Source organism: Triturus cristatus, chromosome 5_1 (assembly GCF_964204655.1).
Source record: "Triturus cristatus chromosome 5_1, aTriCri1.1, whole genome shotgun sequence".
Taxonomy (NCBI): domain Eukaryota; kingdom Metazoa; phylum Chordata; class Amphibia; order Caudata; family Salamandridae; genus Triturus; species Triturus cristatus.
Window position 1 is genome coordinate 15177186 of NC_140587.1, and position 144179 is coordinate 15321364.

The following is a 144179-nucleotide window of genomic DNA, read 5'->3' on the forward strand; positions in this document are numbered from 1 at the left end:
GTTTGCAGTATTGCACCGCTTTGGCTTTGGTCCCAAATTCATTGCGTGGGTCTGGCTCCTCTATACACAACCCTTAGCGCACGTAGTGGTTAACGGACGGGTGTTCGATGACTTCCTGCTGGGGCGAGGAACAAGACAGGGCGGTCCCCTCTCTCCTCTCTTATTTGCCCTGGTGCTGGAGCCGCTTGCGGCCTGGATCAGGGGAGATCCAGTGGTCCAGGGTATCAAGTGGACGGAGGGCTGGGAGGACCACATTTCCCTATATGCGGATGATATATTACTATATATGGCCTCCCCCAGCCATTCGATCCAGTGCTTACTTGACATCTGTGCATCATATGGCCATTTCTCGGGATACACAATCAATTGGGAGAAGTCAGTCAAGTACATTCTCCATGGTCCTCCCCCGCATCTCCCCAGAGGAGTGAACATCCCAACTAGTCAAGACGGGTTTAAATACTTAGGCATCCACATCACCCCTAATCCCACTTTATTCTATGAGGGCAACCTCCTACCTCCTCTCAGAAGACTCAAAAGTGATGTGAAATACTGGCACTCCCTGCCCCCGACGTTGTTGAGCCGGGCGGCATTGTTTAAGATGAAGGCCCTCCCCAGGTTCTTATATGCCCTCCAGAATACACCTACCCCGTCCCTCCCTCATATTTTAAGTCCATTGAAGCGGAGATGAGCCTCCTCCTCTGGGATGGATGACCTCCTCGCATCGCAATGGCCAAACTCACTAGGGGGTGGTACGATGGTGGAATTGCCCTACCTAATGTCAAGTGGTACTATTGGGCCTCCCAACTTATAATAGTGAACCAGTGTATCCATGCCCCGCAGGATGAGCCGGCCTTACGGCTCGATAGGCACACCCTTGGCACGGATGGACTACTAGGGGCACTCTATAATAAGGACAAGGTACGCACTCTATTTGGCCCCACTGCACACACGATTCACACCTGGTACACGGCACAGCGCATGCTTGGTTGGGACGAGGAAATCACCAGCATTCGCCACTATGGGACACCCCTAGATTGGGTAAGCTCCAAAATAGTAAAGGCTTTGTTCGTGGGGACCTCATTGGAATCTCCGGGATGGGAGACTTGTGGAGGAGGGGAAAAATGGTGACATTTGCTCAGCTGCAAACAACATACCACATGGCCAACTCGGAACAATTCCGCTACTTACAAATCACTCACTAAGACCTTAACCCAAGGGGACAACCTCCCTGAGTCCTCACCTCCTGAGGACCGCCTCCTTACAGACCACCTCTCCAAAAAAGCCATTTCCCTCACCTACCGTAAACTGATCAATAATCAAAAAGACCCCACACACACCCTCAGACTGAGGTGGCAGGCAGAATTGGGGGATCTAGACGATCAAGATTGGCAAGAGGCCCTGGCATCCCCGCGGGAGTTGGCAATCCTGTCTCCAACTTGTGCAATTGAAAATACTGCATAGAACATACTATACCAGAACAATGCTTCACAGGATTGGGAGGGCAGAGACGCCTTTCTGCTTATGGGGATGTGGACAATTAGGCACGTTTCTGCACACAATATGGGACTGTCCCATTATAGTGCCTATTCTGGGAGGCAGTCATGGCTACTATCACCCGAGTAAGTGGAGTGGAGGTTCTCAGGGAGCTCCGGTCCTGCCTTCTTAACATATGGGAGCCTATAGACCTTAATCACGTGGCACAGGCTTGGGCGACGCTGGGGATTACAATTGCTAAGCGCAACATTGCACAGCGTTGGGGAGCGCTGGCAGCTCCCATGCACCAGCAGTGGTACCACAATCTAGATAATGCCATGGTGGTGGAGATGGAAGTCTTTAACCACAGAGGTTGTCCTTGAAAATTGGACAAGAGTATGGGGTAAATGGAACATGAGGCAATATTTGCTCCCCCCACCGGAAGACTCCGACACAGATCTGAGTGACTAATCTATAACAGCCTACATGAGACCGTGGAGACGCCCAGGGGATATAAATTGAACTCTCAGAGATGTGGGTGATGAGACAATGTACCAAATTTGTACTATGTATTGATTAACGCGCTACCTGATGCATGTATATAACATGATTTGCAATTGTCCGATGCAATCAGCAAGGTTTCTTTTAAAATTCAATAAAAATGTTAAAAAAAAAAAAAAAAAAAATTGCATAGTATTATGTGTGTTTTGGAATAGGGATTGCTTATTATGACTGATTGTTTAAATATGCGGATATGTACATTAGTAGTATACTGCATAATTGTAGGTGTTGATTTCAAATTGGAAATGTATATGTCGAATTAAGGTATTAGTGATGAGAGTAGTTTTTATAAGTGTCTACAGAGGTATAGTTAAAATATGCAACATCATTTTTGGTGTTTGGTTTCAATTTGAAGAGAGATACTCATTTATGTTTTTCAGTGATATGGGGAGAGTTATAGTAGAGAAATGTGAAAGGTTTCTGCTTTGTATTTGGCTACGTAGTTGAAGAAAGGTAATGTAGCAGTAGAGATTTATGCAGTAGTTTTATTCTATAAAGAGTTTGCTTGCTGAGCAGGTATTGCCTTGTTAGTACTGAGACACTCCTCCAATCACCCATTGAGCACCATACACTAATTCATTCACTGTAGTAATACCTAAGTACTTATAAATTCTCTATGCACTGTGTTTGGTGCAGTTAAATGTGCACAATGTATGCGGTTCCCTAACCCATTGTAGACTACTGAGTCAGTCCAGAAAATGTCCAGGTAATAGTCGTGCTTGTCTGGAATCACACTGTGAGTCTGTGTCCACTCCTACAATCATCCAGACAGAAACATGTCCTAATGTAATCACTCTGATGAAACATAAGCGCTTATAAACTTATACTGCTGTCAACTACTAGCTCTCTGGGTACCCAGTCACTGTCAATGCACTTGCAGAATGACTCAGGCATTGAGACAAACACTGGTACATTAAAATGTGCACAATGTATGCGCTCCCCCAACCCCTTGCAGGCTACTGAGTCAGTCCTGCAAAAGTCCAGGTCATAGTTATGCTTGTCTGGAATAACACTGTGAGTCTGTGCCCACTCCTGCAATCATCCTAACAGAAGCATGTCCTAATCTAATCACTCTGCTGAAACATAAGCACTTATAAACGTATCCTGCTGTCAACTACTAGCACTCTAGAAACTCAGTAACTGTCTATGCGCTTGCAGAATGACTCATTGAGACAAGCCGTGGTACAGTCAAATGCGCACAATGTATGCGGTGCCCTAACCCATTGCAGACTACTGAGTCAGTCCTGCAAAAGTCCAGGTAATAGTCGTGCTTGTCTGTAATCACACTGTGAGTCTGTGTCCACTCCTGCAATCATCCTGAGAGAAGCATGTCCTAATCTAAGCACTCTGCTGAAACATAAGCACTTCTAAACTTAAACTGCTGTCAACTGCTAGCACTCTAGGAACCCAGTCACTGTCTATGCACTTGCAGAATGACTCAGGCATTGAGACAAGCATTGGTACACCTTGCTGTGAACTACTAGCATTCTAGGTACTCATTCACTGTCTATGCATTTGTATAACACTTATTCATTCCAATAATTCAATTAGTACCTGTGTACTGCAGTAAATTAATTGTGATTTCAAAAGGAAATGTGTAAATGTTTTTTATGTGTTTGTTTAGTAATAGAATAGTATATTTTATAGTTTTATTAAAATAATATTACATATATTTATTTTTTACAGATATTGTTCATCATCATTAAAATAAACTCATCATGGCTAGAAAAACAGAAAAGAGGAAACAACAGAATAAGGACTATTATTTGAAGAAAACTCAACAGTAAGAATTAGATGAACAACAACATGTGGGGAAAAAGAAAAAGTATTGCGGTAAGAGAACAAAAGAATTAATAAAAAAAAATTAAAATCCTAGAAACAGTGTGCACATTGTGGAAAGTACAAAGAATGCATCAACAACAACAAAAAATAAGAAGAAAAGAAACAATGAGAAATCACATTCAAAAGACACAATGTATGGTAAAAGGAGGAAAACACAGTATGAAGAAATTAGAAAGAAGATGTTTTACAATAGAGTTGTCTTTAATTTGTTGAAAGATGTGAAGAAATACAAAAGAAGACCAGCATTTTATAAAAAGAAGAAACAAATTAAAACTATTGTTGAGAAGGCTTTTGAATTAAAAAGGAAATTATTCATTTTAGTTTTAAACAGAATTCGATCACCACATAAGCAAATACATTTTATGAAGGCCAAAAGTTAGAAGAAAAGAGTAATTAACAGAACTAACTTTTGTAATATTTTTTTGGGTGAATGGAAGCACAGTTCAAGTTCAGAGCCTTTTTTTAATGACGAGAGTTATTTTCAAACCAATACATTATTGCCTGCAGTTGATACTAGTGGTCGAGCTTATGAGGTTAGAAATGGCTGTCCAATTGAGAAAGAGAAGATGGTTCCCAGAAATGTAGAAGGAATGATAGCTGATGACGTTCTAGGGGGATGTCCTAAAGCCCCAGTGTATACTTGGTATTGAAGTAGTATTTGTAGTATAGGACAGGAATCTATTGCTATTTTACGCAATTGTTTTACAAGAGTATAGTAAAAAAAAAAGTGTTAAACAAAAGATTAAGATGTTGCAAGGACTAGATCCTTGCAGAGTGAGAAAAAATACTGGTTTGCAATGTCATTCTCTGGCTTGTCTTTCTAGGAAAGTATGTCAAAATGTTTTTCATCATTTTAAAATGTTAGCAGTACATCATTCTCAAATGCGGAAGTTAGTCAGAAGATTGTATTATGCAAAAAGTCCAGCAATAATTTTAAATGGGTTAAACAGTGCTCTTTTGCGTGGCTCAGTCTCAGATGTAAAAAAGGTTTGTGATGAAATAGAGTTTCTTTACTTTGGTCCTAAAAAAGAGAGTAGAGAAAGTGAGACATTAATAAAGTAGATGTTGAAGAAAATGTGGAAAAAATTACAACAGAAATGTTTGAAGAACAAATTACAAAGTTTAAGGTGATTTCATGTGAAAGGCCAAATTATTCTTGTATTTGTTGCCGAAGAACTCACTATAGAAATCAATCTAGAAATGTTGATTTATATTTAAAAAGTGATAAGTGGAAAGAATTGGCAACTTATTTGTTGATAGAGGATTGCTTTGATTTGGGTACTGATCAGCGTATTTGTAAATATTGTTATAACAAATTAGATGATAATAAAATGCCTGCTAGAGCTGTTCATAGTAATCTTGAGTTAGTAACTATTCCTGCAGAATTAATAGATTTAAACACATATGAGTCTATTCTGATTCAATGTGTGCACCCATTTCAGGCTATTGTTCGTATGGAGCCTAAAACAGGTAAATTGCCTCCTGCAGATTTACAGAGAGGATTAAAAGGAAGAGTTATATATTTACCTCTAGATTTAAAGAACATTATTGAAACTATTGGTGTTAAATAGTTATGTTAAATAGTTTATATAGCGCATGAATCACCCCATAGGGGGTCTCTCGGCGCTTGCGGAGCTGTGGAAGTTAGGCGGTACGATGTTATTCTAAATAAGAGGGTGGTTTTCAGGGTCTTTCTGAATTTTAAGTAGTCAGAGCATTGTCTTAGAGGTAGGGGGAGTTGGTTCCACGTTAAGGGTGCTTGGTATGAGAAGGTTTTACCTCCTAGCCGTGTTTTTTTTATCCTCGGGATAAGCAGCAGGGATTTAGAACGGGATCTCAGATTACGTCTGGGGATATATTTATGGAGCCTCTCCGCAAGGTACGGAGGGCAAGGGCCCCATAGTGCCTTGTGTATCAGGCAACAAAGCTTAAACTTCACCCGTTTCCGCACAGGCAACCAGTGAACTGTTGGAGCAGCGGTAGTGAGGCTGACCTGTAGGGTGCCTTGGTGACTAGTCGTGCAGCGGTGTTTTGCACCAATTGCAGACGGCTAAGGGCGGATTCATTTGCGGCGACCATAAGGGCATTGCAGTAGTCCAATTTGCTCAGTACAAGAGCCGGTACAAGTGTCTTACGGAAAGAGTCTGGGAGATAGGGGAGGGCTTTCCTCAGGAGGCCCAGTGCCTGAAAGCAAGTACTGACTGTGTGGGAGACATGGCCTTTCATAGTCAAGGCCTGGTCAAGACACACACCAAGGTTTTTTGCTGTCATTTTAGGGGGAGGAGCAGGGCCCAGTTCAGTTTGCCACCAAATAGGTGACCACAGAAGGGGAGCATCTCCAAAGAGAATCTCCGTTTTGCTGGCGTTCAGCTGGAGAAAGTTGCTGCTCATCCACTGCGAGATGGCCAGCATACCTGAGGAGAAGGATGCTTGGGCTGTCTGAGAGGATTTGTCGAAAGGAAAAATCAGTTGGGTATCATCCGCGTAGGATACGGGTATGAACCCAAGTGTTCAGAAGTGAGGCCAAGGGGGCCACATAGATATTAAATAGCGTAGGGCTCAGACAGGAGCCCTGTGGCACGCCCATGGTCAGTTTTTCAGTGGTGGAGCGAAATGGGCCCAGATTTAGAGTTTGGGTACGGTTGGAAAGGAAGCTGGTTACCCATTTCAGCACCGAGATGATAGTGAAACGTCAAGTGGTCAAATTGAAAAAGTAGACAAGTGAAGAAATTTATGAACATTATAGTGTACATCCACTTCATTCAAAAGAAGTGATTTGGAATACTATTGAATTATTCCAAATGAAGAAAGTGAAGGGGACTCCCATGAGTGTATGGGAAAAAAGTTTGGAAGCTCATTGTTTTCCGCAGCTGTTCCCAACTGGAAAAGGTGGTCGATATGATGAACGATCAGTGCAGATTCCTGCATCAGAATATAGAACAAGATTGTATGCAGAAGATCCAAGATTTCTACAACGTATCCCATATATATTTCATCTTTTGTTTGAGAGTGACTTGTCTGGACTTTCATATGCAGTCAACCACATATTAAAAACAGGAGTACATTTTCAAAATGTTTCTGCAAAGGAATTTATGGATAAAGTACATCAGAGAGACAATCATTTAGAATCTCAACTGATTAATTTGTGGTATGTCAGCGTGGTACTGATGAGTACTGGTATTGTCGTCATGGAGAACTTAAATGCATGCTAAGGAACTTAGGAACTCCTACGTGGTTTGTTACCCTAAGCTGTGCTGAATACGCTTGGGATGATTTACTTGAATTTCTTCGAGAAGCAAATTCAAATATTAAAAATACAAGACACCTCTTTGGAGCCTGTAAATGTATGCAGGTATTTCAATCATAGGTTTGAAGCTATGATGTATTTTATCTGCAATAAAAGAATCCTCCTCTTGGAGAAGTTATTGATTTCTTTTGGAGAAAGGAGTATCAAGCTGGATGTGCTCCTCATATACATATGCTGTTATGGATCAAGGATGCACCCAAATTTGGAACTGATTTGGTCATGAAAGTGTTTAATCTTTTATTGAAGATTATGTTACATGTGTTATACCAAAAAGAACAGAAGAAAACACACTAAGGCAACAAGTGTTACGATTTCAAAGTCAAAGATGGTGCAAATACTGTCGACGAAAGTACAAGTCCAAGGAAAAGTTTTATACCAAATGTCGTTTTGGATTTCCACGTCCAGTAATATCCAAAGGAAGAGTAAACAGTTTCATGTCAGCTGTGAGACATACCATCACTAGAAAATCTCCCAAAAATACGTACAATTTGAGAAGAAGTGAAGAATTAAAGTATATCAATGATTATAATCCAGTTATTCTCTCAATTTAGAATGCTTATATGGATATCCAATATGTTGCGGATAATTCCATTGCTGTTGCCCGGTATGTAACATCTTACATAAAAAAATCGGAAAAGACGGAGTTGAAAGAAATGTGGGAAGAACTTTCCCATGAGAAGAGTCTTAGTAAGAAATTGTACAGTTTTAGTTTGAAGATGTTATCCCATTGAGAGATTGGAGCATACGAATGCTCGGATCGGTTATCATCTGCAAGTTTATACTCAAAGTCTAGAAGAATCATTTGGGTGTGTCTAGGTCTTGCTGCAACGCAAAATCGAGTACTTAAATCTATACAAGAAATTGAATATTTAGCAGTAAATGAACCGGAAAGTACAGATATTGTCAAAACAAACATGTTGGATACATACTATCCAAATAGAAGTTGTCATCCTGAAAACATATGCCTCTATGAAGTGCTGCAATATTACAGTTTTCAGAGAAATACTACGGAAAACATAAATGAAGGAAAATATGCAGTGATTGGTTCAGAAGGATGTTTGGTGAAACAAAGCAAAGGAAGTCTGATTATTCACAGAAAACTGACTTGTGATACTCCTGATAGAAGAGAATTTGACTATTTAGCACTTTTGCAACTCTTCAAGCCTTGGAGTACAGAATTAGAAGTACTTGAAGATTTCCAGTGCTATGAAGATCCTTTCAATGCATGTAAAGATAGCATTGAATGCACAGTTTTTTCAAATTATCTAAAAATGTTGAATTAAGAAATTGATCAAGAAGCTACTATTGTAGCTGAGATTGCTAGGGACAGTTCTCAAGATAGTCAAAGTTCTGCTCCACTGAGTCAAGATCCACTAGGACAACCAATTCTTGAAAATGAAGTGGCAATCGCCATGAGTGAAGTGGAAACAGCAATGCATCAAGTTCAAGAAGTTATTATGGACTTAGGCAACTTGGAAGAACAACTAAGGTGCTGATTCCGATCCGGGTTGGAAAGCATTCCGACCGAGCCGGATCTGGAGTGTTTTCTGACCGAGCTGGAGTCCTGCAGTCCGACCGAGCGAGTACGATGCGGCCGTATGCTGCCAGACTCGGTTCGGTCGGACTCCCATAGAAGTCAATGGGAGCCGGTCGAACGTCGCGTACATGGGCTCCCATTGACTGAATGGTTATGTCTCGTGCAAGGGTGCCCCCTACAGTGGGTACACGTCGGTGCCATCCGCACCATACATGCCTGTGTTGGGGGGACCCTTGGGTCTCCCCCTGTGTCCGAGTCGTAGGGCTGCGGGTGACAGGGGTCCGACGCGGACCCCCAAAGGCAACCACCCGGACGTTTTGCGAGCCAGACATTACGGCTCGCACAGGCTGTCCGACGCGTGCATCGTACTGGCTCGGTCATAAATCGCATCCATTGCACGCCACGGTTAGCTTACGACTGAGACGTACGGAGCGGTTCGGACCCGGAAACAACTCGGACGGTGAATTTCACGTACCTCGCATCGTACTTGCTCGCTCATACAGTTGTACGAGTCGGGCAGAAAACACGCGTACGGCTCGTAGTTTTTCCGGCCGGATTGCGTTCGGTACCCTTCCGACCCGGATCGGAATCGGCTCCTCAATGTTGCACAAAAAGAAATATATCAGCAAGTAAGACTACAGATCAACCATGGTTTTCTTCATGAAAAGAAAGAATGCACATGCACATCATTTCAATCTATTCAAATGTATGTCAGTGGTCAAGCTGGTACAGGAAAAAGTTGCTTAATTAAAGTTTTGACCAGTTATCTGCAGAAAACAACTGACTCACATTTGTCTTGTGTTGTAACTTCTCCAACTGGATTGGCTCCCCACACGGCTGTACTGGTGTTTACTTGCTGTTTAGTTTGCTGACTGCTTGACTGTTTATTCCTGTTGTTGCCTGCCTAATTTAATTTTCCTCTCCTACAAGTCTTTGTGCCCCACTTGCCATCTGTTCCCCCAGCCATCTTTCACCCATTCTCTTCCCACTCTTCTCACCTTTATGTGCCTGCGGCCCGCCCCCCTGCTCTCCCACTCGCCGCCCCGCTCCCGCCTCCCAGCTGCTCCTCCCTCCCAACTCCCCTTGTATGGGGGCCGTGCAGCGGGCGTGCCGCTGGCACGCCTAAGGCAAGGCCGTCTGCGCCAGTCTGTGCCTGGATCGTGCCCAGAGCCAGGACCCCTGGCCCCCGCTACCGCCACGACACCCGTCACCGCTACGATCCCAACTCCCTCCATTCACTCAACACCGGACAATCATACACTTGCTCCCTGGCCGCCACAAAGTGCACACACGGACTCCAGCATCTGCCCCACCAGACCGCCGACCTGGAAAGAACCCAACTACCTCACATGCATCCTCCTCAACACCCTCTCCGCCCGCAAACACGCCGTTGAACTCTGGGACCTACTCGACTCAACCTCCCCAGACGTCGCCTTCCTGACGGAGACCTGGCTGAACCCCTCCTCGGCACCCGACATCGCCATACTCATCCCAGAAGGCTACAAGATCACCCGCAGGGACTGCACCAATGGAGCAGGAGGAGGAATCGCCATTGTCCATAGGAACACTCTCAGAGTCTCGATCAACACCGACGACACCTGCACTTCCTGATCCACACTGACCCCAACACCACACTCAGAGGAACTCTCGTCTACAGACCCCCCGGACCCCGACCACAGTTCAGCGACTCCTTTTCCGACTTCATCAGCACACACGCCCTCGACTCCACAGACTACATCCTCCTCAGTGACCTGAACTTCCACCTCGAGAACAACAACAACACCAACTCCACCACCCTGATCGACAACCTAGCAAACCTCGGACTTTGAAAACTCGTCACAACACCCACCCACTCTGCTGGCCACATGCTCAACCCCATCTTCTCCGCAAGCCCCCACTTCTCCTTCAACCACACCACGAACTCCACTGGACCGACCACCACAGCATCCACTTCACCTTCAAGAAGCCCACCACGCAACACCGCACCCAACAGATGCCTATAGTTTACAGAGGCACCTGAGTGAGTGATTAGACTAGAGCAAAGGAAATGAGCCTTGGTGACGTTGAATGTGTTAGCGTTACACACTGCTATCTGAAATACAACACAGAGCTGAGTAGTACGCATGGTAGTGTAGGAGAAGCTGCTGCATGTGTGCAAAGAGTGTGTTTCTTCAGACTGTGTATTGTCAGGTGCTAGAGAGATCTGCATAGAGACTTGCACAACTGCATGAAGACTGCAGAGATGTATGTAAGAGTACATGTGTGGTAAGGGTTAATTGGAGTTTTGAACATGTAGGAACTACCTCACCCATTGCAAGAGTGGAAGGAAAATCTACCCTGTTGATTTCAAATGTGTTAGCATTTGCCTCTCATTTGTGAGATAGTGATTTCTGCTGAGTGCTAACCATCACAGTTGAAGAAAACAAACAGCCCCTTTCCTGCAAGTGCAAGTCCTTCAGAACAACAGCAACACAAATTAAATCTGTGAGAACAATTCCAGTGTGCACACAGACTCATGGTGTGATTCTAGGCAGAAAACGATATTTGATTGGCAATTTCAAAGCACATTTACTACTGTGGTGGAGTAAGTGATAATTACTGTGACAGCCTGACACATTTTCCTTATATTTTATAGAAGCAGAAAAAAGCACATGTCCTAACAGCTACTTGAGACCATAACCATGTGGCACCTGAGTGAGTGATTAGACTAGAGCAAAGGAAATGAGCCTTGGTGACGTTGAAAGTGTTTGCGTTACACACTGCTATCTGAAACACCACACAGAGATGAGTAGTATGCATGGGAGTGTAGGAGAAGCTGCTGTGTGTGTGCAAAGAGTGTGTTTCTGGAGACTGTGTATTGTCAGGTGGTGCAAGAGATATCTGCATGGAGACTTGCACAACTGCATGAAGACTGCAGAGATGTATGTAAGAGTACATGTGTGGTAAGTGTTAATTGGAGTTTTGAACATGTAGGAACTACCTCACCCATTGCAAGAGTGGAAGGAAAATCTACCCTGTTGATTTCAAATGTGTTAGCATTTGCCTCTCATTTGTGAGATAGTGATTTCTGCTGAGTGCTAACCATCACAGTTGAAGAAAACAAACAGCCCCTTTCCTGCAAGTGCAAGCCTTTCAGAACAACAGCAACACAAATTAAATCTGTGAGATCAATTCCTGTGTGCACACAGACTCATGGTGTGATTCTACGCAGAAAACGATATTTGATTGGCATTTTCAAAGCACATTTACTACTGTAGTGGAGCAAGTGATAATTACTGTGACAGCCTGACACATTTTCCTTATATTTTAGAGAAGCAGAAAAGAGCACATGTCCTAACAGCTACTTGAGACCATCAGCATGTGTTACAGAGTGAGTGATAAGACTAGAGTAAAGGAAATGAGCCTTGGTGACGTTGAATGTGTTTGCGTTACACACTGCTATCTGAAATACCACACAGAGCTGAGTAGTATGCATGGGAGTGTAGGAGAAGCTGCTGCGTGTGTGCAAAGAGTGTGTTTCTGGAGACTGTGAATTGTCAGGTGCAAGAGAGATCTGCATTGAGACTTGCACAACTCCATGAAGACTGCAGAGATGTATGTAAGAGTACATGTCTGGTAAGGGTTAATTGGTGTTTTGAACATGTAGGAACTACCTCACCCATTGCAAGAGTGAAAGGAAAATCTACCCTGTTGATTTTAAATGTGTTTGCATTTGCCTCTCATTTGTGAGATAATGATTTCTGCTGAGTGCTAACCATCACAGTTGAAGAAAACAAACAGCCCCTTTCCTGCAAGTGCAAGTCTTTCAGAACAACAGCAACACAAAATAAATCTGTGAGAACAATTCCTGGTTGCACACAGACTCATGGTGTGATTCTAGGCAGAAAACGATATTTGATTGGCAATTTCAAAGCACATTTACTACTGTGGTGGAGCAAGTGATAATTACTGTGACAGCCTGACACATTTTCCTTATATTTTAGAGAAGCAGAAAAGAGCACATGTCCTAACAGCTCCTTGAGACCATGACCATGTGTTACAGGGTGAGTGATTAGACTAGAGCAAAGGAAATGAGCCTTGGTGAAGTTGAATGTGTTTGCGTTACACACTGCTATCTGAAACACCACACAGAGCTGAGTAGTACGCATAGGAGTGTAGGAGAAGCTGCTGCGTGTGTGCAAAGAGTGTGTTTCTGGAGACTGTGTATTGTCAGGTGCTAGAATAGATCTGCATGGAGACTTGCACAACTGCATGAAGACTGCAGAGATGTATGTAAGAGTACATGTGTGGTAAGGGTTAATTGGAGTTTTGAACATGTAGGAACTACCTAACCCATTGCAAGAGTGGATGGAAAATCTACCCTGTTGATTTCAAATGTGTTAGCATTTGGTTCTCATTTGTGAGATAGTGATTTCTGCTGAGTGCTAACCATCACAGTTGAAGAAAACAAACAGCCCCTTTCCTGCAAGTGCAAGTCTTTCAGAACAACAGCAACACAAATTAAATCTGTGAGAACAATTCCTGTGTGCACACAGACTCATGGTGTGATTCTAGGCAGAAAACGATATTTGATTGGCAATTTCAAACCACATTTACTACTCTGGTGGAGTAAGTGATAATTACTGTGACATTCTGACACATTTTCCATATATTTTAGAGAAGCAGAAAAGAGCACACGTCCTAACAGCTACTTGAGACCATCACCATCTGTTACAAGGTGAGTGATTAGACTACAGCAAAGGAAATGAGCCATGTGACGTTGAATGTGTTTGCGTTACACACTGCTATCTGAAATACCACACAGAGCTGAGTAGTATGCATGGGGGTGTAGGAGAAGCTGCTGTGTGTGTGCAAAGAGTGTGTTTATGGAGACTGTGTATTGTCAGGTGCAAGAGATATCTGCATGGAGACTTGCACAACTGCATGAAGACTGCAGAGATGTATGCAAGAGTACATGTATGGTAAGGGTTAATTTGAGTTTTGAACATGTAGGAACTACCTCACCCATTGCAAAAGTGGAAGGAAAATCTACCCTGTTGATTTCAAATGTGTTAGCATTTGCATCTCATTTTTGAGATAGTGTTTTCTGCTGAGTGCTACCCATCACAGTTTAAGAAAACAAACAGACCCTTTCCTGCAAGTGCAAGTCTTTCAGAACAACAGTAACACAAATTAAATCTGTGAGAACAATTCCTGTGTGCACACAGACTCATGGTGTGATTCTAGGCAGAAAACGATATTTGATTGGCAATTCCAAAGCACATTTACTACTGTGGTGGACTAAGTGATAATTACTGTGACAGTCTGACACATTTTCCTTATATTTTAGAGAAGCAGAAAAGAGCACGTGTCCTAACAGCTACTTGAGACCATGAGCATGTGGAACCTGGGTGAGTGATTGGACTAGAGCAAAGAAAATGAGCCTTGGTGACGTTGAATGTGTTTGCGTTACACACTGCTATCTGAAATACCACACAGAGCTGACTAGTATGCATGGGAGTGTATGAGAAACTGCTGCGTGTGCGCAAGGAGTATGTTTCTGGAGACTGTGTATTGTCAGGTGCAAGAGAGATCTACATGGACACTTGCACAACTGCATGAAGACTGCAGAAATGTATGTAAGAGTACATGTGTGGTAAGGGTTAATTGGAGTTTTGAACATGTAAAAACTACCTTACCCTTTCCAGGTGTGGAATGAAAACCTACCATGTTGATTTAAAACGTGTTAGCATTTGCATCTCATTTGTGAAATACTGATTTCTGCTGAATGCTATCCATCACAGTTGAAGAAAACAAGCTGCCCCTTTCCTGCGAGTGCAAATCTTACAAAACAACAACTTCACAAATTAATTCTATGACAACAATTCCTGTGAACACACAGACTAATGGTGTGATTCTATGCACAAAACAGTATTCCTGGGTAATACCAGTACACCTGAAATTATGGTGAAGACATACTCTATAATATCTTACAAGTTCAAGGCAGATAAATATCTTCCAAAACATAAAATGTAATACACAACTTTAAAAGTGGAAGGAAAATCTACCAGGATAATTTCAAATGTGTTTGCATTTGCCTCTCATTTGTGAGATAGTGATTTCTGCAAAATGCTAACCATCACAGTTCAAGAATGATTTCTACTGAATGCTAACCATCACAGTTAAAAAAAAAGCTGCCCCTTTCCTACAACTGCAAGTCTTACAGAACAACAGCAACACAAATTAAATCTCTGACAACAATTCCTGTGTGCACACAAACTCATGGTGTGATTCTAGGCACAAAACAGTATTCCTAGGTGATACCAGTACACCGTAACTTATGGTGAAGACATACTCCATAATATCTTACAAGTTCAAGGCAGTTAAATATCTTCCAAAATATAAAATGTTAAACACAACTTTAAAAGAAGAATCATATTTCTATTATTTATATCAGAATACACCACATACATCCCCTCTCAAATTCATAACTCACCTTTAAAATTAGTTAGTTGAGAAAGAAATGTGGCAGTCACACAGCAGTTTATCAGAGCCAGAATCTCTGAACTGTACTCCTCTCACCAGAACCAGTAAATGGCAAAGTTTCCCTCTCTTTTTTCACACATATACATGTTAACTTCAAATCACATTGCTTCCCACATTTTTTCAAATGGAAACACACATTTCTATTGGTTGAAAATTTCAACCCTTTCCAAATGATCCCTACCCCCAACATGACGTCTACCTCCTAGCATAGCAACAGGTCATGGAACACTGGTGTGAGCAGAGAGGTCAGAAGTTCAGCACACAATGTTTCAAATCCAAAGAGCAAGAGTGCTTGACTTTTCAAACCTAACAGCAAATCCAAACTACTATTCTGTGGGAACACATTTTTCAGAACCAATACAAAACATGCTTTTATAAATGTAAACATACAGCCTAGTTTTTAGTGTAGAATGGTTTGAAACAGCCAATGAGTTATTTTTATTTAAAAAAAAGTATGTATGCCTCCATTTTACAACTGTCTTTCTTTTCATATTGCCATTCTACTGAAATACACCTTCTGAGTGCATCCAGATCTCCTTGGAAGATGTTCACAGTGTGGATTATAGGTCACAGCTATGTCTTCTGGAGTGAAAAGTATGCAGAAAAAAGAGGTATTGTGAGAGACCTTGCTTTGCCAAATGTAGACATTAAATGGTTTGGTCAGAGAGGGTTAAAGTGGCACCAATTAATGCCTTTGGTGAAATCCTTTCTACATCTCCCACAGTCTAACCTTATTATTGTGCACTGTGGTGGAAATGACCTAGGCACTTTAACTGGGGTAGGTCTGGAAATGCTTGTAAAGGACACCTTTGTGCAATTGATGTCACTTTTTCCACAAACTGCCTTTGTATATTCTAATATATGCCAAAGGCAAAAGTGGAACTGGTCCAACCAACATTGTCCGCAGATTGACAAAGCAAGAAAGCACGTCAATAAGTCTGTTTCTGCTTTCCTCAGAGACTATGGTATGAACTTTAGACTCTGCATCGGTACTTACTTGTAGGTACTGAAAAACACTCAATAAACACAACAGCTCTTTTTAGAGCCACCTAATATCTAAACACTTAAACTTGATTTTTAATTCTATTTTATTAAAAAAAAAAATTTCAGCGTGCACGCACGGAGCGCGCACCCCGCGATTTTAAGAAAAAAAAAAATCTTTTTTTTGGCACTTCGGGGTCCTACTGTGACCCCCTGACAAAGGCTAGGGGGTCAGGAACTCCCTACTCTGCCCCCTGTTCACGTTCTCCACCTTTCCTTTTCAGTGCGACAGACAAAGTGGCGGCCGAAACTTCCTGATTTCGACCGATTCGAATGTTTTAGGGTGCGCGCACACCGGGATTTTACTAAAAAAAATTAAAATCTATTTTTTGGCCCTTCGGGGTCCTACTGTGACCCCCTGACAAAGGCTAGGGGGTCAGGAACTCCGTACTCGGCCCCCTGTTCACGTTCTCCACCTTTCCTTTTCAGTGCGACAGACAAAATGGCGGCCGACACTTCCTGATTTCGACCGATTCGAATGTTTACTGACATCTATCCACCAATCAGAAGTACGCTCATGCACGGCACCGTGCGCACACGGTGCTTGCTCTGTGCGCGCACGATGCGCGCTTATAGATATTTATATGTTTTAAATGCTATTTTCTCAGAAAATACTGAACAGAATGACACCAGACCTGCAAAAGGCACTTCCTTGACCTTATGGCTACCTCTCTGCCAAATTTCAAGTAATTCTGTTCAGCCGTTCGGGCTGTACCTTCGACTAAAGGTCCTATGGGAAAATGCTTGGAGAAAACGCGTTTTGGGACCCCCTTTTTTTCTCAGCCCCCGCTTGACAGATCACCCCGAGACTTTCAGGGTAGGAGCTGAATGGAGCGCCCCATTAGTTTTGAAAATTTCACGAGGATTCGTCAACCGGCGCCAAAGTTATTCAAAATAGAATTTTGAGATTTCCTATGGAAACTCGGTCCTAACTATAACTATCTACTGGCGACCGCCAGTGGATAATATATATATATAGATTCACCAATAACAACGAAGGTGACGAAATTTAAGCAAATCAGAGACTGTGTCCCATTTTTAACACAATGAAAGCACTGAAGAAGGCTCAAATGCCGAAATGCATTTGCTGTGTATTGCGTTATTAAATAAGCGAATTACCCCGTGAGTGCTCCTTACTTGTGGACTAAGTTATTGTGTAATACGCGAGTCCTACCCTCGCGACTAAAGGATGCACCCGTTTCGGAGTTCAGCAGTGGCCTTGGTGGGAAACGTGTTAAGGATTGAAAATGCTATACTGCTTGAACCGCAGCCGCTGGATTTTCTCGCCGATCAATGAGGTCGCAAACTATTCAAGTTGGTGGTTGTCTGTTTATTTAAATGGCACCAGCGAGAGCGCCCTGGTATCATCATCGGCTGTAACGAGGGGCTGAACGACACAGAATCGGGAAAGTGGAAGCCCATTTGGGAAGCAATGGAAAGTGCCTGTTACCATAGAAGTGGGGTCTAACATGGATGCATGGACAGACAATGAGTCACAAAAAACACCGTATTGGCAATACCATCATGGCGATACACGCGGCATCCATGCTGGCCGAAGAAAGCAAGAAAGAACTTACCCGGATTGCAGCTCCTCCATTGGCCACAGATTCACCAATAACAACGAAGGTGACGAAATTTAAGCAAATCAGAGATTGTGTCCCATTTTTAACACAATGAAAGCACTGAAGAAGGCTCAAATGCCGAAATGCATTTGCTGTGTATTGCGTTATTAAATAAGCGAATTACCCCGTGAGTGCTCCTTACTTGTGGACTAAGTTATTGTGTAACACGCGAGTCCTACCTTCACGACTAAAGGATGCACCTGTTTCGGAGTTCAGCAGTGGCCTTGGTGGGAAACGTGTTAAGGATATATATATATACGTGAGGAGTTGTTTTTCAGCCTCAGTTAAGTCCACAGTGCTCAAGTTTGTGATAGTCTTGGTGTCATTTTTCATTTCTTTCTCCAGTTGCCTCTTCTTTTGTTTGTTTCGTTTATATATATATATTTATTTAATTTATTTTACAAAACTCAATGGTGTTTATTGTTAGGGTGACCAGGTGGCGCCGTGTCACCGGACACCACTTTTCCATTCTTGGACTTAGCATTCACATAACATTATCTGATGTGTTGGTCCAATTGGTTCAATTAAAATGAACTATGACTACAACTCCCAGAATGCACTTATATATAAAAGCAAAGTCTTAGGACAGAAAAGTGATGTCTCTTTGACATAGAGGCAACTCTGGTCACTCAATTCATTGTGCTAAAGGAGGTTGAAAGGCTGAGCGAACCACTGCGACTCCAATCTGAGACAACACAGTTAACACACCATTAACATACTTTGTAACGTCTTAGAATTTAGGAATATATATCCTGCACGACACTTAGTAAAAAAAGTGTGCCGGTGCCTCAAACTTAAGGAATACCTAATAAAGCGAAATCCAAACAGATTTGGAAGCAGGTGCAGGGCATGACACATACAAAAGAGAACTCTGAGCTCGACTTCACAGCGTGCTGAGAAATGCGGGTTCAAGGGGCAAGTTAAACACGACCTACACCGCGCCTCTCTCTACCTCAACGCTTCATGAAAATGAGGGATTCTTGCGAAGCCTCAGGTGAAACACCTTGTGTGGAGTGTCAGATATCACGTCTACTGCCGTTGTCACCTCTTCCACACACTTCAAGTGCTGGTGTTGCATACTGCCCCAGGCCAAGGTGGGGTCTTCACACTGCCTCTTGGGTTTCGGAAGTCCTTGCTCAGGAAGCGCAGTCCAGGTTTCTACTCTACATTCGAGGACTTGTAGTCCGTTGTTGACCACAATGAAATGAAGACTGCAAGTACCAACATGCAACCCGAAGCTGAACCGGGTAGGCTGCTGCAGCTTGCTTATAGACCCAGGAAAGGTGACGGTCCTTGCACTCCTCTGCGAGAGGATAACTCAAGGGCACTGCCGTTCTCATGCTCCGTTTGTTGCAATGCCTCGTCCCCTGATGCACCTGCCTTTGCTCGGCGTTGAGCCAGGGCCGGTATTGACAGTAAGTCGAGCTGCGGTGTGCCCTGCGTGAATGAAAGGGCTCGCTGTGTGTCTGGGTCGGGGCTGTGCGGGCGCTCCCAGCTGCTCTGAGCGTGATCTGACCGGGCACGGGCTGCAGCCGCCACAGCAGACCCGGAGCACAGAGGTAGCCCCGGGGCAGAGGGCTGGCACCGCCAAATAACAGCGGCGAAAGGTGGCTCGTGAAACACCAAATCTGAGCTCACCTCCAGACCGCAAAACCGATCATAGTCTGTTCCCTCAGAGGCTGTCCTCATACAGCCAGGCTGGTAGACACAAGCATACACCCTGAAGTACACAACCGGCCAACACATACACCAGACCAACACATGCATACATGCAACACATGCATATAGCCCGGCAGACAGCCACACGCACGCCTCCTGGCAGATGACATACGTCCAGACAAGAAGGACAAGAAGGAGCATTGCTAATGCTAGTAGGTTGTTTTAGGAGAGGGCTCACTCTCCTGTATTTGCTTTCTCCGCTCAGGCATAGTTTATGAAGACACAACAACAGACAAACACTTACTGCTCTAGCGCCTCTGTGAAGTCTGAAGACTGGTTGCGTGGTTACACTCCAAGACCCAGGGAGACCCAGAGCCCAGCTCTTCTCCCTTCAGCAGAGCCCAGGATGAAAGAATTTCGTACGACTGGAGACCTCCGGGCTTTAAAAGTAGCGGCACAAAAAAACTGAAAACGCACCAAAGCAGAAAATGAGGCTCGCCAGTCCGAGCTGGGTTTCTGCTGCCACCGGTCACTTTGAGGAAGTTGATTAAGCTGCGCTGGATATTTTCTGAGCTCTACTTCTTGGTGTGATACCTACAATGGGAATTTGCATACAATTAGTGCCCCGGGGAGGCATGTCTGTCTGTGAAGGCGTGAGGAGGGTGTCTGCTACTCCGGAGTCCACGAGGCCTACTATTCAGTATCGGCCACATAGTGTGGTTTGATCAGGTCAATGGAGACAAATCTATTCTCCTTTTTTCTGGCAAGAGGCACAGAAGTACAGGCTTTCTGTATGATGGGCCAAATTCTTTTTTGTCCACTATCTTTTCTCTGACCAGATCCCCAACTTTAGGAATCCAGACAGGTCTTGCCGTGACTGACTTCACTTCCCCAGTGGCAGTCCTCTTTACCTGCACATTGCTTTGCAGGGCTCTGGCTTCGTTCAGGTCCTGTAAGATAGCCAAATGTTTATTGATGTCAAAAGGTTTTTCATCCACCACTGTGCCTTCACAAGCAAAATGAGGTACCCACATTCTTGTCCCAAACAGGAATTCATAAGGAGTGACGCCCCTTAGAGAACTTCTTGGCATGTCATCTTAACCCCATATGAATGATAGACCCAACTACCACCCACACCTAATAATCTAGCTGTTAATGATTGCTTGCTGTCCCGGTTTTTCCTCTCCATGACCTATTTTCAGTCAGGATGGTACAAAGGGGAGTACCACAATGCTACACCCAAATCTCCCATGGCCTCCTTTTAAGCCCTAGAGCTGAACGCGGGGCCACGGTCAGAATGTAATGTACCAAGTGCGTATGTCCCTATAAAGACTTGCAACCAATATATATTTGTAAACCCCATCAGATTGTAAGGGGCCGCAGTGGTCCAAATAGACACACCCAAGAAGTCTGTCTGATATTAGCAATGGTTTCTGGACTGGACGTGTTACGGTGGAGCCTTTCATCTGATGACAGATGATGCATTTTAAAACTAAAGGGCATATCTACAAGGCGGCGATATAAAATTATTGCCGCTTTTGCGTCCGATTTCGGCTGAAAAGCGGCGATAAATTTATCGCTATATCAGCAAGGTCACGCTATCGTGTGAAACTTTGCCTTAGCGCCTGAATTCCTAACGCCCATCTTTGCATCTCTAATGAGATGCAAAGTGGGCGTTCCTCTCCAGGCTAACGGGAGAAATGTCACTAAGCGACATTTCTCCTATTATCAAGCCTCACGCAAAGCAGCATAGCGACAAGAAAAGTAGCGATAACCTCTGTTATTGTTACTTTCCTTACGTCTGCTTTGAAACTGACTTAGCCATGATATCCTATGTAAGGTGGATATCATGGCTAAGTATGTGAGGCCCTATCTACAAGCTATCGCCAAACTTCGTGGGATTATCGCTGGGTTTCCAGCGATAATCTCACGTTTGGCAGTTAGCACTAGGATTTTTATCGCTTTTAAGATAAGCGTTGCTAATAACCACACTATCTCAGCGATGAAAATCCACGCTAGCCGGCGATAATTATCCTAGCGCTAAGTGCGCTTAGCGATAATTATCGCCGGTTGTTGCTGATATGCCCCATAGTCTTTGGTCTGCTTTGTTAACCTTGGCCACCAATATCACTGTTTCAAAAAAGAAACAGTTGCCATAACTCCTGCATGTGCAGAGCCTAAACCCTTGTGTGCAGCTAATATTAAGCCGTATATGCGATCCATGTTTGGTGTTACTCTATCCCTCACTCCAGGATCTGAGCAAATGGAACGTTATTTGCATCTAACTTGTAGAAGAACTTGAGTGGAAATCCTTTCAGAAGTGCTTTTTTGTCCTTGCGCGATGCAAGACAGCTACTATTATCTGCTCGTCTATTCTCGTTTTTGAGTGATCGCAGCTATGGATGCAGTTTTTACTGCCCCCTTCGCAGCTTCATCAGCCAATAAATTCCCTTCAATGTAAACGCCATCATTTTGATGACTTAGCTTTGTATCACGTGAGCTCTTGGTAGTTCGTTTCTCAACTCAGCTATCTGTTCTCATAGCATTTTGTGCTTTATTGTGCCACCTTTTGAGTCCTTAAACCCATTTTGTTCCCAATAATGTACATATTCATTGTATGACTGGACACAGTAAAATGAATCACAATCAGTTAGTGTGGGGAATTCAGGAGCAGTATTTATCAGTGCCAGTAAAAGAGCTTTTAGTTCTGCTAACTGAGCCGTGCAGTCTCCTAGAGACTGAGTCTTTGTACAGCTTGAATGGAACTTGCCATCCTGCATACGACCTTTCACAATTGCGCATGCGGCTCTGTATTGCTGTTTACTTCCTATGGCCGGTTGTGCAGATCAGTCCGTGTAAATTATATGTTCATACTGATCTAGAGACATTGTTTCATTTGGTAGAGGATATTCTTGTTCATATTGCAGAAATGCTTGTTTTTTCAGACTAGAGTCGTATCTGTATTCTATATCTGATGCAGTGAGAGAATTGTATCCATCTCGGATGTAAAGCTTTAGCGTTTTCAACGCTTCCCTTTGTAGCAGCCTCTAAGGCTGGTACTGGCGTCACAACTAATATTCAATTTCCCTGAGCAAGTGCTCTTTCTCTCACTATGGCAGTCAGAATTTTTTCTGGGGATGCGAAACGCATCTCAGCATTTGTGTACAAGTGTGAATTGCAAGCAATGGGTACTATTTCTCCTTCATTATATGTGAGGTATGTGCACCCAGATTGACCCGCAACTATACGGATCACCAGGTTGCGGACATTCGCATGTGTCTGTAAGTGTTTAGACGCTATCATGTCTGCCTGGAGGGAACTAAGTGTATCTGTGTGTTCCTGTGTCCATTGCCTAACTGAAAAATCAGGTCTTATGAGTTCGTAGAAAGACTTTACTCTTTCTGCTGATCCAAAATGGATGTTATTGTGCATGAATTTAGATGTCTGTACTCCAAAACTAGATGATATGTATTGTAAGGTTTAATTGCGGGAAACAAAGGATTGTTCATTGAGGAGGTGCAAGTTTCAATCACCCCCTGGTATTCAAGTTGATCTAAGATCTCCCTGACCTGTTTTTTAGCTTCCTGCGGAATTGGATACTGCCTCTGTGGTGTTGGAGTACATTTTAATGGTATCACGTGATCAGTTGAGTCTTAATCCCATCCAATTGTTTTCAATATAGTGCTGGAGCAAGGGCTGCTGCCCACTCCCATGCATATATATGTTTTATGTATTGGGGAATGAGGTCGGAAAAAGCTGGCATAATTACTGTTTCTCCGTTTGGGCAGTCTATAAAAAAAGCAGGCGGCCAATCTTTTTCTGCTAGTAGGGTGTCATAGCTAAAAGTTAAGTTCTCCCAAAGCAGACGTTTAATACTCCTTGGTTTGTCCCCCTCCTTCTGGAGTTTTTTTTTTATGTAACTTATGTGGGACGCTTAACCTAGAATCAGGCGTGTCCACCGTGATACGTTCACTCAACTCCGCTGTCATCAGAAATTCCGTCATGTTCTGGCGAGCTATTGTTACTTCTGCTGCGCTGTCTAGCATCGTCAGAGCCCATTCCCCGTTCAGTAGTTGAGTCCTCAGAATTCTGGGCATGTCTAAATTTGTGACCTGCTACTTTCTTTTTTTGAATTGAGGTTTAGGTTTTTGTTTTTCTTCTTTTTAAGGTGCGTAGTCTGCAGCGCATTGAGTGTCTCTGGACTCTGTATGCTCCTCCTGTCTGTGTTCCGATCGTCCTTCTCTGTCTGAGTTTTTTGATGAACCCTGAAAGGAATGAGAGGAACGTGTATCAGTGTCCAGATACCTGTCAGTTTTTCAAATGTTGTCTCTATTCCTAAGATTATACCATTGAGGAGACACACCTCTGGATTTAGATCTATTTGTTTTATTCTTTTGTTGTTTATTATTGCCCCATTTCTTCTTTGAAGAAGTAGGTGCATGCTTAAAGGTATAATTTTCAGGACTCCCCATTAGCTGAGGTTTTACTGGTCTAGCCCCCAAACTGTCTCTACCTAATTCTGCATAAGCAGTTTCTATTATTTTAGGTAATTCTATCTCCTGTTGTAAAGGACTGAAACATTTTAAACGTTGGGGTATTGCCACTGATGCTGCCTCCCCTTTAATATTTGCCAATATTCTAGCTGATTCCTGGGCAAATATATTTAATAACTTCATCCCTAAGTTCAGAGCAGGTTCTACTCCATACTAATTCTGTATCTGTCGCAATCCGTCTGGTATTACTGCTAATGAAGGGATACCATGTGTTCTGTTATATATGGCAGCGAAGACCGTACCTCAAGGAGGACAATCCTCTACCGGGGGAGCTATCGCCATGGGCAAGCAAATTGTCATTCTATGCTTTTCTTGTGGACCAGTGTGTGGAAATACTGCCTCTAGCTGTGTTATCTTTTGAGCTATCCAAAAAGGCATTTGCTTGTGTTTAGTTGGCATTTTACCCATTAATGCGTGTAATGTCTGTGCTGTAATTTTGGTTGTAGTATTTTGGACTAGTCCTGGTGGTATAGCCGGTGGCGGCTGTAGTGTGAGTGTTCTCATCACAAACTGTGTCATGTTTCGGTAAGTTTTGTTTTTAGTTCTTTATAATGTGTGAGTAAGTCTCCTCCTGGATTGTCTCAATGTCAGGATGTGGTGCATATGTCGCCAGTACTGGCCATGTTGCTCCGTCTCTTCTGAGTGGACCAAGTCGTACTCTATTTCTTGTATGGGGAGGGTGCCTTTAAACCAGTAATAATGCTCCTGGTAAGTGAGCGGAATTTCAATGTCTTAGTCTGGACTATATTAATTTGGCATGTCATCTTCTAAGTAGTAATGAAATGTTTTCGAACGTGCCTCTGCATGTGGGAATTTAATTCATGAATAGAATACCTCTGTTCTATATCATTCGTGTACCTCAATCACGAATATTACTGACCCACCCCTAGACGTTAAGCCATATTCTGCTGGCTTTAGAGTGATAGCAGTTCTAACATTTTCTGTAATGTGTATTGCATCTGCATCGTCTTCTCCTGAGAGATTTAATTGAATCACATAATCTTCCTGTCCTGTCATTGTTTTGGCAAGAAGAGCCTCACAAGGGAACTGAGATAAGGTGTTATGCACAACAGGAACAATGTGTCCTTCCAGCTTGATTAACCCACAGCCTATAAATAGGATTTTGCCTACTCAGCTACGGCGGAGTTTTGTAACCTCCCACTCCAGACGTATCTGGTGCAATGTGAGTAGGGGTCTCTGAGAATAGCACAACTGAACTACTCAGTTTTGACTGTTAAATAAGTACCCAACCAACGTTGGCGGTGCCATGTCGTGCAGTTCCTATAAGACCTATATAGGATCTGCGCGTTTAGACAACATACACTGTAGGATTGGTGCCGGACCTACTCTGAGCACCCGACTGGGTATGTTTACCCTATATACCAGCTAGCTCACAATTCCACTGGAAACTCCTCTTATCAAGGAGAGAAATGTTCTTGGCAACCAACGAACATGAAAACCCTGATCCCTCAGGACCATGGAAGCAGTGGGCTACTTTTCACTCAGTCACTCGTGCTCACTTTGTCTCAGAGAGATACCACAGAATAAACGGTAGGGACATTTTCAATACGTATTTATTGACCGGTCGTTATTCTAGTGTGGAATAAATGTGCTGTAACGTCTATTAAACAGTAGCAGATATAAATGACTTGAAGCACTAAGAAAATAAAAGGATGGCAGATTTCTACCATTCTGATATAATCATGAATACAGGCAAGTATATAAAATACATGACAATAAAATGCGGACTCCTACGGTGCTACCCAAACTAGATGTACTTACATTTACCTAGCATATATGTAGGTGTTAAGCCAAGAATCCCTCTAGGATAAAGTCAACCCCCATTACCTGAAGTGAGAGACTGTGGGACCCCGTCCTGCTCTCGGGTTGGACACCCTGACAAGGCAAGTCAGACCACTGCGAGCTGGAGTATCTGCATGCAGGGTGCTTGAGCATCTTGCGTCTGTGTGTCGCCATTGAAGTCCTGATCTCCTCTGCTTGTCTCAGCAAGATGTGATGGTTTTATACCCAAAGGTCTCCCCGGGGGTTCTACCTTGCTGTGTCAGTGTCAGATTTAGGATGACATCGGGAATTAACTTTATACATAGGTATTATCCAGGAGATGAGCCCTGCCGAGTTTCCAAGAAACCTCATGTATAATATATGAGGCTGCTACTAGTGAAAACCAGTGTTCTGTGTGCAGTGTCTTATCTAGGTAAAAGGTCAATTCTGGGGGTGGGCGTAATTTGCATAGTCGCACTTCATAAAGCTCAGCGAAACGGTAAAAAATCGCCATGAGCATGCAAAAATTCCGCAAAAACGCGGAATCGCTTGTTCCGCCCAGTCGCGATGCTTTTTTACTGTTCCAGAACGCTGTTTGCATGCTCGGGGGGAAATATCTTGCGAACATGTATTTTGAAAGCGCGAACAAGCAAAAAATTCCAGGAAGCCGCGGATTGTGGAATTTTGGCCAATTCCCCATTCTCTGCGGAACGTGAAATTACACAAATTACCCAAATTCCGCAAGCGGAACGGAATTTACTGCCCAGGCCTAGTCAATTCCCCAAGAACCGTTAGGTATGTAATGTAGGGGAGAATATAGCTGAAAGTTGAGATGTTACTAGGCCTGGGCGAAAATTTCGTTCCGTTCGCGGAAATTGCGATAATTTGACATTTTCGCGTTCCGCGGAAAGTGCGAAAATGTCCAAATTTCCGCATTCCGCAGCTTGGCGATAATTTGTTTCTTGCTCGCGCTGTAAAATAATACATTCTCGCGCGCGCGATCGCCTTACCTGAATCCCTGCGTTCGCCGACAAGTTTTCTTGATCCGGTCGCATTCTCCATGAGATGTTGTATTGTTTTTAGCTATTTGCGCTGTCTCGCGACAGTTCGTGTCCGCAGTGACGTCATGCGTCGCGCGATCATGTCTTTCTTCTCGCGATCATGCACCGCGAGACAACTGAAAACAAGATGGCCGCGCCCGCGAGCAACCACATGGGTAAGTTGGCGAGCCGCAACCATGCAGAAAATCTCGCGAACATGCGGGAAAAAAACTTCCGCATCTTCGCGATATTTCCGCTTGTTTGCGATAATTTTAAACATTTTCACAATAATTTGCGAAAGTAGATTTCGCAAATTCCGCCCACCCCTAGATGTTACCTGAGCCTTTATCGAGGTACCTATATGGAATATAACAGTGGTTCTTCTATGAATTGCTGAACACTACAATGCCATCCAGGTAGGCTACATAGATGGCTAAACAGGCACTGAAAAGTGGCAGGAGCATTCTTCGACCCAAAGTGCATAACCTTAAACTGATACAGCCCTCCCGCTAATTTTATTTTCTAATCGGTATCTTGTGCTAAGGCAACCCGCCAGTACCCACTGGCCAGATCCGAGGTCTTCCAGATATGGAACAAGCCTCAAACACACCTGGAGAATTCCAGGAGTAAATCACATACAGGTTAGATTCACACATTCAAACACAAATAAATGCACAACAGAGGCACGCACTCATACAACAGTAACAGTTGGTTTAATTAAAGAATTTGGCCCACGGACATGATGCCAGAGCAGCAGGTCAGTTGCATTCATCAGATACAGCCCAAACAATGCCTAGTAGTAAGCAACACCCTAGACAACACACATGACACACCCGGCCACCTGTCCCACCTCAGAATGTGACCTCCAGTTGTTTTTTATGGCCCCTTTTATCAGAGTGGGATCAAGCATCTAAACATGCAATGTATGACCCACTGTACCAGTATTTCCTGTCCAAAGAGAGACGATCTTCACTTTATTGCACCCACTGTACAGTATAAAGCATGCCATATACCTAATGCAATGTGAATTCCTGCAGCAACTGCAGGAGATGTGGCTTCTATTACCGGCCATTATTGATAATTAAACATAAACTGTTCCTGGTTTCCAAGGCTCACCATTCTCCTTTTTGATAATCAGAACCTGCTTCAACAGGTGCAGAAGCTGCTTCCTCACACCTCCCTGTGGGGTTCCACTCACCAGGATCCCCCACTGGCCCTCACTCCCTCCAATTGCGCTCCTCTTCCTCACAGGACGTATTGGTTTTGGAAAGCAGGAAGGCCCTGGTGCTTCAGGCTCCAGGGCAGGGAGACTAGCATACCTTAGACCCCAGTCCTAGTCACAAGTAGAGATCTTCTGCTCCTCGGCCTGTAGCCTAACGGGCTGCTTGGTAGTTGGAATATGGAGTTCTGATGGTTGAATCATGATTTGTGGAGCTTTTAACTTACCTTTGTTCTAGTTTGTATTTAACTTGATACATCTGACTTTACACTTGGAAAAGAAAGGACATTGACAAAAAGCAACGTTTTACCTTTAGAGAGGATATTTATTTCTACATAGTTCTAAAAACCAACAATTTGTTTTAGCATGTCATTATGTGATTGTACAACATGCATGTGAAGTTAAGACGTACTGCGTGGCACATGGGTGGTGCGCCTTAGCTTGCGCTTCTGGGAAGGGGAGTGAGCAAGGTAGTGCAACACGAACATATAACAAGACTAGTAACTCATATCCACTCCATCTAAGTACATGTTACTATTTTCTCATGAGAAATGACGGCTGGCTTTTGTATATGTGGCCTTTTGTATTTTATGAGGCCCCTCATGCACCCTAGGGGCTACACAAGTTTAGATGAGTCATATTAAATCACAAAAGGGACTGGTTCAAGCAGTTCTACTGCAACTCACGGATTGGAGATTATTTATACTGGGGCAGATTTACTAGGAACTGATGCATCTGCATAGGTGTGTCAGTTTCCTTGCGTCACCTCCAAATGTCCTTGTGCCACCATGGATGCGCTGTATTTACAATACAGTGCACTATGGCGCAAGGTATTACAGATACATCAGAAATTCTGATGCATCTGTTGGAGGAAAAGTAACACATTGTTGGAGTTTGTCATAAAAGTGACGCAACTCCAGCAATGCGCCAGAAAACATAGGCAGGTCTCATGCAAATTGCCCTGCGTCAATCCTTAAGCCTGGTCTAAGCAGGCGTAGGGATTTTGACCCAGTGAAGGCGTAGAGTGACACAGTGAAATCTTGTAAATTTCACTGCGTCACTTCTACGTGGCTTTATGCATGGGAACGCCCACCCTCCATACATTATACCTGGTGTAGGAATCATGTGAAGCAGGACTTTACAACATGACGTATCTCCCTAGATGTGTCACGTTGTAAATGAACCGCAACTTTTATGCCTCTGCTGCGTCAAAAAAATGCTGCAACTGCGGCACAAAAGTGACGGAATGGGGTTGTAAATCTGCCCCTCAGTATATTGTGCACAACCCTCCCACAGCACCTGATATTAAAGCCATGGGAATTACTGTGTATGCAAATGGCCAGTTTCCAACTTCTGCTACTATCAGCCCAACTATCAACCCAACTACCACTCCTATAGCTATGCCCTTGATCAAAAGGTCTTTATCAGCACATGCTTTACCAGGAATAAAATGTCCCCTATTGTCGACCTCGATTTGTTTTATTATGTTGATCAGCTCCATCACCTGCTGGGTGTTTTCATCGCCTGTCGCCTTGTTGTTAAATGCACAGTAACGCTTCCCACATTTTGCAATGAGCTTCATGAGATGTGGCTCAGCTTCATTCACAAACTGATCGATTGATTTATCTTCTAGGTCCTCTTTTCGGGTGAACACGATCACCATGTGCTTCAGCGCTCCCCTTCCAAACACCCTTTGAATCCTTTCGACAGACTGCTGTTCCTCTTGGCTGAACCGCCCCACCTGGAGGACCAGGACTATGGCATGTGGTCCTGGATGACAGAGCTTCAGACACTCTCTCATATCGCTCCTCACTTCTTCTTCAGGTACATTTCTGTTGAAGAAACCAGGAGTATCGACTACTACAAGGTTCCTTCCATTCCGATTGCTGGTCATTGCCTCACACGTCAGGGTCACTGAATTCTGAGAAGCCCTGGACAAAAACGGCTTCCCACCAAGGATGGAGTTTCCAGTGGCACTTTTTCCAGCTCCTGCACTTCCAGTGAGTATAATTCTCAGCTCTCTGCCATTAGTCCCAAAGTTTCTGTAATCTGCAAAGCAAAAAAGATGGACAATCTTATTGTTTTATCTTATTTTACATTTTTATACACTGCTCCGGCACCAGGAAAACTGAAATAAACAAATACACCAGTGCAATAGACTAGAGATAAAAATATCCTCTACTAAAGTGCTGTCAGTTTGTTTGTGAAGCACCGTGCATTTTGTATGTGGGGATCAGACCGTCCTTTCATTTTATTGTTTCACTTTTCCTCAGTGTACCATTCTGAATAAATTGCCTGGGTTTGGGCCACCATCTTGGGACTCTGTTTATCTAGCCTGCCATTTGATTAGCTGGTGGGATATACGTTGGCTGCCAACTGCACAGCATTAATCCTATTTTTGCCAGTTCTGAAAATCTTCAAGTCCTACATATGGTAAATACAGAGGGCCTCATTTAAGAGGTCCTACCTGCACTTTTGCGCCACCGGAACCTCACTGTTCAGACGTTCCAGTTGGGCAATGTGCCACTGGCATATTTATAAGGCCACATAAAGCCACATTACATGGCTTTTCAAGGCCTTATAAATATGTGCCCCTTTCACGCAGAAAACTGTCTGAAAAGGGTGTTCCATGGATGTTGCTGGGTGCGTTCCTAGTAACATCCATGGCTTTTTGACACTGCCCCAGATTTATGAGAAATGGTAAGATTGAGGCAGTGCCATAACCGTACGTCCCCCAGGGGAGGAGTAAGGGAGGCGCAACACGGAGAAATATCTTTATTTCTCCTTGTTTCTCTCTTCCTGTGTGTGCTGCATTCTGCAGCACACACAGGAAGAGAAACAAAGTCTCTGGGGGCATATGTATCAACATCACCATTTGCGATTCTCAAATAGCGATTTTTAAAGAATCGCTATTTGAGAATTGCAAAACGGGATGTATTTAAAAAATTGCAAACTTTTTGCGATTTCTTAAAATTCCTTAATTGCGAATAGCAAATTGCGAAATCACAATTAAGGAATACCTGCCCATTCATTTCTATGGGCCAGGAGACCCATAGGAATGAATGGGAAGTAATTCTCAAATAGCGAATTCGCAATTTTCTAATCGCTATTTGAGAATAATTTCAAAGGTGCAAGGGTGTCATGATGACACCCTGATGCACCCCTGAAATGAGCATGTGTGTGCATATGGCGCACATACATGCCCTAAGGGCATGTATGAGTGCCACGTGGCACCTTGCAAAATTCTAAAAAGTGCATTTTGAAAGGAAATCGCAAATTACCACCAACTGGAAGTTGGTGGTAATTTGTGATTTCTAAAGGATAATTCGCACAACTTGGGTGCTTTTTACATATCATTTAAGAAATCGCAATTTGCGATTACTTAACTGCTTACGCAAAATTAAGAAATCGCTAAATTAGCAATTCCTTAATTTTGCGATGGGATTTGGCTCATACATCCCGATTACGATTACCGTTTTTTTAATCGCAAACGCTGTTATTTTGCGAATCGCAGCGTTTGCGATTAAAAAATCGTTTGATCCATATGCCCCCTGGTGATTGTTTTTGTACTGGAAGGTTTCCCTTCCTGCACAAAAATATTCATTCCCGCAAGGCAGGCACCCTTGCACCATGGTGCAAAGGTGCCTGCGTTGGCACAGGGTACCCATTCTGTGCTGGCACAGGGGGGAAGGACAGAAATGCACCATATCTAATAGATGCAGCACATTCCTGCCCTTTTCTTTTGCCGTACGGCAGAACAGAGGCAAGGCCTGCTGCGCTGCCCTACGGCAAAACCCCATAAATGAGGCCTAGAATGTTCTCATCATTGTGCTTTTCTTAAGCCTCGTCACTTGCAATCTACCGCACTGCGCTGGCATCACGCCACACCTGAAGGAGCCCACTGGCTCCCCATTCACAAACGAAAACAGCTCAAACTCCTCACCCACACTTTCAAGGTACCACACAACACTAGCCCAGCATACCTCCATAACTGCATCAGCTTTCACAAATCTTTGAGACACCTCTGCTCATTCTTACTCCTACTTCTACACATCCCATGCATACAGAAAACAGATCAGGGGCAGTATTGAGGTTCTGTAGCGATCCGAACCCGTGTATTCGGTATCGTAGTACTGACACGATTTTGGTACCAATGAACCGTAAATGATCCATTATATGCATGACAGTGTTTTCGCTGCGCAACTAGCATGAATTCACTGAGAAATAGGGCATTCTGTTGTTAAGTCATGGCATCCATTTTAGTTACGGCATCCATTTTGTTTCTTGCCCTCACATAGTCAATGAACGGGCGATGACCCCGGCAGAATCACCTTGTTAAGGATACGTAAGCTCGAGCCCCGAGAAAGGCTGACGCTGCATGACTAGGCAGAATCAAGCTGCCTCCCTTGCCTGAGGCCAGTCCTGCTATACTGGTTCTCGTGTCCTGACTGAAAGGCCGAAGACGGTAGCCATGCCCGTTTATGAACCATAAACACCTCTTATCCTACTTTTCAATCCTTTGTACCTGGCTCTACTCCTCTCCTTCTGGGCTTTTACAATGGGGAGGTTACGATTTTTATGATGGGGAGGATCGGGCAAAGAATGGAAAACTGACAAGGGGACCTGATCGAATACCGAAAACCTACGACTAATTATTGTTTGATGTCTATTTACTGTTTGTTTGGGATACCGGGTTGGGCATGAGAAATATTCGTGTAATGTTGCCTAAAGACATTTTTCGTGTATTTAGGGAACAACCCACTTAATGCAATTTGAACAGTCTCGTAGATTCTGCCTCTGTGTGGTTCCTATGACTTCTGTGTCCCTGCAGTAAATAAATCTTGGTCTTTGACGCCACCATGGAGAAACCCGCGTCTCTGTTTATTTGTGCACCGAGACAGGAAGGAACTCAGGGGTCTTCGGGTGTTGTTTCCCTGACACCTCTGGACTCTTAAAAAGTCCAGAACCTCAAATTGGCGCCCAACGTGGGGCGACGTCATCCGGTACCGGTCCAAAGCCTGAAAAGTTCGAGGAGTTTCGTGTGAAGATTCCGGAGGGAGGTACCCCGCTTCATCGATCCCTGCATGTCGTAAAAGTGGCCCGACGATCTCTTCCACGAGGGTTCCCGTTCCCAGACGGCTACAGAGGACCGCTGCCCTGACTGTCGCCCTGTCTTGGACCCGAGGTGCAGACCTTAGTACGGCGAGACGTAGACGGGTTCTCTTTGGTGACGTCTTCCACATTTCAGTTAAGTATTAAGTGGGTTACGCTCAGTTTGGTTGTTCTTTGTTGCTCTGGTTTAATTCGTAGATTATCATTGGTCGCTCTTGTTTAGATAATCTTTGTTTTGGTATTGGTTCATTCTGGTAGGCCTAAGTTCTGTGCGCATTTTGGTTGGAATTTGTCTTTGTTTGTCATGACTAACAGTAGTAATTGTTTCCTGTCCTGGTTACGTTGTAACGGGGATTCCCGGTTGGAGGACTTGTGTTCGGTTCCTCCGATTGGAACTCCTACATATGAGCTCTATTGTAAACATGGTGTAGGTCCTATTGCGTATAATGAAGTATGGGTCCGTTATACCAGAAAAGATGGTGTCCTTAGTTGGCCACCGCATGGTAGCTTCGAAAGCGAAATTCTAGACAATCTAGAAATGAAGTTGTTTAAGAGAAAAGCCCGGCCGGCAATGTTTGATTCTTTTCGCGTATGGCGTAAAGAAGCCAAACAGAGAGAAATTAGGAAGACGAAGAAAGAACAGAAAGAGAAAGGGTTGACTTTAATGGAGTCTGCTAGGCAGCTGCATGTCAACGAGACTGAGAAAGCAATGGAGATGGCGAATAGAAAATATAATTTGGCAATTGATAAATGTTACCCTGTATTGCCATCTTGTCCTACTAAGCCGATAGAGGATCATGAAAAGGATCCTCTGTTGTCTTACCTGTTGAATTCACCTCCACCGTATGCACAGGGTATTACAGCACCACAGTTACTACCTGTTGTACAGCCAGCTGCTGGTCAGCCTGGAATAGTTGCTCCACTTCCTTTGATTCCAGCTCCTGTCCTTTCCGTGGTTAATATTCCTTCGGCACCCCCTCTTCCAGGGTCGCCTGTTCTGCCTTTGCCTGTCGTCTCGCAAACTGCTTTACCTGCTACTCCCACCCTTACTATTTCATCTGCTTCAGCTGCCCTGCTCCCGAACCCTGTGAACATTCTGACTCCGCTTTCCGTTCGTCGGAAAATAACCGACTCTGTAACTAATATCTTAACTCCTCTCTACAGGTCTTTAATTGGGACCCCCGTTTCTGACTCTATACAGAGACGTAGCCAGCTTCCTGGTCCTCAGGAACGAGAAATGTTAGATTCGACAGCTCTTAGGTGGATGTCGAAAGCTGTGAAGTATGATGCACGAAGAGTGTTAGATACCTTTATGCAATGGAATGAACCAACTCAACGTTATGTTTTTGACGTGATGTGTTCTCTTGTGCGTGAGGAATGGGAAGATGATGACTTAGATTCCATCCCCTCTGATCTGATAAATGTTCAGCAGAAATTCGCCGCAGGAATGGTGATAGGTTCAGAAGTAAGGGGAGCGATAGAACTGATTTTAGCTTATAGGGATGATTCCCCTCTTCGAGCGACAAGGGACCCTGATGGTTCACCGATTACTAGGAAAAGACGAGGTCAATATCCGATGAGGGAAGTTCCACCGATATGGCGTGATGCAGTTCAAGCTGATGCGGCTAATGGTATTGCAGCTGCTCCGGCACAGTTCCATAGAGTGTGGATACACATCCCTTGGAAGCGGGCCGAAGTATTAGCAGTAAAACAAGCACTGCCGGACCCGCGTAAAAATCCTGCTGGTTATTATAAAGAGTTAACACAGTCAGTTCAAGCGTGTGTCATGAATTTGGCAGACATTGAAATGTTATTTGGCAATGTAGTGCCACAGCCTATATGGGCCAAGATTCGGCAAGAGAACCACCCAGTCGCCCTAGGAGGTGATTAGCCAGCTATTGTAGCAGCAGATGCGCAACAAGTTGGCGGTGCTAAACCTGAACCTCTGATTGCTGCCTTACCTGGCAGAATAATTAATCTGATGAAAACGCTGATGCCAGCTTTACGAGTTAATTGGGATAAACTATCGGCATGCAAGCAAAAGAAGGACGAAAGCGTCTCTGACTTCTTCACTAGATTTGAAGAGACCTTCGTAGACCACAGTGGGCAAGATATGAGTACTGAGGGAGGCCAGAGGTTATTTGTCGACAAGTTCGTGTTTAATTTACTACCTGAGCTTAGTAACAAGTTAAAGGATTCTGAAAGTGCATGGGCAGTGTCGACAACAGCACAGATACTTGCAACTGCTCAGTATTACGAGAATAGAGAGAAAGAAGAGAAGGAAAAGTCAGAAAAGAAAACGAAAGATTTGAAGACTAAAGTACTATTGCAACAGGCGTATCCGCCTCGCTCGAATCAGTCAGATTCACAGCAGCGACCCCAGTTTCAGCAACAGCCACAATTCCAGCAAGGGACGTCCCAAAGATTTAATTATGGTTTTCCCCTACAACAGTTAGCATGGAATCAGTGTGCCTATTGTAAAAAGGAGGGTCATTATAAGAATGAGTGTCCGGTACTGCACGCACAGACTAGTGGTGTCCCAGCTCAGAGAGGTAATGTTGGGTTTATGCAAGCTCCTAGAGGTAGAGGACGTGGTACAATGACACCACAGGCCGATCGCCCATCAAATTATTTCGATCAGCGAAATTTACAACCTGCGCAACCGGGTAGATCTCCACAGTATCATGTTGAAGATTATTATGATCATAATGAAGAGATTCAGAGAAGCGAGTACTAGGACAGCCACAGGCAAAGAGAGGGAGTAGTATCAGTTCCAGTTGATCAGAGTGGACCTTATGTAGCAGTAGTTACATCAGGCGTGGTCGAACCGTTTCTCTTGGATACTGGTGAGGCAAAAAGTTCAATTATGCATGCGAAACTCCCTGGCGCACCTTTGTCTGGCTTAACGAACACTTCAGTAGGTTTCTCAGGCGCCCCTGTTCACAATCCTGTTTCTAGTCCTTTATCAATTTCTGTTGGGCCATGCGAACTAGAAGCACCCCTTATCCTAACAACCGGTTGTAATGAGAATCTGCTTGGTTTAGATCTGTTGAAACGCCTGCATGCGACACTGTACTGTTCTCCTTCAGGAGTACAGCTCACATTAGGCAAAAGAGTCATCTCTCCAATGTATATGTCGATGGATAAGCTCCCACCGGAGCTGCGTTCTCTCCCTGATACTCTTTGGGAGACTGGTCCTAACGATGTAGGCCTCTTGGAAATTCCCCCTAATGTGGTAAGTCTGAAAGCGAATGTTAGATTCCCACGAATCCCACAGTATCGGATTTCGAATGAAGGTGAACGTGTACTTTTGCTGATTGTGAAAGACTTAATACAGAAAGATGTGATAGAGGAAACTAGAGGAAATGTCTGCAATAGTCCTGTTCTGCCGATTTTGAAACGCACTGACCCGTCCAAACCTCCAATCTACAGATTTGTGATTGACCTCAGAGAAGTTAACAAAATAGTGATTCCGCAGTTTCCTGTGGTACCAGATATCACTGCATTATTGACGTTGATTCCTGCCTCAGCCTCATGGTTTACAGTGATCGATTTGAAGAATGCATTTTTCAGCATTCCGATAGCCGAGGAAAGTAGAGACATTTTTGGTTTCTCCTTAGGAGGTCGCAGTTTCAGATTCAAACGCGCTCCACAAGGTTATTGTGAGAGCCCTTCAATTTACAGCCAAGCATTGAAGAGTCAATTAGATGCTCTTGTACTTCCTCCTGGTGTTGCTCTGATCCAATATGGAGATGATCTTTTACTGGCTGCTGATGACAAGGAAACTTGCAAAATAGCTACAATTTCTTTATTACGTCATTTGTCTGACTTGCATCACAAGGTTTCACCTTCTAAACAGCAATATTGTTGCTAAGAAGTGACCTACTTAGGTCATCTTTTGTCAAAGGAGGGAAGAAGGTTGACCCCAGAGAGAATCAAAGCAATTTCGCAGATGACTGTACCAAGCACACAGAGAGAAGTGCGTGCGTTCTTGGGTATTACGTCATACTGCAGGCAATGGATCCCAAATTTTTCTCTCATGGCGAAACCATTGGTAGCCCTGACTGGGAAAGGTGTTCCGAGCCCTTTGCCATGGTCTGATGAATGCCAACAGAGCTTCTCCGACTTACGTGATGCGCTGTGTTCAGCTCCTGTGTTAGGTACTCCTGACTACAGTAAGCCGTTTACTTTATATGTCCATGAAAGAGAAGGTTGTACGTTGAGTGGATTAACGCAACAATTTGGTGACAAACAGCGGCCTTGTGCGTATTTCTCATCCACATTAGATCCGGTAGCCCGAGCATTGCCAAGTTGTTTGAGAGCCACGGCAGCAGCCGCAGTGTCTATTCGACAGTCTGCTGGACTAGTCATAAACAACATGTCAGTAGTCATGGTTCCACATGCTGTGGATACACTCATGAATCGAACGAAAACTCAGCACCTCACCAGTGCTAGACTATCAGGCTATGAGCTGACGCTTTTGGCAAGTCACATTCAGATCAAGCGATGCAACATATTGAATCCAGCAACGCTGTTGCCGACTACTCAGGAGTCGAGTGATTCAGAGTCCCATGATTGTTGTTTTAGAACTGAGGAAGAGACAAAAGGTAGGATTGATTTAAAAGACACTCCGTTACTAGATCCAGACGGCACTTTATATGTCGATGGGTCATGTTTTAAACTACAGAATGGTGATGTGACGGCCGCGTATGCAGTTACGACTTTGAGTACGATTGTTGAGACTGCAAGAGTAAGTCAGAATTCTGCCCAAGCTGCAGAATTAATTGCATTGACAAGAGTGTGTGTTTTAGCTGAGGGAAAGAGAGTGAATGTGGTTTTCTCACGTCCCATGGGACTAAGATCCAACATGGACAGTTAGTCAGCGATCTATTAGAATCTCTGACCCTACCGAATGAGGTTGCGATTGTGAAGTGCAGTGCACATCGAAAGATTACGGATGATGTTGGCCGTGGGAATGCGTTCGCTGATGAGGTCGCCAAAGAAACGGCCAAGAACATGACGAGCCGAATGTACGTTGCAACGTCTGCAAGATGGATTGCTGAATCAGGGATGTGTGAGAATACGATTGAAAGTGTGAAAGCAATCCAGAATGAAGCAACTGAAAATGAGAAGAATGAATGGAAGGAGAAAACGGGTAAAATGGATTCAAGTGGATGTTGGGTTGATTTGTCTGAACAGCAGCGTTGGATGTTACCTGATGCGTATGTACTCGCAGTAGTCACGATGGCGCATGGAACGGCGCACATCAGTTCGAAAGGGATCTGTAAAATGTTAGCTCCAGTATGGAAGAATGATGGAATTACTAAGTATGCGTAAAGAGTGGTGAAAAACTGCATGATATGCCTGATGCATAATCCCGGCAAGGGAACCCCAACCCCAACTGGTCATTTTGCTCCCCCTTCTTGTCCCTTTGAAGTGATTCAGTTGGATTTTATCCACATGGACAGGTGTAACAATCTTAAATATGTCCTAGTGGTAGTCTGTGCCTTTTCAAGATGGATTGAGGCATATCCATTAAAGGATAACACTGCTATGTCCACTGCCAAAATCCTCCTCAAAGAATACTTCCCCAGGTATGGTATGCCACGGATTGTTTGGTCAGACAATGGAAGTGAGTTTGTAGGGAAAGTCATGAAGAATGTGTGTACGGGTCTGGGTATCGCCCAGAAATTCCACAGTGCGAATCACCCACAGTCAGCAGGTTTGGTTGAAGGGTACAATGGTACCCTGAAACTGAAACTTGCTAAAATTCAAGCTTCCACTGGTCTATCTTGGCCAGATGCACTGCCTTTAGCTCTACTGTCCACCAGAGCGACTGTACACTCTCGAGTAGGGCTTAGCCCATATGAGATTGTGTTCGGTCGTCCTGCTAATGTTTGGGGAGTCCCTAGGCCAAAGGAATTCAAACAGATCGAATATCCAATGTTGATTGATTATCTTTATGACCTGACTGCTAAACTAAGCCTTATTCATCAACAGGTATTCGAATCCTTGCCTAAACTGCCAGAGAGTCCAGGCCACACGTTGAAACCAGGCGACCAAGTGGTGGTGCGGAATTTTGAGCGAACCCGGAACCTCCAGCCAAGATTCGTGGGCCCGTTCCAGGTGCTCCTAACAACGAGAACTGCTGTACGCCTAGCTGGAAGGAAGAATTGGGTGCACGCTAGCCATACGAAGCGTGTCCCTCTCCCACTCCCCTATGACAACTGGGTTAGACAGGGATTTGGTGTATCCGAGACAGAACCTGTTCCTAGGCTCATCCCTTTCAGTGATGCAGAGTACATAACGGACCCACGAACTAAAACGCAGAACTCTGACACCTCAGCAGAAACCGCTCTTTTGAACCCTGGACAGAGTGTTGTACAAAGTGAACATTTGTCACCTGTGGAGTCGAACATTTATGCACCTGTAGACCAGCTGTTTCAAGATCAGACAAGACCCGGGAAGTACAGATATAATCTACGTTCTCATGCTATGAACTAATGACATTGCATAATTACCTTTCTGTTTGAAAACTGTTTTTATCTTATCACATTCCATTCAGTCAGGAAGTTTACTCTAAATTTTTTATCTTTTTGTTTTCGTTGTTCTCTCACCTTGCCGTCTGGGTTACCGTAGGGTCGTAACGTGTGCCTTGTTTTAATTTGCAGGGAACCAGACACAAGGTCGGTTTCTTCTGTTTATTTTGGGAACTCCCAGAGTAGACAGAGGCAATTTTTAACAGGTACAAACCATCCGTTGCGAACGGTTGTAGAAGATGGAGCTTCCTGAACTGCGACAGGTTAACGTCATAAATGTGCACAAGACAAAACTATATGACATATTGTATAGCAAATGTTTTCTAATGCAATGTGCTCTGACACTTCTGATTGTTTTTATAACTTTGGTAGGCGGAATTATTTTTGGTATTCAGTTGATCTTTACACCTGTTACATCTACAGTATCTCGCCACGTTCCTGTTTCTCCGACTGTTGTTTCTCTTCATTCTTTCCATCCTTTTCCTGCCCACGAGCAAGCTCGACGCTCTGAGTTTATAAATAACACTTTCATTCAGCTCTTGCACCAACATCAACTAGTGGTTAACACAACGAATTGCTGGGTGTGTGGCTTGATACCACATACCATGGACAAGGGCATCCCTTATCTGGTTCTGCCCTTTAGTTATAATGGATCATTCTGGGCATTTCAGACCATGTTCACTTATGCCCTAGAGACCTATCCTCCACGACCTCCGCGTTCCACTAGGTATAACTCCGCTAATAGAGCCTTGGTAAAAGGAATCACTGACATGGTTAGAAATGTCAATAACACTCCGTTCATTCCCAAGGATGAATTGCGAGTTTACATGGGTTGGAATGTTACGGAATATGGCATTACTTTGGGTGAGAACAAACGTAAAAGCTCGACTCCGATCTGGGTCGTACCCCACCAAGGTCAGGTCTGTTTGCAAGGAAATGGGATGAATCCGAAAGCTCGACTAGGGAAGAGTGACTGTATCGAAACATACGTTTTCCCGTCGCAGTCTTCCCCTGCATTTTTAGCTGCTAAGGGTACCTATTTTGTTTGCAAAGACAGAGTATACACATGGCTGTCTGCTGACTTCTCAGGCTCATGTTATATCGCTCAACTGTTGCCTCCGACATACACTGCTGCACCGGATTATCACAAAACTAGAGTTGTGAGAGGTGTTTTCAGTAAAGAAGATACTGCCGGCCAAGAAGCAGGAGACTTCTTCAAAGGTTTCCTTCCATTCTGGGGGCCTATGGCCAACAGTAGAAACTTACGTCAACTAACACGGGTAGTTGAATCCACTATCACCGAAACTGCAGGTGCCCTTAGTAACCTGACAGCTGAGCTTCAAGCGGATCGCCTCATGACGTTACAGAACCGTATGGTCCTTGATGTGTTACTTGCAGATCGAGGTGGAGTATGTAAGATGATCCAATCGAGTTGCTGTGTTTTTATCCCAGATAATGCGCCAACGGTATACAAGGCCATCTCTAAGTTACACAAAATCTCTGACTCTATTCATGTAGAGGAAGGTGACTGGTCATTAATGGGATGGTTCTGGAGTCTGTTATCTGCGTGGGGATGGAAGGTTCTGATAGTCACTGGTGTTGCATTGGTATTTTTATTTTCGTGCTGTCTCATTGTTCAGTGTGGTCCTGCCTTATGTAGCCTTTGTGTTTCGACATGCGTAAGAAGACCACCTGTTTTTAGAGATACGCCACGGGATAGAGTAATGCTTCAGCAACATATCAGTGACCTGATGAACATAGAAATGGACTCTGACATAGAGTAAGTTATTGCCTATGTAAGGGCAAAAGGACGGTCTGAGGTTCTGTAGCGATCCGAACCCGTGTATTCTGTATCGTAGTACTGACACGATTTTGGTACCAATGAACCGTAAATGATCCATTATATGCATGACAGTGTTTTCGCTGCGCAACTAGCATGAATTCACTGAGAAATAGGGCATTCTGTTGTTAAGTCATGGCATCCATTTTAGTTATGGCATCCATTTTGTTTCTTGCCCTCACATAGTCAATGAACGGGCGATGACCCCGGCAGAATCACCTTGTTAAGGATACGTAAGCTCGAGCCCCGAGAAAGGCTGACACTGCATGACTAGGCAGAATCAAGCTGCCTCCCTTGCCTGAGGCCAGTCCTGCTATACTGGTTCTCGTGTCCTGACTGAAAGGCCGAAGACGGTAGCCATGCCCGTTTATGATCCATAAACACCTCTTATCCTACTTTTCAATCCTTTGCACCTGGCTCTACTCCTCTCCTTCTGGGCTTTTACAATGGGGAGGTTACGATTTTTATGATGGGGAGGATCGGGCAAAGAATGGAAAACTGACAAGGGGACCTGATCGAATACCGAAAACCTACGACTAATTATTGTTTGATGTCTATTTACTGTTTGTTTGGGATACCGGGTTGGGCATGAGAAATATTCGTGTAATGTTGCCTAAAGACATTTTTCGTGTATTTAAGGAACAACCCACTTAATGCAATTTAAACAGTCTCGTAGATTCTGCCTCTGTGTGGTTCCTATGACTTCTGTGTCCCTGCAGTAAATAAATCTTGGTCTCTGACGCCACCATCGAGAAACCCGCGTCTCTGTTTATTTGTGCACCGAGAGAGGAAGGAACTCAGGGGTCTTCGGGTGTTGTTTCCCTGACACCTCTGGACTCTTAAAAAGTCCAGAACCTCCGTATTATACAATGTGCCCCGGGGCACAAAGAGCATTTGCGCCCACTGTGCATGCCCCCGGGCCACTTTGGTACTATAGAAGGAGATGCAGAAGATTGTGCAGCCCCCTTCTGTGATACAGATAGTGCGGGCACACATAACACCAGCGCTATCCTCAGAGGCGTGGCCCCATGCAAATGAGGGAATCTCTTTGCCTCTGCACCCATGCCGTATAATAGACGTGGCGCAAAGGTAAAGAAGCTATCAGGGGGCTCACTCATAGTGCACCACCTAAAATGTGGCTCACTGTCAGTGCGCCCCCTGATGGCAGCCCTCTGCAGGGGGCTTACGGGGGTCCTATGGACTCCCTAGGCATCTCCATGTAGTTGGCTGCAATACATCATTGCACCCTCCTGCAAGGGGATCTCTCACCCCTGTTAAAAATGTTACATGAATAGACATCTACCTTGAAAAAGACAAGAGGCGATTTTGGAAACAGAAACAGTTGTTTTAATTAAACACTTCAGCCAGCTGCACAGTTACAGAAGCAGGTCTGAGGACTGTCTCAAAGTACAATCAATACTGATGAGTTTTTATACATTTCTTTGGGTATCATAAAGTGCTTCCGACAATCCTTTTTTTGGTTCAGGCATTGTACATAAGGCCCTTAATAACAGCTGCAGGTGGGCCTCAACCATGCATGGACACAAAGAGGGCCAGTGAATAATGTGTCCAGATGTCTGGCATGGAGACACGTGGTCACTGCGTGCATATGTATGTTGTGTCCTGATTGGCTGTGTGTTCCATACTTAATATGGAATCTGACTTTATGGTGTTTCGGGAATGTATGTGATGGAGCAGGTTTAGTGCATGGCTAAATAATCATTGTAACTAAAATCCGTGCGCATATTAACAATAGTATATGTGGTAATAGAATACTGCATGATATATGTTGCTTTTGTAATGTTGCCCAGGAGGAGGACCGAAAAGGTGAATAAAATTGCTTTGAATGGTGCTATACGCTAGATAAATAAAAGCACGTAGAGGGGTTAGTAAGGGGTTAACATTAGATTTATTATTGCCATGCATTAATTACTCTTTTGTGTTTGTTTCACTTAAGTTGGCATTTGGGCCTAAATCAAAAATGGCCGCTAACTCCACACGTCGAAGTGGCCACTGTTCCATGTGGTGCGGAGTGAACTGCGCAGATGCAACAAAAGTCTTCTAAACCTCATCATGACCTTTGTTCACCATGTACCCGAACAAGGACAGAACGGGATGACTGCCTAGACGTGAGAACAATCAACTTTACAATAAACCGGAACAAGCCCACTTTTGGGACTAATTTATGACCTCACCCCTCGAACTGAACTGAGAGACTAAAACTTACATTGAACAATCTCAACCAGCCAATCACGACTGTCCTAAAATATAAAATTGTATCTTCTTCACTTTATTGAATTATAAAAGACGTAGTAGAATAGGGGCTAGAAGCTTGAGGCTGCTGCTGCTGGTGATCATCTGGGTTCGTTCCTGGTCGCTTTGCTCTTGCTTTTGGGTCAGTCGCTTGCGTTGCCTGAAACTTTGAGGGTTTGGATGCTGCCCGATCATCTGATGACTGCAAACTTTTCCTACATCTACGGGCAATGATAGATGCTTGCAGTTATCTGGTCCTTTACTGATCTTTGGGACTGTAACGTGCTGAGCAAAGAACGTTGAGCTTTTGCCTGTTTCCGGACAATTTACGACAAAAATTATGCAGAGCCAATGAATTAGAGGACTCCAATTAGCCAGATTAGGTAATATATGATGTTATGCGATTTACTCAAAATTTGATATAACACTTTCTAAACTTTGACGCGATAAATGCGAATTTAAATCATTATGAAATTTTAGATAAACAATTATTGATTAACGAGAAATTATGAGTTGTGAGTTTCATTTAAGAGATAGATTCTGAAGTCTTAAAATATGTTTTAGCTGGTTGTAAATCGCCATCAACAAATCCAACTAATTTGGTCCATTGACCGAAGTGGGAGGAGTGCCTTGATGTTTTAGGATTAAGGATCTGTAGTTGATAGGGCATAAATGTATATTTTGTAAATAACTTTTCCTTCCCTATAGGTTATAAGGTGTTCCCCTCACATGTCCGGCGCTTGAATTATTCATCCCTCCTGTGTGTGGAAGCAACGTGTGAGTGTTTGTGTTATGGGCCCCACCAATGACTGCATGTGTGAATGAGCTAGTGTGATGTTGGGTCTGTGACGCAGGGATGATACCGGTACAGGTTGCTTCCCCGTTGCAGTGGGTTTTTGCGCTGGATCATATGCACCCCTCTGGCCATGTGTGCTTTATGGGGGCCAATGTCCCTGGACCATTGTGGTGTCACTGCGCTTATCTGGTAGATTGAACTGAGTTTTCTGATAGCGTGTTTGTCTGATGGTTACATGTCACCTCACCTGTGACCTGTTAATCAGTAACCTCAGGCCTAGGTTGCAGAGCCTGCCGGACCATGTATGTAGTCGAGGTTGAATGAGATTTTACGTTGAGCGAATTTGATAATAGTGATGCGATTTTGTTCTTGTATGCAAGTGTTTCATTATAAACATTGCCATTGATTTAATCAATATTAACATTCCCCCTCGAGTTGAATTTTCAACTACATTACCTAACCCATACTTCATGACATTCATATTTTTGGAGACTTGTTGTTCTTCAGTTTTGACTATTACTACTTTCCTACTTACTTGTATTCTGCCCAATTTGAGGACTGTGTTTTTACAGCAAGAAATGCCCATTTGCAGAAAACCACACAAAACCAATAGGAATATGAAAACGGTCAGCAATGACATGCAGAGACCCGTCAACCACCAGGGGAGCAGGAGAACCAATATCCATACCACTCCTGCTCAGGGCACTTCCCTCCTCACGCATGTCTCCTTGTAGATGGTGCTATGCGTGGATGGCAGGAGTTAGAGTCCCAGGGACACGGCAGAACCCTGACATCAGGTGATGCTGCTTTTTGTGCTGTTTGAAACTCGCGCATTCTTCTTTTAAAAGTAGAACGTTGCTGCTATTGCTGAAAGATCTTAAATATTTTACCATTGTACAACCGTCATTGCTGTTTTAAATATTTGTACGTTGCACATGCAAAATCTCACGTGTACCAGATTACCCCTTCGCCCCGGTCTGACGCGGCAAGTGCCGTTGCGCGGAGGGCTTCTTGGGAGTTCCAATCGGGGCACGCACTACCGGTAGGGGTCAGCGCGCTAGTTTTTCCGCACCCCACCACTATTTAGTTTAATGCTTGAGGGCAGCGCAGCGGACACAGCAGAACCCTGACATCAGGTGATGCTGCTTTTTGTGCTGTTTGAAACTCGCGCATTCTTCTTTTAAAAGTAGAACGTTGCTGCTATTGCTGAAAGCTCTTAAATATTTTACCATTGTACAACCGTCATTGCTGTTTTAAATATTTGTACTTTGCACATGCAAAATCTCACGTGTACCAGATTACCCCTTCGCCTCGGTCTGACGCGGCAAGTGCCGTTGCGCGGAGGGCTTCTTGGGAGTTCCAATCGGGGCAGGCACTACCGGTAGGGGTCAGCACTCTAGTTTTTCCGCGCCCCACCACTATTTAGTTTAATGCTTGACGGCAGCGCAGCGGACACAGCAGAACCCTGACATCAGGTGATGCTGCTAGTTGTGCTGTTTGAAACTCGCGCATTCTTCTTTTTAAAGTAAAACGTTGCTGCTATTGCTGAAAGTTCTTAAATATTTTACCATTGTACAACCGTCATTGCTGTTTTAAATATTTGTACGTTGCACATGCAAAATCTCACCTGTACCAGATTACCCCTTTACCCCGGTCCGACGCGGCTAGTTCCGTTGCGCGGAGGGCTTCTTGGGAGTTCCAATCAGGGCAGGCACTTCCGGTAGGGGTCAGCACGCTAGTTTTTCCATGCCTCACCACTATTTAGTTTAATGCTTAAACGCACGCAGCGGGTGTGCCGCCGGCGCGCATATGACACGCCAACGGCAAGCCCATCTGCGCCCATCCGTGGCCGGCAGGGGCTAGGGGCGACCCACTATGACCATTTTATTTCTTACTCAGCAACCTAGCTGAGACACCTACAAGCAAACTGGCCCATCAACTCCCACACAAAAGCCTATCTGCATACTACAGGGATTCTCAATCCCAGGAACTTTCTCCCTGAACTCTCTGCCCTACCATCCGAGCAGCGCCCGCCGACCAAATCTAAAGAAACACCTGACCTTATTACTCCCATGCCCCAGGAAAAAAGGACCCTGGTATGTATCTACTTAAACACCTGTTCGTTGGTCAAACACCAACTAGAAATATTCCACCTACTCGACTCCGATAAACCTGACATACTTTTCCTGTCAGAAACATGGCTTACTACCGAATCCGTACCTGATATCCTGGCAGCAGTGCCTACGAGTTATTATACACTTTCGACCAACAGACCTTCGGGGAAACCTGGCGGCGGAGTTGCAACCATCATACATCACAAATGCAGATTTACCACTGTGGAAGTCACTGGCATACCGTCAGTCGACAGCCTTGTTTTAAAATGTGACTCTCCTCACTTCCCTTTCATCTGCGCTCTCTATTGCAGACCCCCCCAATACATGCCCTCTTTCCCTCAACTGTTAGGCGAAATGATCTCCCAACTAGTCATCAATAATGCCAAAGTTATCATCATAGGAGACTTTAATTACTGGCCCACCAACGTATAGGAGAGTACCAGCTCGTTAGAATTTACTGACCTCCTGCCTGGGCTAAATTGCATCCAGCAGGTACACACCGCCACCCACATCAAGGGACACATTTTGGACCAGGTATGGACCTCCAACCTGGAAATTACACTACCCTTAATTTCCCCCTGCCTATGGTCAGATCATCACATTATCTCCTTTTCCATGGACTGCACCCCCCCAACAAAACCTCCCCTCCTGGGCAACCACCTGGCTAGAAACTGGAACCGGGCCAACATTGGCGAATTTTGCACTTCATTAAAAGCCTCCCACCCTGATGAACAGGATTACCTAAGCAATCAGGCTACTGGCATCAAGCATTGGCTTGAGTCAGCCAGTAACATCGTTGCTCCCTTTAAAAAATACAAACTTAAACGTCCTCATGACGCCCAACGCTGGTTCTCGGACGAGCTGAAAATAAAGAAATTAGCACTTAGACAAGCCGAGAGCAGTTGGAGACGTGACTATATCCCTGAGATAAAAAAAACCTATATGATTCTATTAACCCCTTCTGTGCCCATGACGAGCTGGACTCGTCATGGAGCACAGTCGCGCTGTGCCCATGACGAGTCCAGCTCGTCATGAGGTATGCGGGCACCAGAGGGATTCCCTTTCACTAAAAATAGCCTCGGGAGCTGGGGAAGAGCTTCCCCAGCTCCCGAGACCCCCCCACCTGCTTTCAGTGTAATGTCGATCGGCGCGCACGTTGCGCCGACATCATTACACTGAAAGTAAAACTGAAATGAGCCAAGAGGCTCATTTCTGTTTCTCTTTCTACGTGCTCAGGGGGCTATCTCAGCCCCCTGAGCACGTAGAAAGACGGGAGAGGTATCGTTGGAAAGGGGAGAATCTCCCCTTTCCAATGGATCCCTGCTTGGGGATCGCCACAGGAGGGCGATCCCCTAGCAGGGATCCACCCACTAGACACCAGGGAGGGAGAGCGGCCCCTTGGGCAAGGGCCTTTGCTCCCCCCTGATTATTTTGACACAATGTAGCCTTTTTGCCCCCCCCTGGGGGGCAGATGGGGGCAGTAGCCCCCAATCTGCCCCCCGGGGGGGGCAAAAAACCCACTAGACACCAGGGAATTTTGAAAAAAATAAAAATAGGGGTGGGGGCTGCCCAATTATCACAGTCTTTCTGCCCCCCGGGGGGCAGATGGGGCATTGGCCCCTAATCTGCTCCTTTGGGGGGGCAGAAAGCCCACTATACACCAGGGATTTGTTTTCAGTTTTTATTTAGGGTGGGGGCTGCCCGAAACGGGCACGCCAATGCCCCCATGCACCTGCCACCATTACAACCTATCTGCCCCCCCTGGGGGGCAGGTGGGGCATTGGCCCCCAATCTGCCCCCCCTGGGGGGCAAAAAGACCACTAGACACCAGGGAATTAAAAAAAAAAAAAATTGGGGTGGGGGCTGCCCAAAACAGGCAGGCCCATGCCCCCCCCCCAATTATTACAGTCTTTCTGCCCCCCCGGGGGGCAGATGGGGCATTGGCTCTTAATTTGCCCCTTCGGGGGGGCAGAAAGCCCACTAAACACCAGAGATTTTTTTTGCGCAATTGTTTTTAGGGTGTGGGCTGCCCGAAACTGGCATGCCAATGCCCCCACCCTCCCCCCCACAAAAATGACAGTCTTTCTGCCCCCCAGGAGGCAGATGGGAGCTGTACCCCCAATCCGGCCCCCCCTGGGGGCACAGAATGCCCACTAGAAACCATGGATTTTTTTGTTTTATTAGTGTAGGGGTAGGGGCTCCCCAAAATGGGCATGACAATACCCCACCCCACCCCCAGAGAAATTCCAGTCTTTCTGCCCCCCCGGGAGGGCAGATGGTGGCAGTAGCCCCTGATCAGCTCCCTGGGGGGGCAGAAAGCCCACTAGGTGCCAGCGAGTACGCAGGCTTTTTTTATGCGTGGGGGTGGGGGCTGCCCAAAATGGTCATACCAATGCCCCCACCCCCACAAAAAATAGCCACAGTCTTTCTGCCCCTTTAGGGGCATATCAGGATGAAACCCCCTTCCCCGATTCCCCCCCAGGGCAGCAGAAAGCCCACTGGGCTCCGATTTTTTTTTAGCAATGTGCATACCTGTGGATTTTGGGCCCTAGCGCAGCAACGTTTCCTTACCCAGAATACCATGCAAACCTCAAATTTAGCTGAAGAATTCACCTTTTTCACACATTTTTGTGTGGGAAAGTTGTGGCATCACCGGGCTGACACAAATTTCCTACCACCCAGCGTTCCCCCAGGTCAAACGGTGCCTCGCTCGTTTTTATCAGGAGACCCGGGGTGTCAGCCCGGTGATGCCACAACTTTCCCACACAAAAATGTGTGAATAATGTGTTTTTTTCAGCTAAATTTTAGGTTTGCAGGGCATTCTGGGTAAGGAAACGTTGGGGGATCCACGCAAGCCATACCTCCCTGGAATCCCCCGGGTGTCTAGTTTTCAGAAATGTGTGGGTTTGGTAGGTCTCCCTTGGTGCCGGCAGAGCTAGGGTTCAAAAACTACAGCTAGACACTTTGTGAAATTGAGGTGTGTCCACGTTGTGTTTTGCACCATTTCCTGTCGCGGGCACTAGGCCGACCCACACAAGTGAGGTACCATTTATATCGGAAGACTTTGGGGAAAGCGGGATGGGTGGAAATTTGTAGATCCACGCAGATTCCAGAACTTTCCACCAGAGAAATGTGGAGAAAATGTGTTTTTTTTGGCAATTGTTTAGGTTTACAAGGGATTCTGGGTAACAGAACCTGGTGGGAGGCAGTCAAGTCACCCCATCCTGGATTCCCCTTGGTGTCTAGTTTTAAAAAATATATAGGTTTGCTAGGTTTCCCTAGGTGACGGCAGAGCTATGGTTCAAAAACTACAGCTAGGCACTTTGCCAAAAAAGGGTCATTATTCGCTGTGAAATTGAGGTGTGTCCACGTTACGTTTTGCGCAGTTTCCTGTCGTGGGCACTAGGCCGTCCCAAACAAGTGAGGTACCATTTTTCTCGGAAGACTTTGGGGAACGCGGGGTGGGTGGAAATTTGTGGATCCACGCAGATTCCAGAACTTTCCACCAGAGAAATGTGGGGAAAAATGTGTTTTTTTAGGCAATTTTTTAGGTTTGCAAGGGATTCTGGGTAACAGAACCTGGTGGGAGGCAGTCAAGTCACCCGATCCTGGATTCCCCTGGGTGTCTAGTTTTCAAAAATGTATAGGTTTGCTATTGTTCCCTAGGTGCCGGCAGAGCTATGGTTCAAAAACTACAGCTAGGCACTTTGCCTAAAAAGGGTCATTTGTCGCAACAAAATTGAGGTGTGTTCACGTTACATTTTGCGCCGTTTCCTGTCGCGGGCACTAGGCTGACCCACACAAGTGAGGTACCATTTTTCTCGGAAGACTTTGGGGAACGCGGGGTGGGTGGAAATTTGTGGATCCACGCAGATTCCAGAACTTTCCACCAGAGAAATGTGGGGAAAATGCTTTTTTTTGGCAATTTTTTAGGTTTGCAAGGGATTCTGCGTAACAGAACCTGGTGGGAGGCAGTCAAGTCGCCCCATCCTGGATTCCCCTGGGTGTCTAGTTTTCAAAAATGTATAGGTTTGCTAGGTTTCCCTAGGTGCCGGCAGAGCTATGGTTCAAAAACTACAGCTAGGCACTTTGCCTAAAAAGGGTCATTTGTCGCAACAAAATTGAGGTGTGTTCACCTTACGTTTTGCGCCGTTTCCTGTTGCGGGCACTAGGCTGACCCACAAAAGTGAGGTACCATTTTTCTCGGAAGACTTTGGGGAACGCGGGGTGGGTGGAAATTTGTGGATTCACGCAGATTCCAGAACTTTCCACCAGAGAAATGTGGGGAAAATGTGTTTTTTTGGGCAATTTTTTAGGTTTGCAAGGGATTCCGGGTAACAGAACCTGGAGGGAGGCAGTCAAGATACCCCATTCTGGATTCCCCTGGGTGTCTAGTTTTCAAAAATTTATAGGTTTGCTAGGTTTCCCTAGGTGCCGGCAGAGCTAGGGTTAAAAAACTACAGCTAGGCACTTGCTAAAAAAGGATAATTTTGCATTGTGAAAATGTGGTGTGTTCACGTTGGGTTTTGAGCCATTTCCTGTCGTGGGCACTATGCCTACCCCTACAAGTGAGGTACCATTTTTATCGGGAGACGTAGGGTAATTCAGATTTGTAAAGGAACTGTTATTACCTATTGACTTTCGATGCATTTCTGCCTTCCAAATGAAAGACATTGTGTAAAAAAGAAGTCATTCTAAAAAATGACTGATAATTCTCATGCTAGTATGAGTATCCCAATTTCGGAAATGTGCAAATATCTACTGTTTCTAAACTCTATATTTTGTTCCCATTTCAGAAATACATAGGTGTCTTTCATACCGATTTTTCCATGTACACATTTTTACAGAATAATTACTATATACCCGGTACATAATAAAAAACCATTGCAAGTTCCTGCTCAGTTTTTGGCTCTGGGTTCGTCGGGTTCTTGGTGAACCTACAAGTCCTATATATCCCCACAACCAGTAATGTCCAGCGGATGTAACGGTATATTGCTTTCAAAGAGCTGTCAAAATTAGAAGAAGTTACAGGTGAAAACGTTGACACAAAAGCAGCTTTTTTCCAACAAATTTTCAATGTATCCTATATTTACCTGTTAGTTTCTATAAAGAAACCTTGATGGATCTACACAAATTACCCCTTGCTGAATTCAGAATTTTGTCTACTTCTCTAAAATGTATAGCTTTCCAGGATCCATTATTGCTTTTGTACCCATTTCTACCATTAACTGGAAGGAAGTTGAACGCACAAAAAATAGCAAAAATAGGCTATGTCCCAGAAAAATGCCAAAACTGTGTAAAAAATGTTGGGTTTCTGACAAAAGTCTGGTATCCCCTAAAAGCTGGGAAAATGGTGATTTCAGCCCCACAAACCCTTTTTTGATAACATTTGATTTGCAGCCCGTTTTTCCCATTTCCCCCCCCCCCAAAAACTAAATTTTGCTCTATTTTGGCTCATTTCTGTGACCCCTCCAGGGGAATCCACAAACCCTGAGTACCTTCAGAATCCCCATGATGTTGGGAAAAAAGGACGCAAATTTGGCGTGAATACCTTATGTGGTCAAAAAGTTACAGGGGCCTGAGCGTGCACTACCCCAAATAGCCAAAAAAGGGCGTGGCACAGGAGGGGGAAAAGGCCTGGCAGTGAAGGGGTTAAAAGACTTCAAAAATTCCATCCTCCAGACCAAGAGAACGTAGTTTTCCCTGAAAATTACTAACTCAGCTACCAAGACTAAAGACATTTTCTCCATAGTCGACGAACTATCACAACCAGATAGAGTAATTGCTAAACCGCTCCCCTCTCAATCACTATGTGACTCCCTAAACATGTATTTTATGGAGAAAATTGCCACCATCAAAAGCAGCATCCCCCCTCCCGTCCTTTCAACAAACCCTCCGATCTTGTTCAATAACCCCCAGGTGCTGAATCAAATACCTCTGATATCCAAAGAGGAATTCCTTGTCCTACTAAAAAAAGTTGGATCCGGCTCCCCTACAGACTACTGTCCCCCACATATTCTACAAGAAGTCTTTTCTATCTGCCCAGACCCCCCACTAGCGCTTCTCAATAATTCTCTCAGACAAGGCACGGTCCCCGACACCTTCAAAATTGCCGATATTGTCCCCCTCCTTAAGAAGCCCAACGCCGATCCCTTGATACTCAGTAACTTTCGCCCCATCTCCTTACTCCCCTACCTCAGTAAGATTTTAGAAGCTCATGTAGCTAATTGCCTTAGCTCCTTTGCTGAACACTCACTGTTCCTTGACCCCCAGCAGGCAGGTGTTAGACCAGCTCACTCTACGGAGTTAGTCATCCTAGCAGTCATGGAAAAGCTTAGGAGGGGGGCTGATCAAAATATCTCCCAGGCCCTCGTTCTTCTGGATTTGTCGGCAGCTTTTGACACGGTCGATCATGATCTCCTGATTGACCGTGTCAGCAATGCCGGCATCCAGGGACTAGCCCTGAAGTGGATCTCCTCCTTCCTGGACAATTGTTTCCAGGCTGTCCGCCTAGCTACCTTCTCAGCCGAGAAAGTTAGGCTGACATGCGGGGTCCCTCAGGGGTCTTCTCTCTCACCTCTCCTTTTCAATCTGTACATGTCACCCTTGATATGCTCCTTACGTAACAGTGAGGTATCTCCCTTTAACTACGCCGACAGCCTTCAGTTGGTGTTTAAAATCGACTCCTCTGCCACCTCAGCCTCTAACTTTCAGTCTACCATGAACCTCATCAGCAATTGGATGTACGCCAACCAATTGAAGCTCAACCCTGACAAGACTGAGCTAATCCTGTCTGGCGGCACCTCCAATCCTTGGAACCCTAACTGCTGGCCTCCTCTCTTAGGCAACCCTCCTCAGCCGGCGGAATCCGTAAAAAAGCCTAGGGGTCATTATAAGCAAAGATCTGTCCATGAAATCCCAGATTGGCGTGGTGGTATCATCCTGCTTCTTCCGTCTATGCAGAATCCAGAAAATTTGCAGATTCCTAACCACCGAGGCCCTGACCCTAGTCCTCCTGGCTTTGGTCATATCCCGTATTGACTACGCCAATTCACTTTATGTTGGCAACCCGGCCTACCAGCTCCACCGCCTTCAAATGGTTCAGAACCAAGCAGCTAGGCTCATCTTCCATCAACCCAGACATCAACATGCCCGCCCCTTGATGAAGAGCCTCCATTGGCTCCCGGTGGCCAAACATTGCACATTCAAATTGGGCTGTACCATCTTCAAAGCCCTGGCCGGTCAAGGCCCGGCTTTTATCTCCTCTATGCTACATCGCTATACCCCCTCACGTGAACTTTGCTCCTCCCACTTGAACCTGCTCACTGTTCCCCCCATTAAGTGGAAAAAACAAGGTGGTCTCAGATTCTCTCTTTTGGACCCTCAACTCTGGAACTCCCTTCCCACGGAGTTCAGATCTGTAACCTCATACACCCGATTTAGAACTCTCCTTAAAACCCTCTTATTTTCTCAGGCATACGAGTAAGCATCTGTCTCTTTCCTTGAGCCTGATGCAACAGAGTCATCTTCTTCTTTAGTGGATGTTGGTGCAAGTCTGACAGATATTCTCCGTAAATGACCAGGGTCGAAGTAAATATGATGTAAATGGAGCTGAAGCCACACCATCCAGGGATGAGCTGAATGGAAGCAAACTCCCCCCATTGCCAGTACATGTCAGTCAGCATGGAGCTGCCCCATTGCATGTCCAGAATGTGCAATATTGTGCCACAGTTTTCCTTTGTTCCCAGTGGAATGGTTCATTTACCTCTGAAACACAAGGAATACAGTGTAAGTTGCTGTACAATTAGGGGTTGCCACTTTCTTTCTAACCACATTTATCTATTCACCTCAGTATCCCAGATTTCCTGATATGAATGCTGTTGTTCAACCCTCCCCTACGAGACTCATTTCCCTATTTATCATCCAGGTGGATGGCCCTGCACTGGAACTCCATGTCTCGGGTCCATTTTTTATTAAAGAAACAGCCCCAGATATGCTAAGGGTCACCCTGGGACCACAGATGGAAGCAGGAGCGGAGGTGTTCATGCATTGCTATGGTGGTTTTTGTACCTCCAAGAATCTATTTTCTGGAAAGTTTTGGGCCATACAGTATCCTCCCCTTTGGTGCCCCTCCTGCTCATCCTCTCTAGCTCACTTTGAATCTTGCTAGGCTCAGTGAAGTGTACAATGCCATGGGAGTGGTCTTATAATGGGTCAGATTCACTACTACTCAATTGGGTCCTACTCGGTTGGGTTGTATCCTGGTCCTAATCCTACATAGCTATAGGTGAAGAAGGCATTTTACGTTTTCAGGGACATCTTGGGACTCTTGTAACTGGAGGTGAGTGTGTGAAAAGTTTCAGTGCTCCGTCCATCATCTTCTTGTGTGTGCTATGTTCACCTTAAGTTGGCAGGGAATGTGCCCAGACGTGGGTCCCTTGCTCTCCTTGCCACTGGATTCAAGCTAGCCTGACTGATAAGGGGTGACTCCCCAAAACAGGTCTCAGGATGCTTGTTTCCGATCCAAGGAAGATCTGGCTTGGCAGCTTGAGTGGACCTGTTCCCATGAGGCACAGGGTCAAGACTGATTTGCATATGGCTGGGTCTAAACTATCGTGGCGAACTGAGCTAAAGAACGATGATGGATCAAACCCATTTCTGTGACTGGGGGTGAGTGTATAAAAAGTGTCAGTGCTCCATCCATCATCTCCTTGTGTTTGCTATGTTTGCCCTAATTTGGCAGTGTATGCCCAGACATGGGTCCCTTGATCACTTTGACACTGAATTCAAGCTAGCCTGGCTGCAGAGGGGTGAAACCCTGAAACCAGTCTCAGGATGCTTGTTTCCGGTCCAGGGAAAACCTGGCTTGGCAGTTTGTGCTGGACTGTTCCCATGAGGCACATGGTCAAGACTTATTTGCATATGGTTGGGTCTGAACTGGGGTGGTGAAGTGAGCTAAAGAACAATGATGGATTAAACCCAGATATGTGACTGGGGTTGTCTGAAAAGTTTCAGTGCTCCATTCTTCATCTCCTTGTGTTTGCTACAAGTAAAGCCTGACTGTCCGTACTGCATAAGCCAGGATGATTTCCATGCTCCCAAGAAGATGTCACACTACCCCGCTGCTGTGTAAGCTGCAATGGCTCCCCATCAGGCAGAGAGCAAAATTTAAGGGCCTCTGCATCGCCCACAAAGCAATCTATGGCCAAGCCCAAGCCTACATTAAAGAACGCCACCTGGCCCTTCCACAATGCAATACTGCATCCAAAGGGGGCAGAGCATTCTCCGTCCTGGTTCCACAACTATGGAATCAACTGCCTGAACACCTTCACAATGAACCAGCACTCCTCCGGTTCAGGAAGCAGCTCAAAACGGTCCTGTTTAGAGAAGCCTTAGACACAGTTTCGCTCACTGTCCTTGCACTGCTACGGAACAGCTAGTAGCTCTGGCCACTCTATCCACAGCGCTAAGAGACCTGCCGGTGATTATGAGCTATATAAATACCAGTTCACATAAACATTAACATTAACATATGGAACCAGCAAACAGACGTAACATGACCTGACTCTTGTCTTGGAGCCCACGGTGGTCAAGTGCTAACAACAGGTGTTGTGTAAGAGGGTGCTGTGGGTGTAATTATACGTGATGTGGGAGGGGTCCCTACGCAAGAGTGGTGATAGCTTCAGGGTGGACTCCATTAGACTAGGCAGTGCTTTGATGATGAATCGATAAGGAAATACCCATGGCAAAAAGAGGGTATATAGAAGTGCAACAATAGATAACTTATTTAACATTGCAGGTCTTTGGAGAAATGTCTGTAGTTCTCTGTCGAATGGGGTCTATTGAATTAAAAGTTTGAAACAAAAGTGAAGATACAATTCGTAGTTCTCGGTTTCCACACTGTAGGTCTCATCGGGGTGTTGATGCGGCCACTGAAAAGGTGGTGCACTTCGATTGCCAACCTGTTGAATCAGAGCTGCGTTCAGTGGTTAGTCTATAAAACAGTGCATTATTGTATGTGCCGTCATTTTCGTTCAGGGTTCCTGTTCTCTTCTTTAGGGGTTTTCCACATTCATTCCTGCAATTTTGAGTGAGGCACCAGAAGACGGCCCGAGTCGGCGTATCTATTTTTGATCGGTAACGTTAAAGAGTGGAACGCTCTAATTTTTTATGGCTGTCCTGCCACTCCGTCTCCGTATCTAGATGGGTTTTAAGACTGGTAAAACATGTTTACTGGTTAAACTCATGAACATAGGATGGAATCCATTTTGGCTAGGGTTCCATGGGCATTGCAAGACTCTCTCTGCAATGTGTACATAGGAGGTGCTATAGGTGCCGGTGGTGTCTTCTGACCTACAAGTGTGAGAGGAGATTTATTAAGAGGGGGCTTGATGCAATTGAATATTGTTAGCGATTGCAAGGTGCCCAGAGGTCACGTATTTAGCCCTCTAGTCCCTGCATGCAACGTGACCCTTCCTAGTGGCGCCAGGTATCTTGACTACCCCCTTTTTTTAGAAAACGTTTTTGGGGCTAGCTTTGGTCTTCTTTTTATTGGTCTTTTGGGCACTACCTTAGATCTTCTGTGATCTGCCATCTCACTTATCAGGGGAAAAATGGAGGTGGTCATAAAGCTGTCTGGTGGCCTTCAGGTGCTTCTGATATTGCAGTGCCTGAGATTGAGCCCACTGCTCTTTCCAGGTGCTTTGTGTGAGGTCTTGTGTGTTGACTGATTGCCAGGCCTGATACGGAGGCGGGAACATGTCTGTGTTCTAATCTTGCACGGAACTGTAATGGACTTTTGGAGACTATGAGCTTCTTTTCCCTGTCCTCCCTTCTCCGTCCTACCACGTCTTTCCCAGGGTATTTGCACCTGTGGTTCCCAGCTGGGCCAGGGACCTCGAAAAGGTGACATGCATCGTTCATTATTTTAGAGGACCATGGCCCAGTGAACAGGCTGTGGATACTTGGAAAATTTTGAGGGTAGGGGAAGAAAAACATTGTTGCATGAGGAATTGGGAGCTAAAGTCAAAAACTCGTCAAAATTCATCTAACGAAGGTGATAGAATGGGACAGTTTGCTATTTGGGCAGGCCTCCCTTCTTGACTGACCTGGTGGCCGCTGCGCTTTACAACCTGTCAGAACTTGTGCAGTGGAGGTTATGGGGTCTTTGCTATCCAAGTGTATGGAAAACCTGGCTCCAGACGAAGGAGGACAGCTTAGTTTTGGAACTGAAAGGGGGTCTCCATTTAGGTAGAGGCTGCTAGCTTTTTGGGGGCACTGTTGGAACCATGCGCCATACAGAAATGTTGGTCCCGGGCTGTGTGCCCGAGAATGGGGTTATTTTGATTTGGTCAGAGGAACCCATCTCAGTTGACTTGTGTGTGCGGGGACCTGTGTGCCTGCTTTTAAGGACTGGATAGGAGCTGTCCTGCCACCCTCATCAGTCTGCCTCCCCCCGGGGTGGTTAGCAGCCCCACCCTCGGGGACCAGCAGCAGGAAGGGGCCTAGGCTACAACAGGCACCATGAATGATGTACTCCCGTGAGGATACCCGATCAACAAAACACATCCAGCAGCCCTGAATCTCCCGAAAGTAAGGAAAGGATTGAATTCCTAATGTTGTCTCAATGGTCCTTCTTTTGAGATTTGTTACAGTGACTTTTTGGAGTGCGCATTAAATGGATGTTTCGCATTAGGGGTTCTGCATTTCTGAGAAGGCATTGCCTTACCAGACAGTTACCCCTCCCTGCAGCGGTTGTGGCCCCGGTCCCTGTAGGGCTGGGTTTCCTGTCTGTTGTTTCTGTTGCCACACGTTTGACCAATTACCTGATCCCTGTTGCAGTGGTGCAGTGGCTGACTGACGTTTCTGCAGCTGAGTGTAAGGTGCATTTGGTTTTCCCTGGGCTTGGTTTTGTGGATGGAGATTCTGCGGGGCTGGCCCAGGCTTATCAACCTCTGTTCGTGGTATGCTTTTAGCCAGAATCAGTCGGTCATGTGCCCAATCTGTGGCAAAAGCAACATTCTCTAAGGTTTGGCTGCTTCCAACCTACCTGACATCTGCCGTTATAGTCAGGTTGAAACCTTCTGGGGTTTTACAGTGCAGCCCCCTTCCAGACTGGTGGCATTTGTATGCCCGCAGCAAACGCGACCCTCTTGAGAGCGGTCTTTTTCAATTTGTGTTGGACCAACTCAGCTGTGTCTCTCTGAGCTGGCTTTTGTTTTTCCTTGTTCTTTTCTTGTTCTGTTTGTAATAGTACAACAAGTGGGTATGTATCTCCCACCAGGGTTTGGTATCTAACCCTACTGCGCTGTCCAAACTGCTCCTTATCTCGGTTGGCAATCCCCTTTTGAGGATAGTATTAAAGGATGTGACTTGCGGGCCTGTATTGGTCCATGGCTGTCCCGTCGCTTGTCCCCATCATTCCATCATTCTATTCGAAAACTCATTCACGGTCTTCCCAGGTTTCATAGTGTCTGCCATTAACCCTCCTACATCTGGGCAGCCCGGGAACATATCCCTCAGAGCCAACCTTATTGGGTGCCTGTACGGATTGACTGTGGCCCCATCATGTTCGGCGTTTGTCAGCATGCCCTGCTGGGATGCGAGGGGAACGTCGTGTTAGTCTGCTCTCCGATGAGACTACTTAGCAGACACTTGATATTGCCTATTGCTAAGTTTACTCCTGTGGTATTCTTCTCAAACATGAGATCTATTTCCCCACTCAGTCCAACAAGAGTGGCAATTTGGCCCTTAGCCCTTATTTGTACATCTTAGCCCAGGGTACATATATGGTCCCTGACACATGCCCTTCTGCAGCAGTTGGTACATTTGTCTTGTGGTAGTTCCACTGGTCTCTTTGTAACATAGTGTTCCCATCTTCCTAGGCAATCCTGCATGTAGGGAAAATTCCACTTGATATCTCCCCCTCCATGTCAGATGTAGTCTTCTACAACGACCATGTCCTCAGGTTTGAAGGATCTGTCCACTGGACAGGTGTATCGTACTGAACCTTTTCCGCGGTCCAGTGGGCTAGCAGATGGAAAGATGGCCGTGTGAACATCTTGCCATCCTTTTGGGTTACTATCTCCCTTGGGGTTAGTCTGTCCTGTGTGTCGCTGCTCCCCTCATGCACACGCAAGGTACCATAATAGTTCTCCTGCGTCTTAGTTGAGTTTGCACCAGGCCACCTTGGTCTCTTATTTCCTGGTCTGCCCCTCTCCTATGTTGATGATCTGGTGAGGCTCAGGTCCCAGTCGAAAGCATCTCCCGTAGTTCTGCCTTGGACTCTTCCCCAAACTGGGCTCTTGACCTACCCCACCCTCCTCAGTTGGTGGGCATACTGCTCTGCATTCTTGCTGTGCTTCCAAGATGCAAGCTCTCTCTCTCTCCCTCCTTAGTTTGCGCCTTTCCTCTAAATCCCACCTATACTGCCTCCTTTGCTCTGAGCTATTTGCTGTTCTTTTTGGTCGGAACTTGCCTTCAAATTCTCTGCATGATTTTTTCTTTGGCTACCCGAGCAAACCCTGTGGCTTCCACCTTATCGTCTGATCCCAGAGGACTTGGACCCCTATCCTCATCCCCGCTAGTTGAATCAATTTCCAGAACCGTTATGAATCTCCCTATCACTCATGTGTGCTCATCACCTGAACCTGTGGGACTGCATGTTCTGTTGTCACTGGGGTTCGATAAGCTAAACGCGGACTGGAGTTCGAACATCTGGGAGCTCTAGCAATGGACTGGGGTGGAGATGAGATTGCCTGGGTTACTGGCCTGTTAGATTCTCATGCCTGGACCGAACAGTTTGCTGTTTTTTGGTGGGGGCCCTCTGACTCCCTATAGCAGTGGGTTGGCTTAATTAATGCAAGGAGAGCAGGCATCGGGGAGAGGACGTCCATACCCGCATATAATGGGGGAGGAGCGGATGCTATTGTATATGTGATAGGATTATCGGTTTGGGCTTTCTTGAAGATGGTCCAGAGCTCTAATAGTGCATCTCTCCTGTCCGCCTTATTATTTTGTGTTGTAATTCTTTATTAACAATTCTTTAAGAAATTACATTTTGAGAGCAACAACATCGGCCACACAAATACAATGGCCGGAGGAAATAGTTTAACGAGAACTTGCGTGGTGTGTGCCTCTTGGGAACTGAAGGAAGTATCTAAAGGGTGAGGGGTAGTTGGTGTATGGTAGGGGAGGCATGCCAGCTTTAGCTTTTCAGGTGGTGGCTGTGCTCTGGCTGTGTGTGGGTAGGAGGGGGGGTGCTGAAATATTGGCAATAGTATAAGGAGCCCTGACGACTGCAATTTCTTACGTCAGGCTGGGGCCGGGTCGGCCCCTAAGTGAAGGCGGATTGTATGCAAGAGATACAAGCTGATAGGGTGTATCGCAGTTGATTGGGTGTCATGCCCCTTCTATGTGTTGACTTTTAGCAAAAGGGGGACTCACCCTGCTCTAAAGTGATGTAGGCAGTACCTGGGGGGCAGAGGCATGGGGGAAGGTGTTTTACGTCACCTTCTGAGGGTTCCCATCCCGGTACCTTGAGGGGGCAGGGGGGAAGGGCTGGGGTTACGGGAGAAGTTCGGTCACAGGGAGAGTGAGAGCAGGGAAGGGTAGAGGGATAGGGGGAAATGGGAGTAGGTAAGGGGGGGACATATGCATGGAGGGTGAGGGAGATCATAGTAGTGCTGGACATCAGGGTGTGCAGGGTGTTTGGAGATGAAGGGGGGGTGGCACAGGGCAGTCTATACATGTCTGGACTGTAGGAGGCACATACAGGAGAAAGAGTGGGGTTGGCGCCATGTATGTCTGCAGGAGGGTTGATGAGGGAAAAGGGGAGTGACTCTAGTGCGTGAGGCAGCTGTGCTTATTGTAATTTACAAGTCATCGATTGGCATTGTTGCAGTTGCCTGGGACCGGTTCTCTGTTGTAGGGCTAAACTCATTGCCGCTCTCTGTGCATTGGAAGGGTGCCCATACCTAAAGGAACAGTTCAGATTGGTCCTGGAGATTGTAAATGACTCATTCGTGGGAGGCCGGTTGGATCATGGCCACTAGCCAGGCCTCATGTGACAGTGGGGTCTGCGACCTTCATTGCCGCAGGATACATATTTTAGCTGTGGCCAGTGCTGTGGGGAAGAGACGGTGTTATGGCTTTGATAGATCTGGGAAGTGCATCAGGTCATGCAGAAGGATATGCAGCAGGGGTAAGTGGTAGGTGCAGGGGCATAGTGATGCTCAGGATCCGGCCCACGTAGGCACAGAAGGGCTGCACTGATGGGCATTCACATATGGTTCGTGTCACAGCCCATGTACGCGCAGATCCAGCAATTTTCATGAGGGAGTAGGCCTGACCTTTGCAGTTTTGTTGGTGACCAGTGCCAATCATTTAGGGTCTTAAATATACAGAATTTCAATCTTGCCTCCCTGACGCCTCTGTCCAGGTGTTCTAGAAGCTCTGCCCGATCATCCTCCAGGTAGGAGACCAATAATCGAGCTTGCGATGGGGTTTGTGAGAAAAGGTGGGAGGTGAGTACCCCATACAGGCCGGACGTCACTCCTTTGTGTTTCCCCCACGTGTGCATATACAATACCACTGGTGAGGCCAGTAGCGACCAAGGGCGCGGTCCCAGACATTTCCTCAGACAGTGCCGAAGTGGCATGAATTTCCAGGACTTCGGCGCATGAAGGCCAAATTCCTCTCTTAATTGCACAAATGTCTTGAGATCACCATCATGGAGGAGCTGGTCCAGGGTGTGGAAGCCCGCTCCCATCCACAGGGGCAGGACATTTTGTGCATGGCAGATAGTATCGGATAGGCGGGGTCTTGGCTGCTTGTCCCTGGCCCATATAGTGTGGGGAGGCCTACCCCTGTGAAGACAGCTGCCTTTCTATGTGCACCCATTGCGGCACGTCAAGGATTTATGGTAGCATGTACGCCATTTGGGAGATCTGCAGTGTGAGGGCAAAGTGCTCTTCGTATGGGAGGCTCAGTCCTCCATTGGAGCAGTGGGCTTTTAGTTTCAGCGCACAGAGGATTTTATCCTTGAATCAATTAACCATAGAGTGGCAAGAGGTACCTGGAGGTGAAGCATACCACGGGTATATATAAAGCTCAGGAAGGTGACGATGCGTATGGCTTGTACTCTACCCCACATGGAGAGCCCCAGCACCTTCCATTTTTCTAAGTTGCGTTGCATCTGAGTGAATAGAGGGCTTTGATTATCCACAACCATCCCCTCCATCCCTTTGTTCACGAAGACACCCAGGTATTTGAGGCACGAGGGTTGCCACTGGAAGGGGAATCCATGTATGGCCACCTTTGTGGTGCCATCTGAGATGGGCAGTGCTTTGCTTTTGTCCCAGTTTATTTTGTAACTGGAGAAGGACGAGAAGTCATTTATAATTTGAAGCAGAGATGGCAGAGAGCAGAGTAAGTTTGTGCGAGGGAGCAGGATGTCATCTTCGTACAGATATAGTTTGGAATCTATCACCGGGAGGCGTATGCCATTGGTGTTGGCCGATTGGCGTATGGTGGCTGCTAGGGGTTCCCTAGCCAAGAAATGGAGGAGTGGGGAGAGTGGTCATCCTAGACCTGGCCCCCTGCAGATCAGGAATGGATCTGATGCAAAGCTCCTGCAGTGTACCTGTGCAGTGGGGTTGTCGTATAAGCAAGGCACTTGCTAAAAAAGGGTAATTTTGCATTGTGAAAATGGGGATTCCGGCCAGTGGCGGAGATTTAAAATCTCCACCTCTGGGCCGGAAGCTCCGCCTCCGGCCCGGAAGCCCCGCCTCCGGCACAGAAGCTCCGCCTCCGGGCCGGAATTTCAGGCCCGAGTGCAGACGTAAAGTTAGTAGTCTTAAATCCATTCTGTGAATAGCAAAAGTAGTAAGTTTATTCTATGAATCGCAAAAGTAGTAAGTTCATTCTGTGAATACCAGAAGTAGTAAGTGCATTCTGTGAATACCAAAATGGTACTAAGTTAAGGATTTTGTCTTAAGTTTGTTCTGTGAATCGGGCCCCCTATCTTTCATAAAAGCAGAAAATATGTACCTGCAATCTCTAATTCAGTCATCAAGCTCCTATTATCTATTGATCAATATATGATCTTCCTTTTGTTTCATAGACTTGCATCTATATGAGCATAGGGTATCAGCCCAGAGACTGGCTAGGTAAGGGGAGCCTGTTAGACCCGGCCCTCGTGACATAGCCATACCTGACCCCTGCACCTCACACAGCCCCCGAACCCACGACCTAGCCGATCCTTCCCACCAGAACACACACACCCGACCCAGACTTTCCCGTCCGTGGCCTTCCTCCTTTCAGCCACACCGGGCCCACGTGCCCACTTCATGCACCAAGATGGCCGCCCGGCCCCAGCGCGACCCTGGCCTAGCGGCGCCACTCCGGCTGGAGGACATCGCGCTCCCCTTGGGATGAAAGAGGGAGGAGCAGTTTCTATCACACCTCTGCGCTTCCCTGGGAAGGTGGGTTTCGATCGGCCCGCTGGCCTCCCCAAGGGCTGGCTCCATGCCTGCTGGGTGTCTGGGACTCCTCCCAGCCCGGCCCTGAAAGGATCAAAAGACAATGGCAGGAAAACCCCGACAAGCAACCCCCAGGTGACAAGACCCCTGCCTACACAGACTCCGGACATCAAAGAGGGGTCGCCCTATAACAAGGGGTGCTCTGGGACTGTCCGGCAGATTCGCCTTTGGAAACACCTGAGCCCTGCTGAGTGACTCGCGGCTCCCTGAAGATCGTAAGACCTCCGAACTTGTGCTTGAGCCCTGCTGAGTGACTCGCGGCTCCCTGAAGATCTTAAGACCTCCGAACTCGTGCTTGAGCCCTGCTGAGTGACTCGCGGCTCCCTGAAGATCGTAAGACCTCCGAACTTGTGATTGAGCCCTGCTGAGTGACTCGCGACTCCCACAGACTCTCTTGGTCCCGCCGGACCCCACGACGACAAGCGTATCCCCCAGCTCGAGGATTGTGAGCTGTGCGCCGGGTACGCTCCTGCATTTGATCCGTATCCCCCAAAGACTGTCCTGCTACCTCCTACCCCCCTCAAAGACTCTGTGAGCCCGCGCTCCACTTGTATATATTTGCCTTGCTGATCATAAAGATCCTACAACTCCGATCTGATAAAGATTTATTCTTAAGAACTCCCGGTGTGGTGTCTCTTTGTCGTGTGGTGCCGAGTGTACGATCCTAGATACGAGATTCCTCCCCTGAGGAGTCTCCCGCCAGTGCCCGGCTACGATACCTCGACGGTTGGTCTCAGAATAGTCAGGGCCCCCTCCGGACTCCTCTGAGGTCGCCTTCTAACATTTGTGGCAAGCAACGGGATTCGGGCCCATAATCTAGAGATCGTACCGTGAACGGCTGATGCACTACCGACAAAGATGGCAGAAGGAAACGCCATGGTTCTCACAGAAAACGACACCAGTACCGTGTTCCAGGCGGAACAACTGGAAGAGTACACACACAGAGAATTGAAGCAATTCTGCAAGGAACTCAAAATCGCTACCACTGGTCTCAACACCAAAGAAGATATGCAAAAGGCACTGAAAGCTTGGGTGGATTCTGGAGCCCCCCGCCCAGAAGGAGCGGTGGAGCTCCACGACAAAGCTGGACCCTCCCAAGGAGAACGCAGCAGCAACCAGGCGCGAAGCTTCGTACCAGACGGGGGCCTATCCCTGGAGGAACTCCCAGACAGAGAAAGAAGTCGCCATCACGAACTCGAATTAGCCAAACTCAAAATTGAGGGCGAGTTGAAATTAGCCGAGAAAAAGCCAGCAGTGGAACAGATGCGGGTGCAAGGAGAACTGGAAGAGAAGAAACTCCAACGGGAACACGAAGGAAGGAGACTTCAACTGGAACATGAACGCAGCTTGAAGGAACTGGAGCTAAAAGCAAAAAGCGAAGAAGCGCGGCCCCCGGGGAACCGAGAGGCGGCCTCCCCGGCGGAGCAGAAGGTCCACATCCCCAAGGATGTGGTCAAAGAATATTACATAAACGATGACATTCAACAGTGGTTCCGGGCCTACGAGGTCGCCATGGCCTCCCATCGGGTCCCGCAGAAGGATTGGGGGGCCGGGTTGTGGGGACGATTCCTGAGCAAAGGGAGAGACACCCTGCTCGACCTACCAACCTCCATGCAGACCTCCTATGACCACATGAAGGAGGCCCTCCTCACAAGGTACGGCCTCACCCCGGAGATGTGCCGCCAGCGGTTCCGGGACTGCAGGAAGATCCCGGGTACCACCTGGGTGGAATATGTGAACTTTTTTAGCCGTGCGTTCGATGGGTGGATCAAGGGCAGCAAGGTAACCACCCTGGAAGAACTAACAGACCTTATGTTGTGGGAACACCTGGCTGCGAACTGCTTTGTGGAACTGCGCCAGCATCTGCTCGACAGCAAGCTCACGGATCCGAGAAAGCTGGCTGTCGAGGCGGATCGCTGGACCAACACCCGGGTCTCCCGGGGCCCTGTAGGAGAGTACCCCCGAGCCAGTCAGGGACCACCCCGCCAGAGAGGGGGGGGAAACCAGGGAGGGCAGAGAGAGTCCCAGTCTAGTCCCCCGAAGACCCAACCTCCGCCTTTCCCGGCACCCCCACCAGCTGTATCCGGCCCCCCCCTGAGATGGGGGCACCGGGTGACCATCACTTGTTTCCGTTGTCAGAAGCCCGGGCATTACGCCAACGACCCTGAATGCCCCATGGCCCCACACACCACCCAGGCAGCACCCCCCGCTAGACAGATAGCCAATGCAGCACTGGGGGAGGAGGTTGAGGAGACCGTAGAGTGGGAACCCGCAGCCATGGCCCTAGTATCCTTAGGAGATAGAGAAATGGTCCCTGGAAGCCTCCTGCCCTCCAACACGAAGAAATATGGGCAGCTCGTAACGATCAATGGCCACCAAGTAGAAGCCCTCCGTGACACCGGGGCCAGCATCACCGGTGTCCTCAGTCATTTAGTCCACGAAGACCAGATCCTCCCCAATGTCTTTTGCCCGGTCATTTCAGCAGACAACACGGAAAGTCTGTGTAAAGTAGCCCTGGTGCCTTTTGAGTGGGGAGGGGTGGTCGGTAAACTGAAAGTCGCAGTGAGGACCTCCCAGCCAGTCGACTGTCTAATGGGGAACGACCTGGAAAGTTCCCCCTGGAAACAAGTCGAGCGCAAGACCCACCTGGGGATGATGGGCCTCCCGGAGTGGGTGTGCGCCACCACCCGATCCATGGCGGCCCGACTGACCCCCCTGGGGGAAGTCGACGACGCCCCGACCACAGAAGATAGGATGGTCCCCGCCGAGGGTCCCCACATCCCCCCACAAGAAGGGTCGATCGCCAGTGACGAACCCCCACCTTCCGACTCCGCCCAGGTCACCGAGTTAAGCGATCTGCCCGAAATGGCCCAGTGGCGCCACGAGGGGGGCCCCTCCCGAGAGGAGTTCTGCCGTGAGCAGGCTACCTGTCCTTCCCTGGTCGGGCCCCGGCAACAGGCAAAGGCCCAGGCCGCGGGCGACCAGACTGGGACGCACCGGGTGTACTGGGAGGATGACCTTTTGTACAGCGAGCAAAAGTCGGTGGAGCTAGGATCCGACCGGGTGCTGGTGGTACCCCTACGCTTCCGAAACCTCCTCCTGGGCTTGGCCCACGACGTTCCCCTCGCCGGCCACTTGGGCCAGGACAAAACCTACAGTCGCCTTGTGACTCACTTCTACTGGCCCAGAATGAAAGCCGATGTAGAAGCCCACTGCAAGTCCTGTCCCACGTGCCAGGCCAGTGGGAAGAGCAGAGGAAAGCGCAAGGCTCCCCTCCAACCCTTCCCTGTCGTCAGTACCCCTTTTGAGCGGGTCGGGATCGACATCGTGGGGCCGCTGGACCCCCCCAACCTCCTAAGGACACCGTTTTATCCTCGTCCTGGTGGATCATGCCACCCGATACCCTGAAGCCATCCCCCTGCGCACCATCACAGCCCCCGTGGTGGGCCGGGCGTTGATGGGAATCTTCTCCCGCATGGGTTTTCCCCGCGAGGTCGTGAGCGATCGCGGTACCAACTTCATCTCCAGATACATGACATCCTTGTGGCAACAATGCGGGGTGTCCTATAAATTCACCACCCCGTACCACCCCCAAGGGAACGGCCTGGTAGAGCGGTTTAACCGGACTCTGAAGGGGATGATCGCGGGCTTGGAAGAACCCCTCCGGCGTAAGTGGGACGTCCTGCTCCCCGGCCTCCTATTCGCCTACCGAGAAGTTCCCCAGAAATCCTTGGGGTTCAGCCCTTTTGAGTTGCTCTACGGGCACCCCGTCAGGGGGCCCCTCAGCCTGGTCAAGGAAGGGTGGGAGGCGGCGCCCCAAAGCCCTCCCCCAAGATGTGTTCCGATACGTCCTGACCCTCCGAAACCAGACTAGGAAGTTCCGAGAGATGGCCGAGGCCAACCTGGAGGCGAGCCAGGAGGAGATGAAGCGCTGGTACGACCAGAATGCCACTCTGGTCGAGTTTCAGCCGGGCCAGCAGGTATGGGTCATGGCCCCCGTGAAACCCTGCGCCCTCCAGGATAAATGAACCGGGCCCTTCAAAGTGGTTGAGCGGAAGAGCCAGGTCACGTACTTGGTGGACGTCCAGTCACCACGGGACCCCCTTCGGGTCCTCCACGTGAACCGCCTCAAGCCCCACTTTGTGCGGACGGAGCTGAGCCTCCTATTGGCCACTGATGACGGGTCCCAGGAGGAGTCGGATCCTCTCCCGGATCTCCTGTGCACCAAAGAGAAGGACGGCTCCGTAGAGGGAGTGAACCTCTCCCCATCCCTCACTTCCCAGCAACGTGAGGATTGCCGCCAGCTCCTAGGGCAGTTTTCCGATCTCTTCTCCCTGGTCCCCAAAGTCACCGACTGGTGTGTCCATGACGTGGACACTGGAGACAGCCCACCGGTGAAACACCGAGCCTACAGAGTCCCTGATCGAGTCCGGTCCTGCATTCAGGCCGAGGTCTCGAAGATGTTGACCTTGGGAGTGATCGAGCCCTCAGACAGTCCCTGGGCCAGCCCCGTGGTCCTGGTCCCGAAAGCAGCTGCCCCCGGTATCGCCCCAGAGCTCCGCTTCTGCGTGGACTACCGAGGACTCAATGAAGTCACCCGAGCCGATGCCCACCCCATTCCCCGAGCCGACGAGCTCATTCACCGACTCGGGGCTGCTCGGTTCCTCAGCACCTTCGATCTCACCTGCGGCTACTGGCAAATTGCGCTCACAGAAGGAGCCAAGGAGCGGTTCGCCTTCTCCACCCCGGATGGGCACTATCGCTTTCGCGTGATGCCATTCGGGATGAAAAATGCCCCGGCCACCTTCCAGCAACTGGTAAATAGAGTCCTGGCCGGGCTGGAAAAATTCAGCGCTGCATATCTCGACGATATTGCAGTTTTTAGTTCCGAATGGAGTGAGCACCTCCAGCACCTCCGGAGGGTGCTAACCGCCCTGCGCCAGGCAGGCCTCACCGTGAAAGCCAGCAAGTGCCAGATTGGGCAAGGGTCGGTAACCTACCTGGGGCACCAGGTCGGAAGCGGTCGGGTCGCCCCTCTACAGCCCAAAATCGACGCCATCCTAGCCTGGGAACCCCCCACTACCCAAACGGAGGTCCGAGCCTTTCTGGGCCTCACGGGCTACTATCGGAGATTCATCCGGAATTACGGCAGCCTGGTCGGTCCCCTCACGGGACTCACGTCTAAGAAACAGCCCAAGAAAGTGCAGTGGACCCCTGCCTGCCAAGAGGCGTTCGAGGCCCTGAAAGCGGCCATGTGCACTGCCCCCGTCCTCCAGGCCCCCGACTACTCCAAGGAGTTTGTGGTCCAAACGGACGCCTCCGAGCATGGAATTGGGGCCGTCCTGTCCCAGGTGAATGACCAAGGCCTACACCAGCCCGTGGCCTTCCTTAGCCGAAGGCTGTTGCCCAGAGAACAAAAATGGAGCACCATCGAGCGCGAGGCGTTCGCCGTAGTCTGGGCCCTCAAGAAGTTACGCACTTACCTGTTCGGCACCCATTTCAAGGTCCAAACCGACCATCGCCCCTTGCGATGGCTCATGCAGATGCGAGGAGAAAACCTCAAGCTACTGCGGTGGTCAATCTCCCTCCAGGGGATGGATTTCACCGTGGAACATCGCCCTGGTCTGACCACGCCAACGCCGATGGCCTCTCCCGGTTCTTCTGCTTCAGCGAAGAGAACCCCCAAGAGGATGGGTAGTTCTCTCCGGCTTTCAGCTGGGAGAGACGAGTGTTAGACCCGGCCCTCGTGACATAGCCATACCTGACCCCTGCACCTCACACAGCCCCCGAACCCACGACCTAGCCGATCCTTCCCACCAGAACACACACACCCGACCCAGACTTTCCCGTCCGTGGCCTTCCTCCTTTCGGCCACACCGGGCCCGCGTGCCCACTTCATGCACCAAGATGGCCGCCCGGCCCCAGCGCGACCCTGGCCTAGCAGCGCCACTCCGGCTGGAGGACATCGCGCTCCCCTTGGGATGAAAGAGGGAGGAGCAGTTTCTATCACACCTCTGCGCTTCCCTTGGAAGGTGGGTTTCGATCGGCCCGCTGGCCTCACCGAGGGCTGGCTCCACGCCTGCTGGGTGTCTGGGACTCCTCCCAACCCGGCCCTGAAAGGATCAAAAGACAATGGCAGGAAAACCCCGACACGCAACCCCCAGGTGACAAGACCCCTGCCTACACAGACTCCGGACATCAAAGAGGGGTCGCCCTATAACAAGGGGTGCTCTGGGACTGTCCAGCAGATTCGCCTTTGGAAACACCTGAGCCCTGCTGAGTGACTCGCGGCTCCCTGAAGATCGTAAGACCTCCGAACTTGTGCTTGAGCCCTGCTGAGTGACTCGCGGCTCCCTGAAGATCGTAAGACCTCCAAACTCGTGCTTGAGCCCTGCTGAGTGACTCGCGGCTCCCACAGACTCTCTTGGTCCCGCCGGACCCCACGACGACAAGCGTATCCCCCAGCTCGAGGATTGTGAGCTGTGCGCTTACGCTCCTGCATTTGATCCGTATCCCCCAAAGACTGTCCCGATACCTCCTAACCCCCTCAAAGACTCTGTGAGCCCGTGCTCCACTTGTATATATTTGCCTTGCTGATCATAAAGATCCTACAACTCCGATCTGATAAAGATTTATTCTTAAGAACTCCCGGTGTGGTGTCTCTTTGTCGTGTGGTGCCGAGTGTACTATCCTAGATATGAGATTCCTCCCCTGAGGAGTCTCCCGCCAGTGCCCGGCTACGATACCTCGAGGGTTGGTCTCAGAATAGTCAGGGCCCCCTCCGGGCTCCTCTGAGGTCACCTTCTAACAGAGCCCTACTCTAAAAAATTAAGACAAACCCTCACCCACCAACCTAGCATCAGATTGTCTTATCTTTGTGAAAATATTTAGGGGGGGGATCCCAGAAATTGATGAGTCTCAATTTGTTTTGAGATGAGGAATCATAAGCTATTGTTACCGTATCCAACTAGTCAACTTGTTTACATTGATGGATTTGGCTCCAAAAGGGGTCTGCTGCTTTATTCAGGACCAGGATCCATGGATGTTAATTCACCAAAATGCCAAGAGTAGCAGAAGTGACATCACATAACCTTTGACCTTAATGATGTCACAGGAAGTGACATCATAACACCTCTGAGCCTGAATCTTTCCAGAAGAGATGCCACATGACCTTACCTGATGACATCACAATCATTAACATTTCTGAATTTACATAAAAATTGCATAATTAATATAACAATACAATACAAACAAATGTCTATTTTATGCATCATTTATATAAAGGTGCGGACATGATATGCAAAGGGAAAGGTTAGCTGAATTACAAGTGAAGTGAGTTTTATGCCTTCTAAGGGAGATCAAAGGTTGTGGTTTACTCTCTTCTGAGCAAATTTTGAAATCAATTGTCTCTAATAGTGCATTTTAATGCACAATTTTCCCAAACATTTGCTCACAAGCCATAGGCTCTGAAAATACACTCATTAAATATTCAAGTCCTTTCCTGGTGTGCCAAGCTAATGAAACCTGACAGTCCCCACAAGTGGACTCAAATATGTTTTTAAAATGTTCTATGGGTGCCCTGTAATGTCAAAAATTACCTCCATTACTAGGGCCAGTACTTGCCATGAACGGCCCTTTTGTCCAAATATAACATACAATAGCCCATGCAGGAGGACAGACAACTAGCTTATTGTGGTCCTTGCTTCAAGGAGATCACCCATTTCTCCTTCAAGCATCAAGGCAGGTCTTCAAGCAGCATGGCAGTTCTCTGGTTGCAGAACTGCAGTCTGCTTAGGGTGCAAGCAGTCATTCCGAAATCTTTCACAGGTCCAGAATGGACTGATGAATTGTTCTGAGAGTCCAATATAGCCTTTAAAGCTGGGGAATCTTCTAGGCTATCCCCATGTGAGACCGGCCTCATGGCGTGGGTCCTCCCGACCAGCCAGCTACCCTGCAACCACGCCGAACCTCGATGTTACAGCCTCCCGGCCCCCGTGAGCCAGCCTCCCGAGGGCCGGCCAGATCCCCAACACGCATGCCCGACTGAGGGAGGGCGAAACCCCCCAAAACCAGACCGAGAGGCGCCGATCCAGACACACCTCTGGTCTCTTCCCCGAGGGAGGTTCGATCGACCACCAGGCCCCCGGTGAGCAGGCGCCTCACCCGCTGGGTGTCTGGAGTCCCTCCAGGACCCCCCTGAACAGATCAAAGGACCAGAACCCCGACACACCGCCCCAGGCACCAGACCCCTCTCCACGAGGACTCCGGACTTCAAAGAGGAGGGGGAGTATAACAAGGGGTGCTGAAGGGATGGGAGGAAGAGAAGACCTGGACTGACAAGAGCCTGCTGACGCTGTCGCGGCTCCTCGAACTCGGAAACATCTGAGCCCTGCTGACGCTGTCGCGGCTCCTCGAACACTGAACCCTCCGAGCCCTGCGGACGCTGTCGCCGCTCCTCGAACGCTGAACCATCCGAGCCCTGCTGACGCTGTCGCGGCTCCCCGAACCCTGAACCATCCGAGCCCTGCGGACGCTGTTGCTGCTCCTCGAACTCTGAAACATCTGAGCCCTGCTGACGCTGTCGCGGCTCCCCGAATTCTGATCCATCTGAGCCCTGCCGGCGTCGCCGCGGCTCCTCGAACTACGAACCTCCGGTGCCTGCTGAGTGACTCGCGGCCCGCTCCTCCAAGAGAACCGGCAGAGATTGCCGAGAGAAGCAACACCCCCTCAGCTCGAGGATTGAGAGCTGTGCGGCGGGTACTCCGCAGAGACACTGATTCAAAGACTGTCCCGCTACCCCTTACCCCTCATCACGAGACCTCTGCCGCTTGTGGCACTAATTCTGCTCCTGCCTTCCGGATCATAAAGATCCCTAATAACCTATGATAAAATCTATTATCCTGCAACGAACTACTGTGTGGTGTCCCTCTATCTGAAAATAGTAGTGCAGCCTGTGCGATCCTAGGTACGAGACCCTTCCAGGAAGGGCCTCCCCGCTCTTGCTCGGCCGAACTCAAGGGAGGTGGGCCTCCGGGTGGTCAGGAATGTAGTCCGCAACATCCCGGGGGAACGCTTTCCAACACCCCACATCTGGTTCTAAAAAGTTATTCCCTTCACCTGCCAAGGCACCAAGAAGTCCGGGGTGACAAAATACTAGTGACAGATTCCCATGTGTGTTCTGTAGGCAAGCCCGGTGACATGTGAGTGAGGCAGGGAATAGTTTCACCTCTAGCATTCGAAGCAGGATGACCCATCTTGCAAATACCTGGTCTTCCTTTGTCGCACTATTTGGGAGGAATACACATAGCCGAATAGCTTGGTTATTTACATTCATACCAAGACACTGGCAGAAGGCATCAAATGATTAGGACAAGAAAGTGCCAACTTTTTAAAATCCAAATTTACCATTGAAGGCGATTTTAAATTACAATTAATTTGAATCCAAACATTATATTTTGAAATGTTCCCAATCAAAGGTTAGCAGTTACATAATGTAATAAGGTAACCCAATATTATCCTATGCGAGACGTAGGCTCTACAGTAGTGATAAACAAATTCAGGGGTTTTTCACCTCAAGGACATGTAATGCTTAAAAACACATTTCCTACTTTTTAAATACAATGCTCCCTGCCCTACGAACTTATCTTAGGGGTGACATATATGTTTTGGAAAAGGTTTATTTTCCCAGGTCCAATTAGCACTCTAAAACGGCACTCCCTGCTGCAATGGCAGGCTTGAGGAGGATGTTAAAGTCCGGCTTTAGCGGATGTCACAATGAGTGATGCAGGTGCACTAGTAGTATTAATTTTATAGGCTTTGGCACATATATTACCATATACTAGCGACTAATAAGTAAATGAAATGAGTCAGTCAGGTGTTTCAGGGAGAGAGCATAAGCACATTAGCACTGGTTAGTAGTCCTAATGCCAACAAAAACAAATTCAGAAACAGGAGGGGTGAAGGCAAAAGGCTTGGGAGTGACCATGCAGAGAGTTCCAAGCGCAACCTTTATCTTTACATGGAAATCTCAATGATAAATACCCACTGGAGGGTTCAGTAATTTTTAAAGAAACAATTAATCGCTGCTTTTCACTCACAGAAATAAATATATATAAACAACAGCGATAGCAGATAAGAGTTAGCCATGACAAGCAAGTTGAGAACAGCTATATGGGCACTCTTGAACATGCCTACTCCGATAGGGAGACAGTCACAGGGACTGGCTCCTATTTTACTTTTCGATTTTAGCAGTCTCCTGTCCAGTTCTGAATCCTTAAGTCAAACAGCCTTTGAAGTCAATGGGGTGGTCCTGACGCTATGAATACAGGAAGCTAGGCTGGAGCAGTTGGCCCTACTGTGGCCACTCCTTAGTCCTCAAGCTTGGGGGGTAGCAGCGTTGGTCTTAAGGACTTATCTCCCACAGTGTCCAGTCAAAGTCCAGCACAGATCCAATTGTGACTGGTGTCCAGTTACAGTCAGACCGAGTGGTTTCCTTTCTCTTATAATAACTGTTTTGCAGGCTGACTAAGGTACACTCTGATGACTCTCCTATATGCAACAGACTCAGGGGCAACTTGTGAGGGTGAGTACTCAGTCTCCCAGGCTGCACCTCAGTGTCCATCTACAGTCATTCTTCTTGGTGCTAGGCTCTCAAGGGTGCGGGCTTCTCAGCTGTTATCGCCCTGCAGCTGTAACAGGGAGTCATCCAACTTACTTTTGGAGTCACCTCTTCTGTCTTGCACACTGGGCAACTATTGTACAAGTTGGGTGCTGCATGCACAGTCCTCTCTTTGCTAGTCTACAGGTTCAGCAGGTGCCGCCTCTAATTGCTGGGTCCAGTGAGCAGAAGGTCAGTTCTTCATTCTTGTCTCCAATACAGACATGATATAAGGTCTGGGTGCCAGTGGTGCCACTTTTATGCCAGTGACAAGCCTAAGGGGTTGTAGTGACTAACTGGCCAATAGACTACCAGGTCCCCTCTCACCTGATGATTTCCTGTGAAGTGCAGCATCTAGCTATCCAAAAGCAACTATTCTGTCCACTCCAAACATGACCAAACCATTCTCACAGTGTTTGGAGCTCCCTAGACCATCTAATAAGTGCAGCTACCCCGGGTCTACACTTTCCGTGGAAAACCAGTTTGACACCAAGCTTTCCTGCTCTTCTCAAGATACCAGTTTGTCTCCTGTGGGAGCCGGCCTCGTGGCGTGGTCCTGTTTCCCCGCGCTAAGCTGCACGAGGTCCCATGCACATCGGGACTCCTCCATCTTGGATTGCACGTCACTCCACGTGACCATCTGTATGACCCTGCTCTACCCGGCCTCGGTCCCAGCGAGGCCCGACATCGAGACGCCAACCCCTGGCCCAGGGGATACCACGTGAGCCCTTCCCACTCCCGGCGGAGAGCAGTATCGATGGGACCCCCAACCGTCTCTCCACACCTGGGTGTGACCGCCCCACAGCTCTCTGGGGCCTGGCGCCTCTCCTGCTGGGCGTCTGGCCGCTCCCTACCCGGCCTCTCCGCCCCCTCCGGGCGCAAGGGTCCGGACATCAAAGGGCTCCCGTCCTATATCTGGGGCGACCCGACAACAGGGCAGTAGTTGTATCCTGGAGTCAAGAGCCCTGCTGATCGGATCGCGACTGACCCTATGGAAGAAGACTCACCCTGAACCATGACTTGAGACCTGCTGGCGACGTCGCGGCTCCACCGTGCTTAAAGACCTTCACGAACCTTTGGGGCCCTGCTGACGCTGTCGCGGCCCGACCTTGTTGAACCTTACCACCTGAGCCCAGCTGACCTCGTCGCGGCTCGACCGAAGCGGACCTACCACCAGAGCCCTGCTGACCGTGTCGCGGCTCGACCTAAGCGGAACTACCATCCTAGCCCTGCAGACGCCGTTGCGGCTCTCCACGTCCGAGCCGCTCTGAGACCAGCATCCAAGGTCTGGCGCAGAGCCCTCCCGTACCTGGTTGGTACTAAGACTGTCCCGCTACCCTATCCTCTTAACGAACATTGAGACTCTGATAGGATCCCTCGATCCCTCTGTAAATATTGCCCGTATTACTGCCGATAAAGAATCTAATCTTGCAACTGCTATTGAGTCCTGTGTGGTGGTGTTACTGGGCCTAGTACGATCATAGGAGAAGGACCTCCCCGAGTGGGCTTCTCAGCGGCGCTCGGCTATAACTTTGCGGTAGGAAGGTGCCCGGAATAGTCTCCCCGACTACCCGGTGGGCCTCCCTCCAACATTTGGTGGCCAGCGACGGGATCCGAGCCAGACGCAATCGTACAAGCAGGTAACGCAACCACTGCCGGACCAGACGGGAAAAGAAAACCATGGATGGCCAAGAAGCAACCGTGGCCGCAACCTTCCAGGTGGAGAAACTGGAGGAATACACCCACAAAGAACTCAAACAGTTCTGCAAGGACAAAGGGATCCCAACCACAGGATTGGGCACCAAGGAAGATATGCAGAGAGCCCTGAAAGCCTGGGCAGAACTCAAGACCCCTCCACCCCGAGCCGAAGGGACCTCGGCCCGGGACGGAAACCTGCCAACCACGACCCCGACAAACGGGGAGCGAACCGTCCCAGACACCAGCCTTTCCCACGAAGAGATACGAGAACGGGAAAGGGCACGGACACACGAAATGGACCTTGCCCGACTCCGGCTGGACGGTGAGCTCCTACTGGTGGAGAAAAAGATAGCCCTGGAGCAACTACGGCTGCAAGAGGAAATCGAGGAGAAGAAAAGGCATCGGGAGCTAGAGGAGAGACGGCTAACCCTCGAGCACGAGAGGAGCCTTAAAGAACTTGAACTGAAAGCTAAAACTGGGGAGACCAGCAACCCCGGAGCCCAGGACGCTCTGCCCCTGACCGAGCCAAAGGTTCACATCCCCAAGGATGTCGTCAAGGAGTACTATAAAAATGACGACATCCAGCAATGGTTCCGAGCGTACGAGGTAGCCATGACCTCCCATCGGGTAACCCGGAAGGATTGGGGCGCCGGCCTATGGGGGAGGTTCCTCAGCGAGGGGCGGGATACCCTGCTGCAACTCCCCGACGCCGTGATGACCTCGTACGACCACATGAAGGAAGCCCTACTCACACGCTACGGACTATCGGCCGAGATGTACCGGCAACGCTTCCGGGACTGCAAGAAGATCCCCGGTACCACATGGGTCGAATACGTGGACTTCTTCAGCCGAGCGTTGGAAGGATGGATAAAAGGGAGCAAGGTCACCTCATATAATGAACTGTTCGACCTCATTGTCTGGGAGCACCTCGCCAACAACTGCTTTGTGGAACTAAGGCAACACCTCCTGGACAGTAAACTGACCAAGCCCCGGAAGCTCGCCGCCGAAGCGGACCGATGGGTCAACACCCCGGAACCCTGTGGGGGACTACACCCGGAGTACCACGGGCCCTCCCCGCCAGCGAGGCGGAGGAGGGGGGTCCCACCGCAGTCGAGAATTCCCAGCCGGGCCGCCCAGAAGTCCGCCACGAGGGCAAGCAACCAACCCCGCTTCCCCGACCCAGGGCCGAAGAGGGACCCCTATCGCCCGGTCTGGACCACGACCGGCAGTGACCTGCTTCGGATGTCAGCAGACCGGCCATTATGCAAGCGACCCGGCTTGCCCCGTGAACCGACGGAACGGGACCACGGGGCCACCTCCCCGACAAATAGCCGCCGCAGCCCTGGGGGAGAGAGAGGACGAGGAGGAAAACCACGACGACGGGTCCCCCGAGTGGGAACCAGCCGCCATGTTGCTTGTATGCCTAGGCTCCCGAGAAATGGTGCCCCGAGCCACCATCCCAAGCAACACCCAGAAGTACCAACAGTGGGTCACCATCAACGGGCGACGGGCCGAGGCCCTCCGGGACACTGGGGCCAGTGTGACCGCTGTCCGCTGCCATCTGGTGACCCCCTAACAGATCCTGCCACATGTCCTCTGCTCTGTCCGGACCGCAGACAACACCGAGAGCATGTGCCGGATGGCCCGAATCCCCTTCGAGTGGGGAGGAGTGTCCGGCACCCTAAAAGTAACTGTCCGCGACGACGCCCCGGTGGACTGCCTCCTGGGGTACGACCTAGAGAGCTCCCCCTGGGCCCAGGTGGAGCGCCGAGAGCATCTGGGGATGCTAGGACTACCCGAGTGGGCCTGCGCCACCACTCGGTCCATGACCACCCAGCCAGCCGCGGCCCCTGACAAGCCGGCGGGCCCCGAACAATCCACCTCCTCCGGCCCGGAGGAACCTGACGAGGAGGCCGGGCCGTCCGAACTTTCTTCCAACGAGGCCGCTCCCCTCAGCGAGATCCCCGAGCTGGCCCAGTGGCGCCACGACGGGGGCCCCACCCGCGAACAATTCCAGAAAGAGCAGAAGGGCTGCCCGTCCCTCGAGGGGGCCCGACAGCAGGCGGCCGCCCAGGCTGCGGGGGACCCCACGGGAACCCACTGGGTCTATTGGGACAATGACTTATTGTATAGCGAGCAGAAAGTCGCCGAACTAGGGGCCAGCCGGGTGCTGGTGGTCCCCCTCCAATTTCGAGAGTTCCTCTTGAACCTGGCACATGACGTGCCCCTCGCCGGACATCTAGGGCGGGACAAGACTTACAGCCGCCTCATGACCCATTTCTATTGGCCCCGAATGATACGAGACGTGGACCAGCACTGCCGGTCCTGCCCGACCTGCCAAGCTAGCGGGAAGACTGGGGGACGAGTGAAAGTCCCCCTACAACCATTTCCAGCCGTCCACACCCCGTTCGAACGAGTGGGGATCGACATCGTGGGGCCCCTCGACCCCCGAACCGCCCTGGGCCACCGCTTCATCCTGGTACTGGTCGACCACGCCACCCGATACCCAGAAGCTGTCCCCCTCCGAACTGTGACAGCTCCAGTGGTGGGCCGGGCCCTGATGGGCATCTTCTCCAGGGTGGGGTTCCCCCGAGAAGTAGTGAGCGACAGGGGGACAAACTTTATCTCGAAGTACATGAGATCCCTCTGGCAACAATGTGGGGTCACCTATAAATTCACTACCCCTTACCACCCCCAGGGGAACGGACTGGTCGAGCGGTTCAACCGAACCCTGAAGGGGATGATCAAGGGCCTGGATGAGCCCCTCAGGAGGAGATGGGATGTCCAGTTGCCCTGCCTCCTGTTCGCCTACCGGGAGGTACCACAGAAGTCCCTGGGCTTCAGCCCCTTCGAACTGTTGTATGGGCATCCCATCCGAGGGCCCCTCAGCCTGGTCAAGGAGGGTTGGGAGGCGATCATCCAAAGTGCCCCGCCCGACGTCTACCGGTACCTCCTGACCCTGCGGAACCAGACTCGGAAGTTCCTGGCCCTGGCAGAAGCCAACCTTGAAGCCAGCCAAGAAGACATGAAACGCTGGTATGACGAGAATGCCTCAGCCGTCGAGTTTGAGCCAGGCCAGCAAGTCTGGGTCATGTCACCCGTGGACCCCTGCGCCCTGCAGGACAAGTGGACCGGGCCCTTCAAGGTAGTTGAGAGGAAGAGCCCCGTCACGTACCTGGTCGACATGGAGTCTCCGAGGAAACCCCTCCGGGTCCTGCACGCCAACCGGCTCAAGCCCCACTTTGCCCGAACTGAACTAAGCTTACTGCTGGCTACTGACGATGGGGGTGAAAGTGACTCCGAGCCCCTACCAGACCTCCTGGGGTCCTCGAGCCAAGAAGGCTCCTTGGAGGGCGTCCGCATCTCCGCCACCCTGACACCAGAACAGCGCCATGACTGCCAGAAGCTGCTTCAACCCTTCGCTGCCCTCTTCTCTCTCACGCCCGGGGTGACCCCCTGGTGCGTCCACGACGTGGACACGGGGGATAGCCCCCCTGTACGACACCGCGCTTATAGAGTGCCTGACCGAGTCCGAGCCTGCATAAAGACCGAGGTCGCCAAGATGCTCGCCCTCGGAGTCATCGAGCCCTCCGACAGCCCGTGGGCCAGCCCGGTAGTCTTGGTACCAAAGGCCGCCGCCCCGGCACGGCCCCCGAACTCAGATTTTGTGTCGACTACCGGGGCCTGAACGCAGTTACCAAGACCGATGCCCACCCTTTGCCACGAGCCGATGACCTGATTGATCGCTTAGGGGCCGCCCGCTACCTAAGCACCTTTGATCTCACCACTGGGTACTGGCAGATCAAGCTCACTCCCGGCGCACAAGAACGATCAGCTTTTTCTACCCCCGATGGCCACTACCACTTCCGGGTGATGCCCTTCGGCATGAAGAACGCCCCAGCGACCTTTCAGAGGCTGGTAAAAAAAGGTCCTGGCCGGTCTCGAAGCCTTCAGCGCGGCCTACCTCGATGACATTGCTGTCTTCAGCGACCACTGGGCTGCGCACCTAGGACACCTTGGGGAAGTCCTGGCCGCTCTCCAAAGAGCCGGGCTCATCATTAAAGCCAGTAAATGCCAGATCGGTCAAGGCTCTGTGACCTATCTGGGCCACCAGGTGGGGAGTGGCCAGGTGGCCCCCCTCCAGTTAAAAGTCGACGCCATCCAGGCGTGGGAGCCTCCCGTCACCCAAACCGCTGTCCGGGCCTTCTTAGGCCTCACAGGTTACTACCGACGCTTCATAAAGGATTATGGCAGCATTGTGGGCCCCCTTACGGAACTCACTTCAAAGAAGCAGCCCAAGACGGTGCACTGGACGCCCCGCTGCCAGACCGCATTTGATGCATTCAAGGCGGCCATGTGCGCTGCCCCTGTGCTACAGGCCTCCGACTACAGCAAGGAATTTGGAGTCCAGACCGATGCATCGGAGTACGGGGTCGGGGCAGTCCTCTCCCAGCTGGACGCCAAGGGCCTCGACCGACCGGTGGCCTTTATCAGCCACTGACTGCTGCCGCGAGAACAGAGGTGGAGCACCATCGAGCGGGAGGCCTTCGCTGTGGTATGGGCTCTCAAGAAGCTCTGGCCCTACCTTTTCGGTACCCACTTCAGGGTCCAGACTGACCACCGGCCCTTGCGGTGGCTCATGCAAATGCGGGGCGAGAACCCCAAGCTGTTGCGCTGGTCCATCTCACTGCAAGGGATGGACTTCACTGTAGAACACCGGCCCGGCAACGACCACGCCAATGCTGACGGCCTGTCCCGATTCTTCCGCCTCGGCGAGGAGAACCCCCAAGAAGATGGGTGACTCTCCCTGCCTTCAGCTGGGGGGGACGCGTGTGGGAGCCGGCCTCGTGGCGTGGTCCTGTTTCCCCACGCTAATCTGCACGAGGTCCCATGCCCATAGGGACTCCTCCATCTTGGATTGCACGTCACTCCACGTGACCATCTGTATGACCCTGCTCTACCCGGCCTCGTTCCCAGCGAGGCCCGACATCGAGACGCCAACCCCTGGCCCGGGGAATACCACGTGAGCCCTTCCCACTCCCGGCGGAGGGCAGTATCGATGGGACCCCCAACCGTCTCTCCACACCTGGGTGTGACCGCCCCACAGCTCTCTGGGGCCTGGCGCCTCTCCTGCTGGGCGTCTGGCCGCTCCCTACCCGGCCTCTCCGCCCCCTCCGGGCGCAAGGGTCCGGACATCAAAGGGCTCCCGTCCTATATCTGGGGCGACCCGACAACAGGGCAGTAGTTGTATCCTGGAGTCAAGAGCCCTGCTGATCGGATCGCGGCTGACCCTACGGAAGAAGACTCACCCTGAACCACCACTTGAGCCCTGCTGACGACGTCGCGGCACCACCATGCTTAAAGACCTTCACGAACCTTTGGGGCCCTGCTGACGCTGTCGCGGCCCGACCTTGTTGAACCTTACCACCTGAGCCCAGCTGACCTCGTCGCGGCTCGACCGAAGCGGACCTACCACCAGAGCCCTGCTGACCGTGTCGCGGCTCGACCTAAGCGGAACTACCATCCGAGCCCTGCAGACGCCGTCGCGGCTCTCCACGTCCGAGCCGCTCTGAGACCAGCATCCAAGGTCTGGCGCAGAGCCCTCCCGTACCTGGTTGGTACTAAGACTGTCCCGCTACCCTATCCTCTTAACGAACATTGAGACTCTGATAGGATCCCTCGATCCCTCTGTAAATATTGCCCGTATTACTGCCGATAAAGAATCTAATCTTGCAACTGCTATTGAGTCCTGTGTGGTGGTGTTACTGGGCCTAGTACGATCATAGGAGAAGGACCTCCCCGAGGTGGCTTCTCAGCGGCGCTCGGCTATAACTTTGCGGTAGGAAGGTGCCCGGAATAGTCTCCCCGACTACCTGGTGGGCCTCCCTCCAACATCTCCCTAAACAAGAGAGCAGCCCTTACCTTTTGTAAATAGAATCTGCCCTTTAAAAGTGGCTTCCCCTTTAAAGCGCACTACCTGGGCTCACACCCTCTCTGGCCATACTGCCAGGAGGAGTTCATGCCTCTTCTTACAACAGGTCTTATGTTTCCTTTCCTGAGAGTCACTCTCACGTATCTCTGGGAGGGCAGCATGCTCTCTTGAGGATAGCGGCTGTGTGCGATCAGTAATGGCTACTGAAAAACTGTGGGCAACATAGTGGAAACTTTGTAAAGTTGCCACTAATAAAATTGTTACATTAAATTCGACTTGGACAAGAAGTCGGGTTTAATGCAACAATTTGTTTGATACAGAAAAGTGTCAGATTTAGTAGGCCTATTTGGAAGTTAACATAACTGATTTGTTAGCGTGTAACTCCATACTAGCCAATGGGGCTATTCAACTTACCACAGTAAAACGACAATGCAGGGGTTTTACTCTCAGTATGTCAGGACAGCTAAAGTTAACAAAGTGCCTTTAGGGCTTGTTAGGCCTGCTTTCAGGTTGATATAAATATTCAAAAGGAAGGATTGGGCTTTGTCATCAATTTAAATGGCAAATTGGTGGTAGTAGTTTAGAAACAGCTTTGCTAGTCTGTAATGGCAGCCTGGGAGTCATGCTGGTCTTTGTCACACTCATGGTGGCACAATAAGATCTCCAGTACACGAGCCTCACTTAACTCTGGTACCATACACTAGGGACTTATATGTAAGTCAAGCCAATTGCGGGTAAACCACACACCCTGTAAGGGCTAGGGCTCAGGTACTGATGCCTGGTTGACAGGTCTTAGAGTCGACAAACCAGCAGCATCAGACCAAAGGTTTGGGGCTGATCACGCAAAGAGAGGCATTTCATTATGTTTTCCACCAGGACGCCCTCATACACCGGAGACCAAAGTTTGTCCCCGCAGCAAAGACTACTCTCCCACTAGTCACAGATCACTACTGCAGCGTCAGGTGCAGTGTCTGTCTATATACCTCAGCTACTTGTCAAGAATTCCTGTCATGCGAGGGAAGGAAAACGGTAACCAGCGAAAACGGACTACATCTCCCAGGATGCTTAGCGGTTGAGAGGTTATGTAAACAGGAGAGCTGTTACATAACTCAAGGAAAACACGCCCTTATGTAAACAGGAGAGCTGTTACATAACTCAAGGAAAACACGCCCTTATGTAAACAGGAGAGCTGTTACATAACTCAAGGAAAACACGCCCTTATGTAAACAGGAGAGCTGTTACATAACTCAAGGAAAACACGCCCTATAAAGGGAGGAACCGGGAGGTACAACGCTGTCGGATATTGTGTTTACACCGACGTACCTGCTTAGTGAAGAGCAGTGTTCCGGAGTGGTGCTCCAGTAAGGCAAGAACGGAGGTAGGTCGAGTCGTTACTCCCTGGGCCGTGTCTTGCCCCATCGTCACCTGTGAAGGACCCGGAAGCTCTACCGGATAACCATTGAGCTTCGCTTTTTGACTCGGCTGAGTCAAAGCGCAGTGGCGCTTTTGCTGGTTGGAGTCGTAACTCCCAGCCCGACCAGAGATACAGGGACTGCCAGCTGTAACGCACACCAGGAGGTGTTTGCCGCGTTACAGACTCGGAAGTCCACGGGATCGATCGAGCGGCTGCTCTCGGTTCAGTCTTCTTTGCTTGTGATTTGGGTATCGGTGACGCATCACCAGGAGGTGACTCCGCGTCCCGGTGCAGTCTGAGGAAGAGGTTGAGCGGCTGCTCCCTTCAGGTAGAGACCCCGGCTGGGTGTTTCCCTGACTCCTCGATTCTCCCCAACACTCTTTGTGCCCCTCACACCCTACCGATTGGCATTATCGGCCATTTCATTTCTGCCCTCTGTTGGCATACGCCGGGATCGGCGTATATGCAGAGGACGGTTAGGACCATCCGTGCTGTGGGCTGGTAACGTACTTAGCCTGGAGGATTCCAGTGACTATAACCTTTGTTTATTCCTTGTATTATTTTTGCCTTCATTAAAACAACTAAACCTTCACAAGTGGTTGCGTTCTCATTATCGTGTCTGTTAAACGATCCTGAGACGTTCAGGGCGTTACACTACTACAACCTATGACCTAGGCACTGATATGGTACATGTGATGCATATGATCGCTAGCCCATGTAACCTATGATACAGAGGCATGGCACCGAGGAAGACTCGAATCAGGATCAATAGAGTTTGACGTAATATCCGATCGCACTGCAATACTGCTCACATCGCAGCACACTGCTTAGAAGTTAGGGGCAGTGAACATTAAATTCAATGGGTCATTTTAGAGCAAATTGAGAACTACAACCAATAGAAAATGACCCAAGGTCACCCTCTTTCCAAAGAACAAACATGAGTGTATCGTCTCAAAACCCACCCTAGAGGACTAAACCACAAAATCCTAGGGCTACAAGTATCGATCCCTTGATATGCATCTATAGTCTTGTTGATTCCAGGGTCCATTCTCTCAGTATTAGAGACTATACATCCTAATCATGAGGCTTCAGGCTCAATAGCCACTAGATGACTCCTCGAGATGTATGCCCATGTGCATTTCTGTTGTACACTGCGCAGTGAGCCAGCACGGACATTAAAAATCCCTGAGTTATAGGAACAACATGAGGCAAGACGTGGGTAGAGGCCAGCTGGTACATTTCATTGCTACATATCTGATATTTGATGTTTTTAGGTCTCGGCCTGACGTAGGCAGCGCTTGAGCTGCTTCGTCATACGAGGCTTCTTGGGATCGATACGATTCCAGAAGCCTCGTCCCAGCTCCGCCCTCAGCTTTCATTCCTGCTCGTCGTTTGGCATCACAAATTATGCCAAAGGCAGTGCAATGATTGCACTGATGGCATGTCAATCCCTCCTTGTTGCCACCCTGTCTCCTTTTAGGCACGCCCACCGGGATTGGATTTTTTACCCACGGTGTTACACTATTGTCTTTAATTACTGGGGAAGCACTATTTGTTTTCCTTTCTGTCTGTCTCTCTCAAAGACACAGACTTTCCTCTTCTCCTCGGGAACAGCCGAGTAATTATTTTGTCTGGATTTTCTCAGTCTCTGACGGCGCGTCCCGAGACCATGGAATGTGTACTATTGATTGTGGACTCAGGGGGCCTGTGCCTGTCAGAGTCTGCAAATCCCTCTCAGGGTTTGTAGAGTGTTAGATTTCTTTTTTTTACTGTTTGACCTATGGGCGCACCCTTTTAGGGGTCCCCCCATGGGATGTGCGCTAAAAAGCGAAAGCGGACTGAACCGTTCCCCCCCCCTTCACAGGGATTTGCTCGACGTCTCTGGTGCGCCTCCCGCTCTCCGTGGCAGTGCAAGGCACCTTGACCCTCCCTCGAAGCACTGCTGCTCTTCCAGCTTGTCAGTGCACCTCGGCCCTTCCTCGAAGCACTGCTGCCCCAGCACTGTCAGTGCACCTCGGCCCTTCCTCGAAGCACTGCTGCCCCAGCACCGTCAGTGCACCTTTGCCCTTCCTCGAAGTATTGACGCTCCATCAGTGCACCTCGGCCCTTCCTCGAAGCATTGATGCTCTCCCAGCTCTGTCAGTGCACCTCGGCTCTTCCTCGCAGCATTGACGCTCTCCCAGCTCTGTCAGTGCACCTCTGCCCTCCCTCGAAGCACTGCTGCTCTCCCAGCTCTGTCAGTGCACCTCAGACCTTCCCCAGTGTACCAGTGGCATCCAATGAGCAGACTGAGCATGCTCCCTCAGGCTCTGGGGTGAGAAGGCAGTGAATGGTAATAGACGCCTGGGACATGTGGTGGTGTCGGAGCCCAGGAGACAGCCCAGTAAATAAGAGCCCCGCCGCCCCCACCCCCAAAGCCCAACTCCATAAAGTAATAATGAAGACCCGCACAGCTCCATGAACACCGTGGCTCCCTCACACTGCAGCCCGCCGAGGAGGCTGCTGGGAATTTATGTCCTGTCATTTACAGGCTCCGGTGTTATGCAAATCTGTTCCGCTGCCTCCCTTGTCCTTTACGGGAAGAGCAGCGGCATCAGACGGGGAACATCCCCCTCCGAGGCGGGGGACATACTACTGCCAGCCAAGGGAGGGCACAGCATCCCAGAGAGAGTGCACAGCACTGCGCTCTGGGTCAGGCAAGAGACATGCTCCTGCCAGCCTACGGAGAGCAGTCAGCATGGAGCACAGTGTCTCAGAGAGGGAACACTGCAGGGCTGCCCCGGGCCTATGCAGGGGGCCCTCCTAAGAGGGCGGCCCCCCTTAGTGCCACAGGATGGCACACGACGGGACAGCCTCCCAGAGTTTGAGACCCTCGAGGGTCCCCCGGGCCCACGTCACTTCTGGGCAGGAGGGGGTGGGGGGTAGAGGACTTATACCTGGGGAACAACCTTTACAACGCAACTTTTACAACGCACTACCATTACAACGCATTTTTTACAACGCATAATCCATTACAACGCATGATATTACAACGCATGACACTACAACGCATTTTTAAAAACTACCTTTACAACGCATTCCATTACAACGCATACTACCATTACAACGCATACCATTACAACGCATAATATTACACTATACTATCCAACACTTACCCTACTGATGCACCCCCTGGAGTTAGAATAGTAATTTTTACCCCTATACTATCCAACACTTACCCTACTGATGCACCCCCTGGAGTTAGAATAGTAATTTTTACCCCTATACTATCCAACACTTACCCTACTGATGCACCCCCTGGAGTTAGAATAGTAATTTTTACCCCTATACTATCCAACACTTACCCTACTGATGCACCCCCTGGAGTTAGAATAGTAATTTTTACCCCTATACTATCCAACACTTACCCTACTGATGCACCCCCTGGAGTTAGAATAGTAATTTTTACCCCTATACTATCCAACACTTACCCTACTGATGCACCGCCTGGAGTTAGAATAGTAATTTTTACCCCTATACTATCCAACACTTTCCCTACTGATGCACCCCCTGGAGTTAGAATAGTAATTTTTACCCCTATACTATCCAACACTTACCCTACTGATGCACCCCCTGGAGTTAGAATAGTAATTTTTACCCCTATACTATCCAACACTTTCCCTACTGTTGCACCCCCTGGAGTTAGAATAGTAATTTTTACCCCTACACTATCCAACACTTACCCTACTGTTGCACCCCCTGGAGTTAGAATAGTAATTTTTACCCCTACACTATCCAACACTTACCCTACTGTTGCACCCCCTGGAGTTAGAATATTAATTTTTACCCCTACACTATCCAACACTTACCCTACTGTTGCACCCCCTGGAGTTAGAATAGTAATTTTTACCCCTATACTATCTAATACTTACCTTAAATGTAATTTAATATTATGCGTTGTAATGGTATGCGTTGTAAAGGTAGTATGCGTTGTAATGGTAGTGCGTTGTAAAGGTATTTTTTAAAAATGCGTTGTAGTGTCATGCATTGTAATGTCATGCGTTGTAATGGATTATGCGTTGTAAAAAATGCGTTGTAAGTGCATGCGTTGTAATAGTGTGCGTTGTAACGTCATACATCCCTTATACCTCTACCGCCCACTGATCGCCCTCTTTCTTCATCTGCCTGGATACCGTTTCCCTTCCCACTGCTTACCCGGCATACAGGCAGGGGGGGGTGTGTTTATCTAACTTATTACTTTGTGTTGCAGGCGGAGTTACAGGGCGATCCAGAGGCTGTAAGGTACAGAAGCGCACCCTCTGCACGAGCACAGTAAGAGTGCTAAAGCCAAATATCCCCAGGGAGGTCCTCGCGTTGGACCCTGGAGGAGTGATGGCTCCCCGTTATTCCTACGGGTGGTTGTGGACCTGAGCAACCGGGGGTTACCTGCAACGCTCCGCCCCCTTTAGCTGGGGGGGGCGTGAGTAAGGGGGTGGACTGGTTGTCCACCGGTGGGAGGGGCTATCCTCTCCCCCAAATCTAACAAACACCGGTTGGCTAGGGCCACGGTATATTTTGGCTCATCAGGTGGGCAGGCTGCGAGGGGCTGCCTACCCTGGGATCGCCAGTAAGATAACCCACCATGTTGACATATCTGTTATGCAAATAAACCTGCAGCAATTTTCTCCACTAAGAATGTGTCTTGTCTGATTATTTCTCTAAGGGATATTGGCACTATGCCCTGCACTGCACTCGGGCACAGCCATCCACTGGATTTAGGCACAATCATCCACCTCACTGCACCTCAGAGAAAGTACACCTCACTCTGGGTTAAGAGGGAGACATCCTCCTGTCAGTCGAGGGAGAGCAGCCAGCATTAAGCACGTTACCCCAGAAAAAATACACTCCACTGCACTCAGACGCAGCCATCCTCACTGCATCTCAATCAATCAATCAATCACGGCATTTGTAAAGTGCGTTACTCACCCGGGAGGGTCTCAAGGCGCTGGGGGAAGGGGAAATGTTACTGCTCGAACAGCCAGGTCTTGAGCTGCTTCCTGAAGGAGAGATGGTCTTGGGTTCGCCGAAGGTGGGTGGGGAGGGAGTTCCAAGTCTTGGCTGCCAGGTAGGAGAAGGATCTTCCTCCGGCGGTGGCTCTGCGGATGCGTGGAACGGTGGCGAGGGCGTGGCTGGTCGATCGTAGCTGGCAGGTGGGCGTGTAGAAGGTCATGCAGTCGTTGAGGTACTTGGGGCCCAGGTCGTGGAGAGCCTTGTGTGCGTGGGTGAGGAGTCTGAACGTGATTCTCTTGCTGACGGGGAGCCAGTGCAGGTCTCTCAGGTGTCCGGTGATGTGGCTGTGTCGGGGGATGTCCAGGATGCGTCGTGCGGAGGCGTTCTGGATGCGTTGAGGTCTTTTTTGAAGTTTGGCTGTGGTTCAGGCGTAGAGGGTGTTCCCGTAGTCCAGTCGGCTGGTGACGAGTGCTTGGGTGACGGTCTTCCTGGTTTCGGTGGGGATCCATCTGAAGATCTTGCAGAGCATGCGCAGGTTGTTGAAGCACGAAGATGTGACGGCGTTGACTTGTCTGGTCATCGAGAGGGAGGAGTCCAGGATGAAGCCCAGGTTGCGTGCGTGGTCTGTTGGTTTGGGAGCGGTGCCCAGGGCCGGGGGCCACCAGGAGTCGTCCCAGGCGGAGGGTGATGATCCCAGGATGAGGACCTCCGTCTTGTCCGAGTTCAGTTTAAGGCGGCTGTTCCTCATCCAGTCGGCGACGTCTGTCATCCCTTCGTGTAGGTTGGCTCTGGCGGTGGTGGGGTTGTTGGTGAGGGAGAGGATCAGCTAGGTGTCGTCGGCGTAAGAGATGATGTTGAGGTTGTGTTGGCATGCGATGGCTGCGAGGGGGCTCATGTAGACGTTGAAGAGGGTTGGACTGAGTGAAGATACTTTTGGTACGCCGCAGATGACTTCGGTGTCCTCGGATCTGAACGGTGGGAGGCGGACTCTCTGGGTTCTTCCGGCGAGGAACGAGATGATCCATTCCAGTGCTTTCTCTCGGATTCCAATGTCGCTGAGGCACTTCACTAGGGTGCGGTGGCAGACAGTGTCGAACGCCGCAGAGAGGTCCAGGAGGATGAGGGCCGCTGTTTCCCCGTTGTCGATCAGGGTTCTGATGTCGTCGGTGGCTGCGATTAGGGCGGTCTCGGTGCTGTGGTTGGCCCGAAACCCGGACTGCGAAGGGTTGAGGGAGCCGTTTGTCTCGAGGAAGGCGGCAAGCTGTCTGTTGACGGTCTTCTCGATGACTTTGGCCGGAAAAGGAAGGAGCGAGATGGGACGGTAGTTCTTGAGGTCGGTGGGGTCTGCCGTTGGTTTCTTCAGGAGGGCGGTCAGCTCGGCGTGTTTCCAGCTCTCCGGGAAGGTGGCGGTGTGGAAGGAGGAGTTGATGATGTCCCGGAGATGGGGTGCGATGATGGCGTCGGCTTTGTTGAAGACGTGGTGTGGGCAGGGGTCGGTTGGAGATCCGGAGTGGATGGAGTTCATCGTGCGGGTGGTGTCTTCGGTGCTGATCGGGGTCCAGTTGCAGAGGGTGGTGGTGGCGGGCGTTGGTTCGGTGGTAGGGTGCGTTGTCTGTGCGTCGAAGCTGTTGTGTATGTTGGCGATCTTGCGGTGGAAGAATGAGGCGAGTGAGTTGCAGAGGTCTTGCGAGGGAGTGATGTCGTTGTATCCGGCGCTGGGGTTGGAGAACTCTTTGACGATGCTGAAGAGTTCCTTGCTGTCGTGGGCGTTGTTGTCAAGTCGTTCTTTGAGTGCCGACTTCTTGGTGGCGCGGATCAGCTGATGATGTTTTCGGGTGGCGTGCTTGAGGACAGTTCTGTTGTCTGTGGTCTGGTCATGCTGCCAGGCTTTCTCGAGGGTGCGGCAGTTTTTCTTGGATTCCTTGAGTTCGTTGGTGAAACAGGGGGTTTTCTTGCTGCCGTGTCTGCTGGGAGGGTTCTTTAGTGGTGCAAGGTCATCGGCGCAGGCGGTCAGCCACTTGGTAAGGTTGATGGCTGCTTTGTTGGGGTCCGTTGTGCTGGCGGGAGTGTTCTGGCTGAGGGAGGCGGTGAGCTGCTCGGTGGTGATCTTGCTCCAGCTCCGGCGGGGGGCCTGTTGCGGGTGGTGGTGGGTCGTAGTTCTTCTGAAGCTGAAGTGGACGCAGCTGAGGTCGGTCCAGTGGAGTCCGGTGGCGTGACTGAAGGAGATGTGCTTGCTGGATGAGAAGACGGGGTCAAGCGTGTGGCCGGCGTAGTGGGTGGGGTTGTTCACCAGTTGCTTGAGTCCGAGGTTGGCGAGGTTGTCCAGCAGGGCGGTGGTGTTCCTGTCGTTGTTGTTCTCCAGGTGGAAGTTGGGTCCCCAAGGAGGATGTAGTCAGCGGAGGGGAGGGCGTACGGGCTGATGAAGTCTGCGATGTCTTCGCTGAATTATGTGCGTGGTCCCGGGGGTCTGAAGATGAGGGTGCCTCGGAGGGTGGTCTTGGGGTCAGTGTGTATCTGGAAGTGCAGGTGTTCGGCGGCGGTGAAGGTTTCGTCGGAGTTAGTCGAGATGCGGATGGTGTTCTTGTGTATGATGGCGATGCCGCCTCCCGTCTGGTTGATGCGGTCCTTCCAGGTGATCTTGTATCCGTCCGGGATGGCTGTGGCGATGTCGGGTGCTGAGGAGGCGTTCATCCAGGTTTCGGTGAGGAAGGCGACGTCAGGTGCTGTCGAGTAGGTCCAAGAGTTCCACGGCGTGCCTGTGGACGGAGCGGGTGTTGAGCAGGATGCACTTCAGGTGGTTGCTGCTGGTGCTCGACTTGGTGGTGCAGGTCCGGTGGCAGGTGAATCGGCAGGCTTGGCAGGCGAAGGGTCCGTAGGTGCATCTCGGGGTGGCTCGGTAGCAGGCAGGATTCTGGCCAGCATTGAGTGCGTAGAGAGTGGCGGCGTCGTAGGTCCGTTGGGTAGTCTGGCATCGGAGGGGGCCAGGGGCTCCGGCACTGGGCGCGGTCCAGGCGCCGACGGGCGCAGACGGGCTTGCCTTTGGCACGCCATCGGCGCACAATCGGCGCTCCCGCTGCGTGTGACCGCTGCGCGTCTGCGCGGTCGCCATTTATGGCTAAGTGGGAGGGAGGAGCAGCTGGGAGGCGGGAGCGGGGAGGACACGAAAAAGGGGCGTGGCCGCGAGGACGACGGCGGAAACTGGAGAGCGGGGCAGACACAACAATCACCTAAAATCACAACAGTTATGCACAAAAACAATTACACAATGCAGAGATAACAGAAAGGAACTAGAACACAGCTGGGGGACAGTGCGAGGCAGGCAGAGGGCAAAACGAGTCTGCGAGCAGCAGCAGGGCACACGAGGGGGCTCACACAGCTGGGGGCCGTGTGGCGCGGGGGTGTCCTGAGAACAGGTCACACTCACCTGCGCCGCGCGGTCGCCATTTATGGACAAGTGGGAGGGAGGAGCAGCTGGGAGGTGGGAGCGGGGAGGACACGAAAAGGGGCGTGGCCGCGAGGACGATGGCGTAAACCGGAGAGCGGGGCAGACACAACAATCACCTAAAATCACAACAGTTATGCACAAAAACAATTACAAAATGCAGAGATAACAGAAAGGAACTAGAACACAGCTGGGGGACAGTGCGAGGCAGGCAGAGGGCAAAACGAGTCTGCGAGCAGCAGCAGGGCACACGAGGGGGCTCACACAGCTGGGGGCCGTGCGGCGCGGGGTGTCCTGAGAACAGGTCACCAGGTCACCAGGTCTCAGATAGAGTGTGCGGCATCCAGGTGCAGCCATCGTCCTCACAACATCTCACATAAAGTACTGCAATCCTCCTCACTACATTTCAGAGAGTGCACTGCACTTCACTGCAAAGCATCTCCCAGAGAGCAATGGGGCTATCCTCCGTTCAGCATCCCAAAGAAAGAACTGCAATGTTCCTCATCAATGCATCTCAGAGAGAGTGCACTGGTCTGAACTGCAACCCATCTACATAACAGAGAGAAACAAGCATTGAAAAAGCAATAGGTCTCGCCTTTGATTAAGTTAAAGCCATTTGCTTTGCTAATGGTATTGTATAGCAAAGCAAATGGCTTTAAATTAATGCAAGGTGAGACCTATTGCATTTTTAATGCTTGTTCTGCTAGCTTTTGAAACTACGACAGCAATTTGCCATGAGAACATGTACCCTCTATTAAAGTTCTGCTTTCTTAAAAGTAACGCTAACTGTTTATGATAAATGTCTAATTTCTTCATGTTCTACGGTCAAGCATCAGTTGACCATCCAATAACACCTTTTGCACCATTTGGAAAGCTAGTTTACAGCATTTGTTGTGTAGATTTCCACACACACTCACCAGCTGGATGTCAGGATCCCGGTCTTTGCCCTCTTCCGCTGCGGCAAGTGCCGTTTGCGCGGAGGGCGTGTTCGGAACAATCAATTGTCGCCCTCACTTCCCGCAGCTAAAGGCATTTCCGGGTGGTGTGAGGGCTAGTTTCCGACCGCAACAACCTTATTAGCAGATGCCGGAGTGGACGCTCGCTGCGGGCGCAGCGGACTCACGCAGCAAGCGTGCCCCTGGCATGCCAGTCCATGCCTGAATCACTCCCAGCACCATAACCCCTACCAGTTTTACCGCAGAATTAGGGTCAATTATCAAATATTCAAGGGATGAACATCTGGCACTTAACAAGGCAGTTGGAAAGTATGCTTGCCCTCTATTAGACCTATAGAGCGAGCCCAGGCAATGCCACCAATGCAAACTTCACCTGTGCTTCACTAAGGTCTGAAACAATGCAGTGGCCACCTTGCGATAAACATCCGCTACCAGGAACCACAAAGGTGTTCCTGGGTATGCTCATTAATGATTGGTCCTTACTTAAAAACCGTAGTGAATTTGCTGAGATGGTGGGCACTTATGAGCTCGACTTGGCATTTGTCACTGAAACCTGGGCGGATGATTCTACCGGCCCAGAACTGGGTTTAGCAATACCGGCAGGTTACTCGATTCTTAGAGCAGATCGAGCAGACAAGGAGGGAGGGAGGCTTGCAATTATCTTCAGAGATGACTTGCTGGTCTCAGGGTCCACAGCAGGAAGCTCCCGAGATTGCGAAGTACTAGCCTTTCGGATCATGCTAAGTAAAAACTACACATTTAAGGGCATTCTCCTATACAGACCGCCTAGGTCAAAAGGCACCTTTTTGAATGCCATTAGCCCATTTGTAGAATCTAGTATCGAAGCAGCAGACTTTACAGTATTAGGCGATTTCAATTACCATCTTGAAAAAAAGGAGGACACGATACTTCCTCAATAGTCGATGCCATGGCTAGCTTCTCCCTGAGACAGATAGTCAAATATGCTACCCACGACGCAGGGCACACCTTAGATAGCATTTTCACCTCAAACCCATGGCAGGAGGTTATCGAAGTATAGCTGTTCCCATGGCCAGGCCATAAAGCTATACAGGTTCTCACTAAGCATTGATCAGCACTCCTCGAGACCGCACAAACTCACAAAGCTCGCGAATGGGGAAACATCGATCAATTACACCTTTCCTGCTCAAAGCCAGACCTTAACACCAACGCAAATACTGCTGCTCACAGGCTCTCTACCTGGATTAAAACCACAGTTGACCCACTAGCACCGACTAAGACCTTTCTCTCCAGGTGGAAAAATCCCTCCGAATGATGGTTCTCCGATAAATTAGGAACTCAGAAACAAGTCTGTAGAAGGGTAGAGAGGCAGTGGAGAGCAAATTACGACCCCATGTTAAAAACACAATATGAACAGTCACTGGCAGATGACAAGAAACTGATAATAGAAGAAACAAGTAAATACTTATCAACAAAAATCCTACAAGCAAAAAACTCTAGCAGAGAGCTCTTTGCTACGGTTAAAAGCCTAGCCAAACTTTCTGAGTCACCAAGGAAGGAAAGCAGTGCCAAATGTTGTAACGTACTAGCTCTGTTTTTTAAAGACAAAGTAGAGACTGTGTACAAATCCTTCTCTGCCTATGATGAAACAACATCTGGGAACTCTCCAGCAGTCGTAGCTCCCCTACCACTCTATTTGTTTACATCCTTTTCCTCTCCTTCCTCAAAACAGATCATCCAGATGGTAAAAACATCCAAATCAGCGGCCCCCTCCGACCCCTGTCCTCCTAAAATACTACACCTGGTGCCTGATGTCATCAGTGAACAACTAACCATGGTTTACAAGAAGATAATTCACTCAGATACCTTCCCTGATGTTTGGGAAATCACATTGATTCTTCCACTCCTAAAAAAACCCAACCTCTAACCAGCAGCTCCCAGCAGCCACAGACTACCCTTCCCGGCTCTTTGCCAATTAACTAGGTCTTACACAGTTCCTTCGGCACCTCACTGATCTTGCTGGTATAAGTGCCTAGGTGGCCTAGGGCATTCATGAGCTATATAAATGCTAAAATCAAATCAACTGAAATCAAACTTGGAATATATTTGTGATGCTGTTGGAAAGGCGTTCGCCGGAGGGGGGTTCGAAACACGTCCTGCCCACCCCTTTGACCCACCTCTCCCAAGTAGGCCGAACCAGGCGCGCACACCCTGAGATACACTACGAACAGAGTGACACCACACGTATTCTTTGTAAGACGATAGGTTCTTTTATCGATGATTTCAAGGGATCTTTGTGATCCAAGATGCAAGCGGTACAGTAGTGGCACAACGTACCACAAATCGGTCGGGGGGAATGGGGGTAGCGGGACAGTCTTTCAAGATAGTGTCTCTGCGAAATACCCTGCGGAAAGCTCACAATCCTCGAGCTGGAGGGTGTCGTGTCTCTGGGCGATCTCTTACTGAGTCGTCCTCAAGGGGGAGCGCCGCGAGTCTCTCAGCAGGCACAGGTGGTCGGAGTTCGGGAGCCGCGATTCCGTCAGCAGGCTCAGATGGTTCAATAGCTGGGGGCCGCGAGTCACTCAGCAGGCCTAGGTGGTTCAATGTTCGGGAGCCGCGACCTCGTCCGCTGGGCTCAGATGGTTCAATAGCAAGAGGCCGCGAGTCACTCAGCAGGCCCAGGTAACTTCAGCATTCAGGAGCCGCAACAGCGTCTGCAGGCTCGGATGGTTCCAGGTCTTCTCTACACTCGCTTCTCCGGCACCCCTTGTTATACTCCGCTGGTTCTTTGAAGTCCGGAGTGCTCGCAGAGGGGGGACTGGGGTGACGGAGGGGGTTCGGCGGGATTTCCTGCCGCTCACTTCTTTGGTCTTTTCAGGTGGGTCTGGGAGGGACCCCAGACGCTCGGCAGGGGAGGCGCCTGCTCCCCAGGGGCCTGGTGGCCGATCAAGTCCTCCCGGGGAAGGCGACCCGAGGTGTGACTGGGCTGGTGCCTCTGGGTCTGGCTCGAGGGTTCCCGCTCCCTCAGTTGGGCATGCGTGGTAGGGTGTTGAGTCTGTCAGGCCTCTGGCCGGCCCGCGGATCGGGGGTGGCTGGGGCGGCCGGAGTCGGAGATGTCGTGTCTTGAGGGTGGTTGCAGGTTGGCTGGGTGATGGAGAGGGCAACGCCGTGAGGCCGGTCTCACAGATGCACAAAGGCATGATCATTTCATCAAGTTTGGACATTCATTCTCTCTTGGAAGGAACTTCCAAAGTGGTCCAGTATGTTAAGATAATAGGACAAAGTAAACATATTAAAACTACTAGAGAAGTGTGCTCTTAATGAATCTAAGCACCTGGAGAATCTTTAGTAAATCTGGATTCAAGGTTTACAATATATCTACTAGTGTTTAAGGTGTGAGAGACAGTATACTAAAGCATTAGAAGGAAACTAGAAAAACTATTCTTAGGCATTGAGGCATCTAGTGCCTACAGGTATAATTTACTACAATTGAATTTGTGCTCCTATAATAATCATATCTTAGGTCTACCCTATCCCTGAACTTTATTGGAGATCCTAATAGACACACCTCATTCTAGGGATCCTAAGAAAAAGATAAGCCACTTGGGGTCAACTGGCCCCACCAACACCTACCAAGTGAATACAAGATCTGATCAATACCGTCACTGTGGCTGAAAGAATTTCCTCAAAACGAACCTTCTCTTTTATCTCATAAATCCCACCACAGTTTTGAAACCGCTTCATGTAAACTAGTTCCACAAGGCTTTTATTCTGAGAAGTAATGAAATATAACAACAAATAAAACAAACCCTCTCCTATCTTCTATGGGGTCCATTCAAGGGTGCATCTTAGCTCCCTCTCTCTTTATACAATATGCAGATGACACTCAAATCTACCATAAAACCACCACTGTTCAAGAAATGTACAAACTACAAACAGTCCCATTGTGGTTGCAATCTTGAGTGTTTGAGTACTGTCTTACACTAAATACACAAAAACTGAATTCATCTTTTTCTCCCCAAAGTTTAAGATAGTCTTCCTATGAGAATCCGGGGTCTCTGGTTGGCGCAGGTATGCACTTGCGACAAGCAGGGACCCTTTCTTCTACGTCAGGGCAAAGGATTACCTCTTGAAAAATAACCCCTGCTCACCCTCTAGGTAATGTGGCGCGAGCAGTCAGGCTAAATCCCAGAGGGCATAAGGTTAAGCATTTAGGATGTCCCACACAACAACCACCAAGCCACCACACAGAGACACGAGACTGTATTTATCCAAAAATAAAGTTCTTTATATAAAACTCTTCAAGCAGGCTTAAAAATACAGTGTTCAATTCAATCTTGTTCCAGTTACTTGTTTATCACTGTTCATGATGCCACAGTTCTTAGAATGGTCACTTTTGGTGCAATCTGCACTTTCTGGGGGTCTGTGCGCTTCGTAGGGCCTTTTTGTACGCGTTGTACGATTCCTCACGCTTCCCGTATGAGCACGCGTACTCGGACTCAAGCCGTACGGGCCGTACCTTCGTAGGTACGCGTCGTACGAGTCCGGTATGCCTCTTGCCACTCCTCACGCTTCCCGCGTGAGCAGCGTATAGTTCTTTAAAGCTGTACAGGCCGTACAGGTACCGGGACGCGCCGTACGGGCTTGGGGCAAACCGCGCAAAGACTCACGCTTCCCGCATGAGTAGCGTAGCGGGACGACAGCGCAGTACGGACCGTACAAAGGCAAGTACGCATCGTACCGAGGCGCTTGGGCTCACAGTACCTTATTCTTGGGGGCAAAGTTTGTGGCGTCCTCAGCAGTCCGTAGAAGGGCGTCCAGCGTCACGTTGCAGTCCCGCTTTATCAGTGGACGGCGATGCTTCGTGGGGCGCCTCAGGACGTCACGGCACACCTCGGAGTAGGAAGCAGGAGGGGCAGCTCGGGGGTGATTTTCAGCGCGCAGTGCTGTCGGCATCGGCCAGAATCGGCGAACCAGGGTGTTGTCAGTCTTCGCAGTGGTCTCTACGGCCAGGGGTCGCAGAGGCTCGGCGCTTGGAGCCGGACAGTCTTTCCTCACGTTGCGAGCTCCGGCTCGAGGGTGCAGCTGTTTACTTTGTTTAGGCCAGGCAGGGCAGGCCTTCACGGTGCTCACAGCAGCACAGGCGATCAGAGGTCACGTTGCTCGGCGAGATGGGGGCACACAGGTTCTCTGGGGTCAGTGTTGGCAATCCACCCACAGCAGCTTCCTTTTCTTCCAGGGAGGGGTAGCGCCCACTGTTCCTGGGGCGCAGTTCAGGGAGCAAGTTCACAAGCAAGCCCTTGCAGTTTGTTTAAACAGCACAAGTTGATTTAAAAGTCTCTCTCAGTCTTTTTCCTCTCCTTCTTGCAGCAAGGCACCCACCACAGGCCAGTCTCTCAGGCTTAGAGACAGTACTCCTCCATGCAGCTTTACCAGGTCCTTCTCTTCGGGCAGAGTTTCTTCTTGGTGTAAACAGGATCTGATTTCTTAGGAGCAGGGCTCCTTCTTTTATACACAGTTTTTTTGTTCTTTGTCTCCAGGGGGCCTGGGCCTGGCTCAGTCCGGTTTTGGAGCACTTTGCTGTGGTGACTCTGCTCTTTCCTTTCAGTGCACAGGGCAGAGACATCAGCCGCTCCACAGGGGGCGGAGCCAGCATTGTGGTAGCAGAGCACAGGCCTATTCAGAGTCAAGGTGTACTCTTCCCACCCATCCTGGTGCAATCTCTCTACCCACCACCTGGCAGCCAGCCTGTCTCCTGGAATTCCCCAGCCCTGCCCCTCACTGAACTAGGCAGCACACACACACACAGCAGGGGCGGACTGAAATGGCTTAGGCAAGTAAATACTAACTTAGTAATACTCAGCAGCCTCTGCTCTCATTCTTTTTATGGTTAGCTTTGGCATTGCCGCACTGGCTGGCAATCTGCGAAGTGCCCACATGTCCCTGAAATCTGCCCCCAAAGCTGTAACAAATCCTTTGTCACTTTTAAACAATTCAACCATGTTAAAAATAATGTTTGAAATGGGATGTTTGGGATAGAAGGTGATATACTTTAATGCTCCACCCTACTTCATCTTACTTTGCCAGTATGAGAAAGGGCCTCTTTTTTGCATGGGTACCCACATTTATTGCAGACTGTAATTGCATGTTCGTGAACTCTGTGCACTGGATTACAGCTGTAGCCCCAGTGCATGTGCTGTGATAAATAAAACATAGTAAAATTAACTAATTTCCTAATGACACTTTTAACTTTACAGTCAGACCTCTGGACTGCAGCACTTCCAGTAGAGGGGCAAGGAAAACATGTCTTCGGGCCGACACATATGGCCTGACTACAGCAGCTTTTCAACCTACAGGCGAACCTGTCAAACAAAGGGTTTTTTACAGAAAAGAACTCTACTGTTAAATATTAAGGGCCTTATTTATGAATCCCTGCGACACTCTTGCGCTGCCGTTAGGTCCCTCTCTGTGACACACCGGCAGCAGAAAAAATGCGCCATGTTGCGCCTTATTTACAAAGTGGCGCACCTAGGCAGATGCTTCACTTTGTAAACCCCTGCGCCACATTATACTTGCGCCAGGTATAATGTATGCAAGGTGGGCGGTCCCCCGCAAAAAGCCTTGTAGAAGAGACGCAGTGAAATCTATAAGATTTCAGTGTGCTACTCTTAGGATGCCATTGTGTCAATATCGTACGCCCGCCTCACAGCAGGCATATGACTGACGCAGGCACATTCAGCATGGTACTTGCCCATGTGTAATGACCCATTGCTGGAGTAGTGTCACTTTTGCAGCACACTTTAGCCATGCGTAATTCCTGCGCCTACAGATACATCAGAAATACCGACGTATCAGTAACTCCTTGCGACATAGAGCGCCGTACATTAAATACGGCGCATCCATCGTGTCCCAAGGAGGGTGCAGTGAAAACACACAACAATGCAACGTTTTTCATAAATGAAGCCCTAAATAGTTAACCCTTAAATAACCCTTGTAGCTGACAAGGTAGGGTGCCTTGCATTTAAAAGAAGGAAATAGAAACAGGGATCACGGTTCGATCGCCGGCGGCAGATTAGCCCAGCAGCATGTGACTCTGGGCAATAGCTTGCCTAATCTTCCCGACGGCCCCCAGCGCTGACAGACCCTTACGGGAGATTGTTTGCGCTTTACAAATGTGGATTATTATTATTATTATTAAGACTAGACCTGCTTGCCTTCAACCTAGGACCCCAGACGTTACTCAGAGTAAACAGCCATTACAACGAGGCAGTTACCCCGCAAGTCATTTCATCACATGTGATGTAACGCATGCGATGTAACAACGCATAGTTATTACTACGCATACCATTAAATTGCATGCGCTTTTACAACGCATGCGATGTTATGGCTATCCACATTGTTGTGAGGAAGCTGAGGCTGTTTCGTTTCCTCACAACGACGTGCACCGGAAGAGAGACCACGCTGGAACCAGGAGAGAGGAACCACGAGGAGAGAGAGGTAAGGGGGATTGTGCTTGGGGTGAGGGTTACTTTTTTAGGGTTTAGGGTAGTGTCGAAGTAGTATTGTAATGTTTGTGTAGTGTAGGGTTGTGTTTTAAGATTTAGGGTAGTGTCGGGGGATCGTGCAGGGTAGTGTTGGAGTGTAGGGACTGGACTGGGGGTAGAGGGAGGGTTGTGCGGGGGGTAGTGTTTTAGGGTTTAGGGTAGTGTTGTGGTGTTTGTGTAGGGTAGTGTTTTAGGATTTAGGATAGTGTCGGGGGTCGTGCAGGGTAGTGTAATGTTATTGTAGGGAGAGGACTGGGGGTCAGGGGGTGGTTGTGCAGTGGTACTACATTAGGGTTTAGGGTAGGGTAGGGTGAAGTCACTTACCTTGCAAACGTTTACCATGAGTTGAAATGGCATGCGTGGTAAAGGCATAGTTGTGGTAAAATTTTTGGTTGTAATGGTGCTCATTGTAATTGACATCGCGTAGTAATACCCGCGTTGTCATGGCATGCGTGGTATTGCTATGCAATATAATCAGTCATATTCGTTACTCGGTGGTGAATTGGCTGACCGGTCTGAGCTACAGGGACACAATCAGCTCCCAGAGGCCTTGCGAGGCTCTGTTGGAGTAAGTTCTATACCCTACGTGGTGCCCCAGGTCCCGGCCCCGGGCTGGTGCTTTCGTCCTGCTCACACTACAAAAGCTGGGACTTTTTCAACAGAGGAACAGTAGGAGACTGTGACCGCCATCAAGTCATAGCTGTTGTCGTCTAATCACTGGTCGAGTTCATCTTGCCGGTTTCCCCTGCTGCAGGAGATCTGACTTCTAGAAAGGTTTATACGTCTGAACGTACAGAGCTTCAGCAGAACTGATGCAGGGCGCGAGTAGGTAGAGTGACGTAAATAGGCCGTGAGTAAGAAGCACCTGGCATATAATATATCACTCTGACAATCACTAGTGAATGAAACATTCCTACTCAGGTATTACTTTAAAAGAAAGAAAGAAATACAACCATTAATATAAATATTGGATGTAAGTTATTTATTAATCCTTAAAATGTTCTGCAGTCCTGTACTAATCAAGATGAAGGGTGCAAATAAAACAGTCAAAGCGTAATATTCAGCTCAATGGGCATTATTACAGTGTAGTTGAAAAAGGAATGCGCCTTCCTGCACAGGCTTTTCCAGACACATTGGCTCTATCTGCTCATGTCAAGTTGGTTAAAAAGTATCTGTGCTTGAGTTGAAAATCTGCTGGGGTTTAACATCCATCACTTGTGCCTTTAGTTTTGAATGTTTTACTCCTGTCAGAGTGTACACAGTCAAATGATCTTTACAACTCTCTCTCTACTTGCCATTTATAGCACTGCCTATCATTGTATGGCCTTCTAAAGCCTGTTGCAAAGTCTTCAAAATGTATCAAGACAATACCTGTCTTTGCTCTTGTGTGCAACTTGCTATGACTGTGAATCCAGGCAGCAGCAGATGACATGGGCCCAGCCCACATCAACAGCTCATAGCTATGACTGGCTCAGTGTGAATCATACAGAGCATCACTTTACAGCATGAAACAGGGAATGTGCAGGTTAATGTTGGAGATGGCCATCCATTTCAGGAACAAAGTCCCGGTCATGGCCATCCATTTCAGGAGCAAAGTCCCGGTCATGGCCATCCATTTCAGGAACAAAGTCCCGGTCATGGCCATCCATTTCAGGAACAAAGTCCCGGTCATGGCCATCCATTTCAGGAACAAAGTCCTGGTCATGGCCATCCTTTTCAGGAACAAAATCCCGTTCATGGCCATCCATTTCAGGAACAAAGTCCCGGTCATGGCCAGCCATTTCAGGAGCAAAGTCCCGGTCATGGCCATCCATTTCAGGAACAAAGTTCCGTTCATGGCCATCCATTTCAGGAACAAAGTCCTGGTCATGGCCATCCATTTCAGGAACAAAGTCCCATTCATGGCCATCCATTTCAGGAACAAAGTCCCGGTCATGGCCATCCATTTCAGGAACAAAGTCCCGGTCATGGACACCCATTTCAGGAACAAAGTCCCGGTCATGGCCATCCATTTCAGGAACAAAGTCCTGGTCATGGCCATCCATTTCAGGAACAAAGTCCTGGTCATGGCCAGCCATTTCAGGAACAAAGTCCCGGTCATGGCCATCCATTTCAGGAACAAAGTCCCGGTCATGGCCATCCATTTCAGGAACAAAGTCCCGGTCATGGCCATCCATTTCAGGAACAAAGTCCCGGTCATGGCCATCCATTTCAGGAACAAAGTCCCGGTCATGGCCATCCATTTCAGGAACAAAGTCCTGGTCATGGCCATCCATTTCAGGAACAAAGTCCTGGTCATGGCCAGCCATTTCAGGAACAAAGTCCCGGTCATGGCCATCCATTTCAGGAACAAAGTCCCGGTCATGGCCATCCATTTCAGGAACAAAGTCCCGTTCATGGCCATCCATTTCAGGAACAAAGTCCCGTTCATGGCCATCCATTTCAGGAACAAAGTCCCGTTCATGGCCATCAATTTCAGGAACAAAGTCCCGGTCATGGCCATCCATTTCAGGAACAAAGTCCCGGTCATGGCCATCCATTTCAGGAACAAAGTCCCGGTCATGGCCATCCATTTCAGGAACAAAGTCCTGGTCATGGCCATCCATTTCAGGAACAAAGTCCTGGTCATGGCCAGCCATTTCAGGAACAAAGTCCCGGTCATGGCCATCCATTTCAGGAACAAAGTCCCGGTCATGGCCATCCATTTCAGGAACAAAGTCCCGTTCATGGCCATCCATTTCAGGAACAAAGTCCCGTTCATGGCCATCCATTTCAGGAACAAAGTCCCGTTCATGGCCATCAATTTCAGGAACAAAGTCCCGTTCATGGCCATCCATTTCAGGAACAAAGTCCAGGTCATGGCCATCCATTTCAGGAACAAAGTCCTGGCCATGGCCATCCATTTCAGGAACAAAGTCCCGTTCATGGCCATCCATTTCAGGAACAAAGTCCCGTTCATGGCCATCCATTTCAGGAACAAAGTCCCGTTCATGGCCATCCATTTCAGGAACAAAGTCCCGTTCATGGCCATCCATTTCAGGAACAAAGTCCTGGTCATGGCCATCCTTTTCAGGAACAAAATCCCGTTCATGGCCATCCATTTCAGGAACAAAGTCCCGTTCATGGCCATCCATTTCAGGAACAAAGTCCCGTTCATGGCCATCCATTTCAGGAACAAAGTCCAGGTCATGGCCATCCATTTCAGGAACAAAGTCCCGGTCATGGCCATCCATTTCAGGAACAAAGTCCTGTTCATGGCCATCCATTTCAGGAACAAAGTCCCGGTCATGGCCATCCATTTCAGGAACAAGGTCCCGGTCATGGCCATCCATTTCAGGAACAAAGTCCTGTTCATGGCCATCCATTTCAGGAACAAAGTCCCGGTCATGGCCATCCATTTCAGGAACAAAGTCCCGGTCATGGCCAGCCATTTCAGGAGCAAAGTCCCGGTCATGGCCATCCATTTCAGGAACAAAGTTCCGTTCATGGCCATCCATTTCAGGAACAAAGTCCTGGTCATGGCCATCCATTTCAGGAACAAAGTCCCGTTCATGGCCATCCATTTCAGGAACAAAGTCCTGGTCATGGCCATCCATTTCAGGAACAAAGTCCCAGTCATGGCCACCCATTTCAGGAACAAAGTCCCGGTCATGGCCATCCATTTCAGGAACAAAGTCCTGGTCATGGCCATCCATTTCAGGAACAAAGTCCTGGTCATGGCCAGCCATTTCAGGAACAAAGTCCCGGTCATGGCCATCCATTTCAGGAACAAAGTCCAGGTCATGGCCATCCATTTCAGGAACAAAGTCCCGTTCATGGCCATCCATTTCAGGAACAAAGTCCCGTTCATGGCCATCCATTTCAGGAACAAAGTCCCGTTCATGGCCATCAATTTCAGGAACAAAGTCCCGTTCATGGCCATCCATTTCAGGAACAAAGTCCAGGTCATGGCCATCCATTTCAGGAACAAAGTCCTGGCCATGGCCATCCATTGCAGGAACAAAGTCCCGTTCATGGCCATCCATTTCAGGAACAAAGTCCCGTTCATGGCCATCCATTTCAGGAACAAAGTCCCGTTCATGGCCATCCATTTCAGGAACAAAGTCCCGTTCATGGCCATCCATTTCAGGAACAAAGTCCCGGTCATGGCCATCTATTTCAGGAACAAAGTCCCGTTCATGGCCATCCATTTCAGGAACAAAGTCCTGGTCATGGCCATCCTTTTCAGGAACAAAATCCCGTTCATGGCCATCCATTTCAGGAACAAAGTCCCGTTCATGGCCATCCATTTCAGGAACAAAGTCCCGTTCATGGCCATCCATTTCAGGAACAAAGTCCAGGTCATGGCCATCCATTTCAGGAACAAAGTCCCGGTCATGGCCATCCATTTCAGGAACAAAGTCCTGTTCATGGCCATCCATTTCAGGAACAAAGTCCCGGTCATGGCCATCCATTTCAGGAACAAGGTCCCGGTCATGGCCATCCATTTCAGGAACAAAGTCCTGTTCATGGCCATCCATTTCAGGAACAAAGTCCCGGTCATGGCCATCCATTTCAGGAACAAGGTCCCCGTCATGGCCATCCATTTCAGGAACAAAATCCCGTTCATGGCCATCCATTTCAGGAACAAAGTCCCGTTCATGGCCATCCATTTCAGGAACAAAGTCCTGGTCATGGCCATCCATTTCAGGAACAAAGTCCTGGTCATGGCCATCCATTTCAGCAACAAAATCCCGTTCATGGCCATCCATTTCAGGAACAAAGTCCCGTTCATGGCCATCCATTTCAGGAACAAAGTCCCGTTCATGGCCATCCATTTCAGGAACAAAGTCCCGTTCATGGCCATCCATTTCAGGAACAAAGTCCCGTTCATGGCCATCCATTTCAGGAACAAAGTCCCGTTCATGGCCATCCATTTCAGGAACAAAGTCCCGTTCATGGCCACCCATTTCAGGAACAAAGTCCCGGTCATGGCCATCCATTTCAGGAACAAAGTCCTGTTCATGGCCATCCATTTCAGGAACAAAGTCCCGTTCATGGCCATCCATTTCAGGAACAAAGTCCCGTTCATGGCCATCCATTTCAGGAACAAAGTCCCGTTCATGGCCATCCATTTCAGGAACAAAGTCCCGTTCATAGCCATCCATTTCAGGAACAAAGTCCCGGTCATGGCCATCCATTTCAGGAACAAAGTCCTGGTCATGGCCAGCCATTTCCGGAACAAAGTCCCGGTCATGGCCATCCATTTCAGGAACAAAGTCCCGGTCATGGCCATCCATTTCAGGAACAAAGTCCCGGTCATGGCCACCCATTTCAGGAACAAAGTCCCGGTCATGGCCATCCATTTCAGGAACAAAGTCCCGGTCATGGCCACCCATTTCAGGAATAAAAGTCCTGGTCATGGCCATCCATTTCCAAGTCCATCTGCTGTCACTCTCTCATCTCAAAATGGCTCTCTTTTTCTGGTAGGTATTTTCTTGACCATGTTCCTGCACGCATTATAGAAGCATGCGTGCAATTGGAATATTGATCTAGTCTCAGAATAAACTATTGCCAATTCAGAGGCCTTCTATGAATGATCATTTCAGAAGCTGATAATTCTGCAGTATCTGCATCACATTACATAAAATAAATATTCTTGCGCGCATCATGACTAAAGGAGTTTAGAAAAACATATATAGTGATTCCCCCCAAAATCACACTTTTAAAAATAGCCTCATTGCACAAACTCAGTAGTATTAACTTTGATTTATGAAATAAAAGGACATTAATAGCATATTTACAACTGTAATACAGTCAGAGATTTAGGTGTGGTACAAAAGTATGAGAGTGTACATCATATCCCTAATAACCATGAACACATTGAGAATCAAATATTAAACAACTATGATGGAAAAGAAGGGCCTTTCACTTTACTTACTTGACATCCTTTTTTTCCTTTGGAAACCGATTAAGAGGGATCTGAAATAAACTGCACAGTACACTTATTTAATGAAGTGGACAAACCATGAATACATATGCAATGAAAAAAACTTTGGCATAGCACAGACACGCACGCCTCTTGTTTTCAGTTGTTTTAATATAAAGTAGACATCTAAAAGTGCACAGGACAAAAGCTTATGCGGAACATAGCAGATTATATGTCTCAATCTCCAGGGACCTACGACCCAGTGTTCCTTCTCTATTTGTTTCCAAAGTGAATGAAATGCCACTCGGTGAGACCTACATCACCCATTACTACCCCTTCCACTGGAGACCGATCTGATGAAAACAAGAATCTTGACAATATCTCCCCTTCCGTGTTGCTACATTTCTGATCAACCCATAGTTCCCCAATGAGCTGTTTCTCCTTTTCCTAAAATTATTAATTTCAGCAAACAGACAGTGTAAGGCATGCTAAAAAACATTTTCACCTGACAATACAGCAAGATTATACGAAATTAAAACAAGTGCAAATGCATTATTTTGTGCCATATTTTAGTGAAAAATATATCCTTGTGTCAGCTTTTGACAGGAGAGCGCATTTAAAGATAAGCACTCACATTTTGCTTTCTTGTGCTATTCACTGTACCGTAAATAGAGCGTATTTACCCAAAGTGGCACAGTGGTGTAAAATTAGGTATTTTCATTAAGTAGAATTCTCAGCATTTCTCAAACTACGCCATAGTAATTTACTTTTTGCCTAGGCCTAATACACATCCAGCCCAAAGGTTTTCCGCAGTGTCAGTGTTTGTAGGAAAGTGCTGCTTTGGCAGGGTGACCCCCACTTTTTGTCCGACTCTGAATGCAACTTTGACTGTATGTGCACTCTGTTCCTGCTAATCATGTTCCCATCACCTCTGGCCCACATATAAGCCCCTTGTAAAAGGTATCAGTGGCAACAGGGCCTTGTGACCAAAGAGGGTCTCTAAGGGCTGCAGCATGTATTATGCCACCCTGAGACCCCTCAGGAAACACCGCACACTGCCACTGCAGCCTGCGAGTTTTGGTGCCACTAAAAGTGAAGAGTCGCCCTGGCACACAACCCTGTGTGCCAGGCCTGCCAGTACTGTCAGAGGCATGGGTAAGTCACCCCTACTGGTGGCCTTACAGCCCTAAGGCAGTGTGCACTATACCTCATGTGAGGGCATAACTGCATGAGCATAAAGATGCCCCAACAGTGTCTAAGTCTATTCTTAGGGATTATAGGTGTATAGTAAAGCCATACTGAGTACATGGGATGGTAGTTTGTCAATGCGAGTTCCACAGCTCCATGATGGCTTCACCGAATCCCAAGATGTTTGGTCCCTAACATGTCAGGTTAATGAGCACAACCTGATGCCAGTGTTGGATTCATTAATAAAAGCACTCAAAGGCACCGCAGAGGTGCGCCCTGAAAATCCACCAACCCGATAGTGTGTGCCGGACTGGTCTGCACCAGCCTGCCACTTCTAGACATGCTTCTGACCCCTGATGAGGGGTCCTTGTGCTCTTGTGGGTGATAAAGCCTGCTCTGGGTGGAGGTGCTTCACTCCTACCCCCAAGCAGGTACATCATTCAAGGGTGGGGAGCCTCAAAGGCTTCCTTCCCTTTTTTATGCAAGCCAGGGCCTCTCCAGCTAGCCCCGACCAAGCCCCCCTTTGGGCAGCAAGATTGGCAGAGGTGTGTCCCCCCTCAGTCAGGACCACCCCTAAGGTGTCCAGAGTTGAAGTGACCATCTCTTTTGAAAATTCTCCATTTTGGTTGTGAGGATTTTAGCCAATAGGATTAGGGGTGTGGCCCCTCCCCAAAGGGAGTGGGTATACAAAGGATGTAGTAACCCTAAAGGTAAGTAGCTCATTGGATAATAGCTGCCAGTACCTGTAACACCCCTAAATTGAGTATTTAGGGGCACCCCTGAACTTTGATCCTCAGATTCCTGGCAACGTAAAGAAGAAGAACCAAACATGCTGTGCAGTAGTGAAGACTCCATACAACATCTGACTTGGCCCCAGCCCTACTAGCCTATCTGCAGCCCTTGAAGAAACCTGCTCCGAAAAGGTTCTCGTCCTGCAGGCCCAGTGACCTCCACAATCCTGGGAGGACTTCCTGTCTTCCTTAAAAACCACAAACTCCCAAGGAAAGTAGCCCTGTCCTCAAAGAAACACAACAACAAGAGCTCAAGTGCCCTGCTGAACCACACAACCAGTCCTCTGGGCCTACTTCTGCATTCCTCGCCTCTGGCCCGAGTCCAGGTGGCCCACCCGTTCCACGAAGGCTCCCCAGCAGACCTGAGCTGGAGTCCACCCCACGTCAAAAGATACCCCTGCACCCACAGCATCCGCGCCTCTGGGAGCTCGACTGATGGTGTCCCTGAGTTCCTCAGCACCCCTACACACATCCAGAGCCACTGGTTCCCTTCGTCCAGCTTCCTAGTCCAAGCCTGCAGCTTTGTTCGAAATCTTAAGTCTCTATTAATTTTTCTTGGGCGCCCAACGCTGCGTTGGCACTTTGCAACCGGCGCCTCTGTGCAGCTGATGATGTATGTTTGGTGCTGCCTCGTGGCGCCCCCAGGGCTGGTCCTAACCCCTGGAGATTGACCCCCAAATCTGATATTACCTAACTGCATCCGGCACCTCTTTGCATACCCCCAGTCTCCATTAGCTAACACTGGGCCCAGTGACAGAATTTCACCTCTGCACTCGGCCTTCCCAGTGCCGCTGGTGGAACAGTCTCCACATTTATTGACCCTTGCCCAGTGTTGGTCCTAAAACCCGAAGACTGGATTTGTAAGTTACTTACTTACCTGTGGAATTGCATGATTGTTTTCCTTCCATAGGTTAACGTTGAACTGTTTGAAAAATGCACTGTGTCCACTTTTTATACTTACAAACTGCTGCAGTAAAATATGTTTTGTAAAATCAAAAAGTATCTTTGGTTCAAGGTAGTAAAGATACAAAAAGAAATATATTTAGAATCAAGTGGTTTCGGATTTAGTCATTGGGTGTATGTAATCATTTCTTGTCTCAGTGCGTACAACAAACGTTTATCATTGCCCTCTGATAAGCGAAACTGCGTGCCCACACTACCACAAAAGGGAGAATTTAGGGGGAGATCTACTAAGATTTCACTCCATGTTTGCTCCACAAAAGTGACGCAAATTGGTGCAAAATCTTTTTTTTCCGATTAACTTTCCAGCACTAAAATTGTTTAGCACTGGAAATAAAGTGAAAGTAACACAAAGCAGCACATACCGCTGCTTTAATTTACTTCGCGCCTAGGGGGCGTGCCACGGGTGCAGCATGGGTGACCCTGTGCAACCACCTAAGCGCTATGTGCTGCTTTAATTTACTTACCGCCGAGGGGGCGTGCCACGGGTGCAGCATGGGTGACCCTGTGCAACCACCTAAGCGCTATGAGCTGCTTTTCATTACTTGGCGCCGAGGGGGCGTGCCACGGGTGCAGCAAGGGTGATCCTGTGCAACCACCTAAGCGCTATGTGCTGCTTTTCATGACTTGGCGCCGAGGAGCGTGCCACGGGTGCAGCAAGGGTGATCCTGTGCAACCACCTAAGCGCTATGTGCTGCTTTTCATGACTTGGCGCCGAGGAGCGTGCCACGGGTGGAGCATGGGTGACCCTGTGCAACCACCTAAGCGCTATGAGCTGCTTTTCATTACTTGGCGCCGAGGGGGCGTGCCACGGGTGCAGCAAGGGTGATCCTGTGCAACCACCTAAGCGCTATGAGCTGCTTTTCATTACTTGGCGCCGAGGGAGCGTGCCACGGGTGCAGCAAGGGTGATCCTGTGCAACCACCTAAGCGCTATGTGCTGCTTTTCATGACTTGGCGCCGAGGAGCATGCCACGGGTGCAGCAAGGGTGATCCTGTGCAACCACCTAAGCGCTATGTGCTGCTTTTCATGACTTGGTGCCGAGGAGCGTGCCACGGGTGCAGCAAGGGTGATCCTGTGCAACCACCTAAGCGCTATGAGCTGCTTTTCATGACTTGGCGCCGAGGGGGCGTACCACGGGTGGAGCATGGGTGATCCTGTGCAACCACCTAAGCGCTATGTGCTGCTTTTCATGACTTGGCGCCGAGGGGGCGTGGCACGGGTGGAGCATGGGTGATCCTGTGCAACCACCTAAGCGCTATGTGCTGCTTTTCATGACTTGGCGCCGAGGGGGCGTGGCACGGGTGGAGCATGGGTGATCCTGTGCAATCACCTAAGCGCTATGTGCTGCTTTTCATGACTTGGCGCCGAGGGGGCGTACCACGGGTGCAGCAAGGGTGATCCTGTGCAACCACCTAAGCGCTATGTGCTGCTTTTCATGACTTGGCGCCGAGGGGGCGTACCACGGGTGCAGCAAGGGTGATCCTGTGCAACCACCTAAGCGCTATGAGCTGCTTTTCATTACTTGGCGCCGAGGGGGCGTGGCACGGGTGGAGCATGGGTGATCCTGTGCAACCACCTAAGCGCTATGAGCTGCTTTTCATGACTTGGCGCCGAGGGGACGTGCCACGGGTGGAGCATGGGTGATCCTGTGCAACCACCTAAGCGCTATGTGCTGCTTTTCATTACTTGGCGCCGAGGAGGCGTACCACGGGTGGAGCATGGGTGATCCTGTGCAACCACCTAAGCGCTATGTGCTGCTTTTCATGACTTGGCGCCGAGGGGGCGTGGCACGGGTGGAGCATGGGTGATCCTGTGCAACCACCTAAGCGCTATGTGCTGCTTTTCATGACTTGGCGCCGAGGGGGCGTGGCACGGGTGGAGCATGGGTGATCCTGTGCAATCACCTAAGCGCTATGTGCTGCTTTTCATGACTTGGCGCCGAGGGGGCGTACCACGGGTGCAGCAAGGGTGATCCTGTGCAACCACCTAAGCGCTATGTGCTGCTTTTCATGACTTGGCGCCGAGGGGGCGTACCACGGGTGCAGCAAGGGTGATCCTGTGCAACCACCTAAGCGCTATGAGCTGCTTTTCATTACTTGGCGCCGAGGGGGCGTGGCACGGGTGGAGCATGGGTGATCCTGTGCAATCACCTAAGCGCTATGTGCTGCTTTGCATTACTTGGCGCCGAGGGGGCGTGGCACGGGTGGAGCATGGGTGATCCTGTGCAACCACCTAAGCGCTATGTGCTGCTTTTCATTACTTGGCGCCGAGGGGGCGTGGCACGGGTGGAGCATGGGTGATCCTGTGCAACCACCTAAGCGCTATGTGCTGCTTTGCATTACTTGGCGCCGAGGGGGTGTACCACGGGTGGAGCATGGGTGATCCTGTGCAACCACCTAAGCGCTATGTGCTGCTTTGCATTACTTGGCGCCGAGGGGGTGTACCACGGGTGGAGCATGGGTGATCCTGTGCAACCACCTAAGCGCTATGTGCTGCTTTTCATGACTTGGCGCCGAGGGGGCGTGGCACGGGTGGAGCATGGGTGATCCTGTGCAATCACCTAAGCGCTATGTGCTGCTTTTCATGACTTGGCGCCGAGGGGGAGTACCACGGGTGCAGCAAGGGTGATCCTGTGCAACCACCTATGGTTTCTCACACTAAACCCAATTTACTAAATAAAATAGACAGGGTTTAGCGTCAGAAAACCGCACCCTTTTGAAGTAGGCGCTATGAGCGGAAATGCTTTCATTTCTCCTTCCTTTTCCAGCTGCGCATGTGCGCTGCACAGTACAGCACCAAGACAAAGAAAGAAAAGGGTTCAAGTGAGTCTCAGCATAATATCCTTCCAGTACAAGACCTATGCTGGACTCACACCCTTGCACCATGGCGTAGAGGTGTCTCCGTGGCACAAGGCAGCTGATTTCAGCTCCTAGCGAAAGGGCAGGCGAATGCCATATTTCGGTAAATTTGGCACTCTCGCGCTCGCTCCGTTTCACGCAGCGCAGCATTTGCGTCTGCTTCTCTGCGCTGAGTGAAGAAGTGGTGAATCTGCCCCTTCGTATTATCTACTTGAGCCTCCGGGGACCCACTGGAGTCTGTGCACACCATACCCTACTTTGGTATAGTGCACACCGAGCCAGCGTCCTGCAGGGTTCATTACACGTCCTCTCTCCGGTATTTAAACAGGTCCTTCCACTCCTTAAGTGCCCGCACGCGCTGCCTATGCACACTTCTATTCACCCTGTAGCCATGTCTCACTTATGCAGTGGGGATCGCAGGTCTTTTAATAAAAGCGCACGCGGCAAGGACACCAGCATGCTTCTACAGCCATGGATATGTGTCATTGACAGACACACCACACACAGCGCGTCCATGTGCTTCTCACCACAGCACGTCACATCCGTACCCAGAGGCGTGTAGTGTCACAGACTCTATTATAGTTCATTCAAACCCTCACAGTCTCAGAAAGGCGCTTTAACCGATTCCTCGAATTGTAAATTCACTTAACACCGAAAAGACTCCTCTAAAGTGCTGGACAGACACAATCACAGCACATAATAGACAAGGGTACACAGCACCCAACAAACCCACGTGTAACATGCGAAAGACACAAATACATCACACCCCACGTGCACACATACTCCGCAAGAGACACCCACACACCATCGATCGTTGCTTCTAGGAGCCTCCGACACAGACAGCTCCATGGCATCTTCACACAACACAACGTGACCTGTAGCGACCTCTCTGAAGTCAGCTGTGTGTACAGCTCCTACGAGCACCTTACAAACATTCAGTGAATACAACCCACATGGGGTTTTAAAACCTTTCCCGTGTACTGCCCAGACCCGCACTTACCACCAGCAGACCGTCACAATGTGACAAAGACTGTGGCTCTCCTGTACCACACCCTCATATCAAGACGACCACAATAACACCAACTCTCCATCAAACAGAGCCTGGAAAGTCCTCCGAGCCTCAGAAATCACCAAACAGACCATCATGTGTAACTACAAGTCCTTCACATAGTGCCTGGTGCCCTGTGAGAGAGCCGTAGGCGCGGCTCAAAGCACTCTCACATGACAATCAAAGTACACAATTGATTCACGCAGGCCTCATATACACAGATTGTCACCTATTACGGGTGTACGTGCGGTGCCGTGGTCATCTGCGTGATGTGTGAGGGTAAGAACGCAAACACTGCCACTTCTATGGGGCTGTCCCGCCCGCCGGGGACCCTCAAACACCATCCAGAAACTGTGAAACCCCGAGTGGCGAGGACGCTGCTGATCACTTTATTCTAAGTTCCTGCTGCACACACTAGAGTGGCAGACACACCAGGCCCAGACACACACCAGTGCCAGACACACACACACATACACACACCCGAGCCATGCATTCTCCCTGTTGCAGCCCTCCCCATATTTGTATGAGGCTTGCTATACAACGGCCTTGAACCCCCAGAGCGCCTCAGTGTGGGGGCCAACCCGGGGACAGTGACACACACTGCACACAGCTCACCTGCTGCTGCCGCCTCCTGCTCCGTCTGTCTGTCTGTGACTCCTGCAAGTGCGGACAGACATCTATTATAGAAACCCTACTCCAGCCTAGCACCGCCTTCACAAGGCGCAGTACTGCTTGTTGCCACACGAGGGCGCTAAAAGTCAACACAATGGCTGCACTCTCACTATACTACTGCCTGTTTATTTTTATTTAAATTAAAAAAAAAAAGTTTTATATAGCGCTAGCTCGACCCGTAGGTATCAGAGCGCTTTACATACACACTGTAAAAACAGAAGGAAATTGCATTACGTAATAGGAAGGCCGTAAGGAAGCAAAACAGATTTAAAATACAAAATGAAAAATAGGTAAACAGTGCAGGGGAGGGAGAGAAAACAAACGAAGGTGGCTAACACAGTCCGGTCACAAACTACCCTTGAATGTCAAGAGAGAAAGGAGTCAGCTCGGATATTGAAGTCTAGGGGCATATTTTCAAGAAAGACGTTAAAATTTTTCGCCGGTTTAGCAGCAGAGAACTGCCGCTAAAGCGGCGATAATGGGCTTGATAATATGCCCTTGAGAATTCCCATAGAAGCCCATGTTCTGGTGTCAACATGGCTTCTATGGGAACTCTCCAGGGCATATTATCAAGCCCCTTATTGCCGCTTTAATTTTAGCGCCATCCTTGATAATATGCCGCAAGGTTAGTTGACGTTGGTCAGGGAAGTATTTGTTAAGGAGATGGATTTTCAGGTCCCTTTTGAAACAGGAGAAGGAGGGGTTGCATCTGAGGACTCTAGGGAGAGCGTTCCACATCCTGCGAGCAGTTTCGGAGGAATACGAAGGAGTGAGTTGGAGCTTCTCAGCATTCTGGATTGACCTGCTCTTACCAGTTTGTTGTTCAGGTCGTTAGGGGCCGGAGAGTGAAGGGTTTTGTGTGTGATGCAGGCCAGTTTGTAAATACACCTCCCTTCCATGGGAAGCCAGTTGAGGGAGTTGAGAGCTGGAGTGATGTGTTCAAATCTTTTTACTCCAGATACGAGTCGAGCGGCCATGTTCAACACTGCCCTTAGAGAGGCTAGGTGAGCTTTTGGAGTCCCTGTTAGGATGGCGTTCCCGTAGTCGATTTTAGAGAGAACTAGGGATTGGACTACTGTCTTGAGGTCATCATGGGGAAGAAAAGGTTTCAATTTCTTGAGGTGTTTTAGAGAGAAAAGAGCACTTTTTGCAGAGTTTTTGATGTGGGCCTCCAAAGATAAATTCTTGTCATGGGTGATGCCTAGAGACTTAACTGAGACGGATAGGACGATGGGGCAGTTTAGGGTGACCAGATTCATAAGCCACTCTTGGATTGGACGATGGTTGCTTTTTGGGGAGAATAGGATTAGTTCTGTTTTTTCTGGGTTGGGTTTTAAGTGGTTAGCGTTGAACCAAGTTTGGATCTCGGTTAGAGTGGCATTGAGGTGTTGGATGTCGCTGGGAGACTTGATTTTGAAATAGATTTGGGTGTCATCAGCGTAAAGGTGGCAAATCACTCCAGCTTTTTTCAAGATGATTGTGAGGGGACGCCATGAAAAGATTGAAGAGGGACGGTTAGAGGATCGAGCCTTGCGGGACCCCAAGTGTGACTTTTGTTGGCTTCGGGGACAGGAGTTGATTTTAATTTGTTGCGAGCGGTGTTGAAGGGAGGTGAACCATTTTAGTACTGTGCCATTGATGCAGGAGCGCTTTGACATGGTCTCCAGAAGTGCTGGATGATTTACTTTGTCGAATGCCGCAGATAGGTCAATAAGGATGAGTAGGCAGGCATCACCTCATCTAAAGCCTTGTGAATATCGTCAGAGACGTTGAGCATAGCAGTTTCCGTGCTACAGCCTTTCCTGAATCCTGATTGAAAGGTGTTGAGGAGGTTGAACTCATCAATGTGTTTGTTGAGTTGGTGGAGAACGCATTTCTCTAATGTTTTTGCAGAGAATGGGAGGTTGGAGATAGGTCTGAGGTTGTTGAGATCATTAGGGTCGGCCCCTGGTTTCTTGAGAATGGGTGTGATTTGTCCAAGTTGAAGGGAGTCTGGGACACAGCCTGAGATGAGAGAGGCGTTGATGATTTTTGTCCAGAAAGGGGAAATGGTGTGGTTGAGTGTGGGAAGAAGGTTGTAGGTTAGAAATTTTACTGAAGACCTCGTATTCCGAAATTAGCTCACAGTGTCTCCAATGCGATTGTTTTTTAGCAGGTGGCAGACCTGATTGTCGCTGGTAAGAACTCTCTCTGATTGGTCAAGGGTGGATAAAGGGGGGCAGGTTAAGAAGGAAGGAGGATTTGAGGTTTGGATGAAGGATTGATCAATTTTTGAGAATTTATTAGAGAAGAAGGTGGCAATTTCTTCACATTACTCTTTGGTGGCTTTGATTTCGTGAGAGGGAGTGCAGTTTGTTTGGCTTTTTGACAATGTTGAAGAGTTCTCTCGGTCTGTTTTTCGCCAGATCTAGTTGGCTGCGGAAGAAAGACGCCTTTTCACTAAAAATATGTTTTTTGTACGCCAGTCGAGCAGATCTAAGTTGCGCTAGGTGCAAGGTCGAGGGGTTTAGTCTCCAAGACTTTTCCGTTTGTCTGAGTTGACGCCTTTCATTATTAAGGTCCACATGCCTGTATGTAGCTCCTCAGCGCTTTTCAGTCCATCAGAGGCCTTTAACCCCCTGGTCCGCCACGTGCCAGTTCGGGCTTCACATATGTGGATATCAGTTTAAATCAGCCCTTGTGGCGCACTCTAGTCCTGTTTCATCTGTAGTGCATCTTTCACCATCATTGTGAAACATGACCTGCCAATCAGAGTCATGGCCCAGGAGTTATTGCCTCTCAATCAGCAGCTAAAAAAGAACTGCTGCCTCTTTACATAAGATATCTTTTACTGGTGAAAAGGGGCCTCTCAGACTTCAATCCCTGTAACATGTTTTTCCTCAACTAATCCACCACAACCTGGCTCTCAATAATGTACATCTACTTACACGGAATTTTATTAAACCCTTTTTTTACGGCTTTGGATGTCAGAACAAGACCCGTTTATTATTATTTTGAAAAACTGTCATAGCTGTCGTGTCCCTGCTAGCGGCCCGGCCAGGACATGCAGGTAGGCCTTGGTTAATGAGTAATGCTGACAAGCGTTTGGGGACCGCACTAAAAGACTGGACACACACTATCATTACTGGTCTCAGGAGATACCCCACATGTTGGTCCTCCCCTTTTATGCCTGGCCTGCTGATGACGTGGACATAATATCCAGCATGCTGGCTGGAGCATAGGACCACTGACCCATTACATCCCTCCCCAACTTGGATCTTTAAAGTCGCCTTTGAAAAGTCCAGCACACACAGTGGTGCCCTGGCATCAGTCTTTGGGAGTTTCAGCACGCAAAGTCCTGAAGATGCCAATTAGGCGATAAAGCTGTCAGCGAATCAGAAGGCACTACCTCTGATGGAGAAGGATTAGTGGTGTTGGTTTCTTCGTCCATTCGGCAGGGGTTGCCTCCGTCAGGGTTTGGCCAATTTTGAGGGTCCAATTCTGCAGACACTGACAGGATCTCTTTAAACGAGGAAATGTTCCAAGATATTTCCTCACTTCCTTTCCGGGCGGTGACCATGGTGCCATGGCTGGTTACTACGGTCCAGGTACCAGGCTCATGGGTGGTCCGGAACTTCCCTCCGGGCCGGCGAACTTTGAGTATGACTGTTGCTCCTGATTGAAGTGACCGGGGCATGGCACGGTGTCGGGCACTCACTAGGTGGTTCTGCCATTCTCGCCTTGCCTGGGTTTCCTGGACGTCATGAGACGGGGGTGTCCACCCCGGGCATGTTGAAATCAGGTCTCTCTGCGGCCCTTTGAACATGTGGGCCCAGGGGCTCCGGAGCATCGTGTAGTGTGGGGTACTCATGTATTCTCTCAGGAACTTGTGGAGGCGTTGTTCAGGATCCGCTTGGTCCACACTGTCAATGCGTTGTACTGTATTCAATGTCTGCATGAAACGTTCCACATCTTCGTTGGCTTGGGGCCATTGTGGGGTGACTCGACGGTGATGGATCCCGTGTTGATTGGGGAATGTGGCAAATTACACCCCCTGGAACGACGGCTCATTGTCGCTTCGGATCTCTGTCGGGAACCCAAATGTGGCAAACACATTCTCCAAGACGGGTGCTACCTGAGCAAAGGCGGTCAATAGAACCAGTTCCACTATGGGGTACTTTGGGTATGCATCTATGCGGACAAGCGTGTGTTTCCCTCCAGGGAAGCTTTCAAAATCTATGCTTACTTTCGACCACGGGATGGTGCAGGCTTCTTCTGTGATTATCGGGGTTGGCCGCTCGGCTGCGCTTGTCACCTGACAGGCATGACAATGGCGTACTAGATCCTCAACCATCGTTTCGAATTCTGGAAACCAGACCTTTTCTCTCCTTCTTGCTTTAATTTTGGTCTCTCCTTGGTGACCCCCATGGGCTTGCGGTATTACCAGCCTCAGGCCTCGCAGGAGTATTCCGTATGATGTGGCCCTCAGTTCACTCCACACCCTCCATATTTTTGTCAGCTCCCCATGGTCCTCCAGTGACATGTGTTGGTTTGCTGGAGGAATGTCTTCCATGGCCCTTATTGGACTGCCTGAAGAGTCTGGGTGTATATAGTGTCTTGCTCAGCGGCTTTCTTGATGACTTCAAGCGTCATCGCCTGGGGGCATGCCGCAACAGAGATCATTTTTATGTACGGTTCTGACCCCCAAGGTTGTCGGTCTCTTCCTTGGGGGGTGGGTGTCAGAACAGAAAATCAGTGAGGTTCTTCGCCCCGGGTCGGTAGACTACCTCCATCTGGTAGGGCTGAAGTTGTACGGCCCATTGCTCGATTCGGGGAGGTGGATAAAGAGCTGATCCTTTGAAAAGGGGAACTAGAGGTTGGTGGTCTGTTACCATGGTGAATGGCTGGCCCGTCAGTACAGATGGAAATGGTTGCAGGCCCATTTTATCGCGAGCGCCTCTCACTCAATTTGTGCATTTCTTGCTTCAGTGGGGGTCAGAGACTTGCTGGAAAATGACAGGGCAGCCCATCGGCCTGGCTCCTGTTCCTGGGCGAGTACTGCTCCCAGCCCCACCGGGCTGGCGTCTACCAGTAGTTCTGTTTGTTTTGCCGGGTTGAAATAGGCGAGGGTGGCTTCTCCTAGTAGTGCATCCATGATACTCTGGAACACTTCCGCTTCCCGTGGTCCCCAGTTCCATTTGACATCCACTTTTGTGAGAGCCATCAGCGGATCGGGGTGGGTTGCGAGATCGGGGATGGACCTCCCGCAATAAGTGGCCATGCCAAGGAAACTACTCTCTTCGATAGGCGTGATTGGAGCTGGGGTGCTTCGGATTGGCCTGAGACTTCTTTGATTCCATCTGGATGCCCTCCTGGTTGAACACATATCTGAAGAAGTCTCAAAAGGGTTGAACGAACAGACACTTCTCCCAGTGCAGCATCGTGTCATGTTCACTATTGCAACGCAGGGTACTCCTCCGATGCCTGTGTTGGTCAGCGGCAGTGGCAGAGTGGATCAGGATGTCGTCGTTGATGTTTATCACCCCAGGCAAACCAGATAACAACTCACGAAAAGTGCTCTGGAACACCTCTGCTGCTGAGGATATTCCAAAGTTCAGTCGTTTGTAACGCCGCAACCCCAGGTGAGTACTGAGAGTTGTAATGTAGCGGCTCTCTTCAGCCAAGGGCAGTTGGTGATACCCAGCGTTCAGGTCTATTTTTGAAAACCACCTTGATCCATTGACATCTCCAATGATATCATCCATGGTTGGCGTTCTGTGGCTCTCCCTCTTGATTGCCCGTTTGGGTAGCCTCATGTCGATGCAGAGACGGATGGCTCCCGGCTGTTTAGGCTTCTCCGCAATGACTATTCGGGACACCCATGGCATCGGTCCCAAGACTTTCTCAATCACCCCTTGCTTTTCAACTCCCTGTTCCACCAGGGGCCTCAGGTGAAAAGGGACTCGCCGATGTGGTAGTGCCACAGGGGTGATTGTCTTGTCAATGTGCAGTTTGATAGGGTTGCACTTAATGTGTCCTTGTCCTTGGAAGAGTTCTGGGAAATAAGTACATTTTAAAAAGACGTGCATACTTTTTGTAGTGAACAATTAACTGTAACAGTAGTCTGTTATAAGTTATAATTTAACATTGTTTAAAACTTAATTACCACTAATTAACATATAAGTGTGGAAAAAGTGTGACGCAGCAGCTATGATACCTGACTTCGAACAACAGCATTCACAGTTCGATTCCCGTCTCCGGCGGGATGTTAGCCAACCACTATGTCACAGTGGGCAACACCTTGCTTAATCTTTCTGATCCCACCGAGTGCCGGGACACCTCTCTGGAGGTAGCTGTATACTTTACAAATGCTGGCATTTTTTTAATTTAAAACGATAGTGATGAGAAATATTACCACATACCTTTTTTTGGTCTATTCTGAACAATATTTTTTATATATTTTATATTTAGAATGACGGCAATTAATAGGTTTTTTAGTCACAAGAAAGGAAATGACATGGTTTGCCGGGTAACAGTTTTTAAGCTCTTTAACGTATGTACATATTAAGGAACTTTTTCTTATGAGGATCAATCAATCAATCAATCAATCATATCACTTGTATAGCGCGCTACTCACCCGGAAGGGTCTCAAGGTGCTTGGGGAAGGGGGCCGCTACTGCTCGAACAGCCAGGTCTTGAGTTGTCTCCTGAAGGCGAGGTGGTCCTGTGTCAGCCGAAGGTGGATGGGGAGGGAGTTCCATGTCTTGGCCGCCAGGTAGGAGGAGGATCTGCCTCCGGCGGTGGCTCTTCGGATGCGTGGTACGGCAGCGAGGGCGAGGCTAGCGGATCGTAGCTGGCGGGTGGGCGTGTGGAAGGTCAGGCGGTCATTGAGGTACTTGGGGCCCAGGTTGTGGAGAGACTTGTGTGCGTGGGTGAGGAGCCTGAACGTGATCCTCTTGTTGACGGGGAGCCAGTGCAGGTTCCTCAGGTGGCCGGAGATGTGTCTGCGTCGAGGGATGTCTAGGATGAGTCGGGCGGAGGCGTTCTGGATGCGTTGTAGTCTTTTCTGTAGCTTGGCGGTGGTTCCGGCGTAGAGGGTGTTTCCGTAGTCCAGCCGGCTGGTGACGAGGGCCTGGGTGACCGTATTCCTGGATTCGATCGGGATCCATCGGAAGATCTTGCGGAGCATGCGGAGGGTGTGAAAGCATGAAGAGGAGAGGGCGTTGACTTCTCTGGTCATGGAGAGGGAGGAGTCCAGGATGAAGCCCAGGTTGCGTGCGTGGTCTGTCGGCTTGGGGGCGGTGCCCAGGGCAGGGGGCCACCAGGAGTCATCCCAGGCGGAGGGTGATGGTCCAAGGATGAGGACTTCCGTCTTGTCTGAGGTCAGTTTCAAGCGGCTGTTCTTCATCCACTCGGCGACGTCTTTCATCATTTTGTGGAGGCTGGTTCTGGCGGTGTCGGGGTCTCTGGTGAGGGAGAGGATCAGCTGGGTGTCGTCAGCGTAGGAGATGATGTTGAGGTTGTGTTGGCGTGCGATGGCTGCGAGGGGTCTCATGTAGACGTTGAAGAGGGTGGGGCTGAGTGATGATCCTTGCGGGACGCCGCAGATGACTTCGGTGGCCTCGGAACGAAACGGGGGGAGGCGGACTCTCTGTGTTCTTCCAGCTAGGAACGAGATGATCCACTTCAGTGCCTTCTCTTGGATGCCGGTGTTGCTGAGGCGTTGGACTAGGGTGCGGTGGCAGACAGTGTCGAACGCGGCGGAGAGGTCCAGGAGGATGAGTGCCGCTGTTTCCCCGTTGTCGAGAAGGGCTCGGATGTCGTCGGTGGCTGCGATGAGGGCGGTCTCGGTGCTGTGGTTGGCTCTGAAACCGGACTGCGAGGGGTCGAGGGATCCATTCGTCTCGAAGAAGGCTGCAAGCTGTCTGTTGGCGATCTTCTCGATGACTTTGGCAGGAAAAGGGAGGAGCGAGATGGGGCGGAAGTTCTTGAGGTCGGTGGGGTCCGCTGTTGGTTTCTTCAGTAGGGCGCTGAGCTCGGCATGCTTCCAGCTCTCCGGGAAGGTGGCGGTGTCGAAGGAGGTGTTGATGACGTCTCGGAGTTGGGGTGCGATGGTGGAGTCGGCCTTGTTGAAGATGTGGTGGGGGCAGGGGTCAGTCGGAGATCCGGAGTGGATGGTGTTCATCGTGCGGGCTGTGTCTTCGGTGGTCACTGCGGTCCAGGTGCGGAGGGTGGCAGTCGGGTGTGTTGGTTCGACGGTAGGGTGCGAGGATGGTGTGTCGAAGCTGTTGTGGATGTCGGCAATATTGCGGTGGAAGAACGAGGCGAGGGAGTCGCAGAGATCTTGTGAAGGGGTGATGTCGTTGTTGCCGGTGCTGGGGTTGGAGAACTCCTTGACGATGCTGAAGAGTTCCTTGCTGTCGTGGGCGTTGTTGTCCAGTCGATCCTTCAGTGATTTCTTCTTGGTGGTGCGGATGAGCTGGTGGTGCTTGCGGGTCGCGTGTTTGAGGGCGGTCATGTTGTCAGTGGTCCGGTCGAGGAGCCAGGCTTTCTCGAGGGTGCGGCAGGTCTTCTTGGAGTCCTTGAGTTCTTCGGTGAAAAAGGGGGCCTTCTTGCTTCTGGGTTTGCTGGGGGGGTTCTTCAGTGGTGCGAGGTCGTCGGCGCAGGCGGTCAGCCATTGCGTGAAGTTGTGGGCTGCTTCGTTGGGGTCCGGTGTGCTGGCAGGTGGGTTCTGGCTGAGGGAGGCGGTGAGCTGGTCGGCGTTGATCTTACTCCAGCTCCTGTGAGGAACCTGTTGCGGGTGGTGGTGGGTGGTGGTTTTTCTGAAGCTGAAGTGGACACAGCTGTGGTCGGTCCAGTGAAGTTCGGTGGAGTGGCTGAAGGCGATGTGCTTGCTGGATGAGAAGACGGGGTCAAGCGTGTGGCCGGCGTAGTGGGTGGGGGTGTTGACCAGTTTTCACTGAGGAAGGCGACGTCTGCTGATGTTGTGTCGAGGAGGTTCCAGAGTTCGACGGCGTGTGTGTGGACGGAGCGGGTGTTGAGCAGGATGCACTTGAGGTCGCTGCTGGGATTTGGCTTGGCGGGCGCGGTACATGTTCAGAGGCAGGTAAACTTGCAGGTTGTGCAGGTGAAGGGTCCGTGGAAGCGTTTCGGGGTGGCCCGGCAGCAGGCGGGGTTCTGGCCGGCATTGAGTGCGTTGAGGGCGGCGGCGTCGTAGGTCTGTCGGGTCGTCTTGCGTCGGTGGGGACCAGGGGTTCTGGCGCTGGGCGCGGTCCAGGCGTGGACGGGCGCAGACGGGCTTACCTTTGGCGCGCCTTCGGCGCACAATCAGCGCTCCCGCTGCGCGTACGCGCGGTCGCCATTTATGGCCAAGTGGGAGGGAGGGAGGAGCAGCTGGGAGGCGGGAGCGGGGAGGGCACAAAACAAAAGGGGGCGTGGCCGCTTGGACGGCGGCGGGAAGTGGGGAGCGGGGCGGGCACAGGGGGACACAACAGCAAAGAAGCCTGGCAGTGGCACAATACAGAAAGTAAATAAAAGCAGTTAAAGGAGGAAATAAACAATGTTACACAGGGAATTCACACAAATAGTACAACACACGCTCGAGAAATGCTGCGGAGGGTCTGGGAGCAGAGAGGCAGTCCCAACGAGGCTGCGGGCAGCAGAGGGTGAGGGGCACACACACAGCTGGTGGCCGTGCGGCGCGGGGATGTCCTGGGACAGGTCACCCAACAGGATCAAAAGCGAAACCTTTACCGCTTCACATTTTGTAACTTTTCCCAATACGTGCATAAGTGAAACATTGAAAACGGGAGCACTTGTCAACTGTAAAACGTGACATCTAAATGGGCGAAGACGCATCTTCCTTCCATAGACTACTCAATAACTAAAAAGTATATAAACCACTCCCGTTGTTCGATTAGTTTTGTTTTTGTGAGTTATTTACGCGTGTCCATCCTGTGATGCAGGCTCCCTTTTCTAGCGTTGGATTCTTCTTTTGCAACAACAAAACATATTACGGAGTTGTAAATTGTTTGATTATGGCATAGTTGATATTTATAATACATAGCTATTTGTGAATATTTAAAGATTTCTATTATGAAAAAAGTGTTATTGGTTATTTTTGCCATTTATTTGTAACTTCAGCAGTTTGTATTGAGAAATACCCAGAATAGAGGAAACACTGATCCTTTTCTGGCTCCTTTGAGGTTATATAAAGCTAGATGGTGGCGCCTCAGAGACTATTGGCACATATCGCCATAAACAAACCTAATATGTGACGGTGCTAAAAGGTAAGGAGAACCACCTTCCTCCTCAGAATAGGCCTAAGCCGTCAGTAACGAATGATGCTCCCTAGCACACGTTGTTTATATGAAATAACATCTCTATATAGTGTGTTTCCACAGAGTAATTGACAAAATATAGAGTGCAAGAACATATAAATAGAGAGTCTTCTTTCTTCTTTCTTGTTCTTTTTATTTTTTGAAATCTTCCAGTAGTTCCCTACAGCCAACACGTGTTTCGTCGCAAAATGGGGGAGTAGTCCCGCGACTTTTTCACGGCTATATTCCGTGTATCTGTTGATTTTGTTATGCGGTGATAATTCCAAACCGCAATGGTTTCTTTTGTGGTAGCGTCTATTTTTCGGAATGAGAATTTCCTGGTTCTTATTCTTCCAGTTCCGAAATATTATGTGCTCGTGTGTATCAAAGTGTCCTCCGTGACGCTACCAAGTATCTAGTAGCAACGTGTGCTAGGGAGCATCATTAGTCCTTTGAGGTTTTATACTGTGACTATGTACATTATAATAATCAGAGTATAGCAAACTTCAGAGGTGTTGGTGACCCGTCGACGCAAAGACTAAAGATTTATATGTAACGTGAACAGCTTCTCCTTCTTACTCTGTTTTCCCCCTGGGATCATATAGTGTGAATATGTATATTATAATATTCACAATCATCATCTTTTCAGAGGAGTTTATGAGCCGTCGGCGCGAAGACGAAAGATTTCAAAGTTCTGGAGAAAAAAAGTTTTGTACATATTCACAGCTGGAAAATATTTTGTTATTGATCTTGTTTTGTGTTTATCACTTTATTTATCTTGTCATTTTTTGTCTGTCATCAGTGACACTCTCTATATTGTAGTAGAGTGTCATATTTTCACACAAGAGGAAGTGGAGATTCGGCGCCGCCAGGAGTAAACCATCTGAAATACAGCTTACTGACCTTTATAACTGACTTGATCAGATATTTTTATAGTGAGAATATTTTTCAAAATTGCAGTTTAAAAAAAGATTGATCGCATAGATACTTTTTTACTGAATGCCTTTGATAAACCCTACATTTCTTAATTGATATTTTGGTATTTCTCTTTTTCTCTGTTGTGGTTCCTATTCTCGTTCTCCCTATAGAATATATACGAATAGTATTGTATAAATTGACTTTCCTATAATTCTTAAAGGAGTACGTGATCTGTTAGCAGAGCAGTGAGCGACCTCTAAGCACAACGACAAAACGTTGCTGACTTCTACAGAATAGAGATTGTATTTCTTTGTTTTTTTTGTTGTGCTCCTAATTCTTCTTCTCCTGTGGAATGCTATAAACTCACCCTGTACATTTTAACACTGTGAACGTATAGTACTTCAAAGGGGTTAGATATCTATCTGTGCGACACATTAACAACATTTACTACAGTTATTTCCGTTGATAACTTACTACCTCATAGTTTGTAACACTGCTAATATTTTATAAAATAGTAGTCCCTAAAAAAATAATTGTATACATAGTGCTTCATTGTAGGAGAGTAGGATCTGCTTCCTATGGTTACCCCCACGTTTTGCTGGTGTTTCACTGTTTCTCGGCTTTATTCTGGCTGGGGCCCTGCTATCCAGAACCCCAGCCTAGCTGCTTCCTCTCTAAATTGATTCCATGTACTAGTATAGGTACACTCCAGTTTGGTTAATGGGGTACCCTTGTGAGTCCCTAGTATATGGTACACTAGGTACTAAGGGCATAGGTACCCCAGAGGCCTACCAGGGGCTGAAGCATGTATTATGCCACCCCTGGGAAGCACTCCAAAATGACACCACAGTTCTGCTACTGCAGCCTGAGTAAGGTGGTGCATGCACTCCTTACTAAGATATAGGTTACCTATATCTACTTTAATCACTACACATAGAGACCTATCAGTCACCCCTATGGCAGGCCTTATCAATCCTGAAGGCAGGGTGCTTGGTTTCATGTGAGAGGGTGCCCATACATGAGCAGGCCCCCCCTGCAGCCTTCGGAACCTATTCTCTGAGGCTGTTCTGTGATGAGGCCTGACCATATACTCTTAAAAGCATTATATCCTCGCAGTAAATGCTAACTTTGGGGTGGCTGCACGGAAACATGTCATGTTTGGTGTCAAACACTTTGGAATCCTACCCCCCCACCAGTCCTGGCAGCGAGGGTAGAATTCCACCCTTCTAGAGGGAGAGACATGTACACACCGGTCTATCCGGTAATTAGTTTAAAGAGCCCTGGCATCACAAAATGGATGCTGCAGCCACAGACACATGTCTGGCCTCCTGCTGCTGACCGAAACTCCGGCAGGGGAGGCCTGGAAAATAGGTTTCCTGTCACACGGAGGAGTAACCACCTCCCAGACAGGCTTTAGTGTATTGGGGCTGGGTCGGTGCACTGTGAGAGTGCTTTGAAGTCTCCACTGGGGGCACATTTGGTGTTCCTGTGCATAGTCCAGTGCAAACCGGTTGCAGGGGCTACCAGCCCATGCTCTGGTGTGAAACTGAATAAAGGAAATGGGTGTAGCCACCCCTCTTTCCAAACCCTCCCATAGGTGGGTCCCCAGAGTATGTCCAACCCCTTTCTTAGGTATAAGTAAGGAACCCCTGGCAACAGGACTTTAGATATCACTAGACAAAACTCTACAACTGAATCCTGGAACTTCGATGCTCTACTCAAGACTAGAGGACTGAAGAAATCTCCCTTGGGGTTAAGGAGTGACTCCCCTGCTTGGCAGGCACCAACAAAGCATTTGCCGGTCTGCATCTCTGAAGCTCCAGACAGACTCTGAAGTATCTGCAGCCCCAGAGGTAGATTTCCAGACTTCACAGATACCGACCCAAGTCCCCAGCAAAGCTGAGACCCGCAGCCCTCGTGAGTGATGTGGAACCGGAACTCCTGGACATTGCGCAAATTTGTATGTGCATCAGCTTCTCAACATTCTTTGAGGCTGTGCTTTGGGTTACTGGTATCCCAAACCCTGAGCACTATCTGCACCAAAGATTGCTGGCCTACACTCCACGAGTGTTCTATGAACTAGTTCTGAATGCGACTGCTCAAGGCCCCTTCGTGATCCCTGGTCCATTGACTGGTGGGTTCCTGTGAAGGCAACTCTGATTTTCCTTAGGCATCCATGGTTGCTCCAGAGGTGCCTTGACTCCCCACTGTGGGGTGGGTCCCTCAGACCTTGCTGGTCCATACCGAAACATCTTTCTCCTTTCTGTGTGGGTTGCTGTTGCCAAGGCTTGTTGGGTCCAATCCGGACCCGGACACTGCAGCACTTGACATCCTTTGTGGGACAGCTCAAATCCAGCTCCTGGTTGTCATGGACGCCTCCTGGTCCTCGTGGCTGAAGAGTCAAGCTTCAACTCTTTCGCCTGAAACACCTGACATCGGTGGGCATTCGTCTATCGTGCCCCCTGGTCACTGGCTAGTGACCCAGACTCTGTCCCCTCTGCTTTCAGGTTCTTCTCCTCTTTGATCCAGCCTTGGATCATCCCGGACACTTTCCACTTCGATGGCGGCAACACTTTGCAGCAGATCCCCATTGAAATCAACGACGATTCCCGACACCAAAAGACACCTATGCACCCAGCTTCCCTGGGTGAGGTAACTGGAGTACTCCGGTGCTCCAGTAGGTGTTGGCCCCAGAACCCCTTAAGTCTAAAGGGGTTTGCTCAAAGTCCTCCTCTAAGTGTCCCTTTCCTTTAAATTTCCAACCGCGACTTTCCCCATTGAAGTTAACGGTGATCCGTGGCTGTGTTCAGACACTGCACACGTCCCCTGTGTGTCTCCTGTGTCACTACCTTGTGAAGTTCCTTGTGGCCCCAACACTTCTACAGGCTCTAGGCTTTGTGTCTAGCAAAGTTGTGGTTCTTATACAACTTTATTGATATATGGTTTGGTACACCCCTAGGGCTCGGCATATATTGTGCTAATTTACTGTGTGCTATTAAGTGTTATGTATGTACTTTTGCCTCATAAAGAGACTAATAGGGTGTGTTTAGAATAAATACATATATTTTATATATATACCTGATGTGGTTCTCCTTTCATTTGGTCATTCATGAGATTATAGACTGGTAAAACAAGCTGCTTTACATTCCTTCTAGACTTTGCCTGAAGGCTGCTCTCCATAGGTACCACTAGGATAGCTTTCAATAAAGGTTGTCTTTAACCTATCATTGATAAGGGTCATTTGGACTGGTGCAAGGTGCCCACTGGAATAGTGGACAGTATATGCCAGGCCAACTTCTCACATTCATTTAATGTTTTGATGAAGCATACATTTCTAGATAATGACGTCATTTATGTTTAACTGTTTTTTACTTGTTGTTGTTGTGACCTGAGTTGATGTAGTGCGGGAGTGTTTCTTGTAGCACTTCTTTTCTACTTTATCTAAAAGTAACTGATGCCCTCTTATATTAACAAGAATATGGGGAAACACTCATACAAACTATATGCGAGAAAAAGGAGGGTGTGGCCACGCTTAAGGGATATCTAATGAATTGCGTTTTTATTTGTTACCCCTTTGAAATATACAGCTACACTTTCCTAAGAAAGTATATTTGTGATTGCTTAATAAAAACTGTTTCAAACCTGGACTGAAATTTCTGCAGCGCAACCACACCTATTTTTTTACTGCAAGGAAGTAGCACTCCCCGCGACAGAAGTAATCTCTGCACTATAAGTATACATTATAAGTAAACATTGCCCCCGAGAGGTAGCCTACTCAGAACCTTATTTAAATGAAGACCGCAACAGCGCACTTTCTTTTTGCAACCCCCTTCTCCATGTTATAATATTTGCTCCAAACATGTAGCATTCCCCGTCAGAAAAGTAAACACCACATTATAAGTAAATACTGCTCCTGTGAAGTATCCCACCTGCTGACTTAATAAAAAGAACACCGCAACACAATCTGTTATTTTCCCGACGTGATTTGTAGCCCCCACGCAAATAATAAAAATGGCCCTTAAAATATATAAAAAACTATTTTTACCTTCACAGTCCTTGTCCACTACCTTGTGACCACTGTAGAGAGTTAATAGTGTTCCTACCCTCCCCTCTACTAAACTTTTTTCGTGAACTCCTTTGAAGTGGGTCACAAAATGGCTGACAACAGTGAACCGTTCCCACCCAATAAGGAGCAAACTTGTACTCGGAACACTTTAGTCAATAACATGTTCATGCTGTTCCGCAGATGGGGAGGGAATGGCTGCCAACACTTCTAATTTTAATGCTTCACAGCCAATGAACATTAAGATTGTGAAGGTCCTGCTTGGAACACGTTACCCAATTAGATGTCCTTGCTACTCCGCAGAGGGGAAGGGAATCGCTGAGAACACTTCATCTTTCAATGGTTCGCAGCCAATGAACATTAAGCTCGTTGTTGGAACACCTCAGCCAATTAAACGTTCATTTTGTTACGTGCACAGGGAGGGAACACGCCCTCCCACATAATATTAAATTTCCTCTAACAAAGTGACACTATCTGTGCTAAAAGTGAACACTGCATTATAAGTAAACATTACTCCGCATTTTATTAAAGGAAGGCCGCAATACAGCGCATTGTTGTTTTCCCGATATGATTTTCACAGCCTACTGAACATTACCGCAATACTGCGTATCGTTCTTTCGCGGACATCATTTTCACAGCCTACGCAACATTCACACTACCTGTGTGTGTACCCTACACACTGCTTGTCGCAATGCGGTGAATTGTTTTCCCAACGGGCTTTCCAGAGCCTACGCAACCTTCCACAATACCGCCCACCATTGTTCTGTGGACGTGATTTCCGCGGCCAACGCAACATTCAACCTCCCTGCCTCTGCACCGTACAGACTACTTAAACTAAGTCCACAGTGTTCCTTCTATACCCTCCTATACAATTTTTCTCATTTTTGCCCTTACTCTTTTCAACTCAGTCACAAAATGGCTGCCAACACTTCCTAGTTTCAACCGTTCACAGCCAATGAGCCGCAAGCTCGTGCTCTTAACGCCTCAGCCAATCAGATGTCAGAATTCTCAAATATCGATATCTGTAAAATTTGATATTTCTCCAAACCTACTGAACGGATTTACCCCATTTAAACAAAAGCGTGCTTTCTAGACCAAGACCTTTCTCCCTGCCAAATTTGGCGTTATTCCGTTCAGCAGTTTGATCTGTAGCCTTGTCTAAAGTTTCCTATGGAAATTGCATAGAGAAAACACGTTTTGGGACACCCCTTTATTCTCAGCCCCCCTTGAAGAATCACTGCCAAACTTTCAAGATAGGAGCTAATCTAAAAAGAGAAACTTTTTGGAAAGTGTTGTAAAAATTTGTCAAACAACGCCAAAGTTATAAGCACATCAAAAAATGCTTTTCCTATGGAAACGTGGTCCTAACTATAACTACCTACTGGCAACTGCCAGTAGGTTATATATTTTTATATAAAATATATATAAATATTTTTTTTCCACTGAAAAAACCATAGGTTTCAGAGACGTTATAGTTAGTTGGACATTAGACTCATGTAAAACCTGAGAAATTCGCCCGTTATAGTTAGTTGAGCTAACTATAACTCGCGCGCCCACAATGCACTGGTGATGAAGTCACATATTACATCACTCATGACATGGCCAGTGACATCACTCATGACATCACTGATGACATATCAAATGACATCACTGATGACATCATCCAGTGAATGTGTGTTTCTGTAAAGTTTAAATATTTTTCAGATATATCTATGCCAAGGTCTATTGAGGAATGAGTGGATGTACAAGTGACTGAATGGATTATTTAGTAGACGCATGACTGACTGTATAAGTCACTAAGTGAACCTATGTTACTGAATGCATGGGTTAGTGACTAAAATGTCTGAATGTCTATATTAGTTTCTCAGTTGGTGTGTAAGCAGGTGCATGGGTTGTTGAGTAGCTACATCAGTATCTATATGGGTTATTGATTTATTGTACGAGTATCTGTATGGGTGTCTGAATCTTTATGTGAGTGGGTAGAGGGTGTCTGACTCTGTGCATACATGTCTGAATGGCTGATTCACTGGTTGAGTTTGTACTTGTATTAGTGATTGTATAAGCGATTAAGTATGTGTTAGTATATATAAATATAAGGGAGGTGGTGTGTGTATAATTAAGTCAGGTGGTGTATATATATCTGCATACATGACTTCATGGGTGTGTAACTCTATGGATCGGGAGCACTGCGTGAATGTATGTATAGGTGTATGAGTGGATATTATACTGATGTAATCATGAGCGACAGCATGTATAAGTGACTATATGAGTGTATGTCTAGCTCACAATATATAAATAGGAATCAGTGGATGGGTATCTAGTATCTGATATTGGTGTCTCTATGGTTTCAAAAATGGCACTCTGTATTATACAGTGGGTGATCAAAGGTTATACTAGTGTGTGATGAGGTGCGTCAGATTGTCACGTGGGTGATGTCATCAGTGATGTCATTTGAGATGTCATCAGTGATGTCATGAGTGATGTCACTGACCATGTCATGAGTGATGTAATATGTGACGGCATCACCAGTGCATTGCGGGCGCATGAGTTATAGTTAGCTCAGCTAACTATAACGGGCGAATTTCTCCGGTTTTATATGAGTCAAATGTCCAACTAACTATTACGTCTCTGAAACCTATGGTTTTTTCAGTGAATTTCAAAGGTTTTTTAACTGCTAATTCCTAACTATAACGTCTGTAAAACCTAAGGTTTTTTTCAGTGAATTTCAAAGGTTTTTTAAATATCGAACTACTATTGTGCTATTTGTTATTAGTACTGTTTTTTCTAACTTTTCCACTACATAAAAGAAAATAAACTGTAAAACTGTTGTGTAATGTGATATGTTTCACAAATTACAGTGTTACTTATCAAATGATACAACATAATTTAACATTTTGAAAACATATTTTTATCCCTTTTTTGCTGTATCAGATTCTACTAATCTTCACTATTCACAGTGATATTACTGTAGTATCATCATACACAGCTGGGGTAAAAACCAATCAACTAGATTGTTAAAAAAAACAAATGACTAATTCTTGCAAGCACAATACGAAATGAACTGAAATAACATATCCAATACTATTTCCAATTTTTAAATCTTACCATTACTCTGTAGTTTCTGTTCACATTTTTCCTCAAGGCCAAATAACGTGTTGAAATTGTTTTTTTAAACTCATCCAGTATGAATTTCTTAAAGCATCTGCACATTTTCCTCTAGGCCGAATAATGTTGCTAAAATCTTTGTTTCAGAAATATCAAGTATGAGTTGGGTAAGTCATAAGGCAATCTCGGTTTTATTTCCAAGGGTGTATCATTGCAGTGACTCCAACCATTATTACACTTTATATAAACTGTATAATGTCCACTTGTGGTTGTACTTCTAGCATGGAAAACAATAGCAACTGTTGCAAAAGTTCTTCCAAAAATAGATACTTGACTAGCAACAACATTTTTAATTTTGGTTTCCACTTCCGTTCCATTTGGTCTACAGCGTTGCAGCATTATAATAAAATATTTTCCATATCTTTCTAGGCATAATGTAGATAGCATTGTTGATTTACATCGAGAACAGATCATCTCATGATCAGCTTCTTTTACTAATTTGGAAAATGGTACAGATGTGCAGTCGGGTATTGTTAAATATAGAAATCGTTCTCTGTCAACTATAGTGTTTGAAGTTAATGAACACTGTTCACATTTATGTTTCCATTTGTAACTGAGTCCAAATAAATTCTCAATCTGAATTCCTTCATCTTCTAGTACTCCAAGCATAACCATCAGAAATTCTTGTGCATCTTGTTGTATATTAGCACTGAACCTTAAAGATCTAGTACATGTATCCAACAGTTGGCGAATACCAGAAGCAGAATGGATCATACTTCTATCAGTTCTCAATTCTTGAAATAAAGTATAAAGTGCCGAACATAATCTTTTTTCCTGACTTTCCATAATTTCACCATAAACATCTTCAAGATAAAATATAACGTTTAGAATAGCATTACCATAGCAGTTGACACCAGAAGCATTTTCTAATTGGTATCCGACAACATCATCACTTGTTTGTATTTTCTGATTCTTTAACATGTTTGCGTTTTGAACATACAACACGTTTCTCATAAATAGGATAGTCACCTAAACTTGGAGCATAAAGCCTTCTCAAAGGATTATATTCTCTTACACAATTAACATCAGCACTAACCTTGTTCTCATCAAAATCAATTAAATACAAACTAAACAACGTTCTAACTCGAGATAATGCAACATATACCATTCCCTCTTTAAACACAGTTCTTCCTACATTTATCAAAGCATTATCTGCACTTAAACCTTGAGATTTATAAATAGTTATTGCATATGCTAAACAGATGGGAAACTGTTTTCTACGAACATACAAGTCATTTTCAAGCAAAAAACGTGCAGCAGAACACGCAGTCTGTCTTACCTCTGTAATCTGATCAAATTTAACTTTCAAGAATTTAATTCCATTTCCATTCGCTAAACATTCTTCTACATTCAGATTACGCCTCAAAAATTAAATTACCCGACAGTTTAAACATATATCTAATTTTTTTTCTAAGCCTGCAATTTTTGATACAGACTTCCAAACAATCCAATTTAGTCTGTAGTTTTTCTGAAAGAAGAATTGTTATTCCTTGATGCTCGATTTTATAAATAGCTTCAATGTGAACTATTTCTTGATTTTCCAATTTCATAAGCTCTCTATTAAATGTATAACACTCTTCCACTGTAGGCATTAAGCAAACTATAGAGTTTTTTTCTTTCATTTTCTTGTACATTACTTCTGCTGGTGTGTTTTCATTTGTAAACAAGTTCTTTAGTAGACAACTTTGAAAAGCTTTTTACCATGTTTGCTTAGAACACCAATTCTTACATCTTTTAGAATATTTGCATAATCTTCATCTCTTGCTTGTCGCATATTCTGAGTGAGCTCTTTATATTCAAAATGTAACCACAGGTTCACATTTTCAATACTTCCCAAAGATTTCTTAGTGTCTTCATGTAGAAGAGTTTTAAACACTGGTTCTCCTTTTAAAGGGGTTAGTTGTAGCAGATCTCCAAATACAATTAAATGTTTTCCTCCAAAGAGAAGGTCGTAATCTGTTTTTAATACCTGTTGCATTCTTAAGTGTACAAAAGCAAGCATTACGTTTGAGACCATGCTCACCTCATCAATAATTAAAAGTTTCATTTTCTACAGCACTCTTGACACTTCATAAGAAGCTTCTCCAGACAACTTCTGATATTCTAATTTATTATCATGCTCAACTGGTAACATCAGTATTCTATGCAAAGTAACTCCTTTAGCATTGTGTGCAGCTAATCCAGTTGGAGCTGTTACCACACAACATAAATGTGAACCAGTAGTTTTTTTAAGATAACTGGACAAAACTTTAATTAAAAAACCTTTACCTGTCCCAGCTTGACCACTGATGTACATCAGAAGAGGTTTAAAAGATGAACACACAGAATATCTTTTTTCATGCACCAAACCATGCACTATCTGATCTTTCACTTGTACATATATTTATTTCTGTTCAACATCTAGTTGTTTTTCTAAGTTTTCCAATGTAATATTCCCCTTGTGTGCTTGTTGCATTGCAATTTCAACTTCATTCATAGCAATCGCTGCTTCATTTTCCACTATTGGTTGTCCAAGAGGATCTTGACTACATGGACCACTACTTTGACTACCTTGAGAACTTTCATTAGCTATTTCAGCTGTAATAGTCTTTCCTGTTCAACTCCATCATTCAACATTTTTAAATATGTAGGGAAAATTGTACATGCAATACTATCTTTACATGCATTAAAAGAATCTTCGTAGCAGTCAAAGTCTCCAAGTAATTCACTTCCGCTACGCCATGGTTTAAAGAGTTGGAGAAGTGCTAAATAGTAAAATTCTCGCTTCTCTGGAGTTTCACAACTGAGTTTCTTGTGGTTTATAAGATTACCCTGTGCATCTTTTACTAAACAACCATGACATCCAACTACTGCATATTTTCCTTCTTTTAAATGCTGTTTAACATTTCTTTTGAAGCTGTAATTTTGAAGGACTTCATACAGACACAGCTGTTCAAGATGTTGACTCCTTTTTGGATAGTATGTGTCCAACATATTAGTTTTAAGAACGTCTGTACTGTCTGGTTCATTTGCTGCTAATTCTTCAATTTCTTCAAATGATTTCATCACTCTATTTCGATTGCAGGCAAGACCTAAACTTACTAAATGAGTCCTCATGACTTTGAATATAAACTTGAAGAGCACAAGGGGTCTGAACATTCATACGATCCAATTTATCAGTGGGAAAGCATTTTCAAAGTAAATCTGTACAATTTTTTGCTAAGGCCTTTCTCTTGTGCAGTTTCTTCCCACATTTGTTTCATCTCTGTTTTTTCTGATTTTGTTATGTACGATGTAACATAACGTGCAACAGCAATTGAGTTATCTGCAACATACTGGATGTCCATGTTCTCATTCCACATTTTTAAAATGACTGGATTGTAGTCATTGATATACTTTTACACTTCTGTTCTTTTTAAGTTGTAGATATTCTTTGGAGATTTCCAAGTTATTGTGTGCCTTACCGGAAAAAAAAAGAATTTACTTCCTTTACAAATGACAGGATGTGGAAAACCAAACCAACATTTGGTGTAAGATTTTCCTTTAGACTTGTATTTTCTTCTGCAGTACTTTCCACAACTGTGAGTTTGGAAACTTAAAACTTGCTGTCTCAAACTTCTATCGCCTTCTTCTTTTGGAATCTCACATGTCACATGCTGTTCGATGAAAGACAATACTGTTTCATCAGAATCCATTCCAAATTTAGGTGCATCCTTGATCCATAGTATCATATGTATATGAGGTACACCTCTTGCTTGGTACTTCTTTCTCCAAAAGAAATCAGTAACTTCTCCAAGAGGTGGATTCTTTTTATTGCAGATAAAATACATCATAGCTTGAAACCTATGATTAAAATATCTGCACACATTTACAGGATCCAATGAACACAGTTCACCAGAGGTCTTTATTTCAAAAAATTTTATATTGGAATTCCCTTCTCTTACAAACTCAAGCAAATCTTCCCATGCATACTCTGCACAGCTAAGTGTGACAAACCATGCTGGTGTACCTAAGTTCCGTAAAATACACTTGAGTTCTCCATGACGACGATACCAATACTCATTTGTTGCACGTTGACATGCCATCAAATTGATTAACTGTGCTTCTAAATTTTCAACTGTTTCTTGAATTTTCTCCACAAATCCTTTCGCAAAAAAAAAGTGATTGATGTACTCCAGTTTTAAGCATGTGGTTCACTACATACAACAGAGAAGACCGATCACTTTCAAACAAAAGGTGAAATATGTATGGAATGCACTGTCGAAATCTAGAATCTTCAGAATAGAATCTTGTTGACCGATATTCTGAAGCTGGAATCCGTACATGTCTGTCATCATATCGTCTACTTTCTCAAGTAGGCAACAGCTGTGGAAAAACACAAGCTTCCAAGCTTTTCTCCCATACACTCATTGGAGTTCCCTGTGCTTTTTTCATTTGAAATAACTCAATGCTGCTTCCTTTTATTTCTTTTGAATGCAAATGACATATTGTGTAATGTTCATAAATCTCTTCAGTCCTTGACTTGTCCACTTTCTCTATCTGACCACTTGAAATTTCAGATTCATCTTCTAAACTTACTACCTGTTCATCCACATTTACAGTTTTGTAATAAATATTGTTGTCTATAAGATATAAGGTAGCCTTTTCAACTTTATTAACATCCAAAAATTCTTGTTGGTACACGATTTACTAGAATGACTACTGCCTCATTTTCCTCTTTCTCTCCAGCAAAAGTTTCAATATTTTTCTTAAAATCCAAAGGTAAGTACACCACTCTTGCCCTCAGCCCTCTTTGCAAATCTGTTGGTGGCAGTTTACCTGTTTTAGGCTTCATCTGAATTATAGTTTGAAAAGGATGAACAGATTGAATTAGAACAGACTCATATGTATTCAATTCTGCCAGTTCCTCCGGAATAGCTACTAATTCTAAGTTATTATGTACTGCTCTAGCAGGCATTTTGTTCTTTTCTAATTTGTTGTAACAATATTTACAAATATGTTGATCTCTACCAAACTCAAATCGACCTTCCACCAACAAGTAAGTTGCAAATTCTTCCCACTTATCATTGTTCGCCTTTTCACTTTTCAAATACAAATCAACATTCCTAGTTTGACTTTTATAATGAGTACGTCGACAACAAACACAAACATAGTTTGGTATTTCAGAGCACACTACAATAACCTTCCAATTCCTTCTTCAAACTGATCAGTGCTAATCCCTTTCCCATCTCCTTCAACATCTGTAATTGTCAAACTTTCACTTTCTATGGACTGCTCTTCTGAACCAAAATATCGCTTTTCAATGTCATCACACTTTTTTTGAACATCTGATAAAGAGCCATGTAAAAGACCTGTGTTTAGTAATGCAGGAGTTTTTACATGGAAGAGTTTCCTTACAAACTTCCGCATTTCTGAATGGTGTACTGCTAACATCCTCAAGTGATGAAAAACACTTTTACACACTTTTCTTGAAAGACAAGCCAGAGAATGCCCATACGTATATTTTCTTACATAACATGGATCTAGTCCTTGTAACAACTTAATCTTCTGTTTAATACTTTTCTGTGTATATTCTCGTAGGAAATTTTGCATTATATCAATAGATTCCTGTTGAATACTACAAATACTGCTACAACCCCACTTATACACAGGAGCTTGTGTACGTTTCCCTTCCACTTCTTCAACTATTAATTCTTCTGCACTTTTACCAACCACTTCCTCTTTTGGAAGGGGACAACCATCCTGAACTTCGTAGCAACGACCATCAGTATCAACTGCAAATGGTAAACTATTTTCCTGGAAGTAACTTTCCTCATTAAAAAAAGGTTTGCTAGTTTAAGTATGTTTCCAATGTTCACTAAAGACTTTGCAAAAGTTGGTTCTGTTCACAAGTCCTTTTCTTCTACTTTTCTCTTTCAACACTTTGACTATTTTATCCAACACTTTGATTCTCTTCAAAATCAGAATGAATAACTTCTGTTTTAAATTGAAAGCAGCATCCACTATACTTTCAATACACTGCTTCTCTTTGAATTGCCGCATTTTCTTTTAATATTTGCAGCATGATTTAATTAAATTCTGAATCACTCTAGATCGAAAAAGTCTCTTCTGACGAATTTCTTGAAATTGATTTTGTCTCCGAGTAACAGATACTGTTTCTTTGTCATGTTTCTTTTTCCTGGCATTTGAAAGTGAAGTCTGCTTCTCCTTACTTGAAAAATTCTTCTTTTTGCTTTGTGTGATGTTTTTTTCATTAAATGTTCGTAATATTTTTTTCAGAAATTGTCTAGTGTTTTTACTAGAAAAAACTGTTTGTGTAGTACTCTCATTTTTTTCTAATTGAAAATCTTTCCTTTTCTTCAAATATATATTTTATTCTCTTTCCTTTTTTTCAGTTCTTCTAGGCATTTTCAAATTTTAATCGAAATGAAATAATTTTCTGAAAAACAAAAAATAGATTCAATTATTTTTGACATCTCTTCAATATATTAAAATAATAACATTCAATTAAATAAGTTCTACTGACAGCTTCCAGAGGCAGTGCTGCAACATGATGGAGCAGGACAGGGGAGCTGTAGGATGACGGGTACTGCCATAGAACATACAGCAAGTATTTATTTAATTATTTACATACACCTTTACAATTTATATGTAACTGCACTACCTTGTACTTTTTACCTCTCCGCAACACCCCACGACCCCACAACACTCCCTCTGCAGCCCACCCTAGACAACTTTATAGATAGTATTCTTTAAAATTGTAATCCATGTACTTAGGATGATATTATCAACCAAAACGGCACACACAAAAATTACCTTTATTCGCCTAACAATTTTATCTACAACTTCGCAAACATAACACTGCACCCAAAGCTTTAAGTGGGGGGGGGGGTCTGTGGGGGTCTAAACACCGGCAGTTTATTTTTGGGGGCCTCGAAACGGTTCTCTATGGGGCTCTATTTTCGGGCCTCGCACAGGTAGTCCATTGTTGTTTATTTTTTTTATTGCACTACAGTGAGACTGAGATGTGCAGACATCATGCCAGGTGAGTTACGTGTAGGAGAAGGGAAATCCTTTAAAGAGAACTATTTTCTCTCAGGATTTCTCTTCTCTTTTTACAGCGCAGGAGCAACATCATCGTGGGGTGATTAGCAGAGAGACCACCAGACGCGCAAAGCCCATTGCCCTGTACTCCCTGAGACAGCTCCCGGGTGCAAACACAGAGCTGCACCCGAGTACTTCACAGGTCTTCAAAAGACCATTTGCTTGTAAATGAGGCTCTGTTCTTTTTCACCCTTTATTAGAGCCCCTACATCCCCACTCTGCCTATTGCTGAAACAATTAGCCTCCCCCGAAATTTCGCACTGGTTGCGCCTCTGGAGACGACCACAGGCAGCGAACTCCAGCACGACCCTGCTCTGACCTTTCTCAGTGTCTTGTTTTAGTGCTACGAAAACACACACTTTGCCTGGCTCACTTAGTTCTCACACCCCCTCTTTAATATGAAGATAGTAACTTTGGAATTACCTTTATATTCCATTACTGTGCTTCACATGGAACTATAGAAGTGTAGGTTCTCACCACCCCAAATTAGCTGTCTGGTATACTCTCTCAAATGTAAGAACTACAGGTATTCAGTATCTGTCAGTGACGGCCAGTTTAAAGCAGTGTTCCTATATAGAAATGGACAAAACGTTATGTTTCTAAATTAACGTCTTACATTGAAAAGCTGCTTTACATTTCTTTCGTTGGATCAACCTTTGTTTAAAACACCACCAGAAAAGGGTGGTGAACTATGCTCCACATAGAGCAACTCAAAGCTTTCTTATTCTTTATCAGAAACATCTGCCTGTCCATGCTTATCGCCAGCCTTTTCGGCCCCTTAAGAGGCTGGGTGGATGAGTATAATAAGCGGTATTTAGGATCAGGGGCGGAAGATGCACGGAAATAAGGACGGATAGTTGAATAAAGGGTGAGTGGATGGATGGCCAGATGGATGAATGGATAGCTAGATGGATGAATGGGTGGATATATGGATGGATGGATGGAAGGATGAATGGATGCATGGACCAGTACTTAGGATAGATGGGTGGGCTGATAGATGCTTAGGATTGATTCTGGCACAGATGTATGTATGGATATATGGGCATATGTTGGATGGATGGCACAGTGCTTACCATAGGCGAGTTGGCTGATAGATGCTTAAGATAATTGCTCGGACAGATGTATGTATGTATGTAGGTAGGAATGTATGGATGAATTGAAAGATGGTTGGATGGCGCAGTGCTTAGGATGGATGGATGCAGGCCTTTAAGTGGGCCTGGGATTGAGCACCGGTCCTAGGAAGCTTGTTTCCAGTCCAGGGAAGGCATGGCTTGGCAGTTCGGGCTGGACTGTTCCCATGAGGCACAGGGTCAGACTGATTTGCATATGGCCATGTCTGAACTGGGGTGGCAGAGTGGGCTAAAGAACGGTGATGGATCAAACCCAGATCTGTTGACTAGGTGTGAGTGTTTGATTGGATCTGATGATCCGTCCATCACCACCCCCTTTTGTACCGCTTTATTCGCCATAAGTTGGCAGGGTATGCTTAGATGTGAGTCCCTTGCTCACTTTGCCACTGGATTCAAGCAAGCCTGGCTGAAGACGGCTGAAATGCCAGAAACCGGTCCTAGGAAGCTTGTTTCCGGTCCAGGGAAGGCATGGCTTGGCAGTTCGGGCTTGACTGTTCCCATGAGGCACAGGGTCAGACTGATTTGCATATGGCCATCTCTGAACTGGGGTGGCAGAGTGGGCTAAAGAACGGTGATGGATCAAACCCAGATCTGTTGACTGGGTGTTAGTGTTTGATTGGTTCTGATGCTCCATCCATCACCACCCCCTTTTGTACCGCTTTGTTCGCCATAAGTTGGCAGGGTATGCTCAGACGTGAGACCCGTGCTCACTTTGCCACTGGATTCAAGCAAGCCTGTCTGAAGACGGCTGAAATGCCAGAAACCGGTTCTAGGAAGCTTGTTTCCGGTCCAGGGGAGGCATGGCTTGGCAGTTTGAGCTGGACTGTTCCCATGAGGCACAGGGTCAGACTGATTTTCATATGGCCATGTCTGAACTGGGGTGGCAGTGTAGGCTAAAGAACGGTGATGGATCAAACTCAGATCTGTTGACTGGGTGTGAGTGTTTGATTGGTTCTGATGCTCCGTCCATCACCACCCCCTTTTGTACCGCTTGTGTCTGAGCACCGGCAGTTATTTTCAGGGAGCCTCGAAACGGGTCTCTATCGGGCTCTATTTTCGACCCTCGCAAAGGTAGTCAATTTTCTTTTTTTTTTATTGGACCGCAATGAGAGCATGCACATCGATGTACGTCTGCTCATTTTGCTCACTACTGAGAAGGGTAGACATCATGCTAGGGGAGCCACATTGTAGGGGGAAAGGAAATCCTTTAAAGAGTGTGTTTTCCGAACGTAGGATAATTGGAGAGAATGTTCTTAAGCGCACAATGCTACTTATCTTGATTTAGACCACGCCCCTACTTGGATACCCCACACTCCTTTAAGAGGTTTGCCCCACCCCTTTTAGAGCAACCCCAGTTTTATTTCTCCCACTTAAAGCCCTGACTGCACCATAGTAACAAAGAAATAGTCCAAGCGTCTATTTAAATCTACAATGGCACCAAGTTTCATAATTTGCCATCAACGCTGGCAGCCTTCTACCACAGTACAAGAGTGTCTATCAGCACGAAGATTTGTTATCCACAGAAATGTTGTGTGTTTTGCGTATGTTGGACCCGGCCTCGTGGCGTGGTCCTGACTTCCCTGGGATTGGGCCTGTTCCCCGCCCTGGCCTCCACAGGCCACCCGTTCGAGCCGTACGAGGTCACCTACACCTCGGGGCTCCACCATTTTGTTGCTTGCCACGTGACCCTGCGCACCAGCCCACATGACCCCGCTCAACCCGGCCTCGGCCCCAGCAAGGCCCAGACATCGAGGCACCAAGAACTGGCCAGGGGGGTATCACGTGTACAATTCCTCGCCCCTGGTGGAGGGCGGTATCGATGGGACCCCCAACCGTCCCTACAGACCGAGGTGCGCTCGGCCTCCATCTCTCCTGGGCCGGGCGCCTCTCCTGCTGGGCGTCTGGCCGCTCCCAACCCGGCCTCTCCGCCCCCCGGGCACAAGGGTCCGGACATCAAAGGACCCCGGACCTATATCTGGGGCGACCCCGCAACAGACCGGCAGTTGTATCCCGGAGTCGAGAGCCCTGCTGATCGAATCGCGGCCGACCCTACGGAGAAGAACTCTTGCTTGAAACCACCACGAGCCCTGCAGACTGGGTCGCGGCTCCTTCTTGCTGAAACCTTGAAGCCCCCCGGAACATCGGGGCCCTGCTGACGCTGTCGCGGCCCAACCTCGCTGAAACCTCCCTCGGAGCCCTGCTGACGACGTCGCGGCTCGAGCTGAGCAGAAACCATCTTGAGAGCCCCAAAGACCTGGTCGCGGCTCTCCACGAACTGCACGCCAGAGCCCTGCTGACGCCGTCGCGGCTCGCCCCCTCCGAGATCTGGAGGCCCTCCAGCTTGAGGATAAGAACTGGGCCCCAGGTACCCTCGTACCAAACCCCTGCCAAAGACTGTCCCGCTACCCCTTCCCTTCTAAAGAGACACTGAGACTTTTGTGGATCCCTTGATCCCTTTCATGTAAATATTGATCCCGTAACCTTTAAGTGCTGATAAAGAATTGCTCGTCTTGAGACAACCTCCTTGAGTCCTGTGTGGTGGTGTTACTGTGCTAGTACATGATAGGAGAAGGACCTCCCTGGAGGCTTCTCAGCAGCGCTCGGCTACTTCGTACAGTGTGGGGGCCCCTCTGGGTGGTCTCTCCGACTCCCCGAGGTCCGCCTTCCAACAGCGTTGCTGTCTGCTGGAACACTCTTCACCAAAAGGTAATAAAACATGCAAATTTGCGAGTAAAACATATACCATACCATGAAGCGGTTCATAAATGGGCCCACTGATACTACACCACCCTCTTCCCCATCCTTGCTTGACCTTATGAAATCAAAGAAAGAGCAACAGCAAACCTGGTAGATCCACTATAGCAATACAGGAACTTAATTTCAACAAGTGTCTGCCGGAACGCTCAGCAACAAAAGTTATTAAAACATGCAAATTTCCAGATAAACATATATCATGCCATAGAGCGGTTTATAAATGGACCAGGTGGCACTACATCACCTTTACTAGCTACACATGTGCACGTTACAAATGTTCATGTTATAATCAGCAACATACCCACCTCCCCCACCCCGACCCCTGCCCTTTCTTAACCTTGAAATCAAACAACGAGCCCCAGCACTCCCGTTAG

The 144179-nt window shown here is 47.9% G+C and overlaps 1 protein-coding gene across 1 annotated transcript; it reads right to left on the reverse strand.

Moving 5' to 3' along the window:
• Positions 1 to 28461: 28461 nt before the first annotated feature.
• On the reverse strand, positions 28462 to 114439 carry LOC146829965 (GTPase IMAP family member 9-like). The gene is made up of 3 exons (XM_085603998.1): positions 114338 to 114439; positions 106887 to 106937; positions 28462 to 30210 (listed from the first exon to the last, which is right to left on the reverse strand). The coding sequence occupies exons 2-3, from the start codon at positions 106891 to 106893 to the stop codon at positions 29429 to 29431; spliced, it is 789 nt and encodes a 262-aa protein (XP_085460124.1). The 5' UTR covers positions 106894 to 106937; positions 114338 to 114439; the 3' UTR covers positions 28462 to 29428.
• Between the last annotated feature and the right edge of the window lie 29740 nt (positions 114440 to 144179).